The following is a 144,179-nucleotide window of genomic DNA, read 5'->3' as shown; positions in this document are numbered from 1 at the left end:
TGTGACTGACCTAATATACAATGTGCAAAGTGATTCAAAAAAATAAATAAAAATTTTATAAATAATATAGTAAAAAATAAATAAATAATAAATAATATATAACATAATGGACCATTCACATGCTCCTGTAGCAGGGTCGCCCACCGCTCTTAAATATTTTCTGGACAGCTGAGACAATAATCACACAGACCACTCCCATTTATATAGACCACACCTCCAAATGCATTCAACTTCATTTGACAGTCCCCAGGATTAAAGGGGTCTTTCCATGTCAGACATTTATGGCCTATCCACAAGATACAGCATAGGGGTCTAATTCATGGAGGTCCCACCACTGGAACACCCCCACATTTGCTGTCAGCCTGTTCCTAATTGTCTTGGGGAATTAACACCAGAGCCGGAGATCTGGAGGATGAAATGGTCCCTGCCTTTCTCCATCCCACTCCGCTCCTTCCTCTAAATCTCTGGCGGCCACCCTCATCAGCTTTCTGGAGATTTACTCCAATAATAAATACTAGAAACTGAATTCTATAAACTGAGTGTCTTATATGACCCAGTACAGATACACCCACAGCACATCACAGAGAAGCCCTGACCCCTCCTGACATGTCCCCACAAAATAACTTATCTGGAGAATCTTTTCTTTATCCCTGTGTTGTGTCATTCCTCTGCTATTCCACCTAGAAGCATATCAATAAATGACAAACTGGATGCTACCATTTTTCATGTCAATGGGGTGTGTACCGACAGTCTGATACTGTCAGCACTGATTGCACAGCTCCTAGTGTCAGACTGTGCAATTGCAAGTTACACCTGGTAACGGCCTTAAAAATGCCTATTTTTTTTTTTTTTACATTTCTAGCAGGAATAAAAGAGTAACAGAACAATACCGAATTCTAAGAAATATTCTATAGAATTATATTATGGGAATACAAAAATGCACTAAAACAGACATGTCAGGAGATGCAGGGCCGGATTAAGAGCATCATGGGCCTGGGGCTGAAGATTTTAACCAACTCAGGACCGCCGAACGCAGGATTGCATCCTGGCGGTGGCCCTGTTATTCCTCCTGGATGCACCGGCGCGTCCTCTCGAACACGCGCACACAAGAGCGTGCGTTCACAGGAACGGGGGGTAAACGAGTGGATCTACAGCCTGCCAGCGGCGATCATTCGCTGGCAGGCTATAGATGCGATTTTTTTTAACCCCAAAAAGGTATATTAGACGCTGTTTTGATACCTGTGTCTAATATACCTGCTACCTGGTCCTCTGGTGGTCACCAAAGGACACAGGCAGCTCAGTAAAGTAGCACCAAGCGCCACACTACACTACACCCCCCCCCCCGTCACTGATTAACCCCTTATTAACCTCTGATCCCCCCATATAGACTCCCTGATCACCCCCCGGTAAGGCTCCTTTCAGACATCCGTATGTGTTTTGCGGATCTGCAGATCCACGGATCCGCAAAACACATACAGACGTCTGAATGAAGTCTTCCAGGGGGGTGATCACCCCATATAGACTCTCTGATCACCCCCCTGTCATTGATCACCCCCCCTGTAAGGCTCCATTCAGCCGTCCGTATGTGTTTTGCGAATCCAAGGATCCGCAAAACACGGACACCGGCATTGTTCTTTCCGTATTTTGCGGATCCTCACATTGCCAGAACTATATAGAAAATGCCTTTTCTTGTCCGCAATTGCGGACAAGAATAGGACATGTTCTATAGGCTATACAAAAAACGCAGTGTTCACCTGATCAGGCTTGATCTTGTGCACACACCTGTGTTCATTCCGCCCCACCGAAGTGACAGAATTTTTTTTTTTTTCTGATCACTGCAAATAAACCGTAAAATCACTGCAGCACTATAAAGATCAGTTTACAGGGAGTGCAGAATTATTAGGCAAGTTGTATTTTTGAGGATTAATTTTATTATTGAACAACAACCATGTTCTCAATGAACCCAAAAAACTCATTAATATCAAAGCTGAATATTTTTGGAAGTAGTTTTTAGTTTGTTTTTAGTTTTAGCTATTTTAGGGGGATATCTGTGTGTGCAGGTGACTATTACTGTACATAATTATTAGGCAACTTAACAAAAAACAAATATATACCCATTTCAATTATTTATTTTTACCAGTGAAACCAATATAACATCTCAACATTCACAAATATACATTTCTGACATTCAAAAACAAAACAAAAACAAATCAGTGACCAATATAGCCACCTTTCTTTGCAAGGACACTCAAAAGCCTGCCATCCATGGATTCTGTCAGTGTTTTGATCTGTTCACCATCAACATTGCGTGCAGCAGCAACCACAGCCTCCCAGACACTGTTCAGAGAGGTGGACTGTTTTCCCTCCTTGTAAATCTCACATTTGATGATGGACCACAGGTTCTCAATGGGGTTCAGATCAGGTGAACAAGGAGGCCATGTCATTAGATTTTCTTCTTTTATACCCTTTCTTGCCAGCCACGTTGTGGAGTACTTGGACGCGTGTGATGGAGCATTGTCCTGCATGAAAATCATGTTTTTCTTACCTTGCAGACTTCTTCCTGTACCACTGCTTGAAGAAGGTGTCTTCCAGAAACTGACAGTAGGACTGGGAGTTGAGCTTGACTCCATCCTCAACCCAAAAAGGCCCCACAAGCTCATCTTTGATGATACCAGCCCAAACCAGTACTCCACCTCCACCTTGCTGGCGTCTGAGTCGGACTGGAGCTCTCTGCCCTTTACCAATCCAGCCATCTGGCCCATCAAGACTCACTCTCATTTCATCAATCCATAAAACCTTAGAAAAATCAGTCTTGAGATATTTCTTGGCCCAGTCTTGACGTTTCAGCTTGTGTGTCTTGTTTAGTGGTGGTCGTCTTTCAGCCTTTCTTACCATGGCCATGTCTCTGAGTATTGCACACCTTGTGCTTTTGGGCACTCCAGTGATGTTGCAGCTCTGAAATATGGCCAAACTGGTGGCAAGTGGCATCTTGGCAGCTGCACGCTTGACTTTTCTCAGTTCATGGGCAGTTATTTTGCGCCTTGGTTTTTCCACACGCTTCTTGCGACCCTGTTGACTATTTTGAATGAAACGCTTGATTGTTCGATGATCACGCTTCAGAAGCTTTGCAATTTTAAGAGTGCTGCATCCCTCTGCAAGATATCTCACTATTTTTGACTTTTCTGAGCCTGTCAAGTCCTTCTTTTGACCCATTTTGCCAAAGGAAAGGAAGTTGCCTAATAATTATGCACACCTGATATAGGGTGTTGATGTCATTAGACCACACCCCTTCTCATTACAGAGATGCACATAACCTAATATGCTTAATTGGTAGTAGGCTTTCGAGCCTATACAGCTTGGAGTAAGACAACATGCATAAAGAGGATGATGTGGTCAAAATACTCATTTGCCTAATAATTCTGCACGTAGTGTATATCCCCTTACATATATGCATATATATTGGCCCTTTCAGGGCCTGTCCAGGGAGTGTAGATGTATGCATAGAGATGTATGTATGCCCCCTTGTCAACATACATCTTTATGTATATAATTAAGTGGGCTTATTGCTGCCCATTCAGACCCCCAGTTATGTATATATATATATATATATATATATATATGTATACACCTAAAGAATTATTAGGAACACCATACTAATACGGTGTTGGACCCCCTTTTGCCTTCAGAACTGCCTTAATTCTACGTGGCATTATTCAACCTATTGATACACCCGGTTATAGTTCTTCTGGTTCTGTTAATCATCATGTATATGGGATTGTGTCTAATTTACAGGAGGGTCAAGAGACTTGCGGACCAATGAAACCAGAACCAGACAGAACTTCACAAAGTTAATTGTAGGAAGCTCGGGACATAGCTCCAACAAAGTCCTGAAGCCAAGGATCTCATGGACACACTGTTTCCTTTGAGGATACAGGATGAAAATCCAAAGCCATCCTGAAACCCCATGTTGTGGTGTGTGTGTGTGTGTATATATATATTGTATTGTATTGAATTAGGTTTTACTATGAAGGTTCGGGATGTAATCCAATGTCCTCCTGAAGCCCCATAGTATTGTACATATATTGATTTGGTATGTTTGTCGATTGTGTACCCATAGACACTCTAGGTACAAATGTGTAACAGCCTATACCCAGGGAAACTCGCCCCCATGCACTGCGGTGAGTTATAATTTGGCTGTACACATTTGCATCCTATAGTCGTTTCCCATTGACACCGGGGTCTGTGACCTACCTGTGTCTTTGGAAGTGCAAAGAGATATGCCAGGTTGCATGAGTCTCTATGGGTATACACACTAAATCTAATTTGGCGGTGTTGGGAGGGATATGACCTGTTTTTGTGAATGGGGAAGAGTAGATTCCCTAGGGACAGGCCCCCTCCTTTACCAAGTTAATTTGCCACTTTAACTCCAACAAAGGTGATGTTTGTAAGGGTTGGACTCAATGTTAGTAGTGTGGTGATCTTTCCCGCAGTTAGAATTTAGGCACCATGACATCACCTCTTACCAGAATTTCTGACCTGCCTTGTAAATTAGACTTACGTATCCATCCATGGAAGAACCTCCCCAACAACTGATTCTTCAATCAAGATGGAAGTCGTACTTATGTTGAAAGGAAACCAGCCTAAGGTTGACCATACCCCAGAAGGAAGTTCTACATGAGAATGAGGGTAAAGTAATTCCAGAATTATTGGAAATGACTGACACCGGTAGATTGGCACTGACATTGGGGGTAGCTGACGCCAGAAGAGCAACACTGACAGAAAGAAAGAAGGCTAGTCCACTGGTGCTCCATGGATTGAACTATAGACTGCAAGGGTGAAGCCATTTCCCTATATTACATTGGGAGTCACTGATACCTGAAGATCATATCGAAAGATACCAAGAAAGTTCCAGACCAAGATCCAGAGAGAAGACGGTATAGTCTGTGGATAGAGACAGCTGGTTACGGTGAAGGGCAGGTCGGAGGTTTCGGTCGCGATGGGTGATGTCTAAGTACCTAAGGGGCAGATTATACTTCCTGAACTGTCACCAACAGTGAGTGCGGTTGAGGAGGCAAATACATCCCAACCCTTCCCCCAAAAGTTTATTGTCGTGTTCCCGACAACAGGGGGATTGTTGAGGGAAGTGTTAGATTTATATATGTATATATATATATATATATATATATATATATGTATATATCCCCTTACATATATGCATATATATTGGCCCTTTCAGGGCCTGTCCAGGGAGTGTAGATGTATGCATAGAGATGTATGTATGCCCCCTTGTCAACATACATCTTTATGTATATAATTAAGTGGGCTTATTGCTGCCCATTCAGACCCCCAGTTATGTCTATATATATACATATACATATATATATATATATATATATATATATATATATATATACGTAGAGAAGGCTTGAGGAAGCCTCGTGTGAGCCGAAACTTCGCAAGATTTGCCACATGGGTGAATAAAACTTTTGTGCTTTATCACTATTTTGGAGTGCAGTCCTACTTTTTCTACTTATATTATTGGGGATTGCCGTTACCCCACCTTGGACTCTGCACCCACATCTTGGCTGGTGCTCCCGTTGGACTTTTTCTTTATATATATATATATATATATATATATATATATATATATACACTCACCTAAATAATTATTAGGACCGCCATACTAATACGGTGTGTTGGACCCCCTTTTGCCTTCAGAACTGCCTTAATTCTACGTGGCATTAATTCAACAAGGTGCTGATAGCATCCTTTAGAAATATTGGCCCATATTGATAGGATAGCATCTTGCAGTTGATGGAGATTTGAGGGATGCACATCCAGGGCATGAAGCTCCTGTTCCACCACATCCCAAAGATGCTCTATTGGGTTGAGAGCTGGTGACTGTGGGGGCCATTTTAGTACAGTGAACTCATTGTCATTTTCAAGAAACCAATTTGAAATGATTCAAGCTTTCTGACATGGTGCATTATCCTGCTGGAAGTAGCCATCAGAGGATGGGTACATGGTGGTCATGAAGGGATGAACATGGTCAGAAACAATGCCCAGGTAGCCCGTAGCATTTAAACGATGGCCAATTGGCACTAAGGGGCCTAAAGTGTGCCCAGAAAACATCCCCCACACAATTACACCACCACCACCAGCTTGCACAGTGGTAACAAGGCATGATGGATACATGTTCTCATTCTGTTTACGCCAAATTCGGACTCTACCATTTGAATGTCTCAACAGAAATAGAGACTCATCAGACCAGGCAACATTTTTCCAGTCTTCAACAGTCCAATTTTGGTGAGCTCGTGCAAATTATAGCCTCTTTTTCCTATTTGTAGTGGAGATGACTAGCACCCGGTGGGGTCTTCTGCTGTTGTAGCCCACCTTTCTTTCCCATTCTGACATTCAGTTTGGAGTTCAGGAGATTGTCTTGACCAGGACCACAACCCTACATGCATTGAAGCAACTGCCATGTGATTGGTTGACTAGATAATCGCATTAATGAGAAATAGAACAGGTGTTCCTAATAATTCTTTAGGTGAGCGTATGTATATATATATATATATATATATATATATATATATGGATGTGTCCCAAGCATCTACGGATGTATATGTGTGTATATATATATATATATATATATATATATACATATATATATATATATATATACATATATGTATATATATATATATATATATATATATATATATATATATATAGTCCCCCAGTTTTGTATATACACTCACCTAAAGAATTATTAGGAACACCTGTTCTATTTCTCATTAATGCGATTATCTAGTCATCCGATCACATGGCAGTTGCTTCAATGCATGTAGGGTTGTGGTCCTGGTCAAGACAATCTCCTGAACTCCAAACTGAATGTCAGAATGGGAAAGAAAGGTGGGCTACAACAGCAGAAGACCCCACCGGGTACCACTCATCTCTACTACAAATAGGAAAAAGAGGCTACAATTTGCATGAGCTCACCAAAATTGGACTGTTGAAGACTGGAAAAATGTTGCCTGGTCTGATGAGTCTCGATTTCTGTTGAGACATTCAAATGGTAGAGTCCGAATTTTGCGTAAACAGAATGAGAACATGTATCCATCATGCCTTGTTACCACTGTGCAGGCTGGTGGTGGTGGTGTAATGGTGTGGGGTATGTTTTCTGGGCACACTTTAGGCTCCTTAGTGCCAATTGGCCATCGTTTAAATGCCACGGGCTACCTGAGCATTTTTTCTGACCATGTCCATCCCTTCATGACCACCGTGTACCCATCCTCTGATGACTACTTCCAGCAGGATAATGCACCATGTCACAAAGCTCGAATCATTTTAAATTGGTTTCTTGAACATGACAATGAGTTCACTGTACTAAAATGGCCCCCACAGTCACCAGATCTCAACCCAATAGAGCATCTTTGGGATGTGGTGGAACGGGATCTTCGTGCCCTGGATGGGCATCCCTCAAATCTCCATCAACTGCAAGATGCTACCCTATCAATATGGGCCAACATTTCTAATGAATCAATGCCACGTAGAATTAAGGCAGTTCTGAAAGCAAAAGGGGGTCCAACACCGTATTAGTATGCTGTTCCTAATAATTCTTTAGGTGAGTGTATATATCTATGTATGTGTATATATATATATATATATATATATATATATAGATGTGCCCCAAGCATCTATAAATATATATAGAGTTTATATGTGGCCAAAAGATCTCACATGGTTGCCCACCCTTCTCAAATGTGCCCGCAGGAGGGAGAGACCGACAACTGGACAATTATGTCCAGTTTCGGCCTCTTCAAAGGACAGAGGATCAATAAAGATCCTCTGCCTTTTTATTACATCTCCGGCAACGCCGGAAATGGTATTCCTAACAGGGACATGGGAACAAAGTCTTGCCCCTGTATGCCGCTTACCTCCGGCGCAGTTATTACGGTGCCAGATGTATGCATTATCTTCACAGGCGGGTGGATCAAAGGATCCCCCCTTCTGGAAGCGCGCTCCAGGATGCACAGGCTGGCGTGATGACATCATATCACAGCGCCAGCCAGCATGAACTGGGCTGAAGCGCGGGAAGATGCGAACGAGCACAGCCGGGTTTAAATACCCCGGCCGTGCAATGCTCGGCAGTTCGAGCCGTGCCACCCCAAGTGAATCAACCCCTAGACAGCGAGCAATAGAGAATCAACCCCTGGACAACGAGCATATAGGAATAAGTATCTTGAACCCCTGCATTCCCTATCCATTATACCACCAACGATAATTAACCCTATCCATTCCTATTACCCTATACCACCAACGATTCTCTGTTCCCCTGCATTTGTCCCCTTCTTCCACATACTCCTATACCACCAACGATTAACCCCTGCATTGCCCTGTGCTCTGCATTCCACCAGTAACCCCTGTATTCCCACTGCCACTATCCCCTGCCTCAATTAACCCCTGCATTCCCCTGCCACCAGTCCCTGCCTACATTAACCCCTGCTGCTCCCTTGATTGTGTTATTAACCCCTTTTATACCCCATAGGGACAGAGTGTAAAGCTAGGTTGGGTGGGCTGTTACAACATAGAGTGTAAGTAATTGTAATTGTAGTTAGATTCTGGGGAGGACTTGGGATTGTGTTAGTGTAGTTAGGACCGTATTAGTGTGTTGATGCAGTGTGATTATATTATATTACTGTGTGCTGCTATAAATATATATATTCCATTGATATAGAGAAGAGAAAAAAGGCAGCACTCCAAATTGTGATGAAAAAAGTGGATGGTTTATTCACCTATCTGGCAGCAACGTTTCAGCTCTCTCTTTGGAGCCTTTGTCCAGCTGAATAACATATGCAAATCAGTATACATAAATAGTGCAAGTAATTATCAAAAGTCCAAATTGATGTACAACAATAAAGTGCAAGTGCATAAAAGATATAGCCATGTAGAAAATATAATTCATCTATCACCATAGTTCAATCCCACATAGCTGTGAACATGATCATATAAATTACATAACATGATCGATACAGTGCAAAATCACAGAATATACATGATTCCCAATCAAGTGTGGTAAAGTGTACACAGTGTTTCACAATGATGAATCAATTAAAACATTAAAAACCTTTGAATGGATCACGTTGAACCAAAGAGACCTGGTTGGAACTGTTGGCGTCCGGAAAAGCAGTCAGCGCATGCGCTGCTCCATCTATTGTCGCGAGACACATAGTGATTACAGGAAATATGGGGACCACATCAAAGATGGCCGCTGATAAACATCGCACTAGGGCGCATGCTCATGCCAGTACAGGCCGGCAAGCGCCCCGTACAGAACTGTCAGACACCATTCCATTGATATAGATATATACAGTGGGATGCGAAAGTTTGGGCAACCTTGTTAATCGTCATGATTTTCCTGTATAAATCGTTGGTTGTTATGATAAAAAATGTCAGTTAAATATATCATATAGGAGACACACACAGTGATATTTGAGAAGTGAAATGAAGTTTATTGGATTTACAGAAAGTGTGCTATAATTGTTTAAACAAAATTAGGCAGGTGCATAAATTTGGGCACCACAAAAAAGAAATGAAATCAATATTTAGTAGATCCTCCTTTTGCAGAAATTACAGCCTCTAAACGCTTTCTGTAGGTTCCAATGAGAGTCTGGATTCTGGTTGAAGGTATTTTGGACCATTCCTCTTTACAAAACATCTTTAGTTCATTCAGGTTTGATGGCTTCCGAGCATGGACAGCTCTCTTTAAGTCACACCATAGATTTTCAATTATATTCAGGTCTGGGGACTGAGATGGCCATTCCAGAACGTTGCACTTGTTCCTCTGCATAAATGACTTAGTGGATTTTGAGCAGTGTTTAGGGTCGTTGTCTTGTTGAAAGATCCAGCCCCGGCGCAGCTTCAGCTTTGTCACTGATTCCTGGACATTGGTCTCCAGAATCTGCTGATACTGAGTGGAATCCATGCGTCCCTCAACTTTGACAAGATTCCCATTCCCTGCACTAGCCACACAGCCCCACCACCATATTTTACTGTAGGTAGCAGGTGTTTTTCTTGGAATGCTGTGTTCTTTTTCCTCCATGCATAACGCCACTTGTTATGGCCAAATAACTAAATTTTAGTTTCATCAGTCCACAGCACCTTATTTCAAAATGAATCTGGCTTGTCCAAATGTGCTTTAGCCCACCTCAAGCAGCACTTTTTGTGCTGTGGGTGGAGAAAAGGCTTCCTCTGCATCACTCTCGCATACAGCATCTCCTTGTGTAAAGTGCGCCGAATGGTTGAACGATGCACAGTGACTCCATCTGCAGCAAGATGATGTTGTAGGTCTTTGGTGCTGGTCTGTGGGTTGACTCTGACTGTTCTCACCATTCGCTGCTTCCGTCTATCCTAGATTTTTCTTGGTCTGCCACTTCAAGCCTTAACTTGAACTGAGCCTGTGGTCTTCCATTTCCTCAATATGTTCCTAACTGTGGAAACAGACAGCTGAAATCTCTGAGACAGCTTTCTGTATCCTTCCCCTAAACCATGATGGTGAACAATCTTTGTCTTCAGGTCATTTGAGAGTTGTTTTGAGACCCCCATGTTGCTACTCTCCAGAGAAAATTAAAAGAGGAGGGAAAGTTACAATTGACCCCTCAAATACTCTTTCTCATAATTGGATTCACCTGTGTATGTAGGTCAGGGGTCACTGAGCTTACCAAGCCAATTTGAGTTCCAATAATTAGTTCTAATGGTTTTGGAATCAATAAAATGACAACAGTGCCCAAATTTATGCACCTGCCTAATTTTGTTTAAACAATTATAGCACACTTTCTGTAAATCCAATAAACTTCATTTCACTTCTGAAATATCACTGTGTGTGTCTCCTATATGATATATTTAACTGACATTTTTTATCGTAACAACCAACGATTTATACAGGAAAATCATGACGATTAACAAGGTTGCCCAAACTTTCGCATCCCACTGTATAATTATAAGCAATAATTAGAATGTAGAATTGTAGTGTGTTAATAAATACCTTTTATTTAAGCACAGCATGTAGTCTTTTTGTTGTATCAGGCGCCGCCGCAGTAGCCGCAGGTAGTTCAGTATAGAGTGAGGCAATCAGCGTATTTGTATTTAAGGTATAAACAGGCGTAGACATCACTAGACGACTCACGCCTAGTTATGAATTAATTATTGGTATTCCCCAAAATATCAATAATTAATATCTCCCTTAACAAAACTCATCACATGTTGTTGATGACAGTATGATATGTAACCTCTTCCCTTGTTGCCATGCTTTTGAATATGTCCTGCTAGAAATGGATCTTATTCAGCTAACAGCTCAAGACAACCCAAATCATTTCCATTGTGTACTGATCCAATAATTTCATAATTTTATAACGCTCAGAATACGTCAAAGTATTTTGTGCCAATATTTTTTCAGATTCTCAAACTGTTTAATAATCTCTTTGTCTATGTGTTGGCCAGAAGTTTTGCTTATGATAGGGTTTTCAATTGCTTTTCCATGGGAAGCACTACTTTCATGCCTGCTTAAATCTCTTGTAGTGTCACCAATCTGAATAACCAGTTGAAGCCAAAAGCGTTGTTTCGTCTTTCGAAAACAGTTTGCAAAGAATGCAAAAAATTTTGCCAGTTTTTGGGGAATAACAAGGCCAGTCACGCTTAACTTTTTCTCCATTCATGGTTTCTTGGAAAAACAAAGACTTTGTACAGTGTCTTCTATAAGTTTCTAAAGTTCTAAAATTACTGTTCATATGTTGACAGTTGGCAACCACTTTTTGACAAACATATTCCATCAAGGAATCACAAAGCATGTACGCCACTTGGAGTGAAAGCATGTACGTCACTTGGAGTGAAAGCATGTACGTCACTTGGAGTGAAAGCATGTACGTCACTTGGAGTGAAAGCATGTACGCCACTTGGGGCACTTTAAGTGGAAGCATGTACATCACTTTGAGTGGAAGCATGTACATCACTTTGAGTGGAAGCATGTACATCACTTTGAGTGGAAGCATGTACATCACTTGAAGTGGAAGCATGTACATCACTTGAAGCACTTTGTGTAGAAGCACGTACATCACTTGAACTGTTTTTTCCAGATGTGCTTTTTCCACAAAATTCAGTAATTTTTCTTGTTTTGGAAAACATTTTTTGTATTTGTTTCTCTTCCTCTTTCTTAGCTTTCACCTTATCCCAACCACTACTTTTATCTTTACATGTATAAACAAGAGAGACTGTAGTCATGCATATATTTCTTTGTACCTTTTATCTTTTTTTTTTCTTTTTACAGAAAGAAGACCAGGACTACTTTAGATAGATGTTTTTTTTTAACTAAATAAAAGGGTTTAGGGGACTGTTTTATTTTTAAATTTCAATAAAGTAATTTTTTTAAACCTGAAGTGTTTCTTTTTGTCTTAGTAGTGGAACCAGTCTAGTAGATGGTGTCCATTACTAATGTGGGGCTTAGCGTTAGTTAAAGGGAGTTTTTCACCTAAAATGACCATTATACACCACAAACATCATGATATCCATTACATTCCCCATATTATAATCTTACCTTTCATATTACTGTCCATCTCCTATTCTCTCTTAAAAACGCTTTTATTCCATATGCTAATTAGGTTATTGAAGGTGCCCAGGGGCGGCGTTTATGCGGCTGGTGCCCAGGCCCCACGGCGCTGTTAAAATCAAACCCCTCCCCTTTCACCCCTCTGGCCCGCCCTAGGTTATTCAGATTCCATCCTCCTGTCATTGACAAATTTGGCGCCTGCGCAGTTCAACATAATCCTCGAGCCTGCGCACTCCATTACCCACTAGGGCAGAGGCAGCAGAGCGTTTAAGGCGTATGCTCTCTTCCCCCTTTGCTAGATGGTTAGGTTTGTCTCGTTGAACGTGAGAGGTTTGCGGGAAAGGATTAAGAGATATGCTGTCTTTGAGTGGATTAGGAGGTTTTTGCCGGCCATCGTCTGCCTCCAAGAGACACACTTGGTTAAAGATTCCCTCATATGGATGGAAAAGGGATGGAGTGTGGAAGGGTATCATTCGGTATACACTACCTATTCTAGAGGGGTTTCAATTTTGGTACATAAAAAGATTAAATTTGAGTGTGTTAAATATGAGGCGGACGATTATGGCAGGTACCTCTTTCTGCATTGTAAAGTGGAGGGGGTTGGGATGGTGATTGCAAATGTATATATTCCTCCGCCTTACAACTCAGATGTTTTGTACGAGTTACATAGATTTATGTTGAACAAACAGGAATGTATAATGTTTGCGACAGGGGACTATAATGCTGTAATGGATCCACTCAGAGATAGGGTGTCTGGCGGAGGGGGAAGAGCGCAAAATGTAGATTTTTGTAAAACGGTCCTGGAGTTCAATTGGATTGATGTCTGGCGATATTTAAACCCAGAGGAAATAATGTACTCCTGCTATTCTAAAACACACCAGACGTGGTCAAGAATAGACATGGTTCTAGGAAACAAAAATTTAATGACCCAAAATAAGATAACGATAAAGTACTTCCCGATGGTTTTGTCCGATCATAGTGCTCTCATAATGGATTTGGATTTGAGCAAGAGGCAAAACTTGCCTCTGTTCAAGTTCAACCCTCATTGGTTAACGTATATTTCAGACAAAGAGAGTATAGGATTGGACTTAAAATTTTTTTGGGGGGATAATATTGGCTCTGCTAAAAGATCTATAGTATGGGATACGGCCAAGGCATATCTTAGAGGGTGTTTGTTTAAAAAGGTGAATTGTTTTAGGAAAACTTTTAAAGAAAAGGGCAAAGTATTGGAAAAGAATTTAGATGAGGCTAGAGCTAGATGTATAAGGAATCCAACTGGAAATAATAAGAAGAAATGGGAGCAAGAACAAGAAAACTTAAAAACATATTATATGGACAAAACAAGGAAGGAATTGCTATTTCAGGGGTTTCAGTTGGCATCGGAGGGTGAAAAGGTTGGAAAAATTCTTGCAGGCATGGATAGGGGCTGTTAAGGATAATAGAGGTGAAATAGTAAGTTCACCGGAGGAAATAAAAAAGGTCTTTGTTGAATATTTTGAGGAATTGTATAAGTCTAGGGTACAATATAACAAAAAAGACCTGGAAAATTACTTAGACCAGATTCCTATTCCCGAGATATCTAAAATACAAAAAGAATTCCTGGATAAAGAAATTTCTAATTTAGAGATAGAGGAGGTTCTGGGTCAGGTGAAACCACTAAAGTCACCAGGGTGCGATGGACTTCCTTTTGAAATATATAGAACTTATTCACAGGTGTTAGTACCGGAATTAAGGGCGACATTATGTGAGGCCCAAAAAACGGGTGAGTTACCAGAGTCAATGAGTGAAGCAATAATAACTTTGATCCCAAAAAAAGATAAAGACCAATTGGATCCCGGCTCATATAGGCCAATATCTCTGTTGAACACAGATATAAAGATATTAGCAAAGGTTCTGGCTAGTAGGCTCTCTAAGGTGATTAAAGGTATAGTCCATGAAGATCAGACAGGATTTATACCGGGGAGGACAATATATTCAAATATTAGAAGGCTGTATCTCAATATTGAAGCTAATAAAACAGAATTTGGTGAAAAAGCTATACTCTCACTCGATGCACAAAAGGCTTTCGATTGCATCGAGTGGGAGTATTTATGGGCAGTGTTAAAAAGGGTTGGTGTGGGGGAGGGATTTATAAGGTGGATCCAACTCATATATTCCAATCCTAGGTCCAGGGTGATGGTGGACGGGAGCTTGTCCCTGCCTTTTGCCCTTTACAGGGGCACCAGGCAGGGATGCCCTCTCTCTCCACTATTATTCGCCATTGCAATTGAACCTTTGGCATGCTTGATAAGAGATAATAAGGAGTATATCGGTTTTCAGTATAAGGATGGAAAGGAAAAATTAATAATGTATGCCGATGATATTTTATTATTTTTACACAACACGGGAGAGGAATTTAATAGAGTTATAGATATAATAGATAAATTTGGATTTTATTCTGGATTAAATATAAACTGGGAGAAATCCCATATGATGTTATTAGGTAAGGGGTCACCACAGAATTTTGCAAAGGTGCATGTACTTGAACAACACAAGAGTTTTAGGTATTTAGGCATACAGATTTCTATAAATATTCAAGATTATGAGAAATTAAATATACTTCCTTTAATAAAAGAACTTAGAACTAAAATACATATCTGGAAAAAATTGCCACTATCAATTCAGGGTCGGGTGAATTTAATAAAAATTATTTTCCTTCCCAAAATTCTATATGTTTTGCAAAATTCCCCAATGTGGTTGCCCAGAAAGTTTTTTGGGTTGCTAGATACTTTAATGGGGGATTTTATTTGGAAAGGCAATACTCCTAGGTTAAAGAGACAGGTCCTTCAACTCCCAGTAAGAGATGGTGGTTTAGCAGTTCCAAATTGGATTTTTTATTATTTGATAACACAATATACTCAGATAAGCGGAACTTTAAATGGAACGGTGGGGAGGGATGAGTTAATGAAGATGGGGTGGACAGGGGAAATAAACTATTTAGAGGTTTTGGAGTCAGGAATATTAGGAAAAGATAATACAGAAAATAAGTTAATGAATTTAATGGGTAACACATGGGTGGAATTGAAAAAAAATATGGATATTGAGGGTTTTTTAAATTACACACCTATTTGGAACAATATAAACCTAAAGGAAGTGCAAAATATTAAATCTTATATAGATTGGGAAAAAAAGGGGGTCAAATATTTAGGGCAATTATTCGAGGAAGATATATTGAAGGACTTTGCCACCTTGGTAACAGAGTTTGGTATCCCTCAGAAGGCTAGGTTTAAATATTTCCAGTTAAAAAACGCGGTTAAGATAACAGGTAACTCAAATAAATATAGAAAAGAACAATCAAATAGAATACATAGATTTACCAGTGGAGAGGAAAAAAAGGGACTGACAAAAAAAAAGTATGGAATTTTGATGGAGGCAAAAAAAGAAAGGATCATAATATCAGCTAGAGGAAATTGGGAAAAGGATCTTTTATCTCTTTCGGAAGATAAGTGGGTTGATGCCCTTAGAAGTTATGTGGGGGTCTCAGAAAGGGCTTCACATAAAATTTCGCAATTTTTTATTCTCCATAGGCTACATCGTTCTCCCTGGTTGTTAAAGAAAATGGGGGTTAGAACCTCGGATAAGTGCCCAAAATGTAGGGCTGAGAGGGCGGATCTTATACATTGTTTTTGGAGATGCCCAAAATTGATCAGATATTGGAAGGAGATTGTAGAGACTATAGCATTATTTTTGGGTATCCAAGTTCCAGAGGATCCGGTGGTCTGTATACTGGGGGCTACCGCACATATTAGGTTAAATAGAGAGGTACTGTCGGTCTTGAATAAGGTATTGTTTCAGGCTAGACTGTTGATACTTCGAAAATGGATAAATAAAGATCCCCCCACAGTAGGACAGTGGCAGGAAGCTGTACACAATTTGATTAGATTGGAACAGGGCATGGAGAGATTGAGGGATAGACAGGAAAAACTGGATAAAATCTGGAAAAAATGGTTGAACCAGGGCCAAGTTGTTTGAATTTTTATTTATTTTTTTCTCTCTCTCTCTTCAGTGGGGTGGGTGGTATTTGGATAAAAAAGATATATGTAGATGTTTAAACAAATGTAAAATGTTTTTGTAATATGGACCCTTTGGACGGTCCATATGTGTACTTGTATCTGTTTTTTGTATATTGGAAAAGATAAATAAATATATTTAAAAAAAAAATAAAAAAATAAAAAAGCCCAAAAAAAAAAAAAAACACACAACAGATTTTAAAAAATTCCCTTCATTAACCCTTTCATAAAAAAATAATAATATATCTTCTCTGTTTCTTGATCCAAAGTAATCTGGTCTTCTTTCTGTAAGACCAGAAAAGAGAAAGATAAATAAATAGGTGTGATTTCTCATGTTTGTGCTTGTTATTTGCATTGTGATTTGTAGCTTTTATTGGTACCATTTTGAGTAGATGTGACTAGAGTTGCACGGACACCTGGATGTTCGGGTTCGATGGGTTTGGCTGAACTTCACAAAAAAGTTTGAGTTCGGGACCCGAACTTGATCCCGAACCCCATTGAAGTCAATAGGGACCCAAACTTTTGAGCACTTAAATGGCTCTAAATATATCATGGAAAGGGCTAGAGGGCTCCAAATGTCAGCAAAATGTGGTTAAGAGCATGGCAAGTGCTCTGCAAACAAATGTGGATAGGGAAATGACTTCAAATAACATAAAATATGTAAAAATAATTTTTTTTTAATCTTGATCTAGGAGGATGAGGTCAATATGGAGTAGGAGGTTGAGGAGGCAGTGGATGTGGCGGTGTAGGTGGAAGCGGCAGTGGAGGAGGCCTACACTGGATTTTGGTTTAAAAATGCTTTATTCTTTTTTTAAATTAGGGTACACCCCAAAACATTGGGAAATATAACCTGTCATAACCCCCTTCAGCTGTGCTAAACAAACATTCAGACAATACACTGGCTGCAGGGCAGGCCAGCACCTCCAAGGCCTAAAGGGCAAGCTCAGGCCATGTGCCCAATTTGGAGACCCAGAAGTTGAAGGGGGCAGACCCATCATTCAGTACGTGTAGGCGTGTGCACACATACTGCTCCACCATGTTGCACGTCCCCATGAAGTCCACGATCCAATTGGATATCTGCTCTATCAACTTTCAATGTTCTTTTCTGCGCCTACCATGTTGATCACGGTTAGCGGCAAATCAGGGTTCCACGCAGGAGAGGGAGCATGAGAAAGGGATACCACATCCAAGTGAGGTCAATGTATGAAATTAAATCTGATTGAGCGGAAATGTGGGACAAATTATTGAAGTGCCAATGTGGGACAAGTTGTTAAAGTTTAAGCTTTGAATGAAAGGAGGGGGTGTGCGTCAATGCAGAGCAGGGGTTTGTATACAGCAAAATTGGTAAAATGTCACCTGACAATGTAACAGATGATTTTTTTGAAATTTATGTCCCTGTCACCTATGCAGAGCAGGGGTTTGTATAAGGCAAAAAATGGTCAAATATTACCCAAGAATGTAACAGACAAATTAGTTAAATGTTTTTACCTGTCTACTAGGTATAGCAGGGGTATATCACAGCCAAAAATTGGTGAATTTCACCCAAGATTGTAACAGACAAATTAGTAAAATTTGTTTACCTATTTACTAGGTAGAGCAGGGGTATATCACAGCCAAAAATTGTTGAAATTCACCTGAATATGTAACAGACAAATTAGTGAAATGTTTTTACCTGTCTACTAGGTATAGCAGTGGTATATCACAGCCAAATATTGGTGAATTTCACCTGAAAATGTAACAGACAACTTAGTGAAATGTTTTTACCTGTCTACTAGGTACAGCAGGGGTATATCACACCCAAAAATTGGTGAATTTCACCTGAAAATGTAACAAACAAATTAGTTAAATGTTACCTGTTTACTAGGTAGAGCAGGGCTATATCACACCCAAAAATTGGTGAATTTCACCTAAAAATGTAACAGACAAATTAGTGAAATGTTTTTACCTGTCCACTAGGTACAGCTGGGGTATATCACACCAAAAACTAGTGAATTTCACCTGAATATGTAACAGACAAATTTGTGAAATGACATAAAAAAATAAAATAAAAATTATAATCTTGATTTATGAGTTGGAGGTCCATATGGAGTAGGAGTTTGAGGATGTGGTGGACGTAGCGGTGTAGGTAGAAGTGGCGGTGGAGGAGTATGAGGTAGCCAACACTGTTTATTTGTTTTATTTTTTTATTTTTTTATTTTTAATCAGGGTACACTCCAAAAGAGTGGGAAATATCCAAAATACAACAATGAGCAATTGTTCTGTAGTATAACAATTGCTGGATAAGGCCGGTATACATGTCTATTCTGCACAAGGTACGGACAAGTCCTGTGGGATCCATGCCTTGTTCATTTTTATGAACGTGAGCTTGTCCACATTGACTGTGGACAGGCAGCTGCGCTTCTCTGTGATAACGCCCCCTGCCGTGCTAAACACACGATCAGACAATACACTGGCTGCAGGGCAGGCCAGTACCTCCAAGGCGTAAAGTGCAAGCTCAGGCCATGTGCCCAATTTGGAGACCCAGAAGTTGAAGGGGGCAGACCCGTCATTCAGTATGTGTAGGCATGTGCACACATACTACTTCACCATGTTGGTGGAATGCTGCCTCCTGCTAAGGTATTCCATATCACCTGGTAGTGTTGAGCGCGAATATTCGAATATCAAATTTTTTGCGCGAATATCGGCACTTCGCTAATTCGCGAATATTTCGAATATAGTGATATAAATTCAATATTTCGAATATTTTTTTATTTTTTATTATTGTTATTTTTATTTTTCTTTCCCACTTCCCTAAAGTTGTTCTTACCTGTCCTTTGGATTCCTGGCTTCCTGGCTGCTCCAGTCAGTGCCCGTTGCCGCTTCTGCCGACTTCTGTGCTCATGGAGCGTCCCCATCACCATGGGAACGTCTCCATATACTAGAATGTACTGTCGGTTTTGAGAATTACGTTGAAATCGCAATTCGATTATTTCAAGTTATAATAATCGAATTTTGATTTTAACTTAAAGGCTACTCTCCTATTGAAATAGCAATGTAATTATTTCAAGTTATAATAATCGAATTTCGATTTTAACTTAGCACTGCTATATTCCATATTCGTTAATTCTAGCCTAATATGGAATATAGCAGTGCTAAGTTAAAATCGAAATTCAATTATTATAACTTGAATTAATCGAATTGCGATTTCAACTTGGACCTGGTTTACTATGGTTGGCTTGGTAGAATTAGCGAATATGACGAATGTATTCGTCATATTCCACAAAACGAAGATAACGAATGTATTCGTCATATTCCACAAAACAAAGATAACGAAGTATTCTGCATCTTCATTTTAGCTACCTATTCATCAACTTCGCTAATTCTAGCAATCATATAGGAAAGTTTACTATAGGGACAGCTAAGTTTAATTCGCTATGCGATTATATTACTTAGCTTTTTTTTTATAAATAGAATAATTATAATAATTATCAGGTATTATAATTATTATATATATATATTTTTTTTAAAGCAGTCATATAATCGCATAGCGAATTAAACTTAGCTGTTTCTATAGTAAACTTTCCTATACGATTACAAGAATTATCGAAGTTGATGAATAGGTAGCTAAAACGAAGATGCAGAATACTTCGTTATCTTCGTTTTGTGGAATATAACGAATATATTTGTCATATTCGCTAATTCTACCAAGCCAACCATAGTAAACCAGGTCCAAGTTGAAATCGCAATTCGATTAATTCAAGTTATAATAATCAAATTTTGATTTTAACTTAGCACTGCTATATTCCATATTAGGCTAGAATTAACGAATATGGAATATAGCTGTGCTAAGTTAAAATCGAAATTCGATTATTATAACTTGAATTAATTGCATTGCTATTTCAATAGGAGAGTAGCCTTTAAGTTAAAATCGAAATTCGATTATTATAACTTGAATTAATCGCATTGCTATTTCAATAGGAGAGTAGCCTTTAAGTTACAATCGCAATACGCGATTATTTAAATTGCATATTAATCGCGATAACAAGAATAATGACGAATATTCGATTTAGACGAATATAAAACGAATATTCTATCAAATATTCATGAATTTCGTCGAAATCGAATATGGCACCTGCCGCTCATCACTATCACCTGGTGGTGCTGGTTGTTGTGGCGTGCTGACAAAGCTTTTCCACATTTCGGCCATGCTAAGCTTGCCTTCTGAGGTGCTGGCGGTGCCCCAGCTGTGTTGGCGACCTCTTCTTCATGCTCTGCCTTCGCCTTGTGCTTCCACTGTGCCCCCGCTGTCAGGTGGGAATGCCACCAGCAGTGCATCTACGAGTGTGCGCTTGTACTCGTGCTTCTTACAATCACGCTCCAGTGACGGAATTAAGGACAGTACGTTGTCCTTGTAACAGGGATGCAACAGCGTGGCCACCCAGTAATCAAGTTAGAATGTGGGCAACTCGGCGGTCTTTCCGGATTCACTGCAGCATTTAATTGTTTATGTGTGCCAGGCTGCCCAGAGGCAACAAAAAGCTGTCCTCTGTGGGAGGTGTATCATCTGTGTCCTTTGTATCCCCCCAAGCCACACACCAGTGATGGCCATCAGCTAGTCTAGGTGCCACCCTGCTGTGAACACGGTTCCTCCTCCTCCATCTCCTCCTCCTTCTCATCCTTCACCTCATCATCTTCCAGAACTGTGCTCTGGCTGGGCAATCATGTACCTGGCGTTTGTGGGTGCAGGAACCCACCATCGGAGCCATTTGTGAATGACTGGCCGGAAACCCTTTGAAATGATCCCTCTTCCTCCTCCTCCTCATGTGCCAAATCCTCTTCCATCATCACCAGAAACATTTTTTTCAAGGAGGCATAGAAGTGGGATAGTAACGCTGAGAACAGCATTATCGGCACTAGCCATGTTGGTGTGTAACTCCCCAGAGTTGTGTTACAAAACTCTTCTACCCCGCTACAATCTGTTAAGAGCTTTCATCTGATGTTATTTTACATTATATCTTCACAGATGTGCATAAAACCTTATTAACTCTAATAATTTAGTAATTTCCATGTTCACCAGCAGGTGGCAGCAATGTGTTAGTAAGGACTTAGGTTCAGTTTAATACATCTAAGCTGGAATAGTTTGTTCCAGCTTAGCTCCCCATCTGTGAGCAGAGTCGGCTGTGCCCCCATCCTGCAGCATGGTGAGAGAAGGAAGTTAGCCCACCCCCTGCTAGAAGGAGGGTGTGCGTCTTAGGAGCTCCCTGACATATAGGAAAGCCAAGATCTTGTTTCAGCTTATTGATCAAATCCCCAGCCTGAGCCCTGCAGCCTCAGCTGAAAGAAGCAAGCAGACAAACTCCAGTTCCAGGAAGAAAGCATACCCTGAGAAGATATGTATAGAGCTGCAAAGCAGACGTCCTTTCCTGCAAGATCCAGGTTGATAGAGCAGAAGATAAATTCCTGCCAAACATTGCCAATACCTGCTGGGACCAAAGAATAAAGCTGTATCTTGCTTTGATTAAATATGGTTACAATCAATAAAAACAAGTTTGAACTTTACCAAAGGTCTGGATCTCAATTTCTTCTACAAAAGCCAGTTGTTAAACTGAGGCTAGACACCACAGATTAGTGGGTGAAGCCAGATGCAGAAATAAGGTAGATCCAAGGTATGAGGTGCAGGAGAGCGTTTTCCTTCTGTGACCCTCTTAGATCCTAGATCCTATAACCAGATGATAGCGTTTTCTTCCCTGGAAGAAGTTAACCAAGCTAAAGAGAGACATCGGTGATTACAGCCATTACTAAAGGCTTAATGGGCACCTTTGCACATGGTGGAGGATAATCTAGCTATAGGCAGCCTCACCATACATTGAAGAATACAGACTAACTACATGTTCAAGTCCTTGGAAGATACAGAAACAAAAGGACTAAGCATACCAAATAAGCATTACAGGTAACCTCACCAAATTACTCTAGTTTATAAGGGACCTGAAGCAAAGTCACCTACCAGAAATACTCCTACAGAACCTTCAAGCTAAGCTAAACTCAGCCAAACCTATTAACAGTGGATCAACAGAATTCCTCTAAATTGCAAAAGACTGTATTCTGTCTTGATGTATATGCCGCAACTGGAACCAACATCAGTAAAAGTTGTGAGTTGTATCCTACCACTGTCTACTTCATTCTTACCATTGGTTGTACCACCATTAACGGTACTGTCATCATGACAAATACCACCAAGGCACCCAGCCGCCACAAAGCACCCTAAACACCACTGCCACCAAGGGCACCTCAACCTCCATCTAGGCTGGTGCTTCTCTATCACAGAGCGTGCCCCGGAGGATTTCGTTCTGTCTTCCTCAACACTGTGCTGCCAGCCCAGGGAGGCTTTCTGCTAACCGTGAGTAAACTGATTAACTGTGTTATTGTTTGGCCCCTCATTGGCCCACCGTGCACCTCACGTGTTGCCCCTGCGGTTCTGGCTGGCTGCAGATGTTGTACCTTTCACCACTGCTTTGGAGAGGATTTTCTTCCTGTCCAATTCCATTACCGCCCTACGATGTTCTTTCAATAATTTATATGGATATCCACGATTTCGAAATTTGCGTATCATGTTATCCATAGTTTGTCCAGATTCCGCATCATCAGAGACAATTCTCTTGATGCGAAGCATCTGCGAATATGAAAGACAGCGTATCATTTTTTTTAGGATGACAACTACTATGCAGAAGTGCAGTTTTCTTATCTGTGGGCTTGGTCTTCCATCAACAATTGACACCTTAGTGTCCAAAAATTGCATTTCACTGGTAGAATATACCAATGTGAATTGCAATGATGTATAAACACCATTGAGAAAACTATGGAAATCCATGAGTTGATCCTGACTACCTGTCCAAATGAGGAAGATGTCATCTATGTATCTCCACCACCTCAGTATATAAAGTTTATCTTTACGTGACTTTGATTTATATACCAAGAGTGGTTTTACTCCTGACACGAGTGAACCTGCTGTTGATGCATTTATCAAAGGATTACGGTTTAATATTGAGAAGTTGAGATCTAGTCATGATGATTCCACCTTTAAACATCCCAACCTCACTAGGAATGAGGTACAAGCCCTGAAACAACTTAAAAACGACACCACCCTTGTCTTCAAACCTGCGGACAAGGGTGGTGCTGTTGTTGTTATGGATTCCAAGAAATATGTGGCCGAGATATTACGGCAATTGGAGGATACTGATGTCTATGGAATCTTGGATGGTGATCCGAAATTTCGAATAAGCTCCATGATTCGACGGTGTCTTAATGATGCTCATATGGCAGAGGTAATAGATAGTTAGCTCATGAATTATCTCATTGTAGCTCATCCTGTAACCCCAGTATTATATGTTCTACCCAAGATCCACAAGACACTGGTTGACCCACCTGGGCGACCAATAGTATCCGGTTCTGATTCTATTTTTAGCCAACCAGCCACATTCCTTGATAGATTATTAGGAGGTTTTGCTATAGGTGGTACTTCTTATATTTGTGATACCAGTGAATGATGTACCACTGCTATAACTAGTAGACAGGTTAAAAAATAATCACAAATTTGTCTGTTACATTTTCGGGAGAAATTCACCAATTTTTGGGTGTGATGTACCACTGCTATACCTAGTAGACAGGTAAAAAAAAATCACAAATTTGTCTGTTACATTTTCAGGTGAAATTCACCAAAATTTGGGTGTAATATACCCCTCGTCTACCTGGTTGACAGCTTAATAAATTTCCCAAATTTTTCTTTTACATTTTCGGGTGACATTAAACAATATTTCTATGTCATAGACCCCTGCTCTACCAAGTAGACAGGTTAATAAATTTCACAAATTTTTCTGTTACATTCTTGGGTTGACATTTTACAATTTTGTATGTGAATAAACCGCTGCTCTGCATTGGTGACAGGGAATAACATTTCAGAAATTCTTCTTTAATTGATGTGCGCCACCTCATTTCATTTAATGCTTAAACTTTAATAAGTTGTCTCACATTTGCGCTTCAATATTTTGTCCCACATTTGCGCTTTAATAATTTGTCCCACATTTACGCTTCAATAATTTATCCCACATTTGCGTTTAATAATTTGTACCACATTTGCGCTTCAATAATTTATCCCACATTTGCGCTTCAAGAACTTTTCCTATATTTCCGCTCAATCAAAAAAAAATGTAATCCATTTATCTCCCTTGGATGTGGTCTCTATTTCTCACGCTCCCTCTCCGGCGTAGAACCCTGATTTGCCGATGTTCAACATGGTAGGCTCAGAAAAGAACATCGAAAGTTGATAGAGAAGATATCCAAATGGATCATGGACGTCACAGGGACGTGCGATCAGGCAGAAGTTATCCAGAGTCAACAAAGTGGCCGCAGAGCCTCTCCTGGCTAACGTTTCAAAATCTAAAATACCACATTGACAGTTACCTATAATTTTTTATTAATCATTCCAATAACAGGTCATCTTAAGAGTCCTGTATTGTTATTTATCGTCACTACCTCCCCGAGTCGGGAGTGGGTAATTGCCGCGCTCCCCCTCCTTTCCTTCAATTATTCCGTTTTAATAGCTTCTCCCACATTTTCACTCGATCAAAATTAAATGTCATGCATTGATCTCCCTTGGATGTGGTCTCTCTTTCTCAGGCCCCCTTTCCGGGTTGGAACCCTGATTCCCCGCCACCCGTGATCAACATGTTAGGCGCAGAAAAGAACATTGAAAGTTGATAGAGCAGATATCAAATTGGATCGTGAACATCACGGGGACGTGCGACATGGTGGGGCAGTAAGTATGCACCCGCCTACATGAACTGACTGATGGTTCTGCCCACTGCAACTTCTGGGTCTCCAAATTGGGCACATGGCCTGATATTACCCTTTACGCCTTGGAGGTGCTGGCCTGCCCTGCAGCCAGTGTATTGTCTGAACGTGTGTTTAGCACGACTGGAGGGGGTTATCACAGGTTATATTTCCCAATGTTTTGGGGTGTAGCCGAATAAAAAAAAAATTAAAACCAAAAAACTGTTTAGGCTACCTCCATATCCCCCACCGCCGATTCCACCTACACCGCCACATCCACAGCCTCCTCAACCTCCTACTCCATATGGACCTCGTCATTCTAGATCAAGATTATTAGTTTTAATTTTTACGTATTTTATGTTATTTGAAGTCATTTCCCTATCCACATTGGTTTGCAGAGCACTTGCCATGCTTTTAACCACATTTTGCTGGCATTTGCAGCCCTCTAGCCATTTTAGTGCTCAAAAGTTCGGGTCCCCATTGACTTCAATGGGGTTCGGGTTTGAGGTCAAGTTCGGGTTCCAAACTCAAACTTTTTTGTGAACTTCGGCCGAACCCGTCGAACCCGAACATCTACACAGGAGGATATCCAGCATCTGTATGACCGTTAACGTGCCAAAGTGGCAGCCTGTATTACAGCAAGGGAGGACGCGACCCAGTATTAATGTGAACCTGCATCAGCATATACTGTACCCTGCTGCAACACTAGCAGTTTAAATTTTGTCAGTCACATTAAGTTTTCCAGGTGTTCCTTTTCCATTTTCCAATACTGTATTCATGCAAATGAAACTAAATACACTGATTAATCTCCTCCAGTGGGCTCCATATCCCATGGTAAATGATAAAGCTCTGACTGCCTGCAGCCACCACTGGGGGGTAAAACTTAGTATATATGAGATTATACAGCTACGATGGAACTCAATAGGAGCTGTATAAATCTCTATGGAGTGAGCTCCCTCTAGTGACAGCTGCAGGAATTCACTTAACTATATCCACTAGATGAATAAATAAGCTTAAATAAGCTAGTTAGAAATCAATATAGTATCGATTACCTGAGTACAGCCAAAACACCAGCATATTTTTGAAAAAAATGCATTTTTGTGCAGGGAATTAGAGCATTTCTAAAAATGTCAACTTTCACCAGCTTGTTTAAATGCCTTAAACCCTTCCTGCCTACATAGAAACACACAAGACTATGACTCATTTCCTTTTAACATTTTTCCTAATATAGATATACATTTATTCCAGCCATGTATAAATTCACTTACTGTAGATTTTCCATCCACATCTGCTGGACGTTTGTTCCAAATATCTACAACTCTTTCAGTAAAAAAAAACTAGTTTCAGCTTGTGCCCCCTTCTGCTCTCATTCAGTTTCACTCCCTCATGAACCTAATGTATTTCTTTAACATATTTAAGGGTTTCAATCATGTAGTCCCTTTTTTCTGAAATCTATACAAATTAATTCCTTGGGGGGAGATTTTTGAAGATCAGTGTGTCTGCACTTGCCTTAATATCCCCTGCGCTGCCGGAGGACATGCCTAAATATTGATGATACACACGCCTTGCCATAACCTAAATTTGTTTTGGCTGTTGGCGATGCCCCTTCCCCAGCTTTGCCACACCCACTTTTGAAAAAGTGGCAAGGGTGCCATAAAAAGAGATACTTGTGACTTTTTTTAACACCACTTTTCTGGTGCAAGGAACATGGTTAATTACCCCTTTTATGTTTTTTGATAAGAGTTATGGATAACACGCACAACACAATTTTTAGCTCATCTACGAAATTCAGTGCTGTCAAGAATCTGTCACATGACAGAAAATGATGGGGTCTGACAGACTCCACTAGCATAATGGATTCTATGGTGCTCTGTAATTCACAGGAAATAAAGTAGTACATCAGGCTGCACTACTTTTTCATTTTGTGACGAAGGTATGAACCTAGTTTTAGTAATATTTAGGGCACCCTAACTACTACTAGTCCTAGAAGTGTAATATTTCTTATTCATCTTTTATTAAAGGTGGGCATTAGCAGATCATAGCATATGTTATAAGCAACAGGGATATCACCTATTTCCTTAGTATTGTCAAGGTAATTGATATGCAACTGCCTTGCACCTCTGTCTGGGTTAGGTTCTTGTCTAGGTTTAATTTACGATGGAGCTGTTGATTGCTTAGCCTTTATATGTCCAGGCTTTTTGGTTCTCTGGTTGCCTGGGCTTTATGCTTTTCTTTCTAGTACCTTAATTCTTGTGTTCTATCAATATACTTTATCCTGGAACTTGTGCTCTTCTGGTCTTTCATGATTGAATTAAAGCATTGAAGCTTGCTTGCTTGCTGTATTTTTGTTGTTGTTTTTAGTTTTTTATTTGTCTTGACTGTGTCGCTGGGTTGTGTTTCAGAGCCAGTTTATTGTATTGATAGTTCTATCATTCATATGCTGGCAACCTATATGCCATCTACTGAATTGCCAGACTGCCATCGCCTCCTTCTGTGGCTGTCATCATTCAGTTCTTGTGATCTATCAGTGAGTTTATTTCAGTACATTGTTGCTAGACAGTACTCAAACATGCTCTATATATGTTTCTTGTGATGCCTGTTTGTTGTGCAGTTCAGCCCTACTGTAAGTCCTGAGAGTACTGAGTACCAAAATATACTGTTAGTACTTGAGAAAGATGACTGATGTAGGTGTTGTCCAGTTCTGCCATCTTGTGAACAGCCAGCATCTTTACAGCATTCTTCTAAGCAGGTGTACCCTAGGATGTTTATGACAAGGTGGAACACTGGGTCTCATAATTTTGAGTTATTAGGCACAGCACAGTGATGTAGTGTGACTGTTGAACTGTGAGTGTGTATCTTGTGTCCAAAGTGTCACAGGGTACACAGACCGGTAATAAAGTGGTAAGTAAAGGTATGTAGCTGCACATTGCATATAACCGTATCTGTTACATCAATACAGGGAGTCTGCTATGGAGAATTGTCTTTGGTAGCTGTACTAAATTATAATGAGTTCATTAACCAAGAGAGAAGAATTGTAAAACTATGTTATTAGATGGTATACGAAAATGCTGTACCTCATAATTAAAGTCTAACATAAGTTTAGTCTCCCCACAGACTAGTATTACTCACAGATAATAATTCAAATAAGTGCTTAGGAAGTTCCGGCCATGAAGCCAGAACATAACTTCCAGGCTTGGGTCAGGTTGAGAGAATGTGTTTGCACTTACGAGTAGAATGGTAGAATGCTCCTAGACAGAGGAAGAAAACAACAATGCGCAGAGAGCTAGAAGTCTTGTAAAACTGGTTATAAATGAATAAATCTTTTTTTCCTCCTGGAATAAGGCTGTAGCCAGCACCTGTCAAAATAGTAAAAATGATACAGTTTTTGCTATGCCCTAGGATTCACGACCATATGTATTTTGCTGTCTGCAAAAAACAGATCTGAAAAAAATACGGATGACGTCCGTGTGCATTCCGTATTTTGCGGAACGGAACAGCTGGCCCCTAATAGAACAGTACTATCTTTGTCCGTAATGCGGACAATAATAGGACATGTTCTATGTTTTTTTGTGAAACGGAAATACGGACATATAGAAATGGAATGCACACGGAGTACTTTCGGATTTTTTTGCAGACCCATTGAAATGAATGGTTCCTTATACGGTCCACAAAAAAAAAATAACTGAACGGACAAGGTAAGAAAATATGTTTTCGTGCATGAGCCCTTAAGAAGAAACTTTAGATAACATAACCTACAAAGATAAGCATAAATCAACATAAAAAAAAACATAAAGCAAATGTTATTTACTTCTTGGCAACATGTACATCTTAGCCTGAGTAAAAGTTATAAGCAATAAAATATCCCATTATTGGCCGGTATGACAGATAATATTTTAAATTCAATTTCAAATTCTATGTATTTTCTGCAGCTCCCACAATTTTATAAAGTAAACACATTCTTGCTGATGATACAAAGTTGAAGTAATGACAGCTGAACTATTGTAGGCAGTGATGCGATTTCTGGCGTCTATCCTGGTACCTTCGCCACTTTCAGAGCAGCTCCCTGGAGACTTTGTGTCAGAAGGGAAATGGTTTGTGTTTCAGGAGCCGCAGTTCAGTAAAAGATCTGCCAACCATGTAATGATGTTTTTCTTGATATAATGATGCCGGAGAATGATTAAAAAGATAGTCATCATAGTCCAGACATTTAATTCAACCCCTAGTGTGGGTTGTTTATTTTACAGTATACAGTTTTTTACGGTATGTTTTTTTTTTTTTTTTAACTATGAATTCAACCTTTATTTCAATACTGGCTATTAGTTATATAGAAAGCAAATACAAAAAATATTTTCCTTAAAAATAATATTAATAATTATTTATAACAGAAAAAGTTGAGAACTGCTTTACATTTCCACTGCTGTTGCTGATTAAATGCTAGGATCATTACATCGGATGGGAAATGTCATATGCAATAATTGCATACGTGGTAATACTGAATAATATCTGAACATCCAAATCATAGGAAATGAAAGCAAAAAGGACAAAAATAAAGCAAGAAATAACTAGCTTAATGAATGAAAATGTATAAAATTGCTTAGAGGAGTTGTCTCATCTCAGACAATGGGGGCATGTCGCTAGGATATGCCCCCATTGTCTTATAGGTGCGGGTCCCACCACTGGGACCTGCACCTATATCAAAAACTGAGCCCCGAAAGTAAAGAAGAGCGCACTGCACATGCGCAGCCGCCCTCCATTCATTTCTATTGGGCCGCCGCCTCACCCATTCACTTCTATGGGCGAGGCGGGATTAGCGCTTGGTGGTGGACGGACCCCAGGAAATCTGGGGTCCTCCAGCCACAGCGCTCCCCGCTCCGTTCTCGATAGAGGTGCGGGTCCCACCTATCAGACAATGGGGGCATATCCTAGCGATATGCCCCTATTGTTCTAATATGGGAATACCCCTTTAACTATGCCTCGCTATTCAAGGAGTTGTAACACAAATATTGGCATTTGGCTGTTTGATCACACAAAAAATACCAATATTGCAATTCCATTTTATAACTTGTTCTGGTGAAATTATATCACTTTTAGATACTTGCTATAGTGTCTCCCTAGTATACTTTTGATTCTCAGAATTTCCACCTAATTTGTTCTGCGTTGGGGTATTCTCTCATGGGATGTATATACTGGAGATTTGCAGAAGCAGCAAAGTGGATGAGATAAAAAAAAATCATCCATACATGGTGGAAAGGGTTCACACTGGAAACACATTACTTGACATTAGGTACTGATTTTAAATCCATAGCATGCCAATTTATGTTGTGGATATCTGCCACAGATTTCACCTTTTGCAGTGCACAGTGATCTACTGTGGTAAATGTGCTGTGGAGTCATCACATAGCAACATACGCTTAAGAGGATCCAGGTGTTGAGAGTGGTACACTGGGCATAGGTGTCCACCAACTTCTGAGAGGTAATTTTAAAAAAAATTGTGTGCTATAACAATTATATAACAGCAATATCTAAAACCATGAGCATTAAAAAACTGATTCTAACAGAGAATTGTGTTATCTAATAGAGAAAATTAAAAGCTAGTTTCAGATACAGCTCTCCATTTTAATATCCCCACTCAAAACTAAAGCCATCTTGTATGCATGTATTATTTACTCCCCAGCTATCCAGCATTCTATCTTCTTGAAGTCAAACACCTAACATTTTTTGTCAACCCTCTGCCACTTAATGCAGTTTTACTGTTTTCTCATATTGGAGACCTAAGCACACACAAGCAGCCCATCCTCTTCAAACAGCTGATCAGTGTGGGTGCCAAGAGTCGGATCCCTGCCAATCTGATATTAATAACCTATCCTGAGGATAAGTTATCAGTATGAGAAAGCCAGACGTCTTTAAGAAGACACAAGTTTTACAATAGGATATAATAAATATTACAGGTTTTGTATAGGGGATTCAAATTAAAATTGGGACCAGGAGAGCAGGGAAAACCAGACAGGTGCTGGTAGTGGGAGACTCAATTATTAGGGGTACAGATAGGGCAATCTGTCACAAAGACAGGGATCGTCGAACGGTGTGTTGTCTTTTTGGCGCTCGAGTTCGAGACATCGTGGATAAGGTTGACAGATTACTGGGAGGGGCTAGAGAAGATTCAGCAGTCATGGTCCATATCAGAACCAATGACAAAGTTAGAGGTAGGTGGAGCATCCTTAAAAATAATTTTAGGGATTTAGGTCACAAGCTTAGGGCAAGGACCTCAAAGGAAGTATTTTCTAAAATACTACCGGTACCACAAGCCACACAAGAAAGGCAGCGGGAGATTAGGGAGATTAACAAGTGGCTCAAGAACTGGTGTAGGAAGGAGGGGTTTGGGTTCCAGAACTGGGCTGACTTCTCTCTTGTCTACAGGCTCTATCGTAGGGATGGACTGCACCTCAATGGGGAAGGGGCAGCTGTGTTGGGGGAGAAGATGGCTAAAACATTGGAGGAGTGTTTAAACTAGGGAGTTGGGGGGGGGTAATTACGTTATAGGAGGGGAAGATAGTGCAGATAGAAACCGGGGGCAAGGTAATGGGACTGTGGGAGAAATGGAAGTTGGGACTAGAACAGCTCAGAAGGAAAAGTGTAGGGTGCAAAATCTAGTGTTGAGCGCGAATATTCGAATTGCGATTTTTTTTCTTGAATATCGCAACTTTGAGATTTTGCTAATATTTAGAATATAATTCTATATATTCGCGAAATCGAATATTCTTTTTTGTTTGTTTTTTTTTTTTTAATTGTTATATTTTTTTCTTTCCCATTTCCCTAAAGTTGTTCTTCAAGTTATAATAATCGAATTGCAATTTCAACTTAACACTGCTATATTCCATATTCGTTAATTCTAGCCTAATATGGAATATAGCAGTGCTAAGTTGAAATCGCAATCCGATTAATTCAAGTTATAATAATCAAATAGCGATTTCAACTTTTACATATATTCTTAATATTGCTCTAACTTCGTCTTTTAGAATATTCGTAATATTCTAAAAGACGAAGTTAGAGCAATATTACGAATATTCTAAAAGACGAAGTTAGAGCAATATTAAGAATATTCGTAAAATACACATATAGATTGTAATTTAGTTAATATACAGCTATAGTAATTTTTTTTAATAGTGTACATATTTTACAAAACTTAAGTTCAGAAGAGGCAAAAAAAATTAGAGAAAAAAAAGGATTATAGCACTATATTAGCTAAATTACAATCTATATCTGTATTTTACGAAATTTTTTAATATTGCTCTAACTTCGTCTTTTAGAATATAACGAATATTCTAAAAGACGAAGTTAGAGCAATATTACGAAATTTCGTAAAATACACATAGATTGTAATTTAGCTAATATACTGCTATAGTAATTTTTTTAATAGTGTACATATTTTACAAAACTTAAGTTCAGAAGAGGCAAAAAAAATGAGAGAAAAAAAAAGGATTATAGCACTATATTAGCTAAATTACAATCTATATGTGTATTTTACGAAATTTCGTAATATTGCTCTAACTTCGTCTTTTAGAATATTCGTAATTTTCTAAAAGACGAAGTTAGAACAATATTACGAAATTTCGTAAAATACACATATTAGCCTAGCCATAGTCAATTAGTCATAGGAACATTGCCTTATACTATCAAAAGAAAAATCGCAGTACGCCATTAATTAAATATTAATATTAATATTAATTAATATTAATTCACGATAATTGGAATAATTGCGAATATTCGATTTTGACTAATATAACACGAATATTCATTCAATGTGGCACCTCCCACTCATCACTAGCAAAATATACATAAACCTCTTAAATATATATATGTATACTAATGCCAGAAGCCTGACTAGTAAAACTGGGGAACTGGAATTAGTGATGTGTGAGGAGGACTATGACATAGTGGGAATAACTGAGACATAGCTGGATGATAGCTATGACTGCGCGGTTAACGTACAGGGTTAAAGTCTGTTTAGAAAGGATCATCAAAACTGGAGAGGAGGATGGGTCTGCCTTTATGTGAAGTCCTGTCTAAAGCCCACACTGCACAAAGATATAAGTGAGGGACGTGAACATGTGGAGTCACTATGGGTAGAGATACATTGAGGAAAAAAATAATAAAATAATAATATGAGTATATTATAAGCCACCTAATATACCAGAGTTCACAGAAAAATCTACTTCTAAATGAAATAGACAGGACGGCAAATCATAATGAGGTCATCATTATGGGGTACTTCAATTACCCAGATATAGACTGGGAAACTGAGACCTGTACATCTTATAAAGGAAACAGCTTCTTGGCAATAACCAAAGACAATTACCTTCCCCAACTGGTTCAGGTCCCAACTAGATGGATGGCCAGACTGGACTTAGTATTAACCAATAGACCTAACAGAGCAACAGATGTGCAGGCTGGAGGACACTGAGAAATAGTGACCATAAAGTAATAACCTTCCAATTGTTATTCAAAAGAGTGTTTCTTCAGGGAGGAACAAAAATACCAAACTTCAAAAAAGCTAAATTTAGCCAACTAAGAGAGGAGGAAAAAGAAAAGCTATTAAATATTTTTTTTCTCCACTGTTCACTGACGAAAATAAGCTGTAAGATGAATTGCAGAATGTAAATGTAAATTCCCCATTGAAAGTGTCCTGTCTGACCCATGAAGAAGTACAGTGTCGTGTTAAAAATATTAAAATAGACAAATCGCCGGGACCAGATGCCACACCCCCCCCCGTATTCTAAGAGAATTAAGTAATATCATAGCCAGACCCTTATTTCTGATATTTAAGGACTTTATAATGACCCGGAGTGTTCTTCACGATTTGCGCATAGCAAATGTGGTGCCAGTTTTCTAAAAGGGTCCAAAAACAGAGCCCGGAAACTATAGCCTGATAAGTTTAAACTGTTTGAAGGTTTTCTAAGAGATGCTATCTTGGAGTACCTCAATGAAAATAAGCAAATAACTCCATATCAGCATGGCTGTCACGACCATGGTTATGGTCGTGACTCCTGATCCGCATGCTGTTGCCTGCGGTTTGGTGTTGTTGTCAACCACATGGCGAGGTATGCTTGTCTGTTGCCTCACGTGTGGTTGCCGCTGGCAACATTGTTACATTTGGCAGTATAGCAGCCTGAGCTATTGCTGGGCAGCTTGCTGCCAGGTGCATGCGGTTGTACCCGGCAACCTGTCTTTATAGGTGTGCCTTTAATCTGTTTGGTGTGCACGGGGTTTATATGTGTGTGTGCACTGTGTTGTTCCTTTCACTTGTGGTTGTCTGCGGCAACGTCGTGTCTGTGTACATGTGGTGGCAGTGTCTCGGCCTTCTGGCTGTTTCCAGGACATGGTTGCCACACATGTCGTTGCTGGCGGTAACAGCTGCAGTGTGATGCTTCTGTGTGTATTCCCCTTTAAGTGGTTTCACTCCCCTGGTTTGTGTTGGAAGGGTTAACTCCCTTTCCTGTGTGTTTCTGTCTGGGTGTGGCCACTTTGGGCTATAAAGCCTCGGTGGAGATCAGAAGTCTGAGGGGTACTCCAGGCATGTTGCTGGAGTCATCCTCCTGGTATCCTATTCCATCTGCCAGTGAGGGCCACCCTTGTGGTCATAAAACCCATGTATGATGTCTAATTGATGTGTTCCTTTCTATGTTTATTACAGCTATAGATGTCCTGGTTTCCTGTGTGTTTTGTGTGTTCTGTCTCCTTAGTGTTTGTGTGGACAGCAATACCTGGTGCATGGGTTCCAGTCAGCAAGGCTGTGGCAGGTTAGTTTGGAACTAGTGTTGTTCACCTGCCATATCTATATGTCTGTATATGTCTCCCCTTCCTTGAAGCTTGGCCAGTGAGACTCCCATCCCTCCGTAACCAGGAGGAACAGGTCGTCTTACCCTGCTCCTAGTAAGGGCCACCCTGAGGGCTAGAAGGGACTTAAAGGTTCCGGAGTATGAGCCCTCCCACCATCAGGGTCGGCTCATACAGCTAGGAGTCAGGGTCAGATTAGGGACGTTATAGGAGGTGACCTGCTCCCTGATCCTGTGCTCCTGGCCAAGTGGCGACTAACGTCTTCTGGCATCACACGGCTGAGGGTTTTCCCCATCCTCAGCCGTGACAATGGCTTCATGAGGGATTGGTCATGTCAAAGTAATTTAATCAGTTTTTATGAGGAGGTAAGTTCTAGACTTGACCGTGACAAATCAATGTTGTATATCTTGACTTCTCCAAAGCATTTGACACTATAACCACATAAAAGGTTAGTATATAAAATGAGGATGCTTGTACTGTGGGAAAATGTATCTGTATGTGGGTGAGTAACTGGCTTAGTGATAGAAAACAGAGGGTGGTTATTAATGGTACACACTCAGATTGTGTCACTGTCACTAGTTGGGTACCGCAGGGGTCAGTATTGGGCCCTATTCTCTTCAATATATTTATTAATGATCTCGTAGAAGGCTTGCACAGTAAAATATCAATTTTTGCAGATGACACTAAACTGTGTAAAGTAATTAATACGGAGGAAGACAGTATACGGCTGCAGATGGATCTGGTTATGCACATAGGAAGGAATAATGCAAGTCACCAGTACATACTAAAATGTAAATCACTGGGTAACACTAACATGGAAAAGGACCTAGGAATTTTGGTGAACAGCAAACTAAGCTGTAGAAACCAGTGTCAGGCAGCTGCTGGCAAGGCAAATAAGATAATGGGTTGCATCAAAAGGGGCATAGGTGCCGTGATGAGAACATAGTCCTGTCACTTTACAAATCACTAGTCAGACAACACATGGAGTACTGTGTAGAGATGTCGCAAACATAAAATTTTCCGTTCGCGAATGGCGAACGCGAATTTCTGCAAATGTTCGCGAACGGGCGAACCGGGCGAACCGCCATTGACTTCAATAGGCAGGCGAATTTTAAAACCCACAGGGACTCTTTCTAGCCACAGTAGTGATGGAAAAGTTGTTTCAAGGTGACAAACACCTGGACTGTGACATGCCGGAGGGGGATCCATGGCAAAACTCCCATTGAAAATTACATACAGGGCATAAATCACCTAACATCAAGTGTGTGTATATGATCAGGTATGATGTTGTATCAATCAGGTAGTGTAAGGGTTACGCCCGCTTCACAGACATTGACAGACCAAACTCCCCTTTTAATGCACCGCATACAACCGCAAACAGTCCATTTGCCCAAGCTAGCCATGTCCCGTTGATGTCATTGAAGGTTTCTTCCTCCACTCAGCCACGTACAACACCAAGGGTCCCCGAAAGGTGAATTGAATTGATTTTTCGAACGAGGAGATGGTTAAAAAAACGCTGGCTCCCTCCCCTTTGTTTGAATTCACGGTCACTGCGTCTGCACCGTGCAATTTACTGTCACAACCGATATGAGTGGTATTTTCTGTAGTTCTCTTCTCATCAGTTTAATCCCTGTTACGTCCCATATCAGGGATTGCCTTTTGTGAAAAAAAATTTAGGCCGGGTACCTTCGACTGCCTGCACAGTGACAGACCAAACTCTGATACGCCAAACTGAATTGATTTTCGGAACCGGGAGATGGAAAAAGCAGCTTGGTCGGTCCTCTTACTCCCAAGTTGGGGCACTGTGCGTTCACGGAGCAATGTGCTGTGACACCCTATATGAGTGGTGTCTTAACTAGTACTATTCCTATGAGTTTAATCCCTGTTACGTCCCCTATCCGGGGACGTGTGTCGAATTGATTAACCATTGTCGAATTAACAAACTATTACGACATCCTGCAATAATTTAGTTCTGAGCTTTGTACTTGCTTTGTATTGGAATTGATGGGGATTTTTTAAATTGTCTGCACTATTTCTAATAAACTATTAAGAGACTTTATTATGATTTTTTTATTTTATGTATTAAAAACCTATACAACTTAAAAAAAAAAAAAAAGTATATTTTTTCTATGAAAAATTATCCAGCCGATCTGATCATAATGAAGCAACGGCCTTATCATCTAGGGTGTGGCAACATTGCCAACACACTCATAGAGGTGATGATCGCTTCATTGTGATACGCAAGCCCCTTCACCACAACAAGGTAACGATCACGAAAGGGAATTGACACTTGTATGTGCCTTTTTTTTTGCAGCCACAGTGCAGCACCAGAGGCCAGAAAAATTTGGCATGTACACATGCCTGAAAAATAATGTTATTGTTGCAGCCACTGTTGTATTAGCGGCCGGAAAAATTGATGTTTTCAAGGCAGAAAGGTGACTAAAACATTGCGGCTTGAACCCTAGTTGGTGGCGGAGAATTCACAAAAGTCATCCGGTATGCAGACATTAAATACAGCAGCGTGGGGACCATTTTGAGGCCAAGGCATGTCATCAGGCCTTTTGTTAGTCAAACGTATCCCCCACTGTCAGTCCCTTCGGGATCCATGCCTCATTCATCTTAATGAAGGTGAGGTAATCAACACTTTTTTGACCGAGGCGACTTCTTTTGTCAGTGACAATGCCTCCTGCTGCACTGAAGGTCCTTTCTGACAGGACACTTGAAGCGGGGCAGGCCAGAAGTTCTATCGCAAACTGGGATAGCTCAGGCCACAGGTCAAGCCTGCACACCCAGTGGTCAAGGGGTTCATCACTCCTCAGAGTGTCGATATCTGCAGTTAAGGCAAGGTAGTCTGCTACCTGTCGGTCAAGTCGTTCTCTGAGGGTGGACCCCGAAGGGCTGTGGCGATGCGTAGGACTTAAAAAGCTCCGCATGTCCTCCATCAACAACACATCTGTAAAGCGTTCTGTCCTTGCCGCCGTGGTTGTGGTAGGAGGAGGATTACTTTCACCTTTTCCCCAGATAGATTTCCGTTGTGCTATGACATCCACCTTATAAGCTGTGTAACGCATATTTTTTAGTTTGGTTTTGAACTGCTGCATGCTTTCTGACTGTCGGTAATTTGGTAACATTTCCGCGACTTTCTGCTTATAAGGGGGGTCTAGTAGCGTGGCCACCCAGTACAGGTCGTTCTCCTTCATCCCTTTTATACGAGGGTCCCTCAACAGACATGACAGCATGAAAGACCCCATTTGCACAAGGTTGGATGCCGAGCTACTCATTTCCCGTTCCTCCTCCTCACTGGTGTCATTGATGGTCTGTTCTTCCCCCCAGCCACATACAACACCACGGGTCCCAGATAAGTGACAACAAAAAGCATCCTGGGATGCCTGCTGTGGTTGGTCTTCGTCCTCCTCAAAGCCACATTCCTCCTCTGAATCCTCTTCCTCATACTCCTCTTGCAGCATTGCCGCAGGTCCGGCAAGCGATGATGACAAGGCTGTTTCTGGTGGTGATGGTGACCACAACTCTTCCTCTTCACGCTCATCTACAGCCTGATCCAGCACTCTTCGCTCCAGGAAGAAAACAAATGGGATGAGGTTGCTGATGGTGCCTTCGGTGCGACTGACTAGGTTGTCACCTCCTCAAAAGGACGCATGAGCCTACAGGCATTGCGCATGAGCGTCCAGTAACGTGGCAAAAAAATTCCCAGCTCCGCAGAGGCTGTCCTAGCACCCCAGTCATACAAATACTCATTGACAGCTTTTTCTTGTTGGAGCAGGAGGTCGAACATTAGGAGTGTTGAATTCCAACGTGTCGGGCTGTTGCAAATCAAGCGCCTCACTGGCATGTTGTTTCGGCGCTGAATGTCTGAAAAGTGCGCCATGGCCGTGTAGGAACGCCTGAAATGGCCACACACCTTCCTGGCCTGCTTGAGGACGTCCTGTAAGCCTGGGTACTTAGACACAAAGCGTTGTACGATGAGATTCAACACATGTGCCATGCACGGCATATGTGACAACTTGCCCAAATTCAATGCCGCCAACAAATTGCTTCCATTGTTACACACCACTTTGCAGATCTCCAGTTGGTGTGGGGTCAACCACTGATCCACCTGTGCATTCAGGGCGGACAGGAGTACTTGTCCAGTGGGGCTCTCTGCTTTAAGGCAAGTCAACCCCAAGCCAGCGTCATATTGTCGTATCCGGGATGTGGAATAGCCCCTGGGGACCTGGGGGGATTCAGTTGATGTGCAGCCAGAAGCCGCAGCAGAAGAGGACTCAGCCAAGTAGGTTATCTAAGAGGATGGAGTAGGAGGAGTAGAGGAGGTGGCAGTAGGCCTGCCTGCAAGTCGTGGCGGTGTGACGAACTCTGCTGCAGAGCCACGCATTCCCTGCTTGGCAGCCGTCAGCAGGTTGACCCAATGCGCAGTGTAGGTTATATACCTGCCCTGACCGTGCTTTGCAGACCAGGTATCAGTGGTCAGATGGACCCTTGCCCCAACACTGTCTGCCAGAGATCCCATGACTTCCTTTTCAATAACTGAGTAGAGGTTTTGGATTGCCTTCTTTTGAAAAAAAAAAATTGTCCGGGTACCTTCCACTGTGGTGTTGCAATAGCGACAAATTTTTTGAAGGCCTCAGACTCCACCAGCTGGTATGGTAAAAGCTGGCGGGCTAAGAGTTCCGTCAAGCCAGCTGTCAGACGCCGGGCAAGGGGGTGACTCTGTGACATTGGCTTCTTACGCTCAAACATTTCCTTTACAGATACCTGACTGTGGGCAGATGAGATGGAACTGCTGAAGGTGAGAGGCGGAGTGGCGGGTGGTTGAGAGGGGGCAAGGAGGACAGCAGTGGTTGATGTGGCTGAAGATGCTGGACTAGGAGGAGGATGGTGGCTTTGAGTTTATGTGCTGCTTGTACTCATGTGTTGATCCCATAGGCGTTTGTGATGTGAGATCATGTGCCTTCGCAAAGCAGTTGTACCTAGGTGGGTGTTGGATTTCCCACGACTCAGTTTCTTTTGGCACAGGTTGCAAATGGCATTGCTGTTGTCAAAAGGAAGACACACAAAAAAAATGCCACACTGCTGAGCTTTGCAATGACGGCATTCTGGTGGTGGCAACAGCATGCATTGATTGGCGTGCTGTCTGACTGACCCCGGGTGCCGATACATGACTGTGCCACTAGCTCCTTGCGACGACCTCCCCCTGCTTCCAACTCGTCTCCTCCTTCTCTCTCTCTCCCCTTCTGAACTTTCCCCCTCTTCTTCTTCTCTTCGAGCAGGCACCCATGTGGCATCCACGGACACATAGTCATCATCAACCACTTTACTTGTATCTGACACCTCAGCAAAGGATGCAGCAGTGGGTACAACATCATCATCATCATCACACTGTACGTCCATGTGTGTAATGCTGCCTGACTGAGACATATCCCTGTTATCTATATCCTTCGGCAATAATGGTTGCGCATCAATAATTTTATCCAACTGATGTGTAAATAACTCCTCTGAGGGATCAAGTGAAGCGGCTGTGGTGGTAGCGGTGGTGGTGCCAGCGGGCGGGAGAGTGGTAACTTGAGAACAGGTGACCAAAGCTGAGCTGGGGGAGGATGGTGCGTCAAGGTTCTTAGTGGAAGCTGTTGAATATTGTGTGTCCTGTGTAAACCAGTCAACTATTTTCTTCGAATTTTTAGGGTTCAGGGTACGTGGCCATTGAACACTGGACATTATTCCAGGGCCAGTGGAAATCACAGCACCACTACCATGACGATCCCTGCGGGGTGGCCTGCCTCTGCCTGTCATTTTCTTTTAGATAAGTGGTATTATGCGTGCAAGGTACTGTGCCACCCTATATAAGTGGTAGGCAGTGGGCACAGTACAGTCTGTGTGGGCCTGACACACACTGGCTTGCAACTGGGATTATATCACAGAAAAATAATAAATATAATTTTTTTTATCTACAAGGTATTTGTGAGTGACACCCTGTAACGGTATGAGTGGTGGCCTAGCCAGTGGCCACAGTACAGTCTGTGTGGGCCAGACACACACTGGCTTGCAACTGCGATTGTATCACAGAAAAATTATAAATTGAATTTTTTTTTATCTGCAAGGTATTTGTGAGTGACACCCTGTAACGGTATGAGTGGAGGCCTAGCAGCAAGTGGCCACAGTACAGTCTGTGGGCCAAACACACACTGGCTTGTAACTGGGACTATATCACAGAAAAATAATAAATATAATTTTTTTTATCTGCAAGGTATTTGTGAGTAACACCCTGTAACGGTATGGGTGGTGCCCTAGCCAGTGGCCACAGTACAGTCTGTGGGCCAGACACACACTGGCTTGCAACTGGGATTATATCACAGAAAAATAATAAATTGAATTTTTTTATCTGCAAGGTATTTGTGAGTGACGCCCTGTAACGGTATGAGTGGTGGCCTAGCAAGTGGCCAAAGTGCAGGCTGTGGGCCAGATACACACTGGCTTGCAACTGGGATTATATCACTGAAAAATTATAAATTGAATTTTTTTTATCTGCAAGGTATTTGTGAGTGTCATGGTCTTACCTTCTTGCTGTTCTCCTTCGTTTGACATGTGCTGGCGGCCATCTTGGTTTCTGGGTTTCTTGTAGCCTCCCACCCTGCGGCTTCTCCTTCCCACTGGGAGGAGCTGGATGCCTAGCTCATATATATAGGAGGTCTGTGGCTTCAGTTCCCTGCTTGGTCCTCCTGTGTTCACATGCTTCTAAGACTGCTGCTGCTTCTGGTTCCTGATCCTGGCTTCGTCTGACTACCCTGCTGGTTCCTGATCCAGGCTTCGTCTGACTACCCTGCTGGTTCCTGATCCAGGCTTCGTCTGACTACCCTTCTGGTTCCTGACTTCTGGCTTCGCAAGACCCTGCTTCGGTTTAGCCATCCGCTTGGACTTTTGCCTTACAGCTTGATTATCAATAAAGCCTTCTTATTTCCACTTATCTCTTGTTGTACGTCTGGTTCATGGTTCCATGACAGTGAGTGACACCCGAGTGGAGGCCTAGCAGCAAGTGGCCACAGTACAGTCTGTGGGCCAAACACACACTGGCTTGTAACTGGGACTATATCACAGAAAAATAATAAATATAATTTTTTTATCTGCAAGGTATTTGTAAGTGACACCCTGTAATGGTATGAGTGGTGGCCTAGCCAGTGGCCACAGTCCAGTGTGGGCCAGACACACACTGGCTTGCAACTGGGACTATATCACAGAAAAATAATAAATTGATTTTTTTTTTATCTGCAAGGTATTTGTGAGTGACACCCTGTAACGGTATGAGTGGTGGCCTACCTAGTGGCCACAGTACCACAGTACAGTCTGGCCACAGTACAGTCTATGCACTGGCTTGCAAGTGCAATTATATCACAGAAAAATAATAAATTGATTTTTTTTATCTGCAAGGTATTTGTGAGTGACACCCTGTAACGGTATGAGTGGTGGCCTAGCCAGTGGCCACAGTACAGTCTGTGGGCCAGACACACACTGGCTTGCAACTGCGATTATATCACTGAAAAATAATAAATTGAATTTTTTTATCTGCAAGGTATTTGTGAGTGACGCCCTGTAACGGTATGAGTGGTGGCCTAGCAAGTGGCCACAGTGCAGGCTGTGGGCCAGACACACACTGGCTTGCAACTGGGATTATATCACTGAAAAAAAAAAATTGAATTTTTTTTTTCTGCAAGGTATTTGTGAGTGACACCCTGTAACGGTATGAGTGGTGGCCTAGCAGCAAGTGGCCACAGTACAGTCAGTGGGCCAGACACACACTCGCTTGCAACTGCGATTATATCACAGAAAAATAAAAAATATATTTTTTTTTTACCTACAAGGTATTGCTGAGTGACACCCTGTAACGATACGAGTGGTGGCCTAGCCAGTGGCCACAGTACAGTCTGTGTGGGCCTGACACACACTGGCTTGCAACTGCGATTATATCAGAGAAAAATAATAAATTGCATTTTGTTTATCTGCAAGGTATTTGTGAGTGATACCCTGTAACGGTATGAGTGGTGGCCTAGCAGCAAGTGGCCACAATACAGTCTGTGGGCTAGACACACACTGGCTTGCAACTGTGATTATATCACAGAAAAAATTATAATTTTTTTTTTTTTATCTGCAAGGTATTTGTGAGTGACACCCTGTAATGGTATGAGTGGTGGCCTAAAAAGTGGCCACAGTACAGTCTGTGGGCCAGACACACACTGGCTTGCAACTGGGATTATATCACAGAAAAATAATAAATGTAACTTTTTTTATCTGCAAGGTATTTGTGAGTGACACCCTGTAACAGTATGAGTGATAGCCTAGCAGCAAGTGGCCACAGTACAGTCTGTGGGCCAGAGACACACTGGCTTGCAACTGCGATTATATCACAGAAAAATAATAAATTGAATTTTTTTTTTATCTGCAAGGTATTTGTGAGTGACACCCTGTACCGGTCTGAGTGGTGGCCTAACAATTGGCCACAGTACAGTCTGTGGGCCAGACACACACTGGCTTGCAACTGGGATTATATCACAGAAAAATAATAAATAGATATTTTTTTTTTATCTGCAAGGTATTGTGACACCCTGTGCACACAGTACTGTCTCTGGGCCACACAGTCACTCACTGGCTTGTAACTGCGATTATATCACAAATAAATAATATAAATTGAATTATTTTTATCTGCAATGTATTGTCTGTGACACCCTGTATGAATTGTGTGCCCACAGTACTGTCTGTGACTGAGCCTGCAGCCTCTCACACACGGGCAGACAGGCAACTGCAATATATATATATATATATATAAAAAAAAAAAGCATACTTTTGTACCAGCCCTAAAAGGGGCTTTTTGGGGTGCTGTCAGGATGCTATCCTTACAGCAGATGAGTCTGTGGACACAGAACACTGCCCTAGCTAACGCTTTCCCTATTAGATCAGCAGCAGCTACACTCTCCCTCCTCTCACTAAGAAAGCAGCTTCCGAATGAATCTAAAATGGATGCTGTCCAGGAGGTGGGAAGGTCTGGCAGGGAGGGTCTGCTGCTGATTGGCTGGAATGTGTCTGCTGACTGTGAGGTACAGGGTCAAAGTTTGCTCAATGATGATGTATACGGGGAGGACCAAACATCGCATATGTTCGCCCGCTGCGGCGAACGCGAACAAGCTATGTTCACCGTGAACTGTTCACCGGCGAATAGTTCGGGACATCCACTAGTACTGTGTACAGTTCTGGGCTCCTGTGAACAAAGCAGACATAGCAGAGCTGGAAAGGGTTCAGAGGAGGGCAACTAAAGTAATAACTGGAATGTGTGAACTACATTACCCTGAAAGATTAGCAAAATTAGGGTTATTCAGTTTAGAAAAAAGACAACTTGGGGGAGATCTAATAACTATGTATAAATTTATCATGGGTCCCGAGGACTGTGACTGTGACAAGGGGATATCCTCTCAGCCTGGAGGAAAAAAGGTTTGTACACAAACATAGAGAAGATTTTTTACGGTAAGAGCAGTGAGACTATGGAACTCTCTGCTTGAGGAGGTGGTGATGGTGAGTTCACTAAAAGAGTTCAAGGGGGGCCTGGATGTATTTCTATTCTGTAATAATATTATAGGTTATAGCTACTAGAGATGGGTTGTTATTCTGATTGCCTGATTTGAGTCGGAAAGGAATTTTTTCCCCTAAAGTGAGGAAAATGGATGAACAGATGTCTTTTTCAGCCTTATAAACTATGTTACTAATTTGCCTCTGAAAATAAGTTCTCCCCTTGAAAGCGAGACTTTATCAAGCAGACAATTCATGAAAAGGGGGGAAAGAGGCTGCAAACTGCATAATACTTCATGTATGTAAAAAATGTAAAAGAGATGTCACATAAATAGTCCACAGCATCTGTGACAAAAATGACTCCCATGAGTGCAAATCACAGTTTTCCACCAGAGGATGCCCTCAAAGATGTACTGTACCCATAACAGACACAGATATTCCCTTTAGTATATACATATATATTCCTATTGAGACATGGATGTCTTCATTTAAAGGGATGCCTGGGAGTTTAATACTGATGGCCTATCCTCAGGAAAGAGCATACAGTAAATATCTGACACCCGAATCTCTGCCAATCAGCTGTCAGAGTAGCTCAGGTGCTAGAAGTCTTCGCCAGAACCACACATCTCCTGGAAAACCTCTTTAAGTTGCAGATGTCAGTGGAAACTAGTGCCTTTCAGATCTTAACCAATACTTAGTTCTTCTTTTGTGGGCCTTCCTTTTACATATGATGTTTCTCACATAGCACCTGAAGGAAGGGAGAAAAGGAAGAAGGATGTGAATTTACTTCAATTTTGCCTCCCACTCATCAAAATGTGCATCATGGGAAAAAAAAACTGTATGACTTTGTTCTACATTTTCTGCTCTGTACTATGCTACCCTGATTTTTTTTCAGTACAGCTGAATGATATGACTGGATTGAAGAAACTCATTAAAGGGCTTGTCTGGGTTCTAAGCTGAACGCGGACATATCCTCATCTTCACCATTCCGACCCCCCTGACATGAGAATTGGAACATTTCATGCTCTCCCTTGCCCTTGTATCACACAGGGCAAGGGCTTTATTGTTTACTTTGGTACACTGCTAGGTGGAGGCTTCTGCCCAGCACTGTAGTGTGCCTGGTGACATCATTGGCTCTGATGGGTGGTCTTTAGCGCTGCCCTAGCCGTTTTATAGGCTAGGGCAACACTAAAGCCCACTCATTAGTGCCAGAGACATCACTAGGCTCAATGCTAGGCGGAATCCTCCAGTCCCTATGGAGAGCCCGGTACGCCACCGGATATCATAAAAATTACTTTTCCCTGCACGATTCAGTGTATGGAAAAGGAGGGCATCGGAGGGGTGAAGATAGGAATATGTCAGGGTCCAGCTCTAAACTCTGACAACCCCTGTAAAAGAGGTATGTATTGTACCAGAAAATTTGGCTGGATACACCCAATAATTCCAATGCTACTTCACAAAAATCAGTACACTTATTGTAATTGGGCATAAAAGGCATTTGGGTATAAAAGTTCATGTTTTGGTGTAAATTTTAGGAAAACATGTTTCTTGGTCATTTTTTTTAAGAAGATTACAAATGATACCCCAAACTGCAAATATGAGCACAGCTTCAGTTCAGTGTCAGTAATGGGTGAATTTGATACTTTGATACTAATTCATTGGTTATCTTTTGGATTCTGAAGTTACACATAAAAAAGGTGTATACTTACTGGGAGGATTAACTATCCAGAAGTGTCCAAGTGCAATAAAATATCCCTGCATTCAGGTGAGCTGTATCTTTATGCCTCCTTTCCATAACTGTTGGATACTGACTACTAACAGTCTTTATGTATTCAGGTTCAAGAAACTACGATTAGGCTGGGTCCGCACTTTGTGAACAAAATCACAACAACACTCAGATTGGCACAATTTTCAAATTAAATGGAGACAAAACTGTTAGGCCCCTTTCACACGAGCGAGTATTTCACTCAGGTGCAATGCGTGAAGTGAACGCATTGCACCCGCACTGAATCCTGACCCATTCATTTCTATGGGGCTGTTCACATGAGTGGTGATTTTCTCGCATCACTTGTGCGTTGCGTGAAAATCGCAGCATGCTCCTCTCTGTGTGGTTTTTAGGCCCCATAGAAGTGAATGGGGTTGCGTGAAAATCGCAAGCATCCGCAAGCAAGTGCTAGGATACGATCGGGATGGAGACCTGATCATTATTACTTTCCCTTACAACATGGTTATAAGGGAAAATAATAGCATTCTGAATACAGAATGCATAGTACAATAGCGCTGGAGGGGTTAACAAAAATAAATAAAAATAATTTAACTCACTTTAGTCCACTTGCTTGCGCAGCCCGGCATCTCCTTCTGTCTATATCTTAGCTTTGTGTATCAACAAGGACCTTTGGTGACATCACAATTATCACATGATCCATCACATGATCTTTTACCATGGTGATGGATCATGTGATGACCGGAGTGACGTCACCACAGGTTCTGTTGCTACAAAAAGCTAAGATGAAGACAGAAGGCGATGCCGGCTACGCGAGCAAGTGGATTAAGGTGAGTTAAAAAATGTATTTATTTTTTTAACCCCTCCAGTGCTATTTTACTATGCATTCTGTATTCAGAATGCTATTATTTTCCCTTATAACCATGTTATAAGGGAAAATAATACAATCTACAGAACACCTAACCCAAACCTGAACTTCTGTGAAGAAGTTCAGGTTTGGGTACCAAACACGCACAATTTTTCTCACGCGAGTGCAAAGCGCATGGCATGTTCCCGCAATGCACCCGCACATGTTTCCGCAACGGCCATGTGAAAGAGGCCTTAGAATATAAATAGACATGTGGCTATTTATCATTTTACCACATGGCCACACAACATTCAAACTGCTTTTGGCGATAGTTTAAAAATAGTACCTGTTGTATCCAAGAGTTTCTGCTGAATATCTTATCCTTGCAAGGTCTTTTAAAGATGAGGAATCCGGATTTAAGCAATGGTTTATTTAATTAATAAAAGTAAAGTAAAAGGTTACAAGATACATGGATAACAGAGTATAAAGCAAACCTTCCTTCAATGTCCTATACTTGAAAAGAATATAAACATCACTAATAAATCCTAGTACTAGCTTCCCAATAATCAAAATATATCTAACTAACTACCCACAATTGATCTTATATATATATACAGGTCCTTCTAAAAAAATTAGCATATTGTGATAAAGTTCATTATTTTCTGTAATGTACTGATAAACATTAGACTTTCATATATTTTAGATTCATTACACACCAACTGAATTAGTTCAAGCCTTTTATTGTTTTAATATTGATGATTTTGGCATACAGCTCATGAAAACCCAAATTTCCTATCTAAAAAAATTAGCATATTTCATCCGACCAATAAAAGAAAAGTGTTTTTAATACAAAAAAAAGTCAACCTTCAAGTAATTATGTTCAGTTATGCACTCAATACTTGGTCGGGAATCTTTTTGCAGAAATTACTGCTTCAATGCGGCGTGGCATGGAGGCAATCAGCCTGTGGCACTGCTGAGGTGTTATGGAGGCCCAGGATGCTTTGATAGCGGCCTTAAGCTCATCCAGAGTGTTGGGTCTTGCGTCTCTCAACTTCCTCTTCCCAATATCTCACAGATTCTCTATGGGGTTCAGGTCAGGAGAGTTGGCAGGCCAATTGAGCACAGTAATACCATGGTCAGTAAACCATTTACCAGTGGTTTTGGCACTGTGAGCAGGTGCCAGGTCGTGCTGAAAAATGAAATCTTCATCTCCATAAAGCTTTTCAGCAGATGGAAGCATGAAGTGCTCCAAAATCTCCTGATAGCTAGCTGCATTGACCCTGCCCTTGATAAAACACAGTGGACCAACACCAGCAGCTGACATGGCACCCCAGACCATCACTGACTGTGGGTACTTGACACTGGACTTCAGGCATTTTGGCATTTCCCTCTCCCCAGTCTTCCTCCAGACTCTGGCACCTTGATTTCCGAATGACATGCAAAATTTGCTTTCATCCGAAAAAAGTACTTTGGACCACTGAGCAACAGTCCAGAGCTGCTTCTCTGTAGCCCAGGTCAGGCGCTTCTGCCGCTGTTTCTGGGGAATGCGGCACGTGTAGCCCATTTCCTGCACACGCCTGTACACGGTGGCTCTGGATGTTTCTACTCCAGACTCAGTCCACTGCTTCGGCAGGTCCCCCAAGGTCTGGAATCGGTCCTTCTCCACAATCTTCCTCAGGGTCTGGTCACCTCTTCTCGTTGTGCAGCGTTTTCTGCCACACTTTTTCCTTCCCACAGACTTCCCACTGAGGTGCCTTGATACAGCACTCTGGGAACAGCCTATTCGTTCAGAAATTTCTTTCTGTGTCTTACCCTCTTGCTTGAGGGTGTCAATGATGGCCTTCTGGACAGCAGTCAGGTCGGCAGTCTTACCCATGATTGCAGTTTTGAGTAATGAACCAGGCTGGGAGTTTTTAAAAGCCTCAGGAATCTTTTGCAGGTGTTTAGAGTTACTTAGTTGATTCAGATGATTAGGTTAATAGCTCGTTTAGAGAACCTTTTCATGATATGCTAATTTTTTGAGATAGGAATTTTGGGTTTTCATGAGCTGTATGCCAAAATCATCAATATTAAAACAATAAAAGGCTTGAACTACTTCAGTTGGTGTGTAATGAATCTAAAATATATAAAAGTCTAATGTTTATCAGTACATTACAGAAAATAATGAACTTTATCACAATATGCTAATTTTTTGAGAAGGACCTGTATATATATATATATATATATATATATACACTCACCTAAAGAATTATTAGGAACACCATACTAATACGTTGTTGGACCCCCTTTTGCCTTTAGAACTGCCTTAATTCTACATGGCATTGATTCAACTAGGTGCTGATAGCATTCTTTAGAAATGTTGGCCCATATTGATAGGATAGCATCTTGCAGTTGATGGAGATTTGAGGGATGCACATCCAGGGCACGAAGCTCCCGTTCCACCACATCCCAAAGATGCTCTATTGGGTTGAGATCTGGTGACTGTGGAGGCCATTTTAGTACAGTGAACTCATTGTCATGTTCAAGAAACCATTTTTCCAGTCTTCAACAGTCCAATTTTGGTGAGCTTGTGCAAATTGTAGCCTCTTTTTCCTATTTGTAGTGGAGATGAGTGGTACCCGGTGGGGTCTTCTGCTGTTGTAGCCCATCCGCCTTAAGGTTGTGCGTGTTGTGGCTTTACAAATGCTTTGCTGCATACCTCAGTTGTAATGAGTGGTTATTTCAGTCAACGTTACTCTTCTATCAGCTTGAATCAGTCGGCCCATTCTCCTCTGACCTCTAGCATCAACAAGGCATTTTTTCGCCCACAGGACTGTCGCATACTGGATGTTTTTCCCTTTTCACACCATTCTTTGTAAACCCTAGAAATGGTTGTGCGTGAAAATCCCAGTAACTGAGCAGATTGTGAAATACTCAGACCGGCCCGTCTGGCACCAACAACCATGGCACGCTCAAATTTGCTTAAATCACCTTTCTTTCCCATTCTGACATTCAGCTTGGAGTTGAGGAGATTGTCTTGACCAGGACCACAACCCTACATGCATTGAAGCAACTGCCATGTGATTGGTTGACTAGATAATCACATTAATGAGAAATAGAACAGGTGTTCCTAATAATTCTTTAGGTGAGTGTATATATCAATCAAACCACATTCACACCCACAATACCACCCCTTACTCCAGTATCTTCCGGCCTCCTTTATTACCTTTCATCCAATGAACTTTCAGTAATCTGATCTGGGTCAACTCCTTCATATTGATGCAGTAACTGCCACCTTCCTGCGGATGGCGCTTGTGTCCTTGAAGTTTGCCTTGGGCCTGAGGCACGGCATATTGTTTCAGCTATGTCAACAGCTGTCCGTCCAAACTTCCTTGAGAATCAGACCTTTTAGGGCCTACAGTATGCCTATTCTATTACAAATGCGCAGTCCATTGTGTATAACACCGCAGGTGCTGGTTTCGAGTCATCAGGACAGGGGGGAACCCTATCTCATTTCCATTCTTATCAGTCAGATGTCAGGGTTATTCACATTGCTATTATTGCAGCTTTTACGACAAGAAATAGCAAACTGTTCAGTCTTATTCAGATGCTGTTAACGACAGGATGAAAACAAGATGTTCAGGCTTATTCAGATGTTAGGCCTATTGACACTGCTATTTACACCAGGATGACAGTAGCCCATTGCTCCCCCACCAACACATCCAAGTCCATCAAAGTGCATCAACTTGTATCAAACTTATGTTGACTTCCAACAGTACCTATCTGCATGTTGCTGTGGTTTCGGCTGCAACCCATGAATCCAGCATTTGGCTCCATAGCCCAATTATTGTGCATGCTTTATTCATTATTAGAGTTGAGCGAACACCTGGATGTTCGGGTTCGAGAAGTTCGGCCGAACTTCCCGGAAATGTTCGGGTTCGGGATCCGAACCCGACCCGAACTTCGTCCCGAACCCGAACTTTTCGGCACTAAAAAGGCTGTAAAACAGCCCAGGAAAGGGTTAGAGGGCTGCAAAAGGCAGCAAAATGTAGTTAAATCCCCTGCAAACAAATGTGGATAGGGAAATGCATAAAAATAAAATAAATAAAAATTAACCAATATCAATTGGAGAGAGGTCCCATAGCAGAGAATCAGGCTTTATGTCACCCACCACTGGAACAGGCCACTGTCAGATATTTAGACCCCGGCACCCAGACAGAGGAGAGAGGTCCCATAACAGAGATTCAGGCTTCATGTCAGCAGAGAATCAGTCTTCATGTCATAGCAGAGAATCAGGCTTCACGTCAGCCAAAACTGGAACAGTCCATTGTCATATATTTAGGCCCCGGCACCCAGACAGAGGAGAGAGGTCCCATAACAGAGATTCAGGCTTCATGTCAGCAGAGAATCAGTCTTCATGTCATAGCAGAGAATCAGGCTTCACGTCAGCCAAAACTGGAACAGTCCATTGTCATATATTTAGGCCCCGGCACCCAGACAGAGGAGAGAGGTCCCATAACAGAGATTCAGGCTTCATGTCAACAGAGAATCAGTCTTCATGTCATAGCAGAGAATCAGGCCTCACGACAGCCAAAACTGGAACAGTCCATTGTCATATATTTAGGCCCCGGCACCCAGACAGAGGAGAGAGGTCCCATAGCAGAGATTCAGGCTTCATGTCATAGCAGAGAATCATGCTTCACGTCACCCAACACTGGAACAGGCCACTGTCAGATATTTTAAGGCCCGGCACCCAGACAGAGGAGAGGTTCATTCAACTTTGGGTTGCCCCGCAATATATTGGTAAAATGAAAATAAAAATAGGATTGAATGAGGAAGTGCCCTGGAGTACAATAATATATGGTTAAGGGGAGGTAGTTAATGTCTAATCTGCACAAGGGATGGACAGGTCCTGTGGGATCCATGCCTGGTTCATTTTTATGAACGTCAGCTTGTCCACATTGGCTGTAGACAGGCGGCTGCGTTTGTCTGTAATGACGCCTCCTGTCGTGCTGAATACACGTTCAGACAAAACGCTGGCCGCCGGGTAGGCCAGCACCTCCAAGGCATAAAAGGCTAGCTCTGGCCACGTAGACAATTTGGAGACCCAGAAGTTGAATGGGGCTGAAGCATCAGTCAGTACGTGGAGGGGTGTGCACACGTACTGTTCCACCATGTTAGTGAAATGTTGCCTCCTGCTAACACGTTCCGTATCAGGTGGTGGTGCAGTTAGCTGTGGCGTGTTGGCAAAACTTTTCCACATCTCTGCCATGCTAACCCTGCCCTCAGAGGAGCTGGCCGTGACACAGCTGCCTTGGCGACCTCTTGCTCCTCCTCTGCCTTCGCCTTGGGCTTCCACTTGTTCCCCTGTGACATTTGGGAATGCTCTCAGTAGCGCGTCTACCAATGTGCGCTTGTACTCGCGCATCTTCCTATCACGCTCCAGTGCAGGAAGTAAGGTGGGCACATTGTCTTTGTACCGTGGATCCAGCAGGGTGGCAACCCGGTAGTCCGCACACGTTAAAATGTGGGCAACTCTGCTGTCGTTGCGCAGGCACTGCAGCATGTAGTCGCTCATGTGTGCCAGGCTGCCCAGAGGTAAGGACAAGCTGTCCTCTGTGGGAGGCGTATCGTCATCGTCCTGGGTTTCACCCCAGCCACGCACCAGTGATGGGCCCGAGCTGCGTTGGGTGCCACCCCACTGTGAACATGCTTCATCCTCATCCTCCTCCACCTCTTCCTCATCCTCGTCCTCCTCGTCCTCCAGTAGTGGGCCCTGGCTGGCCACATTTGTACCTGGCCTCTGCTGTTGCAAACAACCTCCCTCTGAGTCACTTCTAAGAGTCTGGCCTGAAAGTGCTAAAAATGACCCCTCTTCCTCCTCCTCCTCCTCCTCCTGGACCACCTCCTCTTCCATCATCGCCCTAAGTGTTTTCTCAAGGAGACATTGAAGTGGTATTGTAACGCTGATAACGGCATCATCGCCACTGGCCATGTTGGTGGAGTACTCGAAACAGGGCACACAGGTCTCGCATGGAGGCCCAGTCATTGGTGGTGAAGTGGTGCTGTTCCGCAGTGCGACTGACCCATGCGTGCTGCAGCTGAAACTCCACTATGGCCTGCTGCTGCTCGCACAGTCTGTCCAGCATGTGCAAGGTGGAGTTCCACCTGGTGGGCACGTCGCATATGAGGCGGTGAGCGGGAAGGCCGAAGTTACGCTGTAGCGCAGACAGGCGAGCAGCGGCAGGATGTGAACGCCGGAAGCGCGCACAGACGGCCCGCACTTTATGCAGCAGCTCTGACATGTCGGGGTAGTTGTGAATGAACTTCTGCACCACCAAAATCAGCACATGCGCCAGGCAAGGGATGTGCGTCAAACCGGCTAGTCCCAGAGCTGCAACGAGATTTCACCCATTATCGCACACCACCAGGCCGGGCTTGAGGCTCACCGGCAGCAACCACTCGTCGGTCTGTTGTTCTATACCCCGCCACAACTCCTGTGCGGTGTGGGGCCTGTCCCCCAAACATATGAGTTTCAGAATGGCCTGCTGACGTTTACCCCGGGCTCTGCTGAAGTTGGTGGTGAAGGTGTGTGGCTGACTGGATGAGCAGGTGGAAGAAGAGGAGGAGGAAGCCGAGTAGGAGGAGGAGGCAACAGGAGGCAAAGAATGTTGCCCTGCGATCCTTGGCGGCGGAAGGACGTGCACCAAACAGCTCTCCGTCTGGGGCCCAGCCGCCACTACATTTACCCAGTGTGCAGTTAGGGAGATATAGCGTCCCTGGCCGTGCTTACTGGTCCACGTATCTGTGGTTAGGTGGACCTTGCTACAGATGGCGTTGCACAGTGCACACTTGATTTTATCGGATACTTGGTTGTGCAGGGAAGGCACGTCTCTCTTGGAGAAGTAGTGGCGGCTGGGAACAACATACTGTGGGGCAGCAAGCGACATGAGCTGTTTGAAGCTGTCTGTGTCCACCAGCCTGAATGACAGCATTTCATAGGCCAGTAGTTTAGAAATGCTGGCATTCAGGGCCAGTGATCGAGGGTGGCTAGGTGGGAATTTACGCTTTCTCTCAAATGTTTGTGAGATGGAGAGCTGAACGCTGCGTGACATGGTTGAGATGCTTGGTGACGGAGGTGGTGGTGTTGGTGGTACATCCCCTGTTTGCTGGGCGGCAGGTGCCAACTTTCCTCCAGAGGCGGAGGCCGAGGCCGAGGCGGCAGCAGCAGAAGAGGTAGCAGGGGGAGCCTGAGTGAGTTCCTTGTTTTTAAGGTGTTTACTCCACTGCAGTTTATGCTTTGCATGCAGGTGCCTGGTCATGCAGGTTGTGCTAAGGTTCAGAACGTTAATGCCTCGCTTCAAGCTCTGATGGCACAGCGTGCAAACCACTCGGGTCTTGTCGTCAGCACATTGTTTGAAGAAAAGCCATGCCAGGGAACTCCTTGAAGCTGTCTTTGGAGTGCTCGGTCCCACATGGCGTCAGTAGCAGGCGGATGTTCTGCTTTTGCCCACTGCTCCCTCTTTTGCTACGATGTTGGCTCGGTCTCACCACTGCCTCTTTCTCCGAACTGTGAAAGTCAGTGGCACGACCTTCATTCCATGTGGGGTCTAGGACCTCATCGTCCCCTGCATTGTCTTCCACCCAGTCTTCCTCCCTGACCTCCTGTTCAGGCTGCACACTGCAGAAAGACGCAGCATTTGGCACCTGTGTTTCGTCATCATCAGATACGTGCTGAGGTGGTATTCCCATGTCCTCATCATCAGGAAACATAAGTGGTTGTGCGTCAGTGCATTCTATGTCTTCCACCGCTGGGGAAGGGCTAGGTGGATGCGCTTGGGAAACCCTGCCAGCAGAGTCTTCAAACAGCATAAGAGACTGCTGCATAACTTGAGGCTCAGACAGTTTCCCTGATATGCATGGGGGTGATGTGACAGACTGATGGGCTTGGTTTTCAGGCGCCATCTGTGCGCTTTCTGCAGAAGACTGGGTGGGAGATAATCTGAACGTACTAGATCCACTGTCGGCCACCCAATTGACTAATACCGGTACCTGCTCAGGCCTTACCATCCTTAGAACAGCATTGGGCCCCACCAAATATCGCTGTAAATTCTGGCGGCTACTGGGACCTGAGGTAGTTGGTACACTAGGACCTGTGGCTGTGGCAGAATGGCCACGTCCTCTCCCAGCACCAGAGGGTCCACTAACACCACCACGACCATGTCCGCGTCCGCGTCCCTTACCAGATGTTTTCCTCATTGTTACCGTTCACCACAATAAAAAAAAAAATATTTGGCCCAATGTATTGAATTCAAATTCAGCCCTTTTTTTACAGACACCTAACACTATCTGGCTATCTATTTAGGTACCGTATTACACTAATACATGCACAGCAGTAACGACAGATTTAGCTGAATATAAATTGTAGGCCTAGTATTTAGGCGCTGGGTGACAGGTATACGTTTACGGACAGAATTAGACTTGGAAATGCAGAGTAGCGTGTAAAGTTATTGAGAATGACCCTATCCGCACCTTCAATCTAATATACCGTATTTTTCGCCCCATAAGATGCACTTTTTCCCCCCAAAAAATGGGGGAGAAATGCCCCTGCGTCTTATGGGGCGAATGCTGACAGGTTTAACATCGCTGGATGCGATGTAGAGCGAGCGGGGGTCGGGGGAGGGACTGGGAGGAGGAGCAGGGGGCCGGGAATAGCGGCGGTGCGGTGCAGTCAGTGTACTATAGCCCCGCCGCTCCGGTATAGCAATATAAAATATCTTATTCAATTAAAATGTATTACATATGCCCCCTCACTCCTAAATTCCTAATAGTACCTTACATCCTTTCCCTAATAGGTTCTGTACGATGCCGGCAGGCCGGGCGGGCGGCAGCGTAACTCTCTGATCTCACTTGCCTGCGCCGCCTACTCTATGAATGAAGCAGACGGCGCAGGCAAGTGACGTCAGTGAGTGACGCGCCGGCCGGTTATGGGGTGGGGGGTCTGTGGATGGCACATATATAACAGTGCCATCCACAGATCCCCCCGGTAACAGTGCCATCCACAGATCCCCCCTGTAACAGTGCCAGCCACAGATCCCCCCTGTAACAGTGCCAGCCACAGATCCCCCCTGTAACAGTGTCCGTCATCCACAGATCCCCCATAACAGTGTCTGTCATCCACAGATCCCCCCATAACAGTGTCCATCATCCACAGATCCCCCCATAACAGTGTCCGTCATCCACAGATCCCCCCATAACAGTGTCCGTCATCCACAGATCCCCCCATAACAGTGTCCGTCATCCACAGATCCCCTATAACAGTGTCTGTCATCCACAGATCCCCCCATAACAGTGTCCATCATCCACAGATCCCCCCCATAACAGTGTCCGTCATCCACAGATCCCCCCCATAACAGTGTCCGTCATCCACAGATCCCCCCATAACAGTGTCCGTCATCCACAGATCCCCCATAACAGTGTCCGTCATCCACAGATCCCCCCCATAACAGTGTCCGTCATCCACAGACCACCATTAGTTCCAAACCCACCAAAAGCACACCTTTTGGTTAAAAATATTTTTTTTTCTTATTTTCCTCCCCAAAAACCTAGGTGCGTCTTATGGGCCGGTGCGTCTTATAGGGCGAAAAATACGATTTAAAGTAGGCCTGATACAGCAGAAACAACTGATTTAGGGAATTGCTAAGTTGGGAATTGTATTTCAACCCAGAACAAAAATATATCCTTTGCCAGACAGCAGACAGTATTACAATTGGCTGGCCACAGCTGAAACACCAGATTTAGGGTACTGCTATTTTGGCAATTGTATTTCACCCCTCAATAAAATAGCAAGCACAGCCAAGCCCCTGATGTAGTATATAGCAAAAAAATAACCACACTATTGATGGTTAAATGGACTTGGTGGCAGCTTGTGCTGGCGAACCTCAAGACACAAAATGGCCGCCGATCACCCCAGAAAAAAGTGATTGAAAAACGCTCTGGGCAGCCTTAAAACAGTGATCAATTAAATAGCAGCAGTTCAATGATCCACAGCTGTAGATCGATCACTGAATTAAGTGTTTTTGATGAGTTAATCACTGCCTAATCTCGCCCTAACAGTCGCAGCTGCAACCTCTCCCTACACTGATCAGAGCCGAGTGACGTGCAGCGCTACGTGACTCCAGCTTAAATAGAGGCTGGGTCACATGCTGCACTGGCCAATCACAGCCATGACAATAGTAGGCATGGCTGTGATGGCCTCTTGGGGCAAGTAGTATGACGCTTGTTGATTGGCTGCTTTGCAGCCTTTCAAAAAGCGCCAAGAAAGCGACGAACACCGAACCCGAACCCGGACTTTTACAAAAATGTTCGGGTTCGGGTCCATGTCACGGACACCCCAAAATTCCCCTATACAGTTCGGGTTCGCTCATCCCTTTTCATTATCTAAAGACCACACACACTTATAATTCAAAGTTTTATTTTAAATGTCAAAGAGTAGCAACCTGTATAAAATAAAACTAAAACATTACCATCTTTTGAATATTCCACTGCTCCAGCATCAATGCTTTGATTCCCAGTTCCTTGCATCTTAGTATTGAAGCAATCATGTGCCATTCATTGTTCATGTGACTTCTGAAGTCTACCCCTGGCCTCAGTGGTCAGGTTTGAGTAAATACAGTACCTTGAAAAAGGGGTATGACCCTTAAACTTTTCCATATTTTTCACTTTACACCCATAAACTTAAATGTATTTAATGTCATACTTGTCACTTTGTATTGGTCTATCACATAAAATCCCAATAAAATACATTTAAGTTTGTGGATGTAATGTGAAAAAATGTGGAAAAGATCAAGTGGTATAAATACTTTTCCAAGGCACTGTAGCATATGACTGCAGAGGACACTGTCCATAGTTCTTACATGAAGGACCAGTGGCAAGGACCTGTGGACTATGCAGGAACCATGGCAAAGACAAAAGTTGTGGAACATTGAGGTGCAAAATGTTTATGCAGGTTCTTGGTCTATATTTATTTTTAATCTCCGACCAACCTTTTAATTCATCTGCTTGAAGCTGATTTGACCATTTATTTCAAGACATGAGTAATGCAATGAGTAATGGGATCTTCCCAAAACAACAATTATTCTTTGTGTCATAACACCAATTCATTGTTGGTTCAAAGAGGGTGTCGCGCTGACTCACTTGGCTGTAATTCGACGCTCTTAATCGCGATAGGATACAACAGCTTTTTGGTGATGCCAAACAATGAGGTTCCACAGGAGGATAATCTCGGTCACAAAACCACCCCTCTGTAGATATAAAGGTTCAGGCACATAGTGAAGGTCCACCAATGTTTCTAATGGTAATAGCTTTTATTATACTCACAAGGGTATAAGATCAATAGGCATAAAACAGAATAAAATCTCTGTGGTTATAACACCGCTCGACCAAGGTTTCGCCACACCAGCTTCATCAAGAGCCAAGTGAGGCAGTGCGACACCTTCTTTGAACTGTCTGTTGAATGTGAATAAGCCCGCTTCACACGGTAGTCTGCAACACCAAAAAAGAAGAAAACACAGTGGTGAACTTTATTTTTTATTTTTATTATATTTTTTATTTTTGGAATATTATTTACTTTATATAATTGTATTTATTGAAGAGATACCACCAATTCATGACAGAGTAGTAGAGTTTTAGCATGGCTTTGAATTCATATTGATTCTGTCCACCTTACTTTATTGTCTCTTGAAAGAAGCTGTGCTGATTATATTATGATGCAATTTGGTATATTTGATGATTTTGATGTGTTTTGTATTTTGATGTATATAAATGATTTGTAATACTATATATTGCCTTTGTCTCTCAGGCATTTGTATGTATTTTTATTCTTCAGTGGCTGTAACACATTACAATGACAATGGAACTGATAATACTTTAAAAGTAGAATATTAGCTCAAAGTACAGATATATTCCTGATCTTCTTAGATAGACTGATCTAGTTTAATGCCATCACAGTTGTTATTACCACCTTTTTTTACTCACTTGAACTTCTAATGACTGGTTTTCAAAATCACCCTGCTGCAAAATCATAACTTAATATGTAACCCTGACAGTCAAAATAAGCTGTTGTGTGCGTAGATGGGGAATAATACTACTGTATGTCTGCCAATATATGACTTGTAGTCACTCTTCTGCATCACTCCTCTCCTGCAACCAGTCTTGCATCCTCTCCACCACATCTGGTAGCTAAGACAACCCAGTATGAGCCAACGTTATCATACTGAGAGGCTGTTTAAACCTGTCTCTAGCGGTGCTGCCTGGTTATTCAAGATTGTTGGTACATATCTCTGCCCCCCTACCTATTTTTCTCAGTTTTGGACATTTGTTTCTTGACTGCATCTACTGTAAAATCGACTACTGGACTGCTGCATCCATTGTACAGCTCCACCACATTTTCAACACTACTACACCATTAACTTTACATCATTGTCACCTCTGCTACATACCAACTCTGTAAAATCCTCAACCTGCTACACCACCAACTCTGCTGCATCTCCAGCTCTGCTTCCTTACCTGTCTTGCTAAATCTCCAGTTCTGCTGCATGTTTGGTTCTGCTACATCATCTGCTCTGCTACAGTACACTAATCTTCAGAATCAGCTTTCCAAATCAGCTGCATCTGTCCTTCTGCTGCATCATCAGTGCCTCTTGTCCTTGCTGCATATGACCTGCTCTCCCAGGCCAGAGGAAACCTGCATCTGCCATTTGCATCATTTTTCCACTCCGCAGATTCTGTATGTCTTTCTCCTGAGTGTAAGAGTAGAGACTAGCTGCTATGGCGTCTCCCAGCAAACACAGAGAAAAGAAGATCATGCTCCTCTATATCTCTGTGCAACACTCTCAGAAGTGGTAGTAGTGTCTCTGTATGCATCTCTCCTTCTGTATCTCTCTGTCCAGTACCAGTAACTTGGCCAGGTGGACATTCAGCTTCTGCACCTTTGGATTCTCCTCTGTGATTGATTGCTGTAGAAACAAGTAATGAGGAGAAGGAGGAGCATCCGGAGCAATAGGTGACATTGAAGTCAATGGGAAGAAACATCAGCTTCCTTGTGCTGACAATTACGAGACCTGACTGCTGGAGAGGGGATGTGGGCCAGTGGGAGATGCAGCGGTATCTTTGGTGGGCCCAGGCAACTGTCTCTTGGCCATAGTGTAAAGTAACTGTACCAGTAATGTTGCAGCAGTTGAGCAACATGCACCCGGCAATATATTACACCGCCTTTAGTGCTGAGGCACAGTAATTCTATATATTAACTAATAAATTAACTGTGAATGTGCAAGTGGTTTAACAATATGCAGACAGCAATATATTAGACCGCCCTTTAATACAGAGGCACTGTAATTCTATATATAAACCAACAGTTTAATGGGGATTGTGTCAGCAGTTGAACAAGATGCAAGGGTGATTTATTAGACCACCCTATAATACAGAGGCACAGTAATTCTATAGATAAACTAACAGATTAAAGGATATTGTGTCAGCAGTTGAAGAAGATGCAGACAGCTATATATTAGACTGCCCTTTAACACTGAGGCACAGTAATTCTATATATAAACAAAGAGATTAATTTGCCAACAGTTCAAGATGCAGACGGCACAGTAATTCTGTGTATAAACAACTAACAGATTAACTGTGAATGTGCTAGAAGTACAACAAGATGCAGACAGTGATATATTAGACCGCCCTTTACTACTGAGGCACATTAATTCTATATATAATCTAACAGATTAACGGGAATTGTGTCAGCAGTTTAATAGGATGCATGTGGCAATATATTAGACCACCTTTAAAACTGAAGCACAGTAATTCCATATATAAACCAAGAGATTAGCTGCAAATATATCCGCAGTTCAACAAGATATAGGTGGCAATATATTAGACCACCCTTTAATACTGATGCACGGTAATTCTATGTTTAAACTAACAGATTAACTGCAAATGTGCCAGCGGTTCAACAAGATAAAGAAGGCAATAAATTAGACCACCCTTTAAAAGTGAGGCCCAGTAATTCTATATTAAAACTAACAGATTAAATAAGATTGTGGTAGCAGTTCAACAAGATGCACACACCAATTATGCTTAACCTGCACTGTTCCTGCAGTCTCCCTATGCTCTCCTTATGCTTTCCCTACAATCTGTATAAACTCTCCCTACAATCTTCCTACACTATCCCTGCACTCTCCCTATCTAACATTCTACAATGAAAAGCTTTCTACAACACTATTGCTAGTGCATTAGCGCTTGTCACATCTCTCCTGAAGCTCAGTTCACAGTGAAATGGTGGAGATAGCGCGGGATGAGGCTTTTTTTTTAGGACTATGACATCACAGGGGATTGCTATTGCTTATTACAGAGTTAAAAAGTACATACAGCATCTACTAGTTGCTATGGCAACATCTAAACAAGATTGGGAAATAAGGCTTCTGAAACACATCAGGTGCTAATTTAGCAGCATCTAACATAGTACAAACACTGTGGGATTACATAACCCAATCACATAGTAGAGTGCACAACTAGTAGATCAATATATCAACTGCTGATAGAAACATTTAAAATATTTTTTTTTTAAGTATGGCAATAATGTGTTTAGGGATTGTCAATCCAGCATCAGTACATATCCACGTGGACCCTGTGGTGAACTTGATTATTTTAGCTGAGCACGCATTTAATTTGCAATATGTTATTGGATTTTGTTGCTCAATATTTTTTACCAACATTTTTATTATATTTTATATGGTTATTACTATTTAATCTTAAAGAGATTCATGCTTTTGATTTCACTATGTGGATTAATGTAAATTTAAAGTACTCTAAACGGTGAGATCTATAGAGTTCATCCTTTCATTATTAATAATATTCTTCTTATCATTCATATGGTACAAGAACAGCCCTGAACACTGCACTTCACAACCATTGTAGATAGTGATGAGCGAATCGAAGTTGACAAAGTGGAATTTAATCCAAATTTCAGAAAAATTTTGATTTGCACCGAATCCGAATTTCCTCGCTATTTAAATTTTTTCCTAAAATGGCTGCTGCACGTGTGAGGACATGGAGCAAGGAACTCTGGGATGGCGGGATCACCCATAATCCCATGCATGCAGCCAGTCAGCATCCAGCCCTGTGATGTCACAGCCCCATAAATAGCCTCAGCCATCTTGGATTCTGCCATTTACCAGTGTACTTAGTGCAGGGAGAGACGTCAGTAGGCGCTAGGGACAGTGCTAGAAAAAACTTAATTGTGCTAAAAAAAAACTATTTAAAAGTGCAGGGAAAGATTTTTCAAGGTGTAGGGAAAGGATAGGGAGGAATCATTCCACAGCATTCATGTTGAACAGGGTTCAGTAGGGGAGGTTACAGCCTGGGTAATAGGAACAATCCAATTACACCTTGCTGCACGGACTGGGCATCCAAACTGCCATTATACAGCCCTGTAATTCCATCAAACCGTTCTTGTTATTGGGATGCAAGTGCTGTTTTATACAGGCATTAACAGTGTTTATTACAAGGAAAAACTTCTACGTCTTATTTACTCTTGTGCGATGCAATTATATGTGCTAAAGCATTTGGTGGCTTGTATTAGTGGGAAAAAAGGGCTTATTAGCCGTTGTGTGGTGAAGTGCTAAAATTACAGCCCTTTTTCTCATCTACTGTATTAGTGGTAAAAGTAAAATGGAAGAAGGTCATGTGGTCTGATGAGTCAAGATTTACCCTGTTCCAGAGTGATGGGCGCATCAGGGTAAGAAGAGAGGCAGCTGAAGTGATGCACCCATCATGCCTAGTGCCTACTGTACAAGCCTGTGGGGGCAGTGCTATGATCTGGGGTTGCTACAGTTGGTCAGGTCTAGGTTCAGCAACAGTATGTGCTCCAAGAATGAGGTCAGCTGACTACCTGAACATACTAAATGACCAGGGGCGTAGCTATAGGCTCATGGGCCCAGATGCAAGATTTCAGGTTGGGCCCCCTTCCCTCAGTGCTTTGTGGTCAGGGGCAGGAAAAAACATCACATTCATATTGCCTGAGGCACAAATTGAAACAGCACCCCCTCCAACCCGGCCATGCCAAATTCTTGACCTAACCACTTCCCTCCAGCCACAGGGGTAACTGCATGAACTTTCTATAATACTGGTGTCTCCTTATTTGGCACAAGGTTCTTTGAGCCCTCTCAGGCTCCTGGGCCCTGTAGCGACTGCTACCTCTGCACCCCCTATAGCTACACCCATGGACCAGGTTATTCCATCAATGGATTTTTTCTACCCTGATGGCACGGGCATATTTCAAGATGACAATGCCAGGATTCATCTTACTCAAATTGTGAAAGAGTGGTTCAGGGAGCATGAGACATCTTTTTCACACATGGATTGGCCACCACAGAGACCAGACCTTAACCCCATTGAGAATCTTCAGGATGTGCTGGAGAAGGCATTACGCGGCAGTCAGACTCTACCGTCATCAATGCAAGATCTTGGTGAAAGATTAATGCAACACTGGATGGAAATAAATCTTGTGACATTAGAGAAGCTTATCGAAACAATGTCACAGCAAATACGTGTTATAATCAAAGCTAAAGGTGAACCAATAAAATAGTAGAGTGTGTGACCTTTTTTTTTTTTTTGGGTGGCAACTTTTTGGGGGGACGGGCAGTGAATATTTGCCATTCCGCTGTGCAGTTATATGTTTTAAAGCCTTTTGTGGTGTGCATTAGTGGAAAAAGAATATCCCGTATTTTTTGCCCTATAAGATGCACCGGCCCATAAGACGCACCTAGGTTTTACAGGACGACAATAAGAAAAAAAATGTTTTCATCAGATCTCAGTTAACAGCCCCAATCAGACCCCCAATGTTAATAAGACCCCAACAAGACCTCAGATCAGACCCACAATCAGATCCCAATGTGAATGACCCAAATCAGACTCCAATCAGACCTCCTATCAGCCCCCACTGCCTCTTATATTAGCCTCCAGCAGCCCCCATTGCCTCATATCAGCCCTCAGTATACCCCATTGCCTCTCATATTGGCTACCAGCAGCCCCCATTGCCTCATATGAGCCTTCTGTAGCCCCCCATTGCCTCTCATAATGCCCCCAAGCAGCCCCCATTGCCACATATGAGAAGAAATGGCCTTGCGGTTCGCCCGGAGATTGTCTTGCAGCGAACTTTGTTCATTTGCGGTTCGCTGAACGGGTGAACATATAGCGATGTCCGCTGGCACCATATTCTTTTACATTGTGAAGAATTTTGACCCATGACACATCTATCAGGTGGTACAGGACAGCCAATTGAGACATTTTAGCACATGGACACACACCCAAAATTTTTAGTAAACCTGATCTGGCCGCCATTTTACATTCAGTCTTTTGCCAGTGTAGGGAGAGGTTGCTGTGTGGAGCAAGGATAGACTGTTAGGGACACCAAACGCTAGCTAATAGGGCCACAAAAGACCTTTTAAGGACTGGTATAGGTGTGATATCGATAGGTGTCAGTTAGGCCTCATGCACACGATCGTTGTTTTGGTCCGCATCTATGCCGTGGTTTTTGCGGACCCATTCACTTTGCGGCACCCGTTGCTCCATTCCGTGGCCCTGCAAAAAAAATATAACCTGTCCTATTCTTGTCTGTTTTGCGGACAAGAATAGGCAGTTATATCATGGGCTGTCCGTGCCGTTCCACAAATTGCGAAACGCACACGGACGCCATCCGTGTTTTGCGGATCCGCAATTTGCGGACCGCAAAACACACAACTGTCGTGTGCATGTAGCCTTACTGAGGGGTGTAATATACTTATAATATACTTTCTAACATAGAACGTATATTATAGTGCATTTGTATTGTGCAGCAGTTATGTGCAGTTCTGCTGCGATACTGCAGCTACACAGAGTCCCAAACGCTATTGGAACAAACAATTTCTACTGGTCTGATATACCAGTTGCCCCCCCCAAAAAACTGATTGAAGCAGGGGTGTTATATACCAATAATATACTTTCTATATAGTGCATTTGGGTAGTGCATGATTTGTTTGCGGTTTTGTTGCATTACCTCAGCTCACAGAGAGACAAACGCTATTGGAATAAATAATGTCTACTGTTGTGAAATATCAGTTGCCCCCCAAAAAATACTGATTCAAGCAGGGGTGTTATATACCAATAATATACTTTCTATATAGTGCATGGTTTTGCTGCGTTACCTCAGCTGCAGATAGTGACAAACGCCATTGGAACAAATAATTTCTACTGGTGTGATATACCAGTCGTCCCCCCAAATTTTTTTATTGAAGCAGGGGTGTTAAATACCAATTATATACTTTCTATATAGTGCATTTGGGTAGTGCAGCATTTGTTTGCGGTTTAGCTGCATTACCTCAGCTACAGATAGTGACAAACACCATTGGAACAAATAATTTCTACTGGTGTGAAATACCAGTTGCCCCCCAAAAAAAACTGATTGAAGCAGGGGTGTTATATACCAATTATATACTTTCTATACAGTGCATTTGTGTAGTGAGGCTTTTTTTTTTGCGGTTTTGCTGCGTTACCGCAACTGCACAGAGTGACAAACGTATTGCCACTCACCTCCACACTTTGTCACCTTGCCACTCTGTGGCCTACTGATGCTGACATGTCCACACTATGTCACCTTGCCACTTTGTGGCCTCCTGGTGCTGCCATGTCCAACTATGTCACTGTGCCACTCTGTTGTATCATGCTGCTGCTGCCATGTCAACACTATATCACTGTGCCACTCTGTTGTATCATGCTGCTGCTGCCATGTCCACACTATGTCACCTTGCCACTCTGGCCTCCTGATGCTGCCATCTCCACACTATGTAACCTGGCCACTCGCTGGCCTCCACATACTGCTGCCAATTACATACTCTGTGACTGTGCCACTTGATTGCCTCCTCATACTGATGCCACCTCCACACTATCATTGTGCCACTCTGTGACCTCCTGATGCTACCGCCACCTCCAGACTTTGTCATTGGGCCACTGTGTGGTCTCCTCATGCTGCTTTCACCACTATGTCATAGGGACACTCTGTGTACTTCTCATGCTGTTCCCACCCTCCCCACTTCATGACTGGGCCACAATTTTGGCTTTCGGCCTGGCTGACATCATCATTTATTTGACCCTTCTTCTGATCTGTCAGAAGGAAGGAAAAATGAGACGCACAACAGATCCTGTCTGTGTAGCAGCTGTAAGGCCTGTATGGTCCCATCAGAATTGGCTTATAATCGGGGGCGGAGCTAGCGCCAGACCTGAATGGACGTGTGCGTCTGAGCTCCGCTGCTGGATCCCGGCCTTTTCATAGCAAACGATAGCTACTGAGCAAAGAATATGGGCAAAATCGGCCAACAAAAGACGGGGGACTCGTCCCTCTCCCACAAACAACCATCGAACTGCGGGGACATGGACAAATTCATTAAGAAAGCCGCTGCAATATGTGCAGCCCGGGAATCTAAGATGGCGCCGGAGCAGAACAAAGAGACTGAAGACAGCGATCCAGATCTCCAAGCAGACAGCAGTGATGTTGAAGACCTTAGACATCGCAAACACCTCCCGATATCAAGGAAATACCTGGATTCGGCATTACAGAGGGCGATGGAGCCGCTTGTGAGCGAAATGTCGTCCCTCAGACAAGACTTGAAACACGTGGGAGGCAGAGTCGAGACCCTGGAGAACAACCAGGCAGTGATCCTTGACTTCCAAGAAGCGACAGCCGTTAGCCTACAAAGGTGCCAAATACGGCTTAATGAAGCATTTAACGCCCTGGAAGACCAGGAAAACCGGGGGAGAAGAAATAACCTGCGTTTCAGAGGGGTTCCAGAAATCGATTCCCCCCAAGAACCCTCAGAAGTGATAAAAGAGATCTGCGAGGGGCTTCTAGGCCCAGAACGATCGGCCTCGATTATAATAGAAAGAGCACATCGAGCTCTACGTTCGAGACCCAAAGGTAACGAGCCTCCGAGAGACATTATATGTCGTTTTCTTCACTTTCAAGACAAGGAGGATGTAATGGCGAAAGCAAGACTTCCGCAAGGAGCAAAGTACAAGGGCGTCTTGATCAACATCTACCAAGATTTGGCCCCTATAACCCTCCAAAAAAGAAGGAGCCTTAAACCACTCACGGACTGGCTGAGAAGTCATAAAATTCTCTACCGATGGCAGTTCCCATTTGGGCTTTCCTTCTCTTACCAAGGCAAGCGGATCAACATCAAGACTTACCTGGATCTAGACCCTGTTTTTGAACTTCTGGATATTTCACCCTTGCCAATAGCTGATTGGGACGCTGTGCAAGATATCTCCTCGCTGCCGAGTCTACCCAGGATGGTGCCATTTGAACTAAAGAACACTCCTAAGGCACAGAGACAAAGAGACAAGAAGAAGACTCAATCTCTCACACCAAGGCGTATTCCTGCGGACATATTTTAGAAAGTAGAAGCGACATTCTTCTTTACCTACTTGGATGAGTGATGAGTATAGTTATCCCATCTATGTATTATGACATTCTCTTGCTTCTCCTATATTTATGTGTATAAACCTCTCTTGTAACTATACCCCTAGTCCCATATCCTAACAGTCATCTATTAAGACCGTAACTACTGGCGAACATATTGCTTTTATTCGCAAGGTCTCTGTACCTGTCTAACGCCAGAATATTCGTTAGCCTGGGATTACTATAGTCAGAAGTAGTGTAGAAGCTATTCGGAGGTTGTTATTAGCAAACTTTGCATATGCCATAGAGACACACTTCCAGACAAAACGAAACCCGGTTAGTGACTTACTTATTCCCCCACTATACTGGATACAACCAATAGAAATAACTGAGTTCACCCGATAGTATTTGGCACTTAGCTAGGTTTAGCCGATAAACTTCGCGTATTGTTGCGACAATTATCCTCCATAGTCTACTATAAATATTCGCATGATCTAGTGTGTAACATTCGCAGCGCAATATAAAAATCGCATTACCTTTGAAACTGAAACGCGATTAAAATAATAAACCTCTGACACTATATCTTATTGGACATACGACTCTTCCACTCCTAGGAGACAGCCATTCAGAATCAAGTATAGCTCTCCTAGCCCGTATCTATACTTTTCACGTTAGGGTCTCATGAGTCTCATAGATGTGCATTATAAGATACTCCTATTTATATGTACAATTCTATCCCTGCAGTTCTTAACAGAAGTTACAAATTTCTAGATTTTATACGATCTGTAAGACAATTTTTGAGTTACTCTAGACTATAAAACTTATATATTTTGTCATGTAAGCAACTTCCTTATGTTTGAGCTCAACGATATAAGATATACAGCAGATATACAACGTCTAGGAGCTTCAACTCACCCTTGAAAACCTTGAGTCCCATATCACTCATCTGGGTAGGAAACCCTGTTAGGACTCCTGCCCAACTTCCTTATATCCTATCTTACCGGTCCAGATTATATGTGCCTTGTATCTTACGTTAATTTACCCTGTAGCGCCTATGACACCTATAACTAAGAGCCGGATCCATAACAGGCAAATGCCTTTTCCCCCAATAGACCGGGTCTCACGGGCCCTTTTTGTTAAGGTTATATCTGTTTTTTCATTGTTCAAAGTTTTTCTGTATTTTGATTTTCTCTCCAGGTCCTTGCATATTCAAGAGGGAGCTCATCCGAGACAGGTCGCTTTTATGCCAGGAACAGGACGGCTTCATTCTACAATTTGTCCAGACGATAAGTCCTATAATATATTCTTTACTGCAACACACTCTTACGACATTTTAATGCAGCACTTTGTCTCTCCTCTACGTATCCAAGATGGCTATTAGTATTGCCTCCTATAATGTCAAGGGGTGTAACTCACCTTTCTAAACGTAGTCAGATTTTTGGAATGTTGAAGAAAAACAAAGCAAATATCATCTTCCTACAGGAAACACATTTTAAAATACGGCATTTCCCAAATCTCTCTTTTTCTTTTTACCCTACTTGGTTTCATTGTGGCTCCGCTACCTCAAATTCTAGGGGTGTTAGTATAGGGTTCCAAAATAAAATCCCCTTTACCCTTGATGATCAATTAAGTGACCCAGAAGGAAGGTTCTTGATGATTAAGGGTAAAATTGGTCAACACCTATATACCTTTGCGAACTTCTACGCCCCTAATGACCACCAAATCTCCTGGTTAAAGTCTACCCTTCTAAAACTAGAAGCTTTCAGAGGCGGGATTACGGTAGTAGGAGGTGATTGGAATTTAGTCTTAAATCCCCTTATTGATTCTTCATCCCAAAAGTCGGCCCAATCACAAAAAGGTATCCGATCTTTACTACATATCTTTTCCAAAGCCCATTTGGTTGATGTTTGGCGTACCATGAACCCGGACTCCAAAGACTACACCTTTTACTCCCATATGCACAGATCATACCAGCGATTAGACTATTTATTTGTCTCAAAAGAGCATCTCCAGCTGTGTTCCGAAACCGAAATTGGGTCCATAATCCTATCTGATCATGCCCCAATATTCCTCCACATGAAATCGCCTTCTAACCATAGACATAATAGCCAGTGGAGGTTTAATGAACAACTTATCAATTCATCTGATAACATAGATGAATTGAAACATATGTTAAGAGAATACTTTGACAAAAACTGCACCTCCGATGTTTCCCCACAAACAGTCTGGGACGCTCACAAAGCTTACATACAGGGATACTGTATTAGTCTTGGTTCTCACCTCAAAAAAGAAAGACAAAAATTGATGGATTCTCTCCATGAGAAAATTAGCCTTCTAGAAAGAGCTCACAAAATCTCCTTGCTGGAGACCCATTTGCAGGAGCTTTCAGCATGCAGAACCTCTCTCAAAAATCTCTTAAACACTAAGTCCGCCAAGTACTATCTACATTCCCAATTTAAAATATTTGCACATGGAAACAAAGCATCACGCTTTATGATGTCCAGACTTAAAAGTAGAAAAATGCAAAACTTCATACATAAACTAAAAACTCCAGATGGTGCCTTAACCTTTGAAACTAGTAAAATAGCCTCCGTATTTAGGGACTATTATGACTCTCTATATAATCTAAACCCACAACATCCTATTCCAGATAATACTACGCTGTTAGCAACCATATCTACATACCTAGATAAATTAGCCCTCCCCTCACTCTTGGAACAAGACAGAACCCAACTAGCATCGCCATTCTCCTCTGAGGAATTGTTAGTTGCTATTAAAAATTCGCCCAAAGGGAAATGCCCATGTCCTGATGGGCTCCCTATCCCTTACTACTCAACGTTCCAGGAAATTTTAATCCCACACCTCTTACCAGTGTACAATGCCACTCTACTAGGTACACCCCTATCACCCGATATGACTAGGGCCCACATCACTCTGATCCCTAAAGAAGGTAAAGACCACACTTTATGCCCCAATTTTAGACCTATCTCCCTTCTCAACTTAGACTTAAAGCTCCTAGCCAAAATGCTCACAAATAGACTGTCGGGACTCCTCCCGTCTTTAATACACAGAGATCAAGTGGGGTTTGTAAAGCAAAGAGAGGGGAAAGACATTACAGCCCGGATTCTCAATATCATCCATTATGTTAAAAAAAAAAACTCCCCCTAGTCCTTCTCAGCACAGATGCTGAGAAGGCTTTCGATAGGGTCAATTGGGCCTTTATGTATTCAACGTTGCGGTCCCGTAATTCCCCCCCCCCCCCCCCGTTTATTCTGGCTATAGAAGCTATGTATCTTCATGCCTCAGCTTCAATTAGAGTAAATGACACCTTTTCTGAACCCTTCAAAATTAGCAACGGCACCCGCCAAGGTTGCCCCCTCTCCCCACTCTTATTTGTCCTCGCCTTAGAACCTCTCTTACAGACCATTAGGCTAGATGGCGACATCCAGGGAATATCTTTAGGGGACCAAGAACACAAAATTGCCGCCTTTGCGGATGATTTGTTATTAATAATCAACAATCCTGAAATAGCTCTTCCTAAGATATATGGACATTTAGAAACCTATGGATTGTTCTCCAATTTTAAGGTTAATCACAACAAATCTCTTATCATCTCCACGGGACTTAAAAAATCGGTAAAAGATCGCCTGGAAGCGAATTCTCCTTTTAACTGGTCTGCACCCTTCTTAACGTTTCTGGGGGTTAAAATGTCCATGGATCCAAACCAGCTTTTCAACTTGAACTATGCCCCTCTTCAAAACAAACTGGTCGAAAACTTAAATTCCCTGGATGTCCCCATACTCTCATGGTTTGGGAGGAAGAACATTTTACTTTCTCTTATTATCCCTAAACTCACATACCTCCAACAGACTTTACCAATTCCAGTCCCCTCATCATACTATTCTAAACTTAGGACCATGTTCCGTGCTTTTATCTGGAACAAGAAAAAAGCTAGGTTATCATACAATCTACTATCGTACCCGAGGGAGAGAGGGGGTATTTCCTTACCTGACCCAGAATTGTATGGCAGAGCGGTTTTACTCACTAGGGTAACAGACTGGATAATTGCTCCCAAACAGAAATCGTGGGTCCCAATGGAAGAAGCCCTGCTTGGGTGTCCCTTTAGAACAGCGCTTCTTGGACGAGCGTCACTGTCATCTACCCATCCAAATATATCTCCAGTAATGAAAGCTACACTACAATCATGGAACGCCCTTCAGTCTTCCCCCCTTCAGTGACCTTTCCCATCCCCTACTCTCGATACAAAAGATATATTACATCTAGCTCCTCAAGCCCTACGAAATAGTTTACCTACTGAAATTATTCAGACTAGGACGAAGCTAATAGATTTATACACAGATGGAAAACTGATTTCTGTCAAGGCAATGAGTGATCTCTTCAACGTCTCTTGGTCCAGCTTTAATGGCTTCCACTTTCTAAAGGCATATATCATGCAATTTATTCAACTACAAGACTTACTACGCCCTATAACGTGGTTTGAACACCTAATTTCTCTGACCTCTCCTCCACACAAATTGATATCCCAATGGTACAATAGATTGAGGACTCCCCTGTCGTGCTAACACCTGCCTTCATTAGACTATGGGAAAAAGATTTAGACAAACGCTTCTCTCCTGATGACATCAACACTATCTATAACTCCCCACACAAAGCCTCTAGATGTGTAAAAATAAAAAATAAATAACTACAAGATTATCACACGCTGGTATAAAACCCCGGACAAGGTATGTTTATACTCAGCCTCAGCTTCCGACATATGCTGGAGGTGCTCAAAGAATAGAGGTACATATATTCACATCTGGTGGTCTTGCCCGATTTTAGCTGCCTGGTGGATCAACATTTTCAGTACCTGCAATACAATCTGTAAATCAAATATCGCCCCGTCACCAGAGGTTGCGCTTTTAAACCTCTTTCCTAAAGAATCATCCTCACCCAATATGGCACTTTTTAAACATCTAATGTGCGCTGCCAAATTACTGATTCCCACTCTATGGTTATCAACGGAGGTTCCATCTATGGAACAATGGCACTTAAAAATTGATCAAATATATCGTCTAGAAGAATTATCCTCCTGGGAATTGAGAGCTCACCCCAAATTTCTGAAAACCTGGAATAGGTGGATCTCCTATAGAGGTTACTAGATGGTCCATTTCGTTCGACCGATTCTCTTATAACCTAAAGTTTGTTGGACAAATGGTGGGTACACTTCATGCCGTGGAACCCATCTCTTGACCTGTCTCGGATGAACTGCTCGGAGGAGTGCCTTTGATCTAGTACTAATCTGTACCTCCAAATTTTACTTCTTTGAAGATAACCAAGTATAGGGACTAACAGATTCATCTCCCTGACTATCTTTCTTGCAGACTCTTTTTATATTGAAGGACTCACGTCTTATATATATGATCAAGTATTTGGACCTACACCTATGCTCGATATTACAAACCTCCCTGTTGAATTGTATATTTGAAAGAATATGACCTGAAATATGTATTGTATAGACCTGGATATTGTTCATAAATGTATTGGAAGGGTGGAGACATTCCAGTTTCTATGTATGATTACGAATTATTCAATAAATCTTTAAAAAAAAAAAAAAAAAAAAAAGAATTGGCTTATAATTTGGTAGACAAAAGCAGGAGTGGGCACAAAACGCAGAATACATGTAAATATTCCATTCAAATGTCATCTCTGTTTTAGATCCACTCCTGTTTTTATTGTCATTAGCAATACTGAGCAAATGCTGACCGACTGAAGGCGTATGTTCCAAAGACAGTTTTTTGTGGGTTATTGTTCTGACGGATCAGAGGTAGGGCAAATGAATCAGTTACGTCAACACAAACTTACTGCTGACATCCTCTCCACTCTGTCAGGGGGGCTCTACTTGTATAAGTGTGTAATAGAACAGGTTCTGTAGACATCTATGTGGAATCAGCTGACATGGGTGTAAAAGGAGTGCACTTCTTCTTGACACTAACATCGACCTATAAGGCAGAGTTCATACTTGAGTTATTAGGCCAGTTTCTTCAAATTTAAGTATACTTTCTTATAATTTTAATAAAGTTTTGGTTTAATAAAATTAATGTTGAAATATTTAATAAATTTAATAATAAAAATTAAATGTTGTGTAAGACGGGAGAGAATCGACCAGTCTTCTGTTTATTCAACTACGTGGTTTTGCGATGGGGAAAGCATTCCCCCAAAAAATTACTCTCCGCCTAGAGCTGAATTCTGTCAATATTGATGCAAGTGTGGTATTGGCTGCTCATCCAGCAAGATACTTCTGGGGGAACCTGCCTGACATGCTTAGGCCTCTACTAGCGACAGACAATGAGAGCAAGACAAAGCTTCAGGATTGCTTGGAGCCCGGAAGAGTTGCAAATTTAATCACCATTCAAACCAACCAGGGCATAGTCTCTTCGTCAGGGGTTCCCAGTCATCATGGAATGGAAAGGAGGGCATCCTTATTATATTTAATACATTTAATAATAACATGTTTAATACATTTTATAATAAAAATTAAATTTTTCCTAACAGGAGGAGGAGGAGGACATCCTGTGGTGCACAGAGATGGAGATGGTCTTTGGATTCCCACACAGATGTCTCAGAAATGAACTGCGGCTCCCAAAAGCAGCTCCTGGGAAGATCATCTATTCGCCCTACTTTATTTTGGAAGTGTGTAGAACCTGTGTGGGACCCCCACGCTGCAGATTGATCATGGAGACACCAAATTTTATATTATATATGGAATAAATAAATATATTTAATAAATGTAATAATAACATTACATTTTTTTCTTAGGAGAGAATCGGCCAGTCTTCAGTTTATTCAACGACAAGGAGGGTGTTGCAATGGAGAAAATATTCCAAAAAAACAATTCCTCTACACCTGGAGCCGAATCCTGTCAAGATTGATGCAAGTGCGGTATTGGCTGCTCATCCAGCAAGATACTTCTGGGGAAACCTGCCTGCCATGCTTAGGCCTCTACTAGTGACAGACAATGAGAAGAACACAAAGCTTGTACTTTTCTGTACATTGAATTAATAACTTTTGGGGCCTGTACTTCACTGGCCTGCAGTCAAATTGATATCTAATGACCGTCCAGCCACATAATCACTTGATGTTTTCTGTCCGGTAAATTCCTAATGTTTGGGGCCTGTACTCACGTGGCCTAAAATAAAAAAATTCTAGGCTCCAGCATGGCACATTTTTGAGAGTTTCAATTTAAGATGCATAAAAATGGACCCTGATTAAAATACATATTTTTTGTGGGAATTTTTGCCATTGATCCCCCTCTGGTATGTTACTGTCCATATTGTGGGATGATCTGTGCACTTCTTGAAAGTATTGGTGGCTGCAAATATGAGCTGAAGGTTTTTCAGGTTCGCCTGCCATTAAAGTGAATGGGGCCCGTCGCAAACTTGTGGTTCTCAAACATTTAATCGGGTTCGTGAACCGTCCTGGCCGATGTTTGTCGATCACTACATATGAGCCCTCTGTAGCCCATATTTGCCTCTCATATTGCCCCCAAGCAGCCGCCATTGCCACATATGAGACCTCTGTAGCCCCCATTGCCTCTCATATTGCCCTCAGCGCCTCATGTTTAATAAAATAATTAAAACACTTACCTCTCCTGCTCCGGGATGCCTCCGCTTCTCACCACCCGTGCTCTGTCTTCCTCATGCTGTCAGCTTAGCTGTGAAACGGCGCACACTGCACAGCTGACATCCGAGGACCAAATGTGGTGAATATAGAGCCTTCACCTCTTCCCGGTCCTACGGTACTAATGAGGGCTTCCATAATGGAAGCGCTAATTAGTATTCACCCCATAAGACGCAGGGGCAGTTTTAGCCCACTTTTGAGTCTTATGGGGCAAAAAATACTGTATTTGTCGTTCAGCGGTGCAGTTATATGTTCTAAAGCCTTTTGTGGTGTGTATTAGTGGCAAAAGTAAAATATATTTGCCTTTCAGGGGTGCAGTTATATATTCTAAAGCCCTTTTTCCCAAGTATTAGTGGCAAAAGTAAAATATATTTGCCGTTAAGCAGTGCAGTTATATGTTCTAAATTAAATCACTGTCGTTGGGAACGCTATAAGACTGTTAAAACTGTTGTTTTATTAATCACAAAGGGAAGGGGGAGGGGAAACTAACCTATATTAAAATTCCAGGACACCATCCATGCAGTATAAGGTCGATGAATAGGACCAAAAGAGCCGCAGATTGCGGTGATTGCAGCTGTGGATGGGGTCACTAGAAATACCGCAGGCTAGTGCTGTACTGCTGATTGGAGCATGGGGCCATAGGGCCGTGCTATTTAAATTCCACAGGAGTAGGCACTATTGCGCGGTCACGGTGCTCTGAACCACTACCAGCTGGTGGATCCCTGGACTAAAATTAATCATGGACTAATCCAGTGATAAACATCTGCCTGCAAAAGCCGATCTCAATTGAATCCATCCGTTCAGGTTGAATCAGATGTCTAAGAATCGGCCCTGCAAGCACGAATCAATGGATCTAAGCTAAAGCTGGGTGGATCAGAAAAAGCTGAATTGCGATTGCTCATCAATCTGCAGAGGGCTGAGAACCGCAGACCTCAACTGCAGTGTGAGCGCAATGCAGACACATATGAAAATAAATTCATCCCCACACCACACTCGACGCGTTTCGCCATAATAGGCTCGTCAGGAGCATGATGGTGTGAATATCGGGACAATCAATCCAAGCTGCTGAGCCTCAGTTACAGAGACTGCAGCTGTAAGTACGAGGTGGCCGAACGCGGCCGCTCAGATGCACGAGATATAAGGAGAGTCCTCCTCCCCTCTGCTGAGCCACGCCTACAGGGCGGCCAATGAGGATACAGGAGGCGCGGCATCGCCGCATCATCCGTCCCGCCCCCATTGTGCCGCCCCCTCTGTGAGGCCGGCCCAGAGGAATGTCACAACACTCCTGCATTATAATTTGAGGTGATGTATATGGCGACTTGTTGATCCGGCGGCATAGGTACAGCAGCGATCGGGGCAAGGATCTTAAAGTGGTATACCCTGACTTGTATTATATTGAGGACATAAACCGGCATAATAACACTATGGTTGGGCGGATATACGTGATGAATATACATGGTGATCCCTGTATGGGTAACAGAGGCAATGTTTGGTATAGTATACTATAAACAGTCTACAACCATTGATTACACTTGCATGCCCCAGCTATCTAAAGATCCTGTCAGTGGCCTAGGTAATCACATTAGTGCCAACTAATGACGTAGAGACACTCATGGTCATCCTACTTGGACACAGGGATCACGGGTCGTGTGTTATCACTCCTAAATTTTCACCGCTGCCCTCCAGATTTAGGGATCTAGAGGAAACACACAAAGGAATTATACTCATTTAGTCCCTGGGGCTGGAGCGCATATAGGCGATAAATCCACTGTGTTTCTTTTTGTAGTAAACGCCTGTCGAAGTCGCCTCCTCTTGGCGATCTTCTGACTACTTCCACAGCCTGAAATTTAATGACATCCACATCACCATTATGCATAGTTGATATATGTCTGGCAATAGGGGTATCAGCCCCTTTGCGGATGTCATTTAGGTGTTCCGCTATTCTTCTACGGAATTCCCTTGTGGTTTTACCCACATATTGTTTACTGCAAACACAAGTGGCCAAATATACCAGGCCTCTCGTTTTGCAATTGACAAATGATCTGATATTGAACCTCTGTTCAGTGACGCTACAGATGAATGTGGCGCCAGTCTGGATTGCTGGGCAGGCCACGCAACCACCACAGCGAAAGGTGCCTTTGAGACTGGTACTCAACCACGTAGATGTGGTCGGAGCCTGAAAGAAGCTATGAACCAGGCGATCTCTCAAACTACGTCCACGTCTATACGTAATCAGAGGTAAGTCGCCTATCATGTCTCCAATATCGGGGTCAGATTTTAAAATACCCCAATAGGTTGTCAGCAACTCTCGTACTGTGTTGTGCGCTTCATCATATGTGGCTATGATGCGCAACTGGTCCATTTCCACCGATCCTGGCCTGGGGGTAAGGAGGGTATCCCGGTTTTGTGCCAGTGAATGCTGGTATGCCTTGGTTAGTACATGTTGCGGGTACCCCCTACTCCTAAATCTAGTTCGTAGGTCACTGGATGCCGTTCTAAAGTCCGACATGCTGGAGCAGTTGCGTCTTACCCGAAGGTATTGCCCTTTTGGAATTCCCCTCTTCAGGGGCAGGGGGTGGCAACTGTCCCAACTAAGGAGGCTGTTGGTCGCAGTCTCTTTGCGGAACAGCCGTGTGCCAATGTTACCCATCCTGTCCCTGAAGACGGTCAAATCCAGAAAGTTGATTTGAGATTCATGAATCTCCGATGTGAAGACTAATCCCATAGTGTTTACATTAAGGTCTGAGACAAACCGATCGAAGTCCTCAACACTCCCAGACCACAAAATCAACACATCATCGATGAAGCGTAACCACAAATTAATGTGGCCAGCCCATCTCTGATTGTCCGCGAACACAACTTCACGTTCCCACCAGCCCAGGTAGAGATTTGCGAAGGTCGGGGCACAGGGGCTCCCCATCGCCACTCCCCTGAGCTGGTGGTACATGCGATGATCAAAAGTAAAACAGTTGTGTTCAAGGACAAACTTCATAAGTTCAAGAATAAAGTCGTTATGCTGCCAGCAATGGGTGCCACGTTGGCTAAGGAATGAGGCCACAACTTCACACCCCCTGTCATGGGGTATGGAACTGTACAAGGCCTCGACATCCAGGCTGGCCAGCATAACGTTCTCACCAAGATGTATTCCTTCTACTTTTTTGATCACATCCATAGAATCACGTACATACGAGGATAGGGATACCGCAAAGGGTCGTAAAATCCTATCCACGTATGTACTTATTGGATGTGTCAAACTCCCAGTCCCTGACACAATGGGACGTCCCTTTACCGGGGAAAGTCCCTTGTGCACCTTGGGTAGTCCATAGAAACAAGGGATCTGGGGATGTTTGGGGAACAAAAAATCAAACTCAGACCTACTGATAAGGGCATGATCGTGTGCTGTGTCCAAGAGGTTCTTCAATTGCCTCCTGAACATCTCCGTTGGATTAGATTCCAGCACACGATAGCAGGATACATCACTGAGAATGTTAAGACACATGGTCTTATACTGCTCACAATTCATAACGACAATGTTCCCTCCCTTGTCCGAAGGTTTAATGACAAGGGAGTTGTCGCCTTCCAGTGAGATAAGGGCATCAATCTCCCTTTTACGGAGATTGGGCTCAGTCCCCCTGGATGTGTCAAGCATTCTCAGTTGATCTGTCACGACCTTAAGAAAGATGTCAGGTGGTGTGCCATCACTAAGGGGCGGGTTTTTGGTAGAGGGCAATTTGAGGTCCGTAAATGGACCCTCACCCACATCCCTACTCCCTTCCTCCATCACGGATGCCAATAATTGGACATCAGGTAGGTCCTGTATATCAACACCAAATTCATTGCATTGTTGTTGGTTATGTGTCGCAAAGAATTTTGCAACCAAAACCGCAAGGACTCTTGAGGTTGAGACAGAACCTTCATCCTCAGAGGGTGAGACTGAATTGGAAGGCACTTCCTACCAGAATAGCCAATACCCCATCTTCCAGCCCTCTAACAAGGGACCCAGAGGGAGAGGAGGTAGAGGTAGGAATTCCAGATCACGAGGGTTTTTTTTAGGGAACCAAACTACGAGATCCTACAGCCTCAGAAACAGCAAAAACCAATAGCACACCATCAGAGAATGGGTGCTACTTGTTATGAGACTGTGGATTCTCCATTGAAAGACAGGTCTAAGGATAGGTTGCAAATTATCAACTTGTCTGATAGGTCCCTTACGGAGGTAGAATTGGAACTGCTTAGCAAGGGTCTATCATTTGTTCCCACCTGCTCATTTAGCTCCTTCGAATGGGTCAAGGATTTGACCCTATTCGTAAGGAAACTGAAATGGAAAAAATTATTTGCGACACATAACCAACAACAATGCAATGAATTGGGTGTTGATATACAGGACCTACCTGATGTCCAATTATTGGCATCCCTGATGGAGGAAGGGAGTAGGGATGTGGGTGAGGGTCCAATTACGGACCTCAAATTGCCCTCTACCAAAAACCCGCCCCTTAGTGATGGCACACCACCTGACATCTTTCTTAAGGTCGTGACAGATCAACTGAGAATGCTTGACACATCCAGGGGGACTGAGCCCAATCTCCGTAAAAGGGAGATTGATGCCCTTATCTCACTGGAAGGCGACAACTCCCTTGTCATTAAACCTTCGGACAAGGGAGGGAACATTGTCGTTATGAATTGTGAGCAGTATAAGACCATGTGTCTTAACATTCTCAGTGATGTATCCTGCTATCGTGTGCTGGAATCTAATCCAACGGAGATGTTCAGGAGGCAATTGAAGAACCTCTTGGACACAGCACACGATCATGCCCTTATCAGTAGGTCTGAGTTTGATTTTTTGTTCCCCAAACATCCCCAGATCCCTTGTTTCTATGGACTACCCAAGGTGCACAAGGGACTTTCCCCGGTAAAGGGACGTCCCATTGTGTCAGGGACTGGGAGTTTGACACATCCAATAAGTACATACGTGGATAGGATTTTACGACCCTTTGCGGTATCCCTATCCTCGTATGTACGTGATTCTATGGATGTGATCAAAAAAGTAGAAGGAATACATCTTGGTGAGAACGTTATGCTGGCCAGCCTGGATGTCGAGGCCTTGTACAGTTCCATACCCCATGACAGGGGGTGTGAAGTTGTGGCCTCATTCCTTAGCCAACGTGGCACCCATTGCTGGCAGCATAACGAGTTTATTCTTGAACTTATGAAGTTTGTCCTTGAACACAACTGTTTTATTTTTGATCATCGCATGTACCACCAGCTCAGGGGAGTGGCGATGGGGAGCCCCTGTGCCCCGACCTTCGCAAATCTCTACCTGGGCTGGTGGGAACGTGAGGTTGTGTTCGCGGACAATCAGAGATGGGCTGGCCACATTAATTTGTGGTTACGCTTCATCGATGATGTGTTGATTTTGTGGTCTGGGAGTGTTGAGGACTTCGATCGGTTTGTCTCAGACCTTAATGTAAACACTATGGGATTAGTCTTCACATCGGAGATTCATGAATCTCAAATCAACTTTCTGGATTTGACCGTCTTCAGGGACAGGATGGGTAACATTGGCACACGGCTGTTCCGCAAAGAGACTGCGACCAACAGCCTCCTTAGTTGGGACAGTTGCCACCCCCTGCCCCTGAAGAGGGGAATTCCAAAAGGGCAATACCTTCGGGTAAGACGCAACTGCTCCAGCATGTCGGACTTTAGAACGGCATCCAGTGACCTACGAACTAGATTTAGGAATAGGGGGTACCCGCAACATGTACTAACCAAGGCATACCAGCATTCACTGGCACAAAACCGGGATACCCTCCTTACCCCCAGGCCAGGATCGGTGGAAATGGACCAGTTGCGCATCATAGCCACATATGATGAAGCGCACAACACAGTACGAGAGTTGCTGACAACCTATTGGGGTATTTTAAAATCTGACCCCGATATTGGAGACATGATAGGCGACTTACCTCTGATTACGTATAGACGTGGACGTAGTTTGAGAGATCGCCTGGTTCATAGCTTCTTTCAGGCTCCGACCACATCTACGTGGTTGAGTACCAGTCTCAAAGGCACCTTTCGCTGTGGTGGTTGCGTGGCCTGCCCAGCAATCCAGACTGGCGCCACATTCATCTGTAGCGTCACTGAACAGAGGTTCAATATCAGATCATTTGTCAATTGCAAAACGAGAGGCCTGGTATATTTGGCCACCTGTGTTTGCAGTAAACAATATGTGGGTAAAACCACAAGGGAATTCCGTAGAAGAATAGCGGAACACCTAAATGACATCCGCAAAGGGGCTGATACCCCTATTGCCAGACATATATCAACTATGCATAATGGTGATGTGGATGTCATTAAATTTCAGGCTGTGGAAGTAGTCAGAAGATCGCCAAGAGGAGGCGACTTCGACAGGCGTTTACTACAAAAAGAAACACAGTGGATTTATCGCCTATATGCGCTCCAGCCCCAGGGACTAAATGAGTATAATTCCTTTGTGTGTTTCCTCTAGATCCCTAAATCTGGAGGGCAGCGGTGAAAATTTAGGAGTGATAACACACTACCCGTGATCCCTGTTTCCAAGTAGGATGACCATGAGTGTCTCTACGTCATTAGTTGGCACTAATGTGATTACCTAGGCCACTGACAGGATCTTTAGATAGCTGGGGCATGCAAGTATAATCAATGGTTGTAGACTGTTTGCAGTATACTATACCAAACATTGCCTCTGTTACCCATACAGGGATCACCATGCATATTCATCACGTATATCCGCCCAACCATAGTGTTATTATGCCGGTTTTTGTCCTCAACATAATACAAGTCAGGGTATAACACTTTAAGATCCTTGCCCCGATCGCTGCTGTACCTTTGCCGCCGGATCAACAAGTCGCCATATACATCACCTCAAATTATAATGCAGGAGTGTTGTGACATTCCTCTGGGCCGGCCTCACAGAGGGGGCGGCACAATGGGGGCGGGACGGATGATGCGGCGATGCCGCGCCTCCTGTATCCTCATTGGCCGCCCTGTAGGCGTGGCTCAGCAGAGGGGAGGAGGACTCTCCTTATATCTCGTGCATCTGAGCGGCCGCGTTCGGCCACCTCGTACTTACAGCTGCAGTCTCTGTAACTGAGGCTCAGCAGCTTGGATTGATTGTCCCGATATTCACACCATCATGCTCCTGACGAGCCTATTAAGGCGAAACGCGTCGAGTGTGGTGTGGGGATGAATTTATTTTCATATGTGTCTGCATTGCGCTCACACTGCAGTTGAGGTCTGCGGTTCTCAGCCCTCTGCAGTTTGATGAGCAATTGCAATTCAGCTTTTTCTGATCCACCCAGCTTTAGCTTAGATCCATTGATTCGTGCTTGCAGGGCCGATTCTTAGACATCTGATTCAACCTGAACGGATGGATTCAATTGAGATCGGCTTTTGCAGGCAGATGTTTATCACTGGATTAGTCCATGATTAATTTTAGTCCAGGGATCCACCAGCTGGTAGTGGTTCAGAGCACCGTGACCGCGCAATAGTGCCTACTCCTGTGGAATTTAAATAGCACGGCCCTATGGCCCCATGCTCCAATCAGCAGTACAGCACTAGCCTGCGGTATTTCTAGTGACCCCATCCACAGCTGCAATCACCGCAATCTGCGGCTCTTTTGGTCCTATTCATCGACCTTATACTGCATGGATGGTGTCCTGGAATTTTAATATAGGTTAGTTTCCCCTCCCCCTTCCCTTTGTGATTAATAAAACAACAGTTTTAACAGTCTTATAGCGTTCCCAACGACAGTGATTTAATTTTGATAGGTGGAACGTATACTCTTTACCATTTATATCAGTGAAATTTTCAGTTATATGTTCTAAAGCCCTTTTGTAGCATGTATTAGTGGCAAAAGTAAAATACATTTGCCGTTAAGAGGTGCAGTTATATGCTCTAAATCCTTTTGTAGCGTGTATTAGTGGCAAAAGTAAAATATATTTGCCTTTCAGTGCTGCAGTTAAATGTTCTAAAGCTTTTTGCGGCATGTATTAGTAGCATAAGTGAATTATATATTTGCCGTTCAGCGGTGCAGTTATATGTTCTAAAGCCTTTTGTGGCATATATTAGTGGCAAAAGTATAATGTATTTGCCATTCAGTGCTGCAGTTAAATGTTCTAAAACCTATTGTGGCATGTATTAGTAGCAAATGTAAAATATATTTGCCGTTCAGTGGTGCAGTTACATGTTCTAAAGACTTTTGCGGCATGTATTAGTGGCAATAGTAAATTATATTCGACGTTCAGCGGTTAAGAATCTTTTTTTTTTTTTTTTTTTTTGGTGGCGACTTTTTTTTGGAACCGGCAGTGTATATTTTTCCTTTTGCCTCTAATACACACCACAATTTTAGAAAATACAACTGCACCGCTGAACTGCAAATATATTTTACTTTTGCCACTTATACACAACAAAAAGGGTTTATAACTAGTGTTGATTGCAAATATTCTAATCGCAAATTTTTATCGTGAATATCGGCACTTTGAGAATTTGCGAATATGTAGAATATAGTGCTATATATTCGTAATCGCAAATATTCTAGATATTTTCTTTTCATCAGTAAACTTCTTCTTTGCTTGTGGGCCAATGAGAAGGCTGCATTATATTTGTCAGAGCTTAGCAACATCCCTAGCAACCAATAGGAAAGTTGCCTACCCCTTTACTATATATGAAACTCCCCAGCAGCCATTTTCTGCTATTTTTTTTGCAGTTCTGAGAGAGAGAGAGAGTGACATTGCTGTGCTATGTGCTTTCATCTGGATCCTATTCCTTATCCAATTACATTATATAGTTAGTTAGCTCATATATATATATAATACAGATAGTTAGTGGGAGATAATCAGTGTAGGTTAGATAGTGATATAGTGTAGCTGATATCGCTACGAATATTGCCTATGAAGCTCATCACAAATTTATAACATATAACTGCACCGCTTAACGGCAAATTGATTTTTTTCTTTTTCCACTAATAAACGCCACAAAGGGCTTTAGAACATATAACTGCAACGCTGAACAGCAAATATATTGTTTCTTTTTCCACTAATAAATGCCACAAAAGGTTTTAGAACATATAACTGCAGCGCTGAACAGCAAATATATTTTTATTTTGTCACTATTACATGACAAAATGGGCTTTAGAAGACATAACTACACTGCTGAACAGTAAATGTATTTTTCTTTTGCCACTAATACACACCACAAAAGCCTTTAGAACAAGCCAAGATTAGTGATGAGCGGCAGGTGCCATATTTGATTTCGACGATAGAATATTTGTTTTATATTCGTCAAAATCGAATATTCGTCATTATTCTTGTTATCGCGATTAATATGCGATTTAAATAATCGCGTATTGCGATTGTAGCTTAAAGGCTACTCTCCTATTAAAATAGCAATGCGATTAATTCAAGTTATAATAATCGAATTTCGATTTTAACTTAAAGGCTACTCTCCTATTAAATTAGCAATGCGATTAATTCAAGTTATAATAATCAAATTTCGATTTTAACTTAGCACTGCTATATTCCATATTCGTTAATTCTAGCCTAATATGGAATATAGCAGTGCTAAGTTAAAATCGAAATTCGATTATTATAACTTGAATTAATCGAATTGTGATTCTCAACTTGGACCTGGTTTACTATGGTTGGCTTGGTAGAATTAGCGAATATGACGAATATATTTGTTATATTCCACCCAACGAAGTAAACAAAGTATTCTGCATCTTCGTTTTAGCTACCTATTCGTCAACTTCGCTAATACTAGCAATCATAGAGGAAAGTTTACTATAGAGACAGCTAAGTTTAATTCGCTATGTGATTATATGACTGCTTTAAAAAAAAAAAAAAAAATAGAATAATTATAATACCTGATAATTATTATAATTATTCTATTTATATAAAAAAAGCAAAGTAATATAATCGCATAGCGAATTAAACTTAGCTGTCTCTAAAGTAAACTTTCCTATATGATTGCTAGAATTAGCGAAGTTGATGAATAGGTAGCTAAAACGAAGATGCAGAATACTTCGTTATCTTCGATTTGTGGAATATGACGAATACATTTGTTATATTCGTTTTGTGGAATATGATGAATACATTCGTCATATTCGCTAATTCTACCAAGCCAACCATAGTAAACCAGGTCCAAGTTGAAATCGCAATTCGATTAATTCAAGTTATAATAATCGAATTTCGATTTTAACTTAGCACTGCTATATTCCATATTAGGCTAGAATTAACGAATATGGAATATAGCAGTGCTAAGTTAAAATCGAAATTCGATTATTATAGCTTGAAATAATCGAATTGCGATTTCAACGTAATTCTCAAATCCGACAGTACATTCTAGTATATGAAGACGTTCCCATGGTGATGGGGACGCTCCATGAGCACGGAAGTCGGCAGAAGCGGCAACGGGCACTGACTGGAGCAGCCAGGAAGCCAGGAATCCAAAGGACAGGTAAGAACAACTTTAGGGAAGTGGGAAAGAAAAATATATAACAATAAAAATAAAAATAAATATTCGAAATTTCGAATTTATATCACTATATTCGAAATTTTCGCGAATTAGCGAAGTGCCGATATTCGCAAAAAAAATTCGATATTCGAATATTCGCGCTCAACACTAGCCAAGATGTGGAGAAGACATCCGCCACTTCCTCCACTAGGCGGGCAAATAGTAATGAGGAAAGTAGCGTGGGAGCTGGTGTTGGGAGTGGTCAGGCTCCTGACCCAGAGACAGTTGAGGAGGTCATCAGTGACATGAGGACAGTACTCAATGATGTTGTAGCTGATCTCACTTGGGAGCCAGTTGACTAAGGGGCTTCATCATCATTGGGAGAAGAGGGTAGCAGCTTGCCCGCGAGGCAGCAGCGGAGCTAGCAAGTTGGTAGCGTGGCCGGGAGTCCCCAGGGTGGCAGCAGTGTGAGGTCGGGAGCAAAACATGCCCGGAGTAGACCATCCACTTTATAGGAGCCTACCTGCCCGGGTAGTAGCGGTGCATGGGTTCACGGAGGCAGCTGCGGTAGTAGTCAGTCAGTGCATAGTGTTAGGGGTAAAATCACCTACTCTACGGTGTGACAGTTGCTGGAGGAGGTGAATATTGCCATATGTAGAATCTGTGGGCAGAAGGTGAAGCGTGTCCAGGGTGCTAATGTTGGCAACACGGCCCTGCATCAACATATGCAGCGTCATGATAAAGTGGCCTGGGAGAACTGTGGCTCCGATGTGGTGGTCCAGCCTGCCACAGCAACTGCTACATCACCCACTGGCACGTAGCCAGTTTAAGGTAGTCAAGGCTCCACCATCTCAGCCGAAGGGAGCTGTCTGTCCTTCCCATCCTCTGCTGGTCCTGATGCTCCTGCTCCTCACCCTCCTACTCCTCGTCAGTCATTCCATCAGCAATCGATCACCGAAGCGATTGCTAAGAGACAACTGTATTCTTGCACTCATCCAACGTCACAGAAACTGTACGTGCTCCTGTACAAGTTGCTGGTGCTGCAGTCCCTCCCTTTCCAAGTGGTGGACTCAGCCCTGCACACACATGAAGAACAGAAGGTAAACCAATCCTTGAGCCTGTCGGTGTCTGCCAAAGTGCACGGCAGCACCGATGTGTGGAACTGTAACTATGGTCAAGGACAATACATGTCATTTATGGCCCACTGGGTGAATGTGGTTCCTGCACAGCCACACCAGCAACTTGGACAGGTGACGCCACTTCCGCCTCCACATTCTCACACAGTTAGTCTTGCGACAATGTCCGCCTCTGCCTCCGCATCCTCCACCGTGTCCTCAGCTTCTACTGCAGAGAAATTTCACAGTGCCCCTCAAGCATACTACATGTGCAGGGCACGGCGGTGTCATGCTGTACTGCACCTCGTTTGCCTGGGCGAACAGAGTCACATAGGGGAGGAACTGCTCCTTGTCCTTCATAAAGAAATCAAATTCTGGCTTTCTTAGTGACTACTCAAAATCTGAACCATGGTGACCGACAATGGGAAGAAATTGGTGTCGGTGCATGGCACACATGTTCAATCTAGTTGTCAAGCGATTCCTGAAGTCTTCCACCCATCTGCAAGACATCCTGAAAATGACCGGGAAACTTTGCATGCACTTTAGCCACTCGTACACTGCAAAGCACACCATCCTTGAGCTGCAGCCGCAGACCGGCATCCCCCAACATAGGCTAATATGCGACGTTTCACCTGTTGGAATTCTACACTCCATATGTTGGACCGACTGTACGAACAGAGAAAGGCCATAAACAATTTCTTGATGATCCAAGCGGACAGGAGTACTCCCCTGTGTAACTTCAATGTCAGCCAGTCGTAGCTCATGCATGACACCTGCCATTTGCTCAGGACCTTTGAGGAGGCCACGTTATTTGTTAGTCGCCGGGACTACGCGATGAACGACGTCATTCCACTGCTTTATGTCCTGGAACAGATGCTCATAAATCTGGCTGGTCAGGGGACTGGAGACGTGGCGCCTAGATCTCACGGCCACATGAGCTCTGTGGGGGCTAAACTGGAGGAGGAGGAGGACATTGGAACATAAGCAATGTGTAGCAAAATGGGTGGTTTTTATACAGAGATGACAGGAGAGGAGGAGCAGGGGCAGCCAGAGGAGTTACAGGGCGATGAGGAAGATGAGGCAGAGGACCCAGACACACCATGGCAGTATGCAATGGAGAAGGAGGCAGGGAATCCCTCCATGCACAAATGGCCCAATGTATGTTCACTTGCTTGCGTAGTGTCAGCCGAATTGTCACCATTTGGCAGAGGGATGACTTCTGGCTCTCTGCCTTGTTGGAACCTCGCTACCGGTCCAAAATGTGGGCCATTGAGAGGGAGGACAAATTGAACTACGATAGAGACATCCTATGTAGTCAGTTGGCTGCTACCTATTAACGCCATTGTCCATATTCTCGCAGGTCAGACTGGGGGGATCATCTGCGCTCATGTTCCTCTGCCATGGCTTCTTTGGCAGGGTGGGGAGGGGGGGTAGGAGCAGTTCTAGCTCCATCAGCAGCAACTTGAGTCTAGAGTCGCTGATGAGCAGCTTTCTTCACCCGCCTAGTGAAGAAACTACTCACAAGAAGCACGTAGACATAGAGCAGAAACTGAACCAGCAGGTTCTGGCATACTTGAAGTGCACTCTGCCACCCCACATTGAAGATCCACTGGACTACTGCGCAGCCAAACTCGATCTTTGGCCACAACTGGCAGAGTTTGCCTTGGAAAAGCTGTCCTGCCCAGACAGCAGTGTGGCATCAGAGAGTGTGTTTAGTGTGGCAGGGGCCATAGTCACCCCAAGAAGAACTTGCCTTTGTCAAGATGAATCAGGCGTGGCTCAGCCAGGATTTTCATCCACCAACGCCTGATGCATCAGACTAGATCATCCATGGTGCCGCACCAACACTTTGACAAAAGAGACCGGTTTCTTCTAGCTACCTGCCTCAGCTACTATTCTGATGCTGCAACCCGCCTGATGCCACACATCTGATGCCAAGTGCTCCTTCTTTCACCCATGGCTGTTTCAATGCTAGACTTGTATGATGGAGACCATGTGCATGATAGCTCATCACTCCTATATTTATCCCCACTATGGACATCCCTAATTAAAGGTAGGTGTTCTCTATTTTAGCAATGGATAGGGGTGCTAGAGGTTTGAATTCCATTAATCTAACATATATCCGCTGTCTAGTAAATAAGTGATAAATGTGTAAAGAGGCTCTTAAATAGCTTGTACTCTATGGGGAACATTTATAATAGTGGCATAAAAAAGTTGCACATTATTGTTCACAGCATCTGTGCACCATAATTTGCCACTTTATGAGCTATTTGCCACTTTATGAGCTTCTCTGCACTTTTCTAAAGTAACAAGAAAAAAGGGACTGGGTTTAGCAGAAGGGGGCATGGCATCACGCCACCGTATTTTCTATAACTTTAGCCAGAAAGTGGTAGAAGTTATAGCTTAAGTCTACGCCAGCCTAGACTTCGGTTTCTGGCGCACCTCAGGGCAGAGATGTGAATGGATGGATGGATCTGCCAGTCGTTATATATCTCCCCATATGAGTTTAGGTATAAAGTGCCTTAATTTTTTCAGAAACTTCATTAATCCTGTGTCAAGATTTACGTCAATTAATAACTTGAAGGCTGTACAAATATAATCTAAGCTAAAAAAAAAACACAGCTACCATAAGATACAGTAGGACTAAAAACCAGAAACTAAATGAAAAAAAATATAGTTATTGTTTCTTTTTTCACAAGATTACTGAATATTATTAAGTGAACAATTTTTCAATAGTAAAACTTTTGCTAATGAAGTGTTTTCATCCACTTAAAACCATATCTCAATCAGTCAAGAATCAAAGCAAGGTGGTTATAGCGAATAAAACGTGTTTGAAGAACCTCTACTACAAGAAGTACTTTACATATAAAGAACACTTAAAACAGGATCTCAAGAACTAGATGACGTTATATAAATATCTCACAGGTTTTTCGCTTAGGATACTTTCACACTTGCGTTGTGAAGATCCGGCAGGCAGTTCTATTGCCGGAACTGCCTGCTGGATCCGGAAATCTATGTGCAAACGGATAGCATTTGTAGACGGATCCGGATGCGGATCCGTCTACCAAATGCATTGAAACACCAGTGTCATCCTGAAAAACAGATCCGATATATATTTTTTTGCATTTTTACCGGATCCGTTTTGCTGGAACACTTGGTGTTCAATAGAAAATAATGCCGGATCCGGAATTCCGGCAAGTGTTCTGGAATTTTGGACGGAGAAAATACCGCAGCATGCTGCGGTATTTTCTCCGGCCAATTACCATAAGAGTGACTGAACTGATGACATCCTGATGCATATTGAATGGATTGCTCTCCATTCAGAATGCATTAGGATAAAACTGATCTTTTTTTTTTTTCCTGTATTGAGCCCCTAGGATGAAACTCAATACCAGAAAACTTTAACGTAAGTGTGAAAGTACCCTTAGTATGATGAATCAATCAGGCCTAAACCTTCCCTCTCTACTAATTAAGGCTACTTTCACACTAGCGTTTTCGCTGGGTCCTGCAGGGTTCAGCAAAAACACTTCCGTTACTGATAATACAACTATCTGCATCCATTATGAATGGATCCGGTTGTATTATCTTTAACATTGCCAAGACGGATCCATCATAAACTCCATTGAAAGTCAATGGAGGACGGATCAATTTTCTATTGTGGCAGATTGTGGCAGAGAAAACGGATCTGTCCCCATTGACTTGCATTGGGGGTCATGCTGGATCAGTCTTGCTCTTCATCCTAGGACGGAAAGCAAACTGCAACATGTTGCAGTTTGTTCTCCGGTATGGGAACGCAACTAAACGGAACAGAGCATTCCGTTCTGTTCAGTTTTGCCCCCATTGACAATGAATAGGGACAAAACTGAAGCATTTTTTTCCAGTATTGAGCCCCTATGGTGAATCTCAATACCGGAAAACTAAAACGCTAGTGTGAATATATCCTAACTGTTACATTTATCTCTACTTGAATGTGTACAAGTACACATACACTGTATATCCAGTATAAAATGAAGAAGAAGAAGAAGAAGAAGAAGAAGAAGAAGAAGAAAGAAGAAGAAGAAGAAGAACAAGAAGAAGAAGAACAAGAATTCAACTTTGTATATTATTACATTTACATTTTGTGATGCCATATACAACCATGTTAGAAATGAATGAGTTTGTCACAAAAGAGTGTTCAAATAAATACAGAAATATTTTCTTTTTTTCTGGTAGTAGTGCAAAAATATGACAAGACTGCCTTACTGATGATGAAAGATTCTTTACTTAACCTCGTCAACTAACATACCTAGGTAGAAATTACAGATCAACAGTAAAATAGTGTTCTTTTCTTTTCAATGTTCTTTCTATGGAATATCTCAGAATATATATAATTCAATAACATTCCACTTATCAAAAGCAGGAGTAAAAAATACAGAAAGAATCATATTATTGCATGTGAGTGTAGGTATTAAAGCATTTTATTCACAGAACAGGAGAGATTATAATGTCATTGAGTAAGTTGTCACCAGGGAGGCATTTGACGGGATCTGTCCATATGTAACCATTATGGTAGAATACTGTCTTATTAATGATTTTCAAGCATTTTAACAGATACGTATCTTACCATGTTGGGGAAGAAAAGATAAGATGCACATTTTTTCAAGTAATTCTTTAATAGAGAAAAATAAAGCATGAAGTAGGGGGCAGATTGAAATGAGGTATGTAACCAACTCTATTATGCTTTCGAGGGCAGCATAATAAAACAGGATTATTAGAGGAAATTGGAAATCTACCCAAAGTTTCCAAATTTTTTATACATTTGTTCATTAATGCAGCGAAATTGCTGCAACCTCCACTATACCTGATCTACTTTAAGTAATCATTGTGAACTTTATGGGCAACTCATCATTCTCCACATAGGGGGATCAAAAATTTAGCTACTGCTAAAAGATAGTTCAGAAATATGTTGTTGTTCTTACCTATCTATTAAGAGATATTTATAGGCAGGGTTGCTTTGCGAGAAAATAAGTATATAACCAAGATAATCCTAAAATTACTTGAGTTTGGGGGATATCCACCATGTGTGTGAATATATTCCTGTCTCCTTTTTTTACACCTCCCGTGAACATTGTTTATTGAAGAATACCATTTGTGTGTTTTACAAGTTTTGCATACCATCATAAAATTATTTTGCAGTTTTCTTCTATCTTTATACAATGGCAGTGGCATTTTCTGATGTCACAAATCACATATCAGTAATGGCATCTTTTTTTCTGTAATGATTTATTCATGTTGCCCCTAGTGTCTGAATAAAAAATGTTTTGCAACTACAGTATACAGATTTTTTTTAGCATTTGGACAAATTAAAGTACAGAAGGCTTAGAATTTTAGAAGCAATTTTACATTTTTTAAATTTAGGTATAAAGTGATTTTGAGGGGGCTCACATAATGGAGACTACCAATAAATGAACCCATTTTAAAAACTACACCCCTCAAATTATTCAAAATTAATGTTACAAATTAGGTGTTCCTCAAGAATTAAAGGAAAATGGAGATGAAATATTTTTTTTAAGATTTTTCATGTTCATCAATTTTCTCTTCAAAAAAGAAAGGGTTAAAAGCAAAATAGACCTTAACACGCATTACACTGATTCTGCAGTTTACAGAAATACCCCATGTGTGGTAGTAAATTGCTGAAGGGGCACATGACAGTGGTCAGAATCAAAGGAGCACCATATGGTTTTCGGAGGCAGATTTTTTTGGGCACCATTTTGTATTTGAAGAGACTTTGACATACCCCTACAGTGGAAACCCTCAAAAAGTGACCCAATTTTGGAAACTTCACCCCTCAAAGAATTTATTAAGGGGTGCACTGAGCACATAAGCATTTTATGGAATTTAGAAACACTTGGCTATGAAAATGTAAAGTTTCATTTCTTCCAATAAATTGTTGCTTTAGCCCCAAATATTTCACTTTCACAAGGGGTAACATGAGAAAAAGAACCATATCATTAGTTATCCATTATCTCCTGAATATGGCCACACCCCATATGTGGTGGTAAACTACTGTGGGGACACATGGCAGAACTCAGAGTCAATTGAAAAAAGACAACAGTATGAGTGCACTCATCCAGCGGCTCAAAAGCTGAACGTGCTCCTGGCAATGTTGCTGGTACTACAGCCCCTCCCTTTCCATGTAATTAACTCAACACCTTTAAGAGAACTAATGGTTTTTGCCGAGCCAAGGTGAAAAGTCTCCAAAAAGGCGGTACCAGCACTGCACACGTATGTTGAGCAGAAGGTGGGCCAGTCTTTGAGCTTCTCAGTGTCCTGTACAGTTCAAGGCAGCTCTGACATGTGGATTTATAACTATGGTCAAGGCCCACTAGGTAAATGTGGTTCCTGCCTAGGCACACCAGAAACTTGGCCAAGTGACAGCAATGTCGCCTCCGCATTCTCAAGCTGTGATTCTTGCGCCAATGTCCTCCTCTGTCTCCTCATCTTCCACCTTGTCCCCAGCCTCCACTGTAGGCACAGTTTGGAGTGGTCCTCCAGCATACCACCTATGTAGGGCACGGAGGTGTCACAATGTTCTGCACCTGGCCTGCCTTTGAAAATGGAGTCACACCAGGGAGGAACTGCTCCACTTCCTTCAACAAGAAATCAAATCCTGGCAATCTTCTCGCCAACTGAAGATTGGAACCATGGTCACTAATAACAGAAAGAACATTGTGTTGGCACTGCATCATAAGGGCTGCATGGTGCATGTATTTAATTTGGTGTAAAACAGTTACTGACGGCTTCCATCCAACTGCAAGACATCTTGAAAATGGCCAGGAAACTGTGCATGCATTTCAGCCACTTTTACACTACAAAACACACCCTCCTTGAGCTGTAAAGGCAGAATAGCTTTCCCCAACATCGCCTGATATGCAACGTTTCCACCCATTGGAACTCCAACCTCCACATGTTGGATCGACTTTATGAGCAGAGGAAGGTCATGAACGATTTCTTGATGATGCAGGCAGGCTGGAGTTACTCCCCTGTTTGACTTCATTAGGCAGTAGCAGCTCATGCGTGACACCTGCTGTTTGCTAATGCCCTTTGAGGAGGCCACTTTACTTATCAGTGACCAGGACTACGGGATAAATTATGTCATTTTACTTCTTCACATCCTGGAGCAGATGCTGATAACTCTGGCTGGCCAGGGGACTAAAGACGTGACGGCCTCCTGAGCCCTGTGAGGTGTGACCTGGTGGAGGAGGAAGAGGACATTCACGGACAAGCAATGTATACAGAAATGGGTGGTTTATCTGCACAAGTAACAAGAGAAGAGCAGTAAGAGCATGAGGAGCTGGTGGGGCTTTGTAGAACACCAGCCACATGACCCAGACAGACCATAGCAGTATGCAGTGGAGATGGAGGCAGGGAGTCCTTCCAATTCTCTTATGCAAATGGCCAGATGCATGTGTAGTGACAGCCATATTATTACCATTTGGCAGAGGGATGACTACTGGCTGTTCACCATGTTAGACCCTCACTACCACTCCAAAATAGGGGCCATTTTCCCTCTGCTGAAAGGGAGGATAAACTCAACTACTATTGAGACATCCTATTTAGTCAGTTGGTCGCTGCCTATGTGCTCCATTGCCAATCCTCACAAAGGTCTAAATGGGGGGGGGAGTCGTTCTGTGTTCACACTGCACTGCCATGACTGCTGGAGGGGGGCAGGAGCAGCACCAGCTCCATCATCAATAACTTATGTCTGTAGTCTCTAATGAGCACTTTTTCTTCACCCACCTACTGAAGAAACCACCCAGCACCAGCAGCAACAGGACATGAAGCAGAACTTGACCCAGCAGGTGGTGGCATACTTGGAATGCACCCTGCCACCCCAAAAAGCTGGGTATCACAGACATCCATAGAATTCAAGCCCCAATGCCTGTGGGCAAGCCCCAATCCCAGCCATCAGGTCCCATCAACACAGTGTTGGGGTTGGAGAGGGAGCCCTCTACTTCCACAAACTCTGTCCATGTCATGGTAAGTTAATTTGCCAGTATTGGTGTATTCACAAGTGTTGGCATATACAGCATGGACTTAGCTGTTAGGAAAAGCCAGTCCCCTGACGCTGATCAAAAGGGTGCAGCTCCTGCACCAGCCCGCAGCTTCTTCACCAGTTACTTCCTATCACGCTGTACATGTACGGCGGATGGTGGGAAGGGATTAAACTGGTATATTAACTCAGTTAAATGCATTGAATTAAACTGGTATACTAATGAAGTACATTGTGCTGAATAAATATGGCATTCTAACACAAAACAATATAATGAATTAAACTGGTATACTAATGCAGTAGAATTGTTGAATTAAACGGTTAATTTTAATGCAATGCTTTGCATTCAAATGTTATAAAAATGCAGTGCAATGCATTTCATTAAACTGGTATACAATTGCAGTACAGTGTGTTCAGTTAAACTATTATAGCGCAATACAATGTTTTGAATTAAACAGGTATACAAAAGTAGTACAATGCGTTGAATTAAACTGTTATACTAACACAGTTCAATGCGTTGAATTAAACCAGCATTCTAATGCAGTTCAATGCATTGAATTAATGTGGCATACAAATGCTGTACAAAGAATTGAATTAAACTTTGTATTTATTTTTTACTAATGCAGGACAATAAGTTGAATGAAACTGTTACACTTACATAGTACTGTGCAGTGAATTAAACTGTTATCGAAAGAAAAAGAAAAAAGTCTGGTACCGTGTTAGCCAATAGAAAAATAGTTTAGTACGCCTGATGAAGAGACTGGTGATGTCTCGAAAGCTCGCTATGTAACATCATTACTTCTATTTTTGTTAGCCATTAAAAGGTATCAAACCTGCTATACTCTTATTTTGTTTCTCTTAATGAGAGCACTGAACTATTAAACTGTTATTCTAATGCAGTATCGTGTTAAACTGTACAATTTTAAAGGGTAGCAACATTACAACTGATTCTAGAAAATTATGCAATTGCACAGCCTTTACATTGAAATGTATGCTGCTGAAGGTGCTGAAAATATGCGTATTAACCCTTATGAACTGTATTTTATTTAAATTTTTAAATTTTATTTTTTAAGTAGGGTAGGCTTCTCCTGCACAGAAAAAAAAAATATGTTTGTGCAGGAACTGCAGGATTTTGAACAGCTTTCCACTTGCCAGCAGCTGCCAATTTCCCCCCGGCACACACACTGGAAGACATGTATAAACTTCTGAGCCTGTGCTTTCCCTCTGATAAAACAGTGCGTTTTCTACCCATTCATTCAGTCTACTAACTAAATATGTTCCTGAACTATCCCTACAACACTCTAATATGGGTGGCTTTTGTCTTTAATTGGTGTCTTCCATAGAAATGGCACAAATGTATTTTCTGTTTGTGCTTTACACACAGCGCAGAGCAAAATTGCCTGTGAATATCCTGCCCCCGATTGGCTCACTGGCTGTTAGACAATCAAGATTCCCATCCCTACCAGGGTCATGCGATTCTCCATCTTCATTGTCTTTGTCCTTTTATTCCCCTCACATTTTCACTGTAAAATGGCAGGTGACATTTTGCATAATTTGTTTAAAGCAGATCAGCAAAAACTGGATTTGTTTGCCAGAAGATGTTTTGTGAACTTTATAATGAATCCAATTTGTTTAGAATATATTCACTCGTCTCTAATTTCAAGCAAATAGAATAAAGAACTGTTTCCTTGGGAAATGAACAAAAATAGCAAGGTCACTGGGGAATAGCTGCTAAATCAGTATTTTTAAAAAAAAACCTCTGCATTAAACCACCAGGTACGAGGTAACTCATGTGGTAAGAAATTGGTGAGAAATGCAGTTCTAAACCTTTGCTTTTTGTCCTGTATAATTTGATCTTTTTATTTGGATTGCATATACGGTAATTAGTTTCCATTATGTATTGTAAAATCAAACATAAAATAATCTGTTGGTGTAAGCCATAGGTCAATTAGTTTACTCAGATGCACTTTGTATCTTCAAATGTCTAATGTCCAAAATGCTAAAGACAAATACCTGAAAAATTGTCTTAGGAAAGGTCACATAAATATCCAGTGTTGTTTGCAGGAAACATATCAAATTATCGATCTAAAAGACAAATGGATCATATAATGACATTTTACCAAACTGTAAGACAAAAAAAAAACTGTTAAAATTGTTCAGTTTGAGGAAAGACCTTTTCCTTTAGCCTATTTTTGGCTTCCTTTTTGCTTGCTCATTTGATATGTAACTTAATGACTTGGTTTATTTTTCTCTGAAGACCTTTAAGACGCCGTTAAGACCCAAAGAATTGTACGTTTTAATTTTTTGGAACTTTTTATTACAACAGCTGGACAATATTGATCTATTTGAAGAATATAACAGTGCATCTGAATAAATTAGAATATCATTGAAAAGTTAATTTATTTCAGTGATTAAATTCAAAAAGTGAAATTCACATATTATATAGATTCATTACACACAGAGTAAATGTTAATTTATTTTACTGTTAATGATTATGGTTTACAGCTAATAACAAAAAGTCAGTATCTGAGAAAATTTGAATATTGTGAAAAAGTTCAATATTTTAGATTCATGGTGTCACACTCTAATCAGATAATCAAGAGAAAACACCTGCAAAGGTTTCCTAAGCCGTTAAATGGTCCCTCAGTCTGGTTCAGTAGGCTACACAATCATGAGGAATAGAGGTGAGTGAAGTTTACAAAACTTCAATACTGCTGCTTCACTGAATTTCACAAAGAAATTTGGTTTGGTGCCGAATTACTTTATCATGAAGTGCATTTCTATGTAAGTAACGGGTGCAATGATGGGGAACTGCAATTGTGCTTCCTCCGTCATTGAACCCCTATGATGCTGTGTTAATTGCTGTTAACAGCATCTGAGATAAAAAATTATGTCTTTCAGTGGTTAATTTCCCTAAAATTCTGATCGAAGTGCACTTAGAATACTTCAATTTGCTGAATACTAATGGGACAGACCTGACTTGACATTTGTCTAGAACACAGTCATTGACACCCTCCACAAGGAGGGTAAGCCACAAAAGGTCATTGCTAAACAAACTGGCTGTTCACAGAGTGCTGTATCCAAGCTTATAAACAGAAAATGTAATGGAAGGAAAATGTGTGGTAGGAAAATGTGCACAAATGACAGGGATAACCGCAGCCTTATAAGGATTGTAAAGAAAGGGCCATTCAGGAATTTGGGGGAAATTCACAAAGAGTGGACTGCAGCTGGAGTTGGTGCTTGAAGAGCCACCACACACAGATGTATTTAGCAAATGGGCTACTACAACTGTTGCATTCCTTGTGTCAAGCTACTCATGACTAGTGTTGGGCGTGAATATTCAAATCGTGAATTTTAATTGAGAATTTGCGAAGACCGATGATCCCTTCCTGCTTCTTGCTTATGGGCCAATGAGAAGGCGTCAATATCTTTGTTGAGCTGAGCAACATCTCTAGCAACCAATAAGAAAAGTTGCCTACCCCTTTACTATATAAGAACCTCCCCAGCAGCCATTTTCTGCAGGTTTTTTGCAGTTCTGAGAGAGACAGCATTGTCATTGCTGTGCTCTGTGCTTTGTGCTTTGCTGTGTCATTACATTAGTTAGTTAGTTAGTTAGCTTATATACAGTACAGACCAAAAGTTTGGACACACCTTCTCATTCAAAGAGTTTTCTTTATTTTCATGACTATGAAAATTGTAGATTCACACTGAAGGCATCAAAACTATGAATTAACACATGTGGAATTATATACATAACAAAAAAATGTGAAACAACTGAAAATATGTAATATTCTAGGTTCTTCAAAGTAGCCACCATATGCTTTGATTACTGCTTTGCACACTCTTGGCATTCTCTTGATGAGCTTCAAGAGGTAGTCACCTGAAATGGTATTCCAACAGTCTTGAAGGAGTTCCCAGAGATGCTTAGCACTTGTTGGCCCTTTTGCCTTCACTCTGCGATCCAGCTCACCCCAAACCATCTCGATTGGGTTCAGGTCCGGTGACTGTGGAGGCCAGGTCATCTGGCGCAGCACCCCATCACTCTTCTTCATGGTCAAATAGCCCTTACACAGCCTGGAGGTGTGTTTTGGGTCATTGTCCTGTTGAAAAATAAATGATGGTCCAACTAAACGCAAACCGGATGGAATAGCATGCCGCTGCAAGATGCTGTGGTAGCCATGCTGGTTCAGTATGCCTTCAATTTTGAATAAATCCCCAACAGTGTCACCAGCAAAGCACCCCCACACCATCACACCTCCTCCTCCATGCTTCACGGTGGGAACCAGGCATGTAGAGTCCATCTGTTCACCTTTTCTGCGTCGCACAAAGACACAGTGGTTGGAACAAAAGATCTCAAATTTGGACTCATCAGACCAAAGCACAGATTTCCACTGGTCTAATGTCCATTCCTTGTGTTCTTTAGCCCAAACAAGTCTCTTCTGCTTGTTGCCTGTCCTTAGCAGTGGTTTCCTAGCAGATATTCTACCATGAAAGCTTGATTCACACAGTCTCCTCTTAACAGTTGTTCTAGAGATGTGTCTGCTGCTAGAACTCTGTGTGGCATTGACCTGGTCTCTAATCTGAGCTGCTGTTAACCTGCGATTTCTGAGGCTGTTGACTCGGATGAACTTATCCTCTGCAGCAGAGGTGACTCTTGGTCTTTCTTTCCTGGGGCGGTCAGCATGTGAGCCAGTTTCTTTGTAGCGCTTGATGGTTTTTGTGACTGCACTTGGGGACATTTTCAAAGTTTTCCCAATTTTTCGGACTGACTGACCTTCATTTCTTAAAGTAATGATAGTGTCACTACCAGAGCTTTGAAACGTTCTCACAGCTCTGTTTCTCCACCCCTGTGATGATGTCACTTAGAGTTTGGAGGAGTTCTCACTGCTCTGTTTCTCCACCCCTGTGATGATGTCACGTAGAGCTTGGAGGAGTTCTCACTGCGATGTTTCTCCACCCCTGTGATGAGGTCTTTACTCCCAGCTGTTCCTCCTGCATTTGATTTCCCTGCCTTTAAATCACCCCTCCTCCTATTGTAGGGCGTGGATTATATTTCTCATTTCAGTTGTAGCTCTTGCCTGAGTATCTTCACTTGTAAGCTATCAGTTCACTGGACCTGTGTTCTGCTGCAGCAAGCACTCCGGATATTGCCAGCTGTCCTTGGATCTGTCTTCTCTGCGGCTGCAGCTCCTTCAGCTAAGTGTGCAGACATTGTTGTGTACCTGGTTATTTTCTGACTGGATCTGAGGTGGCCACGGTTCCCTCCATATACTGAGCGGGGCACCGGTGGCCGTGCCCCTTCCACTATTGTATGGGTTACAGTGGTCATCAGTCTTAGGTACGCGGGCATGCCTCGTTCCACCATTTGGATCCGGGCATGTGCTTTAGCAGCATAGGGAGAGCTTTGAGGGTCTGACAGGGGTCACCCTTTATCTTCCCTAGTTTGGGTCCGGTCAGTAGCTCTTTGTTCTGTGTATACTCTTGTTGCTTACAAACAGCCGTGACAGATAGCCACTTGTTTTTCTTTACTTAGCTGCTTTTTTCTTGCCATAATACAAATTCTAACAGTCTATTCAGTAGGACTATCAGCTGTATATCCACCTGACTTCTCCACAACACAACCATTTATAAGGCAAGAAATCCCACTTATTAAACCTGACAGGGCACACCTGTGAAGTGAAAACCATTTCAGGTGACTACCTCTTGAAGCTCATCAAGAGAATGCCAAGTGTGTGCAAAGCAGTAATCAAAGAAAAAGCAAAGCAAAAGGTGACATATTTTCAGTTGTTTCACACTTTGTTATGTATATGTGTTAATTCATAGTTTTGATGCATTCAGTGTGAATCTACAATTTTCATAGTCATGAAAATAAAGAAAACTCTTTGAATGAGAAGGTGTGTCCAAACTTTTGGTCTGTACTGTATATAATACAGATAGTTAGTGGGGGGTAGTCAGTGTAGGTTAGATTGTGATATAAAGTAGATAGGTTCCAGTGCAGGGTGTTAGGTAGTGTGATAGGTTCTGTTGTCCATACATACATGCTACAGACATAGTGCTGTGATGTCACAAGTTCACAACAATACTTAGTGCACCAATCAGTAATATGTAGCCAGACCTGCTAAAATGTGAAATTACACGTATTGCGCCCAAATATGCGCATCAATTATTACCAATTTGCACAATCACAAACATATTGGAGCACTCAATCTGCATATAAAGCTGTTGTAATGTTCTGCCATGCCAACCATTTTCTCCAGTCTCAGGAAACTTCTAGCAGCTTGAAAAATGTAGCAAAAGTGACCCACGCCTGTATTGTGGGCGCAATACGCGCATATTACATTGCAGATTTTTGCAATCAAGAAAATATTCGCAAATTTATGACGAATATTTGCCCAAATATTTGGAAAATATCGCAAATTTGAATATTGCCCCTGCCGCTCATCACTTTTCATGACTCCAAAACAATGTCAGAAGCGTCTTACCTGACCTAAGGAGGAAAAGGACTGGACTGTTACTCTGGGTCTAAAGTCCTGTTTTCAGATGACTGTACATTTTTCATTACATTTGGAAATTGATGTCTCAGAGAATAAGAAGACTAAAAAGGCATACATTTCAAGTTCTTTAAGGTCCAGTGTGAAGATTACAGTTAGGGTTTGGAGAGCCATATCATCTGCTATTGTTGGTCTACTATGTTATATCAAGCACAAAGACAGCGCAGCCATCTACCCAGAAATTTTAGAGCACTTCATGCTTCCCGGTTCTCTCCGGTTCTGCCGAACCGTTTGTTAAAATTACAGCAGGTTTGCAGGATCGGTGAGAAGCAGGAATCCCGACCCGGTCCTGCAGCATAAATCAATTTCAAAACCCTCCAGCAGCCGTTCACTCACTCAAATCCCCCGCACGCAGCAAATGAATATGAATCCCCAGCTCAAGTCCCCTCCCTGCACATATCCCCCCCCCCCCCCCCCCCCCCCGAGAAATGTCATTACCAGTGCAGCTTGGCTTGGCAGTCAGCTGCTGCTGGCTTGTTGCTCTGCCTCCTCTCTTGTCTTCCCTTCTTTTCTAGCAGCCAGCCCCGAGGTCTCCACCAAGTGCAGTGCACACAGTGTGCAGTCTGCCTCGCCTGGTGCTGGCCAGTCTCACTCAGCGAGTGAGCACAGTTCAGTGAGGAGGAGATTCACGATAGCGATAAGCAAATATATTCGATGAGTCTCAAATATTCGATAAAAAACACACAGGATATAGTGATGGAAAATAATCGATAGTAGTGGTCGATAATATGAGTCAGTAGAGGTCTTATGGTATAAAAAATGAAAAAATGAAAAAATATATATATAAAAAATGAAAAAAATATATATATAAAAAATAATTTTTAAAAATTAAAAAAATGTATTTATTAGAAATAGTCCAAGATCGTCCAAGATATCTGAGGAATACAACAATGTTTATCCAAGATAATAATGTAATAAAGGCTGTATAATCCCCTTTGACGGCAGACAACATCACCTGTATTTATGAACATGTACCGTACTTAAAAACATCATCTAAATGATACTGGATTAATCACAAAATCCTTCTTGATATATACAGCCTTTATTACATTATTATCTTGGATAAACATTGCTGTATTCCTCAGATATCTTGGACGATCTTGGACTATTTCTAATAAATACATTTTTTTAATTTATTAAAATTATTTTTTATATATATTTTTTTTCATTTTTTATATATATATTTTTTTCATTTTTTCATTTTTTATGCCATAAGACCTCTACTGACTCATATTATCGACCACTACTATCGATTATTTTCCATCACTATATCCTGTGTGTTTTTTATCGAATATTTGAGACTCATCGAATATATTTGCTTATCGCTATCGATTATATATCCTTTTTCTTTTTATTGACCAAAATATATATATACCCTTTCTCACTGAACATTTTTTATCACATTGATTAATAATATATTTTGATCATTTATCAAATACCCACCCCAACAGATTTAATTATCGATTAGACATTCGCAATTCCAACACACTTATACCTCACTACCCCTTCACTCCTCCCTACACTATCCGGGTGATAACCCCAACACAGTCCCACTACCCAATATAAATCAACAAGAAAACAACCAATCAATAGACTTTGTATAATAAAAATACTAATAAAAAACTCCTTATAATAACCAGATATAGAGTGCCTGTCAATTTCTTTACTTCGTTTATCATAAATTAGGTGTGTCCTCCTGCAGCCCCTGATTGGACTACTCCAGCCTCTGATTGGACTAATTTTCAATCATCATTTATTTCCAGGCCAGTGGTGAGGATGGTGTAAAAAAGCTACATGTAGCATAAGCCTGAAAGTCACAGAAAGGGGTCTTGCAACTTATTTTTCTTACTCCAATTAAGGCTCTTTCACACTTGCGTATTTCTTTTCCGGCATAGAGTTCCGTCGTCGGGGCTCTATGCCGGAAAAATCCTGATCAGAATTATCCCAATGCATTCTGAATGGAGAGAAATCCGTTCAGGATGCATCAGGATGTCTGCAGTTCAGGACCGGAACGTTTTTGGGCCGGAGAAAATACTGCAGCATGCTGCGCTTTTTGCTCCGGCCAAAATTCCTGAACACTTGCCGCAAGGCCGGATACGGAATTAATGCCCATTGAAAGGCATTAATCCGGATCCGGCCTTAAGCTAAACGTTGTTTCCGCGCATTACCGGATCCGACGTTTAGCTTTTTGTGAATGGTTACCATGGCTGCCAGGATGCTAAAGTCCTGTTTGCCATGGTAAAGTGTAGTGGGGAACAGTATACTTACCGTCCGTGCGGCTCCAGGGGGGATTCAGAGTGACGTCAGGGCGCCCCACGCGCATGGATGACGTGATCGCATGGATCACGTCATCCATGCGCATGGGGCGCTCTGACGTCATTCTGGAGAGCCCCGGGAGCCGCACGGGCGGTAAGTATACTGCTCCCCGCTCCACACTACTACTATGGCAACCAGGACTTTAATAGTGTCCTGGCTGCCGTAGTAACACTGAACGCATTTTGAAGACTGATCAGTATTCAAATGCTTTCAGTTCACTTGCGGTGTTACGGATCCGGCGGGCACTTCCGGCAAATGGATCCGGACAACGCAAGTGTGAAAGAGCCCTTAGTAAATTACCTTATTTTATCACTTTTGTTTTTGCAGTTCTGCACTACAGACTGTTACTGCAAAGAAGGACCTACAGCTACATATGTCACCCTAGGTCAGTGGTGGGCAAACTTTTTTGTCAACTGAGCCAAATATCGCCAAAACCACGATTGAAATTTCTTTTGAGAGCCACATTTTTAAAACCTAAAATATATAGGAAGGAAGTGTATGCTGATGTGAATGGGTCCATGATGCGGGCTGCACACGGCCGTGTGCAGCCCGCATCATGGACCCATTCACTTCAATGGGTCCAGGATCCGGGATATGACTGCTACAGAGTGCTTCCGTGGTACTTCTGGCTGTGCCTCCGCAACGCAAAAAAGTAGTGCATGCGCTGTTCAGCTTCTGTGGATGATGCACTGTTAAGAATCTGTGGATGACGCACTGTTATGTATCTGTGGATGACGCACTGTTAAGCTTCTGTGGATGACGCACTGTTATGTATCTGTGGGTGACGCACTGTTATGTATCTGTGGGTGACGCACTGTTCAGTTTCTGTGGGTGACGCACTGTTATGTATCTGTGGATGACGCACTGTTATGTATCTGTGGATGACGCACTGTTATGTATCTGTGGATGACGCACTGTTATGTATCTGTGGATGACGCACTGTTATGTATCTGTGGATGACGCACTGTTAAGCTTCTGTGGATGACGCACTGTTCAGCTTCTGTGGGTGACGCACTGTTATGTATCTGTGGATGACGCACTGTTATGTATCTGTGGATGACGTACTGTTATGTATCTGTGGATGACGCACTGTTATGTATCTGTGGATGACGCACTGTTATGTATCTGTGGATGACGCACTGTTATGTATCTGTGGATGACGCACTGTTATGTATCTGTGGATGACCCACTGTTTAGCTTCTATGGATGATGCACTGTTATGGGGGATCTGTGGATGGCGCTTTTATGTGGGGGATCTGTGGATGACGCTGTTATGTGAAGGTTCTGTGGATGACGCTGTTATGTGGGGGATCTGTGGATGATGCTGTTATGTTGGGCATCTGTGGAGCACACTATTATGTGGGGGATCTGTGGAGGACGCTGTTATGTGGGGGATCTGTGGAGGACACTGTTATGGGGGATCTGTGGAGGACACTGTTATGGGGGATCTGTGGAGGACACTGTTATGGGGGATCTGTGGAGGACACTGTTATGGGGGATCTGTGGAGGACACTGTTATGGGGGATCTGTGGAGGACACTGTTATGGGGGATCTGTGGAGGACACTGTTATGGGGATCTGTGGAGGACACTGTTATGGGGGATCTGTGGAGGACACTGTTATAGGGATCTGTGGAGGACACTGTTATGGGGTGGATCTGTGGATGGCACTGTTATGGGGTGGATATGTGGATGGCACTGTTATAGGCAGGGGATGTGTGCTATGACACATAGGGCCATGAGGGGGGCCAGCATAAGACACACATATAGCATCTTATGCTGGTCCCCCTCATGGCCCTATGTGTCCCTTTATATGTCCTAAACTGTGCATATAACCTGCTTTGTGTGTAAAGTATTTTACTACTGTCTGAAACAAGCTCTCTCCTATTGATAAAATGGCCAGCCTCTGTACTCACTTTCAATATGAATGCACGGCAGCGAGCGGGCCGGTGTTCTGCCACTTTTCTATACCCGGACAAAAGTCTATACCCGGAAGTGATGTAGCTGCACCGGAAGCCGCTCGCTGCAGTGCATTCATAGTGACAGTGAGTACAGAGGCTGGCCATTTTATCAATAAGAGAGAGCTTGTTTCAGAGTTCAGACAGTAGTAAAAAAACTTCACACACAAAGCCAGTTATGTGCCCCTTCATATATAATTTTCGGGTCCGCAAAATCGCATTTATCGATTATTCGTGATTCGATTATTCGCGATTCGATTATTGCGCACCAAAGAGCCGCATAGAAGTGTCTAAAGAGCCGCTTTGCCGACCACTGCCCTAGGTGATAATTCAAGCTTGCTTAGCTTTCCTATAGGTGTGTATTTGTTGCTACTCCCTCCAACTTACAATCAATTCTCTGTTTATTGTGTGTTTAATAATGTCTATTTCTGTATTCCAGGAGACATCACCATCGGTATCACTTAAATAATATTGTGTGAAATTGGACCTTATTTCTGTGTGCATTAACATCTGATTGTAGCTGCCAAGAGTGATATGACTGGTTGTGTACAGCATTACAGATCTTCCAGGTTAATTATATTTTTTTAATTTATATTCATTTGTATTAAAAAAGGAGTAAATCATTTCGTAATCCATTTTTATTAAGAAGCACTGGTACTATACACACAAAAATTGTTGAATTTCACCAGAAAATGTAAATGACAATTTTTTTCTGTTTAACCTGTCTACTAGGTATAGCAGTGGTACTTACTATACACCCAAAAATGGGTGAATTTCACCTGAAAATGTAAATGACAAAGAAGTGAAATGACATAAAATAAAATACGTACAAATAAAAAAGAATAATTTGATTTATGAGGTGGAGTTCAATATGGAGTAGTAGTTTGAGGAGGCGGTGGACGTTGCGGTGGAGGTGGAAGCGGCGGTGGAAGAGGACGAGGTAGCCAACATAGGTTTTTGGTTTTAATTTAATTTTTTTAAATTAGGGTGCACGCTAAAAGAGTGTAAAATATCCAAAATACAAGAATGAGCAATTGCGCTGCAGTATAACAATGGCTGGTTAGTGCCGGTATACATGTCTATTCTGCACAAGGTACGGACAAGTCCTGAGGGATACATGCCTGGTTCATTTTAATGAACGTGAGCTTGTCCACATTGGCTGTGGACAGGCGTCTGCGCTTGTCTGTGATGATGCCCCCTGCCGTGCTAAACACATGTTCAGATAATACACTGGCTGCAGGACAGGCCAGCACCTCCAAGGTGTAAAGGGCAAGCTAAGGCCATGACCCGTCATTCAGTACGTGTAGGCGTGTGGACACATATTGCTCCACCATGTTGGTGAAATGCTGTCTCCTGCTAAGACGTTCCATATCAGCTGGTGGTGCTGGTTGTTGTGGCGTGCTGACAAAGCTTTTCCACATTTCTGCCATGCTAACCCTGCCTTCTGAGCTGCTGACGGTGCCCCAGCTGCGTTGGCGACCTCTTCCTCCTGCTCTGCCTTTGCCTTATGCTTCCACGGTGCCCCCGCTGTCAGGTGGGAATGCCACCAGCAGCGTGTCTACCAGCGTGCGCTTGTACTCACGCATCTTACAATCACGCTCCAGTGAGGGAATTAAGGACGGTACGTTCTCCTTGTAACGGGGATACAGCAGCGTGGCCACCCAGTAATCAGCACAAGTTAGAATGTGGGCAACTCGGCGATCGTTGCGGAGACACTGCAGTATGTAATCGCTTATGTGTGCCAGGCTTCCCAGAGGCAAAAAAAAGCTGTACTCTGTGGGAGGTTTATCGTCTGTGTCCTCTGTATCCCCGCAGCCACGCACCAGTGATGGCCATGGGCTGGTCTGGGTGCCACCCTGCCGTAAACAAGGTTCCTCCTCCTCATCCTCCACCTCGTCATCCTCTAGAACTGTGCCCTGGCTGGACAATTGTGTACCTGGCGTTTGTGGGTGCAGGAACCCAACCTCAGAGACACTTGTGAATGACTGCCGGAAACCCTACAAAATGATCCCTCTTCCTCCTCCTCCTGTGCCACATCCTCTTCCATCATCGCCAAGGAGGCATAGGAGTGGGATAGTAACGCTGAGAACTGTGTTTTTGGCACTGGCCATTTTGGTGGTCTGGCCAGCATGTGCAAGGTGGAGTTCCACCTTGTGGACACGTCGCATATGAGGTGGTGAACAGGAAGGCCGAAGTTACGCTGCAGCACTGACAGGCGAGCAGCAGGAGGGTGAGAATGCCAAAAGCGCGCACAGACTGCCCACACTTTATGCAGCAGCTCTGACATATCAGGGTAATTTTTAAGGAATCTCTGCACCACCAAATTCAGCACATGCGCCAGACAAGGGATGTGCGTCAAACCGGCTAGTCCCAGAGCTGCTAAGAGATTTCGCTCATTATAGCACACCACCAGGCCGGACTTGAGGCTCACTGGCACAAACCACTCATGGGTCTGTTGTTCAAGGCCCGTCCACAGCTCCTGCAGCTCCTGCGCGGTGTGGGGTTTGTCCCCCAAACAGATACGTTTTAAAACAGCCTGCTGTCGTTTACCCCTGGCTGTGCTGAAGTTGGTGGTGGGGGTGTTAAGCTGACCCGATGAGGAGCCAGTAGAGGATGAGGAAGCAGAGTAGGAGGAGGAAGAAACAGGAGGCAAACTGATGTGCCCTGCAATCCTCGGTGTTGAAGGACATGCGCAAAACTGCTATCCGCCTCAGGCCCAGCCGCCACTGCATTTACCCAGTGTGCTGTTATGGAAATATAACGTCCCTGACCGTGCTTACTGGTCCACGTATCCATAGTGAGGTGCAAATTGCCAAAGATGGCGTTGCGCAGTGCACACCTGATTTTGTCCCCCACTTGGTTGTGCAGGGAGCAGATTGCTTGCATGGAAAAGTAGTGGCAGCTGGGCACAACGTACTGTGGGACAGCCACCACCATAAGGCCTTTAAAACTATCCATCTCCCCCAGATGGAATGAGAGCAGTAATTTTGAAATGCTGGCATTCAGGGCTAGCGATCGTGGGTGGGTGGTGGGGTACTTCCTCTTCCTCTCCAGCATTTGGGAGATGGAATGCTGAACGCTTCCGTGAGACATTGTGGATATGCTTGGTGACCCAGGTGGTGGTGTTGCTGGAAGATCCTCTGTTTGCCGGGTGGCAGGTGGCACTGTCACTCCAGAGGTGGATGAAGAGGCCGAGACTTCAGCAGAAGAGGAAGCAGGAGGATCCAGAGACCTTTCTTGATTTTTGAGGTGTCTACTCCACTGCAGCTTGTGCTTAGCACTTAAATGCCTGGTCATGCAGGTTGTGCTCAGGTTAAGAACATTTATGTCTCACTTCAGGTTCTGATTGCACAGCATGCAAACCACTGGTATCTTGTTGTCAGCACATTGTCTGAAGAACTGCCACGCCAGGGAACTCCTTGGAGCTGGCTTTGGTGTGGTCTGTCACTTGCTGCGGTGGGCAGTAGCAGGCATACTATCTAGAGGACGGCCGCTCCGCTTTTGCACCCTGCTCCTTCTTCTGCTGTGCTGGTGGCTCTGTGCGACCACCGCCTCTTCCTCCGAACTACATAGGTTACTCGCATGACCTTGATTCCATGTGGGGCCGAGGACCTCATTGTCCTACACATCATCTTCCACCCAGTCTTCACCCCTGCCTTTCCCTTCGGGCTTTCGAAAGCCCCAGCAGTTGGCACCTGTTTTTCGTCATTATCCAAGACGTGCTGCAATGGTCCTCTCATGTACTCATCTTGAAAGATAAGTGGTTGGGCATTGGTGCACTCAATCTCTTCCACTTCTGGGGCAGGGGTAGGTGGATGGCCCTGGGAAACCCTGCTAACAGAGTCATCAAAAACCAGAAGAGACTGCTGCATGACTTGGGGCTCAGACTGCTTGGCTGATTTGCAAGGGGGTGAGGCTGGGGCATAGCTAGAAATGACTGGGCCCCATAGCAAAAAATTTGTATGGGCCCCCCCCCTCCCGGATCTCCCACCCCCACATACCTCTCGGACCTCCCACCCCAACATCCCCACACCACACTATTAAAGGGATTCTGTCATCAGATTTAACCCCTTTAACCTAAACATATGCTCATGTCCAGACTAATAAAAAGAATACTAAGCTAGCCTTATTAAAAATCACTGTGGCTCTATTTGCCCAAAAAACAGGTATTTATAACCTGTCAATCACTTACTTAAGGTGCCAAAGGTGAGGTCCGTTAATACAGGGTGCCCTGCCAAACCCCTTGCTGTCCGTTGCCCAGCACCGCCTTCCCTGTCTTCAGCGCCGCCTTCTACAGCTCAGCGCCGCCTCTGCAATTCTCCCCGTCCTTCTGCCAGATCCCGAGCCTGCCGCTGCCAGGAGTCTGCACGGGCGCATCAGGCTGAGCCTAGTGCTCAGGCGCGGGATCTGGCAGAGGGACGGGGAGGAAAGCAGAGGCAGCGCTGAAGACAGGGAAGGTGGTGCTGGGCAATGGACTGCAAGGGGTGTGGCCGGGCACCCTGTATTAACGGACCTCCCCTTGGGCACCTTAAGTAAGATTGACAGGTTATAAATAGAGCCAAAGTGAGGTTTAATAAGGCCAGCTTAGGATTCTTTTTATTAGTCTGGACATGAGCATATGTTTAGGTTAGAGGGGTTAAATCTGATTGAATCCCTTTAAATAATGCAGCTGCGCCTCCCAGGCTTGAGCAGGTATATGTGTGAATATGGATTAGGGAAGATGCTGTGATCTGGCTGTACATCACTGTGAGGTACAGCCAGATCTCAGCATCTTCCCTATTCCCACATATACCTGCTCAAGTCTGGCAGGCGCAACTGCGCCCGCATTATTTAATTGTGTGGTGTGGTAATGGTTAATGGCATTGGCGAGGAAACAGCCACCTAATTCTATCATAGACCCCTCAGATAGGATTAGGTGGCTGTGTCTTCGCCAAAATGCCATTAACCATTACCACACCACACAATTAAATAATGCGGGCGCAGTTGCGCCTGCCAGGCTTGAGCAGGTATATGTGTGAATAGGGAAGATGCAGAGATCCGGCTGTAGCTCACACACACAGATGAAATAACTCCAGTCTCCTCCACTTGTCCACTACACAAGTCTCCAGAGTGACTCCAGTTACAGTACTCCAGTCTCCACTGACTGACGCTGCCGCTTCGGTCAGAGACTGTCAGACTCAGTCACACTCCCCAGCCAGCCCTCACCTCAGCCACTTGAAGTTGAACCAACCGAACTGTACCCCGTACTGCGCATGCGCCGCCCGCCGAGCCAGCCAGCCACCGACACTCCAGCAGCTCAACTCGCAGCTTCCTAGTAGCATGCCGCTCCTAGTCTGCGACCCCGCTTCATCCCGCCCAGACTGCCTCTCTACCTCCTCTGGCTCCGAGTCCGACCGTCCCTTATCACAACGCCACGCCCGGCTCACTCGCCACATTATTTTTTATTTTTTGTAATCCTCAGTCGGCGGCGGGCCCCCAGTGGCGTAGGGCCCCATAGCCATTGCTGTTCAGGCCTCACCATTCGTAGAGCCGTATTATACCCGACCAAATACAGCTGCAGGTTCTGTTGCCTACTCGCACCTGAGAAAGGGTTTTCACTTGTGCGTGTAGCTGGCACAGATCGACCATGTCCTCTCCCTGCAACAGGAGCTCCACCAGCAGCACCACGACCATGGCCACATCCCTTATTTGATGCTCTCCTCATATTTTTCAAATTTAGGATTTTGCCCTAAATGGTTGTTTAATCATTAGTAGAATAGAACCACAGTATGTACAGGGTGTATCTCACACGCCGTGAATTAGACTAGGCCTCAATTAAATTTGTTTGCCCAAAATGGCTGTATTTCAAATGCCTGAATCAAACCCCTGTATTTAAAGGGTGTATCTCACACACCCTGAACTAGACTAGGCCTCAATTAAAGATTTGTGCACCAAATGGCGGTATTTCAAATATCTAAATAGAACCACACTATGTAAAGGCTGTATCTCACAATGACATATGCAGCAAAGGCTGCCAAATAAACTTTTTGTTTTGCCTAAATGGGTGTTAGTTTAACAACTGAATATGACAGCAGTATATAACCCTGGAATTTCAAATGGGCTTATGCTGCAAGGCCTGAAATATTGTGTATTTTGCTGCAAAAAGGGTGTTTTATTAATAGAAGAATATAAGCCCTGTCTATACAAGGTGTCTCTCACACGGCCTTACCCACACTAGGCCTCAATTAAAGATTTGTGCACCAAATGGCGGTATTTCAAATATCTGAATAGAACCACACTATTTAAAGGCTGTACCTCACAATGACATATGCAGCAAAGGCTGCCAAATTAACTTTTTTTTGCCTAAACGGGTGTTAGTTTAATAACTGAATATGACAGCAGTATATAACCCTGGAATTTCAAACGTGCTTATGCTGCAAGGCCTGAAATATTGTGTTTTTTCTCCCCCAAAATGGGTGTTTTATTAATAGAAGAATATAAGCCCTGTATATACAGAGTTTATCTCACACGGCCTGACCCACACTAGGCCTCAATTAAAGATTTGTGCACCAAATGGCGGTATTTCAAATATCTGAATAGAACCACACTATTTAAAGGCTGTACCTCACAATGACATATGCAGCAAAGGCTGCCAAATAAACTTTTTTTTGCCTAAACGGGTGTTAGTTTGATAACTGAATATGACAGCAGTATATAACTCTGGAATTTCAAACGTGCTTATGCTGCAAGGCCTGAAATATTGTGTTTTTTCTCCCCCAAAATGGGTGTTTTATTAATAGAAGAATATAAGCCCTGTATATACAGAGTTTATTTCACACGGCCTGACCCACACTAGGCCTCAATTAAAGATTTGTGCACCAAATGGCGGTATTTCAAATATCTGAATATAACCCAAATATATAAAGGGTGTATCTCACAATGACATATGCAGCAAAGGCTGCTAAATAAACTTTTTTTTGTCCAAATGGGTGTTAGTTTAATAACTGAATATGACAGCAGTAAATAACCCTGGAATTTCAAATGTGATTATGCTGCAAGGCCTGAAATATTGTGTATTTTGCCCCACAAAGGGTGTTTTATTAATAGAACAATGTAAGCCCTGTATATACAGGGTGTATCTTACACGGCCTGACCCACACTAGGCCTCAATTAAATTTGTTTGCCCAAAATGGCTGTATTTTAAATACCTGAATCAAACCCCTGTATTTAAAGGGTGTATCTCACACGGCCTGAACCAGACTAGGCCTCTATTAAATTTGTTTGCCCAAAATGGCTATTTCAAATACCTGAATCAAACCCCTGTATTTAAAGAGTGTATCTCACACGCCCTGAACCAGACTAGGCCTCAATTAAAGATTTGTGCACCAAATGGTGGTATTTCAAATATCTGAATAGAACCACACTATGTAAAGGCTTTATCTCACAATAACATTTGCAGCAAAGGATGTCAAATAAACAGTGTTTTGCCCTAACAGGTGTTTGTTTACTAACTGAATATGGCAGCAGAATATAACCTTGGAATTTCAAACGTCAAGATGCTGCAAGGCCTGAAATATTGTGTATTTTGCCCCAAAAAGGGTGTTTTATTAATAGAAGAATATAAGCCCTGTATATACAAGGTGTATCTCACATGGCCTGACCAACACTAGGCCTCAATTAATGATTTGTGCACCAAATGGCGTTATTTCAAATATCTAAATATAACCCAAATATAGAAAGGGTGTATCTCACAATGACATCTGCAGCAAAGGCTGCCAAATACATATTTTTTTTGCCCAAACGCGTGTTAGTTTAATCACTGAATATGACAGCAGTATATAACCCTGGAATTGCAAATGTCTTGATACTGCAAGGGTGCAACAATTGTGTATTTTTCCCAAAAAAGGGTGTTTTATTAATAGAACAATATAACCCCTGTATATAAAGGGTGTATCTCACACGCCCTGACCCACACTAGGCCGCAATTAAAGGTTTGTGCTCGAAATGGCTGTATTTCAATTAACTGAATATAGCCCAAATATAAAAAGGGTGTATCTCACAATGACACCTGCAGCAAAGGCTGCTAAATATATATTTTTTTTGCCCAAATGGGTGTTAGTTTAATAACTGAATATGGCAGCCGTATATAACCCTGGAATTTCAATTGTCAAGATGCTGCAAGGCCTGAAAAATTGTGTATTTTGCACAAAAAAGGTGTTTTATTAATAAAAGATTCAAACCCCTGTATTTAAATGGTGTATCTCACACGCCCTGATCCACACTAGGCTGCAATTAAATTTGTTTGCCAAAAATGGCTGTATTTCAAATAACTGAATAGAAGCCCTGTATTTAAAGGGTGCATCTCACGCGCCCTGATCCACACTAGGACGCTATCAAAGAATTGTGCCCTAAATGGCTTTATTTCAAATAACTGAATAGAAAGACAGTATGTAAAGGCGGTATCTCACAATGACATCTGCAGCAAAGGCTGCCCCAATTTATTTATTTTTGCCCAAACATGTTTGTTTAATAACTGAATTTGACAGCCGTATATAACCTTGGAATTTCACACGTGCTGATGCTGCAAGGCCAGAAAAATAGTTGAATCTGGCAAAAAAGTGTGTTTTTTAAACCCAGAAAATGATGGCTGTATTTCTAGCTTAAATTGCACAGTGACTAATCCAGATTTTGTATATTGCCAAAAAAGTGTTTTTTTTGGTAACAGAATATAAAAGCTGTATATATTAAACTTGAACTTAACAATTGCAGATCTGGAAAATACAGTTTTTTTGGGGGGAAAAGTGTGTTTTTTTAAATAGATTATTTGTGCTGTTTTTAAAGCTTGGTTTCTATGTCCCAAAAGCTCAGATGCAGTGCTGGTGCACTGAGCTTGCATAAAATGGCCACCGCCCATCTAACTGACTTAGAAAAGTTTTTTTTTTTCATCACTGGGCTCAGGGCAGGATAAAAAAATTGTGCCCTGCACCCACACAACACAATGTATGTAGATCGCTGAGTTAGATTGAAGTTTTGAGCAAAGATTCTCTCCTATTCTCTCTCTGAAATCACCAGCAGCATCCTCTCCCTACACTAAGCAAAGCAGAGTGACGTGCAGCGCTACGTGACTCCAGCTTATATAGAGGCTGGGTCACATGCTACACTGGACAATCACAACCATGCCATTAGTAGGCATTGCTGTGATGGCTTCTAAGGGCACAGAGTTCAACGCTTGTTGTTTGGCTGCTCTGTAGCCTTTCAAAAAGTGCCGATAAATCATCGAAAACCGAACCCAGACCCAAACTTTTACTGAAATGTTTGGGTTCGGGTCCAGGTTCCAAAAATCCTAAAGTTCGGTACGAACTCGAACTTTACAGTTCGGGTCCGCTCAACATTAGTTGTAATGTGTGCTGTAAGGTCAGAGGTTCTTTGGGAATAGAAAAAGCTAAAGCATGCCATGTTTCTGAGGAGTGGAGTAACTTTTTAGTAAAACCAAGTGGCACCTTGAAAGTGATTCAGCAGGCCTCTGTTTGCAAAAAACTTAGACAGCACAGTTCTTCTAAAGCTCACAATAAAGCAGAGAGACTTCAAAATACTGCCAAAAGAGGCATATTAACAACAGCAATCGACAGGCTCAATGAGAAAGCTATAGCTTCCACAATTCATGTTTTTAATATTGTGTACAGTTTAGCTTTACATAATAAGCTTATGGCTGACATAGAAGGAGAAGTTGAATTGCAGAAAATGAATGGTGTAGATGTTGGAGTAGGCCTTCACTCAAGGAAAACTGACATTTTGATTATTCAACATATATCCTCACAAATAAGGAAGGCTTTATTTTCAAAAATTGCAAGTTGTAAGAGCAAAATTGTGTGTCATAATTGATGAATCTTCTACTGTGGCACAGAAAAGTGTTCTAGTTATCTATACACGTTGTGAGCTTTCAACACATCAAGACCCTGTCAATGTATTTATGGATCTTAAAGAGCTTGACTCAACCACTGCTGAGGTCATAACTGAAACACATTTCAACTGCTTAAGTGAAAATGGATTTGATAAAGATTATTTACAAGATAATCTGATAGGATTTTGCTCAGATGGTGCTAGCCCAATGCTAGGTAGCAATCTGGGGTTGCAACTAGAATTGTAAGAGAATTCCCAAACATAGTCATATGGCACTGTTTGAGCCATAGGGTTCAACTTGCTCTTGATGATGCAATTAATTCAGTATCTCAAGTTAATCACTTTAAAATGTTCCTAGAAAAAATATATAGCTTATATCATGTGTCTAACAAACTTCAGTTATAGCTTCATAACAATGCAGCAGATCTAGAGTTGGAGATAGTAAAGATCGGTAGAATCCTAGGTCCTCAATGGGTGGCTTGTAGTGCTCGTGCTGCCAAGGCAGTATGGAGAGCGTATACAGCTCTGTATAAGCACTTTTTGAGTTATAAGAATTTCTTGGGAATGAAGAAAAAAATGGAAAACTTGTGTTTCCTAAAAGATCTTGCTTTAATGATTGAAATTCTTGATGAGCTCTCCCTTTTATCACTTGCTCTACAAGACCAGGATGTTTCTCTTGTCAAAGCAGACAGGCTTCTTTGCCAGTGTATTAAGGCCCTTAAAAACCTAAAAGAACATCCAGGGAAGCATGAAGTTCAGATTGATACAATGATTTAAAGATATTCCTTTCGAAGTGACTGCTAAAAACACTGGTCTTCCCAGAGCACAGTTAATTCAGAGTGTAATAGACAATATGAAAAGTAGGTTGTTTTCAACTGCAAATACAAGACAAATTGACAGCGGTACAGTTGTCCAAAATGCAAGCCGCTACAAAAAGTTATTGTCCTTGTTCTCTTTACTTGAACCCAATTCTTTGCCATCTGGCCTCACACTATCTCCGTGGCCAGAAGGGGAATGTCAATTAGGACAGTTAAGATAAAATGTAACATTCCAGTTAATGATTCCCGGGATTACATAGACAACAGATATTTTTCAGATTGCAGCCTGCCACCCTCTATTCAACAAGCCAAGAAAATTATTCGGGTCATAGCTGTCAGTATCGCTGAAGCTGAAAGAGGATTTAGTGTCATGAATAACATTGCCACACATGAAAGAAGCAGACTTACAGTTTCTAATATATCACATCTTATGACAATCAAAATTCTTGGCAGACCAATGTCAAGCTGGGGTCCGGAAATATATGTTAAGTCTTGGTTACGGAGAAATCACCACACTTCCACAGACCTCAGAGTAAAAAAAAGGCACCCAAACAATATGATGAATATTCCACAGCCATTTGGTCTTTGTTTTAATTGGATAGCAATGGAGTTTCTTCGTGGCTTGGGCATTTCCTCATTGCCTGCTGATATATTCTCTGTAGAAAGTGGCAGGTAATAGTTCTGCAAGAACTCAGTTCTTCTCCCTTTCATTACATGCTGACACCTGACAACTTGTGCAATACTGGAGAGTCCAGTGCATCTAGCTGGTGAAGTCATTGCATGGTATGTCAAGTGTCATCGGGCAATGACTGGGAGTAGAAGGGCTGAGGCCTGGTTGTAGCTTGGCCAGTCCTCAGTTCTTCTCCATTTCTTTACATGCTGACACCTGACAACCTGTGCAGTACTGGGGAGTCCAGTAGATCCAGGGCCGTCTTTGCCGCAGGGCAAAAGGGGCAGCTGCCCCGGGCCCAGTTGCTAATGGGGGCCCTGCCTCCCTGGCCCAACTCGCGAGCGACTCTGACTCAGGAGTCGGACTCATGTTAATATGCAGCAGCAGCGCAGCCTACTCTTCACAGCGAAGGTGAAGCACTTCGCCCCGCCCCCGCCCCCGTCACTCACTTGGTAAAAGGGGGTGTGTCATCTCTCGTCTGTGTGAGTCACCGGTCCACTCCGCAGCCTAGTGAAGCGCCACGGCGGAGGCGGAGCACTCATCAGCAGGGACTAAGTCCCCGCCTCCGCTCCGGAGGCTAAAGGGATTGGGATTGGGTGGCGGTGGTGAGTGAGTCACAGGCAGCCTCATGTGACGTGACGTCACGTGACCACTTACCAGACAGACAAGATCCAGACCAGACCAGTCTCAAGTCACTGACCTGCTGACCTGACCTGGTCACCTAGCTAATAAAAGTATAGTCAGCCAGCCAGAGTCGACCTGCCACTGCCGCGCCAGGAGGGGAGGACAGGACTGAGGAGGAGGTAAGCAAAAAGCAGTGGCACGCAGCCAGCGCATATGCATTGCATATATTATTATATTGACTTTATTTTATATATTAGAAGAAACCGTTCAGGTCAGATCCGACGACCATTCCATTCATAAATTTGTGGGGGATTAATGGGGTTATTTAAATTACTGGTGGATTATTAGAGAGACGAGAGACATAAGGAATTCTCTGTCTGCTGAACTGGGGCCACCACCGGCCACATTTACTAATCTTTGCTCAGGGGGGCCCTCATGGGATTGGTGTGGACTTGTCATTTTCACTAAGGAATAGTTTAACCATTTATGTGCAAAAGAGAAAATAAGAAGTCAGCTCCAATCAGATATCTGCACATAGACCAAGACTCTGGGTCTATGTGCAGATATCTGATTGGAGCTGACTTAGTGACTTCTTTTTTTCTCTTTTGCACATAAACGGTTAAACTATATTCCTTAGAAAAAATGACCAGTCCAGTCCACACCATGAGGGCCCCCCTGAGCAAAGATTAGTAAATGTGGCCGGTGGTGGCCCCAGTTCAGCAGACAGAGAATTCCTTATGTCTCTCGTCTCTCTAATAATCCACCAGTAATTTAAATAACCCCATTAGTGGGGGATAACTATAGAGACGGGAGACATAAGGGGTTGGGTTCTCTCTGTCTGCTGAACTGTGGCCACCCGGCCGGCCACATTTACTAATCTTTTCTCAGGGGGGCCCTCATGGTGTGGACTGGACTGGTCATTTTTACTAAGGTATATAGTTTACCATTTATGTGCAGAAGAGAAAATAAGAAGTCGCTAAGTCAGCTCCAATCAGATATCTGCACATAGACCAAGAGTCTTGGTCTATGTAGATATCTGATTGGAGCTGACTTCTTATTTTCTCTTTTGCACAGAAATGGTAAACTATATTCCTTAGTAAAAATGACCATTCCACACCACACCATGATGGCCCCCCTGAGAAAAGGGTGACACCAGCCATAGCAACGCCACTGCCTCTATCTGTAAGTCGCTGGAGTGCACGGCAGGCTCGCTTTTCTGAAGGAAGTGGAACTGTGAACTGTCTGAACTCTGAATGGCTGTACAGTCAGTAGTGGCATGTGACACATATGGCAATAATAATGTGTCTGCTGGCCTGCAGCCTGGTAAAGACCTGTGTCATGTCATGTGTGATGTGCATCCCAATTATGCCATACATACGTGTGCAGATACTGGTCCTGTACTGCTGTGAGGCTGCAAGGCAGGGGTGTGGTGTGGACCACTCCTGAGACTGCATGTGCTTAGGCCTCATGCACACGGCCGTTGTTTGGGTCCGCATCCAAGCCACCGTTTTGGCGGCTCAGATGTGGACCCATTTACTGTGTGTTGTGGTGGAAGGCGTGATTTCATGCTAGGGTGTGTGAAGGCGGGATCCAGGGGGCCCAAGTAAATTCTTGCCCAGGGTCCAATCAATATTAAAGACGGCCCTGAGTAGATCTAGCTGGTGAAGTGTACTGCATGGTATGTCAGGTGTCACCGGGCAATGCCTGGGAGTAGCAGAGCTGAGGTTTGGTTGTAGCTCGAACAGTAATCAATTCTTCTCCCTTTCAATGAATGCTGACAGACTTTATATATGTAATTTTACTGTAGTTCCCAAACCATTATCTTTACCTTCCTTTTGATGATACATCAGCAGCCAGCTTTAGTTTTTGATGGAATTCTGTCAATGTGTTCACTAGATATCACATACTTGAAATGGCACATAATGAATGTGTTGTACCGTACCTTCCCGCTCGCTGATGAATATAAAAATGTAAGATCGTAAACTGGTATGTGAGTATTTTTTTTAATTGAAAATGAGTTGCATTTGTATTGTTTTTACACTAATTTCATAAGTTCTATTGTTTATGGATAACATTTAAATTGTAGACGAACAAGGACAGTTGGGTGATATGCGCTGTTCGTCACAACAAAGGTAGACTTTTGAAATAGGGACCATATTGTTAATAATTTTCTCTGGCGGGCCCAAGGATTATCACTCTGACCCTGTAGCTTGTAGCCGAGTATGCATGTGTATGGGCAGCCATCTTTAGTATTATCCCTTGTGCTTGCACATACCCATGCATTTGTGGTGCTTTTGAGGGGGCACCTGTGGATGCCTCATCCATGCAGTGCATAAAAGAAATAGAACTGAAATAGTAGACCTTCTCTGTGCTGAAAGGAAACAATAGCCCAGAATCTGTCCACAGCTAATTGTATTTGTTTAGGTAATACCTGAGATATATATTTTGGAGGAAAGATAATAACTTACAGGAAAGCTACCTTTAGGTGGCAGTGTGGAGAGAAGAATTATCTTTTTCTAGAAATTTGATCCGACTATTCAGCAGGGAGCATTAACAAAAGTCTTGCAGTATTTGTTTAAATTAGATAGTCCAGTCAGTATAATTGCCAGGGGGTGTGGTGACCACTATGATCTGCGTTTGTAGTGCTCCAGACCTGTTAATAGTTTATTATTTTATATTGTAATGATTTCTATTTTGTATTGTATTATATGGCCATAAGCAGACATGGGATTCAGTCAGTTCCCTCAGGCTCTCCAGATCTGGTTGTTAAAATTACAGCGGCAGCGGGAGATGAGCGCTTCCTTTCCATAGTTTAGCTCCTAAGGCTTTTTAAATGTTGGGTGGTATGTGTGTAGTGTATATATGGTGTATTTATGTATGTTCACCATGTATATGGTGTATTTATGAGTGTTGCATATATATGGTGTATGTAAATGTAAACATGTGTCGTGACACTGCGTGTCCGCCGCTGAGTAGGGAACCTGTTGTTAAAAATCCCACCCCTGCTTGGTTTAATAACCACAGTATCACTGTGCTGGGATTGGCCAGCATACTTGCTTGACCTAAACCCCATAGAGAATCTTACAGGAAGATGACATACACCAGACCCAACAATGCAGACGAGTTGAAGGCTTCTATTAAAGCAACCTGGGCTTCCATAACACCTCAGCAGTGCCACAGGGTGATCACCTCCATCCAACACCGCATCGATGCAGTAATTCATGCCAAAGGAGACCAAGTATTGAGTAGGCCAACATTTCTGTATTTTTTATTGGCATTATTTTATATTTAAATTTTCTACTAACTTTTTGGTTTTTTATTAGCTGTAAGCCATAACCATTAATAGTGTTGAGCGAAGTATATGAAAATTTGTATTAGCCATACCCCTCAGATGCCTTGTTTATTGCTGATCGTGGCATCTGACATTAACATGAAGGTCTATAATAAAAAATTAATAAAATCATACTTACCTTATCCAGTTGATTGCTAAGATGCTTTGATTAAAGATCCAGTGCAAAATCTTGTGCGTTCAGCCGGCCGACATTGTAACATCATACCTCAGCGCGCATGAGATTTTGCGCAGGATCTTCAGTCAAGATGTTGGCGGGGAGCTCTTCACACTAAAACGGATGAGGAGAGTGTGATTTTTTTTTTTACCCCATTTCAGGGAAAATCGATTTGTTACCACGAAGGGCGAGTAAATTCGGCTTTGCAGCAAATCAAATCTTCCCAGAAATTCAAATTGAAGTCCACTTCGAACACTTTGATTCACTCAACACTAATCATAAAAAATAAATTAAAAAAATAGATCACTCTATGTGTAATGAATTTATATAATATATGAGTCACTTTTTGAATTGAATTACTGAAATAAATCAACTTTTTGATGATATTTTAATTTATTTAGATGCACTAGTATATAGTGTATTTGCATTACAACATTTACAACCTGAAAATAATAAGAATTTCTGTGGCATTTATACCATCTAAGTTACAAGTCATGCCCTACCAATTTGTTACGCTGCCAGACCTGCTCTACAGTACATGTGCGCTCTCTCTTAGTCTCTTACTGAACCAGCATTTCCACATATAAATCCTTCCCTAGCCAATGGCTAGCCATTCCTATGTATTTAAGGAGCCCTTTTCAGTGGGAGTTTGAGCTTTAGGTTCTATTCTCTAGTTTGTCAGTGAAGGTGCTATCTTCTTTAAACACTCCTGCTTGACAACCGATTCAGATTTCATGCTTCCTGTCCTGGCTGACAGCTCCTCCATATGATAGATGTGGTTCACCTTATGTAACCACTGTGTTAGTAAGGGTGAAAATGGTTGGTTCCACTGCAGCAGGATTAGGGATCTCACTTGATCACAGCATCTAAAGGCTTTAATGACCAAGATCGGCATTATTGCTGGTCACGGTCATTAGCTGTGGGTCTCTGCTGTTTAAAACGGTAGAGACCTGCTTACCATGCCGCCAGCCTATCTTGTTTTGCAGGGTTAAAGCCTCTCTCAGCGCAGATGCTGGGGAAAGAGAGTACTTGAAAATAGTTTATAGACAGCAATGTACTTTTATTTTATACATCTACAATTTAATGTATAATATCATGCGTTTATAAGTTACAAAAGAAGATGACAGCTGAACAGAAATGGAGAGACCCCTAATAATATGAAAATATCATCACATAAAAAAACAAGGGGTTGCTTGTATTTGTGATAGCAAATTAAATAAATTGTCATTATCTGAAGCGAGTTAAATAAACACCGCTACAGAAAATAATTAAAATAAATTTGCCATTAGGCTTCTTAACTCAGGTTATAGTCATTTAGAAAATGTATTATTGAAATGAGTTTACTCTGATATAGTCAATGCATTACTAAGTATTATAAAGAACCAGCATTTCTAACACTTAAAATAAATTACTAGACTTAATTTGCTTAGATTGCGTATCACCGACACAAATTGGCATTTCACTGGCAATTTATTTATTGAGTTATAAACTGGGAGGAAAATAATCCATGGCTATTCCAGGTAGTGTTCACAAGATGGATTATTGGTATTAAAATGTGAAAGATCAAACAGACCTTTCTGGATAAGCTCCAAGATAAAAGATTTCTTCAAGTGTCGCCTTTTGATAATAACAGGCCATTAAGACAAATGAGATGCTTACAATAGGACAGTGAGTAGGATTGCATAAAGTCTCAGTTGTGATTTTAGTTCATGTCTGTTACAACAATTCTGCATTTTTAAAAGGTTTTTTCACCCTTAGATATCACACTAGATGGTTATAGTCTGGTTCTAAGGCCTCTTGCACACCGTATGGCTTTTTCAGTATTTTGCAGTCCGTCTGTGTGCATTCCGTTTTTTGCGGAACGGAACAGCTGGCCCCTGATAGAACAGTACTATCCTTGTCCATTATGCGGACAATAATAGGACATGTTCTATCTTTGAACGGAAATACGGAAACGGAAGGCATACCGAGTAACTTAAGTTTTTTTGCGGATCCATTGAAATGAATGGTTCCGTATACCATAAAAACAGAACGTAGACGTAAAAAAAATGTTCATGTGCAAGAGGCCTAAAACACCTATCTTACGTCTTACCTTCAGTAAAAAGTGCTTTTTGACTGATGCTCATTATGTCATTCATTATTCTCTTCAGCATACTACTCTAATACTTGAAGGGACACTTTCTGCTAGTAATCAATCCCACCAGCATTCACCAGTAGTGTTGAGCAAAGTTTAGAAAAATTTGACTTGGCTGCTTCACAGAATTTTACAAAGAGCATTTCTTTGTAAGTAGCAGGCTCAATGATGAACCCCTCAGATGCCGCGTTCATTGCTGATCACAACATCTGAGAATAGTAGTGAGGGCTTTCAGGAGTTAATCCATTAAAAAAAATAAGTAAATGAGCGCAAAGAGGTCGCAGCGCCCATCTTGATTGAAGACACCATTCAAAATCTTGCATGGTGCGGGATGATATCATCACGCTGGCAGATGTGCTATAGTCATACGTCACTGCACATGAGATTTCGAGAAGGATTTTCAATCAAGATGGCTATGGTGGCTTCTTTGCACTCAAATAGATGAGGTGAGTATGTTTTTTATTTATTTTTTTAAACCATTTCAGGGGAAGTTGATTTGTTACCACAAAGCACAAGGTAATTTAGATTTGTGGCAAATCACATTTTTCCTGAAATTTGTATCGAAGTCTACTTCAGATACTTTTATTCGCTCAACCCTATTCACCAGCAACTCTTCTACTTATCTGCACCAGTTCCACTTGTCTCAACTACCATTATATCTGACTACAGCCCTTTCCATACAGTTTGGTACCCTACTTACATCTGATTGGTATGGCAAGGTCTGCAAACTGAAAATCTATATTTTGTAGCAAGGTCTATGTCTTGATGTTACCTTCTTACTGTTTTCCAAGTTTAGCTATCTCAAATCGGACAACCCCACTGTGACATAATGCATTCTGGCAGGAGATAGTTTACATGCATATGTACCTGTGGCAACACTGGCAAATGTATTAACACCAGTAATTTTCCCGCTTGCAGCATGCAAAAGATTCAGAAAAAGGCTCACACAGTATGAATGTAATGTGCTGTATGCTAAAAACGAATTATTTTGAATTTTAGAAGGCATAAAGAAAATGTTGAGAAAGGAGTTGTTCTCTTTACAAGTATAAATTGTTTCAACTTTGTTGACACATTCGTATATAATATTTTTTATGTTGTTATATTGAGTTGATACATTTGTAAATGCATAAGTTCATTTTTTTTTTTTTACATCAGTGGTGATCCACAATTAAATTCTTTGAGAGGTTTCTGGTAGTCGTTAAAGGGAACATGAAAAAAACACCCCAAACCGCCAACAGTACCTTCAAGTAGCCAGCAGTGTGTTTCTAAGGCTTCATGCAAACGACCGTTCCGTTTTTTGCGGTCCACAAAATGCAGATCCGCAAAAAATGGAAGCCGCCCGCGTGCCTTCAGCAATTTGCGGAACGGATTGGGCGGCCCATTGTAGACATGACTATTCTTGTCCGCAAAACGGACAAGAATAGGACATGTTATATTTTCTTTTGCGGGGCCACGGAACGGAGCAACGGATGCGGACAGCACAAGCAGTGCTGTCCGCATCTTTTGCGGCCCCATTGAAGTGAATGGGTCTGCACCCGATGCGGACCCGAACAACAGTCGTGTGCATAAAGCCTAATGATGATTTTTTTTCTGCAGTCAGATGCGGTAAAAGCAGGAAAAAAAATATTTTATCCCCTGAGCATGCTATTTTCGAGTCACGTTTGAAGTCAAGGGGGCAGCAGCCTTCTTGCTTTAAGTCAAGGTAACTGCGCCCCCTGCCCCTTGCCTATGACTGACAGCGATTATGCAGAGAGTTTGGCTTTCTTTGCCGAAAAGCTGTCTGTCAATCACAGGCGATGGGGCAGGGAAAGAGGCGCGGATACCTTGCTTGAAGGAAGGAGGCCACTGCCCCCTTGACTTCAATCATGACTCGAAAATAGCATTCTCAGGGGATAAAAAGTTTTTTTTCCCCTAATTTTACCGCATCTGACTGCAGTAAGAAAATTATCATTAGAAACACACTGCTGGCTACTTGAAGGTACTGCTGGTGGTTTGGGGTGTTTTTTGCCGCTGACAGGTTTCCTTTAATATGTTAGATACATTTAAACTAGTGCTTTATGCAGCATTTAGCATCTAGGCCCTGGTAGTCAATAATACAGAGCAAAAAGTGGTTCAGTGATGATTTGGTAACGGATGCCTATTGTTCAGCTTTCTCCGGTTGTTTTTAGTCATGTGATCAGATTTACTCATTTCTGTATTAATTATTGTCTGTACACTTAAACGAAAAAAACACTTTTTCTTCCATGTTAATATACAATATTATATATATGACTTACCCTCTCAAATAAATGGGAGCTAAGCTGAAGTAACCGGCTCTTTCAATGGTACTCTGCTTCAGGTTCTATTTGAAGTGGTAGTTTTGGTGCTGGTGGCTGTAGGATGCAGCTTATTAGTGAGGTGTGTGATATCAAACCTCACCAATCTGATATTGATGACCTATCATGAAGATACAGTAGTGCTTTTCTATATGTTTGCATACATTTGTCCAAAAATTACATTAGTAATTAAAATAAGTCTTAAAAGTGGATAAAGATGACCAAATAAAAAAAAATAAAAAAAAATATTAGACATGGTGATTTATTTATTGAGAAAAATTATCCAATATCATATTGTGTCAGCAATGTTAGACTTGGTCATTTATTTATTTAGGAAAATGATCCAATATTAAATATCTATTAGTGGCAGAAATATGTGAACTTTAATGATTCACCGATAATTTGAAGGTAAAATTAGAGTTAGGTGTCTTCAAGTAATGGCAATCAGGTGTAAATGCAAACCTGTTTTATTTAAATTACAGGGATCTATCAAATTCTTATCTTCTTAACATATTTGTGGAGGTGTATCATGACTTGAACAAAAGCGATTTTTGAAGACCTCAAAAGACAAGTTGTTGATACTCATCAGGCTGTGAAAGTTTAACATAAAGCAACAGAACGCTGTATACATAAAATACATGATCACAACATATATAAACTAGTGTTATATTCACTAGAAAAATGAATGTTAGGTATCTAGCAAAATCCACCACTCCAATCCTATCCACCACTCCAAGATAACCTCTTTTTGGATAGGAACCTATACTAAATGCTAATGACAAGAAATTGGTGGCTCACTCACTGTCCACTAATAGAAAAGGTGCACTGCCCCACAGCACTCCCTATTGCTGATATAGTGAAAGAATTTGAGTAGGGTTGGGCGTCACTCAATATCGGGCAATCATATAGACAAAATAGAGTGATGTCTGAAATTATTTATATGTATCACACATTAAAATATTAACAACATGTTGCATAAAAGTCAATATACATTAAAAATAAAAATAAAACAGTACACACTAAAATATCACGTGTCTAAAAATCTGTGGCACTGAGTCTCTGAGGCCCTGGTGAGCTTAACTGGTATCGGTTGTCCTCAACAGTTTAAGTTCAAAGGCATATATGGTAATCATCAAAAACCTGCATAGTGACTAGACGTCACACAAATGATAAAGAAGTCGATAATATTTCTATAATTTTCGCAGAGTACTTTACCGCTCCTATGGTCCGCTTATGCTCCGAAAATTTTGCAGTATATTACTCTGTTGTGAGCTGCAAGGACCTGTGAATCAGGTCTATCTGTGAAGATCCCCCGTGTTCCTGGATATTCGTTTGCAGCAATCTTGCCGCTTTGACCTTCCAGGACCTGCTTGTAGCGACCCGCGTGGTTTGCTGGTTGGTCAGGTGATTTTCGATTCCAGGCGGGATTTTCAAATTTGTTTAGCGTCCGATTGTTGATATAAATCTCTTTCTTTTATCGTCCCTCACTGTCTTTTTACCATATGCGTTTCGGGGTAAAGGAGCCTTGAGGAAGGGGTTCCTGGAATCGAAAATCACCTGACCACCCAGCAAACCACGTGGGACGCCACAAGCAGGTCCTGGAAGGTTAAAGCGGCAAGATCGCTGCAAACAAATATCCAGGAACACAGGGGATCTTCACAGATAGACCTGATTCACAGGTCCATGCAGCTCACAACAGAGTAATATACTGCAAAATTTTCGGAGCATAAGCAGACCATAGGAGCGGTAAAGTACTCTGCGAAAATTATAGAAATATTATCGACTTCTTTATAATTTGTGTGACATATAGTCACTATGCAGGTTTTTGATGATTACCATACAGGTCCTTCTAAAAAAATTACCATATTGTGATAAAGTTCATTATTTTCTGTAATGTACTGATAAACATTAGACTTTCATATATTTTAGATTCATTGCACACCAACTGAAGTAGTTCAAGCCTTTTATTGTTTTAATATTGATGATTTTGGCATACAGCTCATGAAAACCCCAAATTCCTATCTCAAAAAATTTGCATATCATGAAAAGGTTCTCTAAACAAGCTATTAACCAAATCATCTGAATCAACTAATTAACTCTAAACACCTGCAAAAGATTCCTGAGGCTTTTAAAAACTCCCAGCCTGGTTCATTACTCAAAACCGCAATCATGGGTAAGACTGCCGACCTGACTGCTGTCCAGAAGGCCATCATTGACACTCTCAAGCAAGAGGGTAAGACACAGAAAGAAATTTCTGAATGAATAGGCTGTTCCCAGAGTGCTGTATCAAGGCACCTCAGTGGGAAGTCTGTGGGAAGGAAAAAGTGTGGCAGAAAACGTTGCACAACGAGAAGAGGTGACCGGACCCTGAGGAAGATTGTGGAGAAGGACCGATTCCAGCCCTTGGGGGACCTGTGGAAGCAGTGGACTGAGTCTGGAGTAGAAACATCCAGAGCCACCGTGTACAGGCATGTGCAGGAAATGGGCTACAGGTGCCGCATTCCCCAGGTCAAGCCACTTTTGAAGCAGAAACAGCGGCAGAAGCGCCTGACCTGGGCTACAGAGAAGCAGCACTGGACTGTTGCTCAGTGGTCCAAAGTACTTTTTTCGGATGAAAGCAAATTTTGCATGTCATTCGGAAATCAAGGTGCCAGAGTCTGGAGGAAGACTGAGGAGAGGGAAATGCCAAAATGCCTGAAGTCCAGTGTCAAGTACCCATAGTCAGTGATGGTCTGGGGTGCCATGTCAGCTGCTGGTGTTGGTCCACTGTGTTTTATCAAGGGCAGGGGCAATGCAGCTAGCTATCAGGAGATTTTGGAGCACTTCATGCTTCCATCTGCTGAAAAGCTTTATGGAGATGAAGATTTCATTTTTCAGCACGACCTGGCACCTGCTCACAGTGCCAAAACCACTGGTAAATGGTTTACTGACCATGGTATTACTGTGCTCAATTGGCCTGCCAACTCTCCTGACCTGAACCCCATAGAGAATCTGTGGGATATTGGGAGGAGAAAGTTGAGAGACGCAAGACCCAACACTCTGGATGAGCTTAAGGCCGCTATCGAAGCATCCTGGGCCTCCATAACACCTCAGCAGTGCCACAGGCTGATTGCCTCCATGCCACGCCGCATTGAAGCAGTCATTTCTGCAAAAGGATTCCAGACCAAGTATTGAGTGCATAACTGAACATAATTATTTGAAGGTTGACTTTTTTGTATTAAAAACACTTTTCTTTTATTGGTCGGATGAAATATGCTAATTTTTTTAGATAGGAAATTTGGGTTCTCATGAGCTGTATGCCAAAATCATCAATATTAAAACAATAAAAGGCTTGAACTACTTCAGTTGGTGTGTAATGAATCTAAAATATATGAAAGTCTAATGTTTATCAGTACATTACAGAAAATAATGAACTTTATCACAATATGCAATTTTTTTTAGAAGGACCTTTATATGCCTTTGAACTTAAACTGTTGAGGACAACCAATAACAGTTAGGCTCACCAGGGCCTCAGAGACTCAGTGTCACTGATTTTTAGACACGTGATATTTTAGTGTGTATTGTTTGATTTTTATTTTTAATGTATATTGACTTTTATGCAACATGTTGTTAATATTTTAATGTGTGATACATATAAATAATTTCAGACATCACTCTATTTTGTCTATATGATATTGAGTGACGCCCGACCCTACTCAAATTATATACTAAATGCTACCTCTTGTGGTGCCAACTGGCATCCATGAATTTAGGGAAGACAAGTTCCACATATACACTGAACCAACTCTGTATTTTGGTGCCAGCAGACATTTAATTAACACAGGGAGACAAACTTCAGCTTTAAATTGCACTTATTGAAATCAGTCTGTGGGAAAGATGAATTAGTCAGGAGGGCCTCTCCTTCTCCTGTGGCAGTTATGCACATCTACTGCAAACCTGTCCAACTCTAAACTTCAAGCATCTGAGTGATAATCGGGAAGGTGACTCGGATGCACAGATATTTCCCCAAAAAAATTGACAGGGTTCTATTGCCTTTAAATCTCTCTTCACTGTAAATCTCTCTTCACATGGGAGATCTGTTTCTGGCTTAGCTTTTGTGGATTAGAGTGCTGAAGCTATCTTTGTTAATTTTGATTTTGTGATTGATTTGGGTCCAGATTGACTCCAGATTTGGTAATGAAGGTCAGTTGCAATTATTCTGAGAGGTGTACCTTATATGTCATGAAAATTGTCTGGTGACCTCGTCCTGGAATTACCCTGTCTGAGGGTACATAGTCCTGTCTTTAATTGGAGTACTGGGGAATTAGTAAAATGGGGTGCCCTGTACTAATCATTTCATTTCCATCTAGCTTGCTGGTCTTGAATTAGAGAAAGGTCAATTACTGTACCTGAATTTATAAAGATTTTTTAAGATGTTTTTTGCAAAGAATTATTTGAGTCCTTGACTCCGCATCATGATTATGACTGTGCAATAGAACTTTTAGCTGATGCTAAGTTCCCTAAGGGAAAGATCTATAGTCTTTCTGGACCCGAAAGACAGGCCAAGAAAGATTATATTCCTGATAGACTAAAGAAGAGACATATTTGGCGGTGTGTATCCCCTATGGGAGCGATGTTCATTTTTGTTGGGAAAAATGACAGTGAACATGCGCCATTGTATCAGCTATATGAAATTAATCACTGTCAGGAACCAGCATCCTCTTCCCCTTATCCCTGATCTTTTTAATCAAATTGTTGGACCTCAGTGGTTTTCAAAGATTGACCTCAGAGGAGCCTACACCTTGATTAACATTTGGAAGGGACGAATGGAATATGGCATTCAAAACCCCTGAAGGGCATTTTGATAACCTTATACTACGATGTTCTGAATCCCTAGGTCTATTTGTTGCTGTTTATCTTGATGATATATATTTTTTTTTCCTTCAGATTGGGCCTCACATGTTGTGCTGGTAAGAAAGGTTTCACAAAAAATGAGAGACAACCATTTGCAAAATCAAGTAAAAATGTGCTTTCAGTGTTAGAGATGTCTCTTTCCTTGGTTATATACTTGGGTAGACACTTCTAACTTTTTATATGGATCCCACCAAGGTGCAAGCCATTGTTGATTGGGCTAGACCCACTTCCCTCAAGGTCCTATAGAGAGTCCTGGTGTTTGCAAATTATTAATGAAAATGTATTAGAAATATTTCAATCATTGCCAAATCTGCCATTGAAAAGGGCATATTTAATAAAACTGGTCTGATGGGTTGTCTGCTTTTGAAACCCCGAAAGAGAATTTCATTTGTGCTCATGTACTCATCCAGCCAAATGTCCCCAAGCAATTCATTGTTGAAGTGGATGCTTCAGAGGTTGGAGTGGGAGCTGTATTGTTACAGGGGTCATCTTGCACCCATTTGCATTCTTATCTTGAAAATGTCTCTTTGGTGAAAAATTATGACATTTGCAAATTGGAACTGCCTGATATAAAATGGGTCTTTGAGGAATGGTGGCATTTCTTAGAAGAGGCCCAACACAAGGTCATTTTACTTACAGATCACAATAATCTAGTGTACTGCTCCTTGACACTGCTAAGTGCTTAAACCCAAGACAAGTGGGCTTGGCCTTGTTCTTCTCCCGATTTAATTTTATTTTTATGTATCATTCTGGGTATGGTAATGTAAAAGTGGATGCCTTGTCACATAGCTTTGGGACCTGTGAGTATATTGATTCTAAACCTGTTAACTTTCTTCCTCTTGGTATTGTCATTGCCGCCGTTAACGCTGATCTTGCCTGAACTTTATTGCTGTCAGGATTTAGTAATCTTCCTTTTGGTAAAATTGTTTATTCCTCCAAATCTTCGTTTTAAAGTTATGGAGGAGTCTCATTGCCCAGTACTTGCAGGTTATCTGAAAGTTGCTGGGACTAAATATTTGGTCTCCAGAGCTTATTGGTAGCCTACTTAGTCACAAGATGTGGTTGCCTTTGCCTCAGCATATAAAAGTACCTCTATTATTCATCTGGATTTTTTTGCTCTTCATTTGCTATCCTCCTGTAGGAGTAGAGATGAGCAAATTTTTCAAAAATTCAATTTGCCAGTTCGCCGATTTTTTTCTGAAAAAATTGCTTCAATCCAATTTAATTTGCGGTGAATATTGTAAAAAAAATTATATTTCTGGGCTGCCTCTATAGTGGTGTACAACACTGTGCCTTTCAGTAACACGCATAGGGAGTCTGCTGTGGTAGTGAAATGATACTGTGAGTCAGTATGACATGCACATGACAGGTGTCGCTCTTAGAATCACTGCATACTTCACTTATTTGGGCAGTCACGGGGCCAAAACTGACCAAATAACGGAAGTATTATCTTAGCCTTACAAGTCGATGTTAGCGTAAAGAAGAAGAACAGTCCTTTTACACCCTCGTCAGCTGATTTCACATAGATGTCTACAGAACCTGTTCTATGAGCCCCCATGACAGAGTGGAGAGGGTGTCAGCAGTAAGTTTGTATTGACGTCACTGATTAATTTGTCTTTCCTTTGATCCGTCAGAACAATAACCCACAAAAAAACAGATCCTGTCTTTGGAGCATATGCCTTTACTCGGTCAGCATTTGCTCAGTAATCTATCAGTATTGCTAATGCCCCCCAAAAAAACAGAAGTGGATATAAAACAGAGATGACACGTGAAGGTAATATTTGCATGTCTTCTGTGTTTTGTACCCACTCCTGCTTTTGGCTATCAAATCATATAGGCTTTATAGCTGCTGCACAGACAGGATCCGTTGTGCATCAAATTTTTTTTTTCCTTCTGACAGATCAGAAGAAAGATCAAATAAATGATGATGTCAGCCAGGCCAAAAGGCAAAATAGTGGCCCAGTCATGAATTGGGGAGGGTTGGAACAGCATGAGAAGTCCACAGAGTGGAACTATTACATATTGAGTGTGGAGGTGGAGGCAACAGCGGTTGCATCAGGAGGATACCAGAGTGGCAAGGTGACATAGTGTAGAGATGGCAACAGCAGCATCAGGAGACCACAGAGTGGCATGGGTGGACAGGCAAGTTTTCCTTAGAGTAACTATGGTCCCCGCTGCACTAAACACCCGCTCTGATGCCACACTAACAGCCGGGCAGGACAGCTTTTCCAGGGCAAACTCTACTAGTTGCTGCCAAGTAGTCCAGTGGATCTTCAATGATGGCTGGCAGAGTGCCCTCCAAGTATGCCACCACCTGCTGATTCAGGTTCTGCTCTATGTCTACCTGCTGGTGAGTAGTTTCTTCACTAAGGGGGTGAAGAAAGCTGCTCATCAGCGACTCTAGTCTCAGACTGCTGGTGCTGCTGTCACTTGCGATGAAGTCGAAGATCGAGTCAACCAATCAAGAACAGCTGGGTTGCTGGTCAAGAAACGACCGCTAGCTGACACTGGGAGCTCAGGCCTCTCGAAGTGACCCCTGCTGCCACGCCCCTTTACTTTGCTGCGACCTCTGCTTGTGCCAGAAACATTCAGGCCTCTGCCACTCAAAATAACCTAATGAAGGGGACCTCTAGATCCCCGAAATGCATTTTTTAATGTACATACGCTACCTTCAAATAAAGAAGAATTGATCTCTAAGACCATCTCTACCAGTGATTTTGCGCCTGACCAGAACTCTCTCTTCTACAAGTATCCTTTGGGGAATTGGTCATTCTATCCCAAAGAAACTTCTTCTGCGGCTGCAGTCCTGGATAAAGGGTCTAAATTATACAAGCCTAAACTAGTGTTGTGCCTATCAGTTGCACAACCCTAAAAGGTGAGCACCTTTGTCTTTTTAATTATCTTATATTTGTGTTGGACATACTATCCTATTGTGTGCCCACCCACTCCTCTTTTTGTCTTCATTCCCCTCGTCTCTGAGCAGAATCTAGATACTGCCGATTTTGAAGACTCCTCTGTGCATGGCCTGGCACTTCTCTTCCTGACATACTTGTAATTGAACTAAACAAATTAAATAGAAATTAAAACACCTCTAAAAACAACGAATATATTTTTCTTTGTATACTGAAATAGTCCACTAAATACTTTCACCACAATTAACTGCATAAATGTACTGAGAATATGTTTTTCTTGTTGTTCTGAAATACAACCCTATACGTTTTGACCAGAAAAAAACTAGAGTTGCGGTGCCCAATGCACGGAACGGACCAACAACAGCCGTGTGAAAAGGCCTAATGCGAATAAATGTAAGATGGTTATTTAATTCAGAAAATAACTGCTGGCGGGTTTACATGCATTTAGGTGACAAGTAGAGATGGCCTTGCAGTTTGCCTGGCAGTCGTTTTGCGGCGAAATTTGCTCGTTCGCCGAAAAGGCGAACATATGGCAATGTCTGCCGGCACCATATTATTTGCATTGTACAGAACTTTGACCCATAAAACATCCATCAGATGGGACAGGACAGCCAATTGAGACATTTCAGCACATGGACATACCTCCTACCTTATAAATAAACCCGATCTGGCCGCCATTTTACATTCAGTTTTTTGCCAGTGTAGGGAGAGGTTGCTGTGTGGAGCAGGGGCAGACTGTAAGAGAGTATAGAGACACCAGTTGCTAGCTAAAAGGGCCACAAAAATCCTTTTAAGGACTGGTATAGGTGTGCTATCGATAGGTGTGACATACTGAGGGGTGTAATATACTTATATTATACTTTCTACCATAGAAAGTATATTATAGTGCATTTGTATTGTGCATCAGTTGTGTGCATTTTTGCTGCAATACTGCAGCTATACAAAGGAGCAAGGGCTCTTGGAACAGATAATTTCAACTAGTGTGATATACCAGTTACCCCCCAAAAAATTGATTGAGGCAGGGGTGTGAAATACCAATAATATATTTTCTATATAGTGCATTTCAGTAGTGCAGCATTTGTTTGCGGTTCTGCTGCATTACCGCAGCTACACAGAGTGACAAATGCCATTGGAACAAATAATTTCAACTGTTGTAATATACCAGTTTCCCCCCAAAAGAAGTTGATTAGGGCAGAGGTGTATTATACCAATAATATAATTTCTATATAGTGCATTTAGGTGGTGCAGCATTTGTTTGCGGTTTAGCTGCATTGCCGCAACTACACAAAGTGACAAACGCTATTAGATCAAATAATTTAAACTAGTGTGATATACCAGTTGCCCCCCCCCCAAAAAATGATTGAGGCTGGGGTGTGAAATACCAATAATATACTTTCTATATAGTGCATTTGTGTAGTGCAGCATTTGTTTGCGGTTCTGCTGTGTCACGGCAGCTACACAGAGTGACAAACGCTATTGGAACAAATAATTTCAACGGTTGTGATATACCAGTTTCCCCCCCAAAAAATTGATTAAGGCAGAGGTGTATTATACCAATAATATAATTTCTATATAGTGAATTTGGGTAGTGCATCATTTGTTTGCGGTTTTGCTGCATTACCGCAGCTACACAAAGTGACAAACGCTATTGGATCAAATAATTTCAACTGGTGTGATATACCAGTTGCCCCCCCAAAAAAGAGCTTGAGTCAGGGGTATTATATACCAATAATATACTTTCTATAAAGTGCATTTGGGTAGTGAAGCATTTGTTTGCGGTTCTGCTGCGTTACCGCAGCTATAAAGAGTGACAAACGCTATTGGAACTAATAATTTCAACTGGTGTGATATACCAGTTGCCCCCACAAAAATTGAGTGATTGATTGAGGCAGGGGTGTGAAATTCCAATAATATACTTTATATTTATTGCATTTGGGTAGTGCAGCATTTGTTTGCGGTTCTGCTGCATTATTGCAGCTACCCAGAGTGACAAACGCTATTGGAACAAAAAATTTCAACTGGTGTGATATACCAGTTGCCCCCCCAAAAAGTAATTGAGGCAGGGGTGTGATATACCAATAATATACTTTCTATATAGTGCATTTGGGTAGTGCAGCATTTGTTTGCGGTTCTGCTGCTTTTCAGCAGCTACACAGAGTGACAAACGCTATTGGAACAAATAATTTTAACTGGTGTGATATATCAGTTGCCCCCCCCAAAAACAATGATTGACACAAGGGTGTGAAATACCAATAATATACTTTGTATATTGTGCATTTGGGTAGTGCAGCAATTATTTGAGGTTCAGCTGCGTTATTGCAGCTACACAGAGTGAAAAACGCTATTGGAAAAAATAATTTTTACTGGTGTGATATACCAGTTGCCCACAAAAAAACTGATTGGGGCAGGGGTGTGATATACCTTCTTCTACATATACTGCTCTTCTATAGGTCTTCTTTTGTCATAGAGTCATTTTGAAAATGACAGGCAGAGGAAGAGGCAGACCATTCCTCAGGGGTCGGGCGGGTGCAGAAGGTGCGTGCGATTACGTCAAAGGACGCACCAGAGTTGGTTGAGTGGCTCACTCATCCTTCCGCTTATGCCCCCTCCTCATCCTCTCTATCTGCAACCTCTTCACTCTCTGCTGTGTGCACCCCCAAAGACACCACCACCAATATTCCCTCCGCTCGAGTGAGAGGAATTATTTTCCCATTCATTCCAAGACCTTACCGATGCGCAGCCATTCTTGGAAGAGGAGGTATCAACGGTCGCCACCCAGCATTCTGACGACAGTACCTAGATCAGCCCAAGGAGGGTGGTCCCCGCTGTTGCTGCCTACTCTGAGATCTCTAATGTAAGTGTTGATGAAGGTGATGATAATGATGTGTCGATGGACGTCACATGGGTGCCCACAAGAGAGGAAGAGGAGGGGAGTTCAGAGGGAGATATGGAGCAGCAGATAGGGAGGAGAAGGAGGAGAAGCAGGCAGAACTTACAGTGCACAAGAGGCAAAAAGAAGACTGCTAATGTTTCTGGAACGAGCAATAAACCATGCACGGTCATATCTGGCGCTCCAAGGACGCCGGCACATGGCATGGCTCCGCAGTGTCTTCTTTTTTTTTACGTGTTCGCTGCTGACAATAGTGTTGCCATCTGAAGCCTGTGCTGTCAACGCATAAGTCGCCCAACACTTACCTACGGACGACCACATGAAGAAGGCACCTGGCCTCCCATCACCTTGCTCAGTCGGAGCAACACCGTCAGAACCCACAAAGCCACACTCCCGGCGCTCCACGTCCTGCCTCTTCTCCTTCTCCTCTCTCCTACCATGTGTCCTCTACTCCACCTTCCATCCTGCCGTCGTCGCATTCATTTGGCAAAAGGCAGGCTTCTGTGGCCCAATTGTTTGAGCATAAAAAGATGAGGCCGGATAACCCTATTGCCCAATGGCTGACTGCTGGCTTGTCAGAACTGCTAGCCCGCCAACTACTGCCATATAAACTGGTGGACTCAGAGGCCTTTAGAAAATGTGTGGCCATTGGCACACCACAATGGAAGGTACCTGGAAGGAAATATTTCTCCCAGAAGGGCATCCCGGAGCTATATGGCCACGTTCAGTGGAAAGTGAATGAGTGAATGTATCTCTGGCACGCAGTGTCGGTGCCAAGGTACATCTGACCACAGACATGTGTTCTAGCAAACACAGGCAGGGAAGGTACATCACTTTTACTGCTCACTCGGTGAACCTTCTGACGTCCATCAAGCATGCAACCCGTGGCACCCGTGTGGATTTGGTGTTACCGCCACTGATTGCATGCAGGCCTGCCTCTTCTTCTCCTCCTCCTACTTCATCCTCCGTCTCCTCCTCGGCTAGCTCCTCCTTTTCCACTGCTACCGCCTCTTCAGCTGCGCCCCCCATGCTCTCCAGAACCTATATAATGTGCCAGGTGAAACGTTGCCATGCTGTGCTGGGGCTGTTGTGTCTGGAAGCCAAGAGCCACACCGGTCCTGCACTTTTTTCTGCTTTGTGGTCACAGGCCAATCAGTGGCCAAACCCAGTTGGTAAAGTGCTGTGCGATAACGGTGCCAATATGCTGAGCGCGCTGAAACAGGGCAAAATGACACAGGTGCTATGCATGGCACACATCCTGAACTTAGTCGTGCAGCGATTATTTGGGGTCCAGGACGTCTTCCGGTAGGCCAGGAAAATCTCTGGCCATTTTAGAAGATCTTACACGGCCACGGCTCGCATTGCTGACATTCAGCGGCAACACCACCTGTCCATCAGATGTTCGATTTGTGACTGCCCGATGCGCTGGAACTCCACCTTGTATATGCTTGATAGGCTGATCCAGCAGCAACGTGTCGTTAACGACTACCTGTACAAACTCTGCAGCAGTACATATTCTGGGGAGCTTGTTTTTTTTTCATCGAGCAAGTGGCTGCTCATGCATGACATTTGATGAGATCACCAAACTGGTCAATCACAGCCAGGGCACCATCAGTGACATTACTTTACGCCTTCATTCTGGAGCGTGCATTGCGTCGTGTAATTGATCAAGTCGTCGAGGAGCTGGAAGATGAGGAAGTCGCAATGCTGAAAGAATTCACAGGGGTGTCTACTCCATCTGAGACAAGTCAGCGGGAGTGTGAAGAGGATTAAGAGGAGGATGGTGGCTGGGGGCAGGAGGAGGAGCAAGAAGAGCATACTTTGAGGGGGACTTAAAACTTTTCGGGGATCCCTGGTGTTGTCCGTGACTGGAAGGAGGAGAACAAGGACGACATTCTCCCGGGCGATGAGCAGGAGCCAGGGTGTTCCACCGCTTCAAATTTAGTGCAAATGGGGGCCTTCATGCTCCAGTGTTTGAAGAGGGACCCCTGTATAAAAAGCATATTGGGCAAGGACCAGTACTGGTTGTATACGTACTTAGACCCCCAGTACAAAATGGCAGAATTCAGCATTTCCAAGGCCATTCTGTGAGCGATGCTGCATTCTGCTGTTGCATGCGCTGGCAGAGGAATTTCCACCCACAGCAAAACAGGTGTGGTTACCAATCCTACCGCACCTGTAAGAAGAGGTAGGTTTGAAGATGTGTTGGTCACTTCGGATATGAGATCATTCTTGCAGCCAACCCATCGACAGCCGCCCTCCAGATCCAGCCTCAGTGACCGCCTAATTTAACTCCAGCCACTTAATGACAATTTATTTTCTGTTAGATAAATGCCTAATTTTTGGGGCCTGTACTGGCCTACGGTAAAATTCTTACCCACTGACCGTCTAATATACCTCCAGCCACATAATCACTTGTTACATAAATAGTATATTAATCGATAGATGACAGGTCCGCAAAATTGAGTCCTTAACATTATCAATATCCAAAACTGGTTGTTGATAGTTACTGAAAATTTCTAAAGGAGTACCATGCTTACCAAGCTGCAATTTCCTTGAATTATATGTAAAGTTGATCCACCTTTCCGATCCATTGAGACAAAGATGGAAGCTCAGAGGACAACCAAAAGAGTTGAATTAAGAGGCTAGCTGCACTGAGGAGATGTTTGAAGAGAGGAAGAGATTCTACAGCAGAGTTGGTGGGGGAAAATCCCAACAATGCCAATTGTGTTAAAATCGGTATTAAAAGATTACAAATCTTATTGCACATATTGAAAATCTCCGAACACCAAGCCTGAATCAGCGAGCAACTCCACCAAATATGAAGATATGATCCTTTCTTCTTGTTACATCTCCAACAGGTATCCCCTTCATTGGCACTATATAAGCATGTGACATCAGGGGTCTTGTACCATCTAGGTAAAATCTTATACCCATTCTCCTGTGTTCTGACATATCTTGACATCGTATGAGGCATCAAGAACAGATGTGTTATCTCTGGAGGAGTAAAAGAGACACCTGATCTCTTTCCCACAAACTAATAAAGGCTGGTTTAGGCATAAAAATAGGGTTGCATAATCTCATATATTTGGGAGATCAACTTAATATGAGTCTTCTGCTCTGTAAATAGACTCTCAAGCCAAGTCAGTGGGTGCAATAGGGCTTGTTTAGGCACATGTTTAGAGATAAATGACCGTAAAAACGAAGTCAAAGGGAGAAACAATATACCTTCAGGGAATAGTTCTGATATAGCCTCTACTCCCAACACCTTCTCTCCCTCACTGAATAAGGTTATGACTGGTTGTGTAGAGTTTGATATAGAGAGGGGAAGACTTTCTCGCATAGTTGGGGGGGCATGGGCTAAAATGTCTTGTATAGGGATGAGCGAACTCGAACTGTATAGTTCGGGTTCGTACCGAATTTTGGGGTGTCCGTGACACGGACCCGAACCCGGACATTTTCGTAAAAGTCCGGGTTCGGGTTCGGTGTTCGTCGCTTTCTTGGCGCTTTTGTGACGCTTTCTTGGCGCTTTTTGAAAGGCTGCAAAGCAGCCAATCAACAAGCGTCATACTACTTGCCCCAAGAGGCCATCACAGCCATGCCTACTATTGGCATGGCTGTGATTGGCCAGAGCACCATGTGACCCAGCCTCTATTTAAGCTGGAGTCACATAGCGCCGCCCGTCACTCTGCTCTGATTAGCGTAGGGAGAGGTTGCGGCTGCGACAGTAGGGCGAGATTAGGCAGATTAACTCCTCCAAAGGACTTGATTAACTGATCGATCTGCAGCTGTGGATCATTGAGCTGCTGATCCTCAATTGCTCACTGTTTTTAGGCTGCCCAGACCGTTTGTCAGTCACATTTTTCTGGGGTGATCGGCGGCCATTTTGTGTCTTGTGGTGCGCCAGCACAAGCTGCGACCAAGTGCATTTAACCCTCAATGGTGTGGTTGTTTTTTGGCTAAAGCCTACATCAGGGTGAAGCTGTCACACCAAGTGCATTTAACCAGCAATAGTCTGTTCATTTTTTGGCCATATACAAAATCAGGGGCAAGCTGCGCCTGTCACCAAGTGCATTTAACCCTCAATGGTGTGGTTGTTTTTTGGCTAAAGCCTACATCAGGGTGAAGCTGTCACACCAAGTGCATTTAACCAGCAATAGTCTGTTCATTTTTTGGCCATATACAAAATCAGGGGCAAGCTGCGCCTGTCACCAAGTGCATTTAACCCTCAATGGTGTGGTTGTTTTTTGGCTAAAGCCTACATCAGGGTGAAGCTGTCACACCAAGTGCATTTAACCAGCAATAGTCTGTTCATTTTTTGGCCATATACAAAATCAGGGGCAAGCTGCGCCTGTCACCAAGTGCATTTAACCCTCAATGGTGTGGTTGTTTTTTGGCTAAAGCCTACATCAGGGTGAAGCTGTCACACCAAGTGCATTTAACCAGCAATAGTCTGTTCATTTTTTGGCCATATACAAAATCAGGGGCAAGCTGCGCCTGTCACCAAGTGCATTTAACCCTCAATGGTGTGGTTGTTTTCTGGCTAAAGCCTACATCAGGGTGAAGCTGTCACACCAAGTGCATTTAACCAGCAATAGTCTGTTTATTTTTTGGCCATATACTACATCAGGGGCAAGCTGCGCCCGTCACCAAGTGCATTTAACCCTCAGTAGTGTGGTTGGTCAAGCTCTGACACCAAGTGCATTTAACCAGCAATAGTCTGTTCATTTTTTGGCCATATACTACATCAGGGGCAAGCTGCGCCCGTCACCAAGTGCATTTAACCAGCAATAGTGTGGTTATTTTTTGGCCATATCCCAGTCTAATTCTGTCACTAAATCCATACCGGTCACCCAGCGCCTAAATACTAGGCCTCAAATTTATATCCCGCTAAATCTCTCGTTACCGCTGTCCTGTTGTAGCTGGGAAAGTTATTTAGTGTCCGTCAAAGCACATTTTTTGTTCTGGGTTGAAGTACAATTCCCAATTTAGCAATTTCATAATTTAGTGGTTTCTGCTATATCAGAGCTATTTGAAATCTATCCCTAAAAGGGTATATAATATTCAAGGTGCACATTGGGTCATTCAGAATAACTTCACACACACCCGCTACTGTGTATTTTCAAGTCTAATTCTGTCACTAAACCCATACCTGTCACCCAGCGCCTAAATACTAGGCCTCAAATTTATATCCTGCTAAATCTCTCGTTACCGCTGTCCTGTTGTAGCTGGGAAAGTTATTTAGTGTCCGTCAAAGCACATTTTTTGTTCTGGGTTGAAGTACAATTCCCAATTTAGCAATTTCATAATTTAGTGGTTTCTGCTATATCAGAGCTATTTGAAATCTATCCCTAAAAGGGTATATAATATTCAAGGTGCACATTGGGTCATTCAGAATAACTTCACACACACCCGCTACTGTGTATTTTCAAGTCTAATTCTGTCACTAAACCCATACCTGTCACCCAGCGCCTAAATACTAGGCCTCAAATTTATATCCTGCTAAATCTCTCGTTACCGCTGTCCTGTTGTAGCTGGGAAAGTTATTTAGTGTCCGTCAAAGCACATTTTTTGTTCTGGGTTGAAATACAATTCCCAATTTAGCAATTTCATAATTTAGTGGTTTCTGCTATATCAGAGCTATTTGAAATCTATCCCTAAAAGGGTAGATCATATTGAAGGTGCACATAGGGTCATTCAGAATAACTTCACACACACCCGCTACTGTGTATTTCCAAGTCTAATTCTGTCACTAAACCCATACCTGTCACCCAGCGCCTAAATACTAGGCCTCAAATTTATATCCCGCTAAATCTCTCGTTACCGCTGTCCTGTTGTAGCTGGGAAAGTTATTTAGTGTCCGTCAAAGCACATTTTTTGTTCTGGGTTGAAGTACAATTCCCAATTTAGCAATTTCATAATTTAGTGGTTTCTGCTATATCAGAGCTATTTGAAATCTATCCCTAAAAGGGTATATAATATTCAAGGTGCACATTGGGTCATTCAGAATAACTTCACACACACCCGCTACTGTGTATTTCCAAGTCTAATTCTGTCACTAAACCCATACCTGTCACCCAGCGCCTAAATACTAGGCCTCAAATTTATATCCTGCTAAATCTCTCGTTACCGCTGTACTGTTGTTGCTTGGAAAGATATTTAGTGTCCGTCAAAGCACATTTTTTGTTCTGGGTTGAAGTACAATTCCCAATTTAGCAATTTCATAATTTAGTGGTTTCTGCTATATCAGAGCTATTTGAAATCTATCCCTAAAAGGGTATATAATATTCAAGGTGCACATTGGGTCATTCAGAATAACTTCACACACACCCGCTACTGTGTATTTTCAAGTCTAATTCTGTCACTAAACCCATACCTGTCACCCAGCGCCTAAATACTAGGCCTCAAATTTATATCCTGCTAAATCTCTCGTTACCGCTGTCCTGTTGTAGCTGGGAAAGTTATTTAGTGTCCGTCAAAGCACATTTTTTCTTCTGGGTTGAAATACAATTCCCAATTTAGCAATTTCATAATTTAGTGGTTTCTGCTATATCAGAGCTATTTGAAATCTATCCCTAAAAGGGTAGATCATATTGAAGGTGCACATAGGGTCATTCAGAATAACTTCACACACACCCGCTACTGTGTATTTCCAAGTCTAATTCTGTCACTAAACCCATACCTGTCACCCAGCGCCTAAATACTAGGCCTCAAATTTATATCCCGCTAAATCTCTCGTTACCGCTGTCCTGTTGTAGCTGGGAAAGTTATTTAGTGTCCGTCAAAGCACATTTTTTGTTCTGGGTTGAAGTACAATTCCCAATTTAGCAATTTCATAATTTAGTGGTTTCTGCTATATCAGAGCTATTTGAAATCTATCCCTAAAAGGGTATATAATATTCAAGGTGCACATTGGGTCATTCAGAATAACTTCACACACACCCGCTACTGTGTATTTCCAAGTCTAATTCTGTCACTAAACCCATACCTGTCACCCAGCGCCTAAATACTAGGCCTCAAATTTATATCCTGCTAAATCTCTCGTTACCGCTGTACTGTTGTTGCTTGGAAAGATATTTAGTGTCCGTCAAAGCACATTTTTTGTTCTGGGTTGAAGTACAATTCCCAATTTAGCAATTTCATAATTTAGTGGTTTCTGCTATATCAGAGCTATTTGAAATCTATCCCTAAAAGGGTATATAATATTCAAGGTGCACATTGGGTCATTCAGAATAACTTCACACACACCCGCTACTGTGTATTTTCAAGTCTAATTCTGTCACTAAACCCATACCTGTCACCCAGCGCCTAAATACTAGGCCTCAAATTTATATCCTGCTAAATCTCTCGTTACCGCTGTACTGTTGTTGCTGGGCAAGATATTTAGTGTCCGTCAAAGCACATTTTTTGTTCTGGGTTGAAATACAATTCCCAATTTAGCAATTTCATAATTTAGTGGTTTCTGCTATATCAGAGCTATTTGAAATCTATCCCTAAAAGGGTATATAATATT

The sequence above is a fragment of the Bufo gargarizans genome, chromosome 3 (genome assembly GCF_014858855.1).
Source record: "Bufo gargarizans isolate SCDJY-AF-19 chromosome 3, ASM1485885v1, whole genome shotgun sequence".
Taxonomy (NCBI): Eukaryota; Metazoa; Chordata; class Amphibia; order Anura; family Bufonidae; genus Bufo; species Bufo gargarizans.
The sequence above is the reverse complement of the archived record's forward strand: the minus strand, read 5'-3'. Positions refer to the sequence as shown.